This window comes from Erinaceus europaeus, chromosome 12 (assembly GCF_950295315.1).
Source record: "Erinaceus europaeus chromosome 12, mEriEur2.1, whole genome shotgun sequence".
Classification (NCBI taxonomy): domain Eukaryota; kingdom Metazoa; phylum Chordata; class Mammalia; order Eulipotyphla; family Erinaceidae; genus Erinaceus; species Erinaceus europaeus.
In genome coordinates, this window is record NC_080173.1 from 49,022,680 (window position 1) to 49,145,738 (window position 123,059).

General features: G+C 40.8%; 2 protein-coding genes across 8 annotated transcripts; both read left to right on the top strand.

Moving 5' to 3' along the window:
• The first annotated feature begins 36,180 nt into the window (after positions 1-36,180).
• KRT222 (keratin 222) lies at positions 36,181-52,289 on the top strand. Of its 3 annotated transcripts, none has more exons than XM_007531047.3 (6): positions 36,181-36,360; positions 40,040-40,168; positions 48,014-48,234; positions 50,875-50,951; positions 51,138-51,270; positions 51,829-52,289. In XM_007531047.3, exons 1-6 carry the CDS (start codon positions 36,265-36,267, stop codon positions 52,055-52,057), a joined length of 885 nt encoding a protein of 294 aa, XP_007531109.1. In that variant the 5' UTR covers positions 36,181-36,264; the 3' UTR covers positions 52,058-52,289. The 3 variants fall into 3 exon arrangements, with proteins under 3 accessions (XP_007531109.1, XP_016047156.1, XP_060059524.1); XM_016191670.2 differs by having other exon boundaries at positions 36,248-36,442; XM_060203541.1 differs by lacking the exon at positions 36,181-36,360 and adding an exon at positions 39,826-39,882.
• An 8,479-nt stretch (positions 52,290-60,768) lies between these two features.
• Positions 60,769-83,599, top strand: SMARCE1 (SWI/SNF related, matrix associated, actin dependent regulator of chromatin, subfamily e, member 1). 5 transcript variants are annotated; one of them, XM_007531043.3, is made up of 11 exons: positions 60,945-61,079; positions 62,929-62,980; positions 63,158-63,201; positions 66,176-66,280; positions 72,006-72,086; positions 73,400-73,531; positions 73,803-73,974; positions 78,011-78,183; positions 79,016-79,117; positions 79,761-79,971; positions 83,327-83,599. In XM_007531043.3, exons 2-11 carry the CDS (start codon positions 62,974-62,976, stop codon positions 83,533-83,535), a joined length of 1,236 nt encoding a protein of 411 aa, XP_007531105.1. In that variant the 5' UTR covers positions 60,945-61,079; positions 62,929-62,973; the 3' UTR covers positions 83,536-83,599. The 5 variants fall into 5 exon arrangements, with proteins under 5 accessions (XP_060059525.1, XP_007531105.1, XP_060059527.1 ...); XM_060203544.1 differs by lacking the exon at positions 60,945-61,079 and adding an exon at positions 61,189-61,688; XM_060203543.1 differs by lacking the exon at positions 60,945-61,079 and adding an exon at positions 61,682-61,700.
• Positions 83,600-123,059: the final 39,460 nt, after the last annotated feature.

Genomic DNA, 123,059 nt, shown 5'->3' on the forward strand with positions numbered 1-123,059 from the left:
CACTGTCCAGAGTCAGAGGTCAAGAAAGACCCCCTGACAGGAGGCGTGAGCCTGTCACAATGAAAACATTCTGTGTCTTAATTCCTCTCCTGGGGATATATCCTAAGGAACCCAACACACTCATCCAAAAAGATTTGTGTGCACATATGTTCTTAGCAACACAATATGTAATAGTCAAAACCTGGAAGCAACCCAGGTGTCCAACAACAGATGAGTGGCTGAGCAAGTTGTGGTATATATACACAATGGAATACTACTTAGCTATAAAAAATGATGACTTCACCCTTTTCAGCCAATCTTGGACGGACCTTGAAAAATTCATGTTAAGTGAAATAAGTCAGAAACAGAAGGATGAATATGGGATGATCTCACTCTCAGGCAGAAGTTGAAAAACAAAATCAGAAGAGAAAACACAAGTAGAACCTCAACTGGAATTGGTGTATTGCACCAAAGTAAAAGACTCTGGGGTGTGGGGGGGTATAATACAGGTACTTGAGAGGCCTAGTGGGGGTTGTATTGTTATGTGGAAAACTGAGAAATGTTATGCATGTACAAACTATTATATTTACTATCTAATGTAAAACATTAATTCCCTAATAAAAAAATTTTTTTAAATATATTCTTACTCTCTCAATTTTTTAGCATGAAACAGATATTGGGCTTCAGTGAACAAGGTAGAAAGGGATGGGGGTAGGGCGGTAGCACAGCCAGTTAAGCGCATGTGGCGCAAAGACCGGCGTAAGGATCCCGGTTCGAGCCCCCAGCTCCCCACCTGCTGGAGAGTCACTTCACAGGCACTGAAGCAGGTCTGCAGTTGTCTATCTTTCTCTCCCCTTCTCTGTCTTTCCCTCCTCTCCCCATTTCTCTCTGTCCTAACCAACGATGACATCAATAAAAACTACAACAATAAACAACAAGAACAACAAAAGGGAATAAAAAAATCATTTAAAAAAAGATTTAAAAAAAAAGGTAGAAAGGGAAATTATGAAAGACACCAGAAGGGGGGGGGGAAGACACAAAGGTAAGGTTCCTGACTGAAGAAATAGCCCTGCCCCACTAAGGAAAGATAGAAACAGGCTGGGAGTATGAATCGACCTGCCAACATCCATGTCCAGTGGAGAAGCAATTGCAGAAGCCAGCCCTTCCACCTTCTGCACCCCATAATGATCCTAGGTCCATGCTCCCAGAGGGATGAAGAATAGGAAAGCTCCCAATGCAGGGGATGGGATGTGGAACTCTGGTGGTGGGATCTGTGTGGAACTGTATCCTTCATATCCTATGGTGGTCACGTCAATCATTATTAAATCAACCAATCAATCAATAAACAAGTAAATAAAATTTAAAAAAGAAATAGCCCTCTTTTTACTCTTCCATTACAGAGATGAAGACTGGATTCATAACATGCCGAGATTAAGCTTGCCTAATCACTCCCTAGAAAATGAATGTGCAGGACATAAGGAAACACATGCAAACATTGTCAGTGCACCTTGAAACGCTGGGAAATGCTGGCAAGCACATTCCAGTACAAATTTCTTTGTCTAATTATATTCTTAACTGATGCACAAAACACAAGATTAAGGCATATCATGTAAAGACATGCTTCTATGAGGACAAAAATCAACAATATAATGAGGGGAAAAACCTGTAAAGACCTGTCACAATTTTTAAGTATCAAAAAAGTCCTTCTTTCTTTGGTGACTAATTATGCATCTATAATCCTATTAAAATGCATCATTGGCTAGGGAAGAAAATCACAAAATCCTAATAAGCTAAATAAATTACAGTTAATAAATAAAACAATACCCAGGTGCTATGTGATTATCTCCAAAATTAACAGATCAGTTGTACTGATATGTCTGTCTAAATAAAAAAAAAGAATAATAATTACAACTCACTAGAGGAGAAACTGTTTTAATATTAATTTGTCTCACCAAATTAATATCAGATAGAACCAAAGTTCTATCAGAGTAAAAACTGATCACAGGGGCCAAATAGTGGCACACCTAGCTGAGCACACCCATTACCATCTCAAGGACCTAGGTTCAAACTCCCCATCCCCACCTGCAAAGGATAAGTTTCATGAATGGTGAAGTCCTGCTGGCAGGTATTAATTTTCTCTCCCCCTCTCTATCTCCTTTTCCCTCTCAGTTTCTCTCTCTCTCTCTCTCTCTCTCTCTCTCATTTTTTTATAGTACAGAATTACATGTCGACAGGGGGTTTGAATCCACTTCATTCCCACCACCAGAGTACTGAATCTTCACTCTCTCCACTGCAATCCACCACAGTTCCCCTAAAGTTATAGACATGGGCCAACCGTCTTCTCTACAGATATCTGTCCACATTTATAGAGTTGCCCCTTCTTTTTCTGATTTAATCCTCTCTTCCCCTCTAAGCCATTCATAACATTGTAGCTACCTCCATATGTCCCACTCCTTTTCCTTTCTCTCTCTCTCTCTCCCTCTCTCTCTCTCTCTCTCTCTCTCTCTCTCTCTCAGTGCTGATGGAGCTGGAGTTCAGAGACCTCTTATCTTCATCCTATCATTTCTCCCCCCGCTGGGAGTATGAATCAAGGTTGTTTATGGGGAGAGAAGGTAGGAGTTCTGGTTTCTGTAGCTGCTTCTCCACTGATCATGGGCGTTGACAGGTCAAACCATACCCCCACCCTGTTTCTATCTTTCCTTAGTGGACCACAGCTCTGTAGATGGGAGGGTCCAGGACACACTGGTGAGGTCATCTGCCCAGAGAAGTAGGAATGGAGTCATGGTAGCATCTGGAAGGTGGCATGACCTAAGTTGAGACAAGATGGTTAATGAACAGGAACCAATAAATAGGATCAGAGCAGATGAGATTAGGTATTTTAGGGTAGAAGAAAGCTAGGAGAACCATTTTAGGTGTGTTTCTGGGGGAATACAACTATAGAAGTTTTGCTTGAGTTTGGTAACTATCCTGAAGTTGGATAAGAATAGTGTCTGAGAGAATGATATCAGAGTAGAGAAAAGGGCTAGAAAGTTGGATTAGGGCAGGAAGTAGCTCCCTCTTTTATTTTAAGAGCATCACCTACTGGCTCAAGTAGCTCCCATTCTTAAAAAAAAAAAAATTCTGTGGCTAAAATTAACTATTTACCTCAGCTATTTCAGCTTTCAGCTCTTTAATAACCTTGAGATAATTAGTGTTTTCTTCCAGGGTCTCATTTGTTGTTTCTGCATTTCTGATAACAATTCTTTCAAACTTTTTACTCTTGTGATTATTTCTTTAACTAGTGTTTGGATGTTGTGCTTCAACCTTTGGGTGGCTTTTAGCTGGACTCTTGTCCTGGTTCATTTCTCCAATATTTCTTCCTGTTGGTTTAACCATTTTATATAGTATGTTATGAGGTCCCTCTTTCAGTACTTTTCAAATTAGTGATGACTCTTTTTTTTCCTTTATTTTTTTCTTTATTTTTTTCCTTTATTGGGGGATTTATGTTTTACAGTTGCCAGTAAATACAACAGTTTGTACATGTATAATATTTCTCAGTTTTCCACATAACAATACAACCCCCACTAGGTCCACTGTCATCCTTTTCCAGGACCTGTAAGAGTGAGCTTTTTCCTTTTTTTTTAAATTTCTTTATTGGGGAATTAATGTTTTATATTCAACAGTAAATACAATAGTTTGTACATGCATAACATTCCCCAGTTCCCCATTTAACAATACAACCCCCACTATGTCATTTATCATCCTTCATGGACCTGTATTCTCCCCACCCACCCACCCCAGAGTCCTTTACTTTGGTGTGATATACCAATTCCATTTCAGGTTCTACTTATGTTTTCTTTTCTGATCTTGTTTTTCAACTTCTGCCTGAGAGTGAGATCATTCCATATTCATCCTTCTGTTTCTGACTTATTTCACTTAACATGAATTTTTCAAGGTCCATCTAAGATCGGCTGAAAACAGTGGAGTCACCATTTTTTTACAACTGAGTAGTATTCCATTGTGTATATATACCACAACTTGCTCAGCCACTCATGTGTTGTTGGACACCTGGGTTGCTTCCAGGTTTTAGCTATTACAAATTGTGCTGCTAAGAACATATGTGCACACAGATCTTTTTGGATGAGTGTGTTGGGTTCCTCAGGATATATCCCCAGGATAGGAATTGCAGGGTCATAGGGTAGGTCCAAAATTACTGATCATTCTTGCCTGCATTGACTTGTGTATAATTAAGATACATAAAGGGTTCACAGTTGTGGAAATTAACAGTTGTTTCAATAGTATTTTAATCCCTGAGTTGGAGCACAGTGGCTTAAAAGCCTCTTTTGTACTTTTTCTTCCCTGTAGGCTATGGGAGCCTGAGGGCTTTTAAACTATAAGTAGTCTTCTTAGATTAATTACTGACCAAGAGATAAAGCATGGTGGGGCAGAGATAATCCAGTGGTTATGCAAAGAGACTTTCACAGCCCCACCACTAGGCCACTGTATACATCTTCTCCTGAGTTTCCTCATTAGTTCTCTGTCCCCTGGTGTCAGCACAGGGCCTTCCACGCCCCCACACACACACACACACCTGCTTCAGCCTCTGAGGGCAGTAGAAATGGAGAGTCACAGTGACATTTGGTGAGTCTTAGGGGAGTCCTCTCCTCAGTTCAGCCATCTTTTTGTTGGTGAAACAGACTGGAGGTGGTGTCTCAACTGGTAAACTGCCAGACTGTTACCAGCTACTTAATCTCTCCCTGGGCTCCTCTCTGTCCACAAGCCACATGTGTTTGTACTCACTGGTGATTTGGTGGGTTCCTGAAGCTGTTCTAGTCCTGTCTTGTTGAGGTCCCAGGTGGTGTCCTTTGGTATTCCTTGTTAACCTGGGAGAGGAGAGACATATATAGCTTTTATGTTAAGGAATTAATAGTTTCTCTAGGGCTTTTATCATAAATGGTTGTTGCACCTTGTTGAATGCTTTTCCTGCATCGATTGATAGAATCATGTGATTTTTATCTTTTTGCTGATATAGTGGATTATGTTTATTGATTTACAGATGTTGAAACATCCCTTTTCCCAATCCCACTTGATCTTGGTGGATTATTCTCTTAATATGTTGCTGTATTCAATTAGCCAAGATTTTTTTATATTTATTTATTTTCCCTATTGTTGTGCTTTTTTATTGTTGTAGTTATTGTTGTTGTTGTCAGTGTTAGATAGGACAGAGAAAAATGGAGAGAGGAGGGGAAGACAGAGAGGGGGAGAGAAAGATAGACACCTGCAGACCTGCTTCACCATTGTGAAGCGACTCCCTTGCAGGTGAGGAGCCCGGGGCTTGAACAGGGATTCTTACACTGGCCCTTCCGCTTCATGACACCTGTGCTTACCCTGCTGCACTACCGCCCGACTCCTGATTAGCCAAGATTTTGTTGAGGATTTTTGCATCAATGTTGTCAAATTTGGTTCCATACAGTTATTCATAATACTCTTGCATAATCTTTTGAATCTCTACTTCATCTGTTGTAATATCTCCTTTTTCATTTTTAAGTGATTTTACCATAGCATTCTCTCTTTTTATCTTTGTGAGTGTAGCTAGTGGCTTATCTATTTTATTTTCCCTTTCAAAGAACCATCTCTTGATTTCATTAATCTTCCCAACAGTCTTCTTGTTTTCTTTTTTTAAATTTATTTCTTTATTGGGGAATTAATGTTTTACATTCAACAGTAAATACAATAGTTTGTACATGCATAATATTCCCCAGTTTCTCATTTAACAATACAACCCCCATTATGTCATTTATCATCTTTCATGGACCTGTGTTCTCCCCACCCACCCACCCCAGAGTCTTTTACTTGGGTGCAATATGCCAAGTCTTCTTGTTTTCTATTTCATTGATTTCTGCTCTGATTTTGACTATTTCCTGTCTCCTGATGACTGTTGGTTCTTTTTGTTACTCCACTTCTAGTTGATTGAAGTGGGTTGTTAGATGGTTTACTAGTGATTTCTCCTGTTTATTAATGTGAGTCTGTGTTGCTATAAACTTCCCTCTCAGCACTGCTTTTGTTGCATCCCGTAGGGTCTGGTAACTGGTTTCTTCATTTACATTGGTGTCAAGGTAATTCTTATTGTTCAGCAGCATATTGTCTAGTCTCCAGGCTTAGGGGAAACTTCTTTTCCTTTTTTGGCTGATTTCTAGTTTCATGCCTTCATGGTCAGAGAGGATACATTTGATAATCTTAATATTTACATATTTGTTTAGACGGTCTTTGTGGCCCAGCATATGGTCAATTCTTGTAAATGTTCCATGGATACTTGAGAAGAATGTGTATCAATTACTTTTGGGATGAAATTTTCTGTATCTATTAGGTCCATTTCATTTATGGTTTCATTTAAGTTCACTATTTTTCTATTGATTTTTTTAAATTTTTTTTAATATTTATTTTATTTATTTATTCCCTTTTGTTGCCCTTGTTTTTTTATTGTTGTAGTTATTATTGTTGTTGTCGTTGTTGGATAGGACAGAGAGAAATGGAGAGGGGAGGGGAAGACAGAGAGGAGGAGAGAAAGATAGACACCTGCAGACCTGCTTCACTGCCTGTGAAGCGACTCCCCTGCAGGTGGGGAGCCGGGGTTCGAAAGGGGATCCTTATGCCAGTCCTTGTGCTTTGCGCCACCTGCGCTTAACCCGCTGCACTACAGCCCGACTCCCTTCTATTGATTTTTTTTCCAGATGTTCTGTCTCTTGCAGTGAGAGGTGTATTGAAATCTCCTACTATCATTGTGTTGCTATCAACTTCTCCCTCGAATTCAGTAAATGTTTGTTTTATATATTTGGATGCTCATAAGTTGGGGCCATATATATTTATTGTTGTTGTGCACAGGCCATGGAGAAGAGAGAGAGGAGGGGTCCGGAGTGAAGAGGAAACACAAATCTTTATTTGCGCTGGCACCTCAGAGTTGGGTACTAGAGAGGCAGGTTGGGCCTCGTGGAGGTAGTGAAAATGGCTGCCTCATGTAGTAACCTTTCCTGTGTCTGAACACCAGAGTGGAGCGCTGGTGAAAGAGTGAGGTGCGGAAGAAGAAGGGCTTTTATAGGAGTAGCTTTCACGAGAATGGGAAGGGGGAGGAGTAACCATAGCACTCCAGGATAGGATAATAACTCTCGTGAGAATGAGAAGGGGGAGGAGTAACCAAAGCACTTCCAAATATCACGGGGATATAGATAATGCCCTGAGGGCACAACATGGCTGAACAGGCACTCTGAGAATGTCCCAACTCTCACGGGAACTAGCAGTAGCCTGAGGGGACAACATGGCAGATGTGACTGCATAGGCACAATTTCCCAGCATCTCCCCCTTTCCTTTTATCTAATGCCCAGGGCAACAGTAAAGTTTATGAACTACTCAGGGTCAGTCTATGAAAAACCAACAACATGAAGGGAAGGAAGCTGCTGTAAAATTGTCTAAAGTATCCAAAGGGTATACCAGCAAGTCCAATAGAAGCCTCAGTCCAAATATGCGACTAGGGGGAGAAATGGCAGGGGATGAAATGCTGCATGAGGAAGGTCAGCCTCTGGAATTCTGCTTTAATGTAGATTGTGAGCTGGAACCACCAAAACGTGACAGGCAAAGCAGAAGCAGGAAAGGCAGACAGACAGTAAAAAAAGTTCTGTCCTTGGAGTCTGTGAATCAGATTCTTCAGATAGTGTCAGGTGACATCTAGGGTTTTGGAGGGGTGTGCCACTGTAGTCGTGCCGTCTAGTGGGCAATGTCAGGGTGTGCAGGGGTCCAGATGGTTTTCTTCGGGATTCCTGTGGAAGAAACACAAACAATCTGCTTCTCGTGATTAGCAGGGCATCTGATTTGAATGCTTTATAGAAAAAGAGGTTTAGTGCCTTAGCCAACTGAGTATTGGGGGATGGATCTTTCCTATTCATTTATTATTATATATTCATGGGGAAAAAGAACTTATCGTTTAACAAAGACTCTAAGGTGTAGGGAAGCAGGAACTATCTTATCCCTTTTTTTTTGTATCTTGCCTTTTGTTGCCCTAGTTGTTTTATTGTTGTAATTATATTGTTGTTATTACTGATATTGTGGTCGTTGGATAGAACAGAGAGAAATGGAGAGAGGAGGGGAAGACAGGGGGAGAGAAAGACACCTGTAGACCTGCTTCACCGCCCATGAAGTGATTCCCCTGCAGGTGAGGAGCCGGGGGCTCAAACTGGGATCCTCAAGCCAGTTCTTGCACTTAGCGCCACCTGCGCTAAAGCCGCTGTGCCACCGCCCAATTCCCAGGAACTATCTTTTAACATAAACTCTATGGCCATGCCAATAGCAACCTTGAGGGCACATGTGGCTCCCCACATGTCCCCCTGTCTTATATCATGTTTTGATGTTTGGCAGACTTTGTTTTGTGGCAGGGTGGACTGTGCCTGTCTTAGGTTGCGGATCAGCCTTCCGTCTTACCCGTCATTGGAACACCTGGTCATTTTTGACCAGTAGTACCAGGTGCCCTGTCTTAGGTTGACTGGATAGCGCTAGTTTCCTCTTACCCGTCATTGGCTAGCCAGCGCACTACATGGTGGACATTCTGATGGAGGGGGGCAAATCCTCCACAGTAACTCAATATTCTGCCATGTCCAGCCTATGACAGTGAGTTTGTATAGGTTGCATCTTTATGGCATCAATCTGTTGCCGCAAAAGGCCATGAGCTTGTTAAGAATTATAGGATCGTGGTCTGGGAGGTGTCGCAGTGGATAAGGCATTAGACTCTCAAGCATGAGGTCCCAAGTTTGATCCCTGGCAGCATGTGTACCAGAAAGATATCTGGTTCTTTCTCTCTCCTCCTCTCTTTCTCAATAAATTAAAATGTTTTAAAAAAAAGAATTATAGGATCTATTGTGACCAGAAGAAGTAAAACAAGCTAAGGTCCCACAACTAACGGTAGACAGGTAAGGAAGGGGGAATGTATCCATTGGTATGAAGAGGTGGGATCATATCTTAAGTCTAAGGGAAGCAGTCAGTGTATGTGATGTCCAGGGGAACAGCCATTTGTCTTTGAGGGTAGTAAAGGATGTCCGTGGCATGGGTGATGTTATAAAGGGAAACATCTTTAAATTGTTGGTTGACAAAGGCAGGCCTATGGTGGCAAGACAAGATACACCAGTTAAGTGTATAAGAATATGTGAATGTTGTTAATTCACATAGGTTGGATATGGAGGAACTTCTTACAGTTTAATACCTTACCATATGAGCAAATGATTCCTCATATGAAGGCTTGATAGCTGTAATCACTTACTTGTGAAAAAAATAAAACTTGTAACAAGTTAGAGGTTTACTATAATTGACTTTGGACTATAAACAGACTCAGGTTACTTAGAGAGTTAATGCATGTTAGTGACAATGGTTTTAACATTTAGAGTACTCTGAGCAGATGGGTCATACAAAAATTTTTGGTCATTCAACACACTCACAAAACACAACTGGCATAACATAAGACATTCATAACATAAGACATTCAGGGAAGGGGAGGAGAGAGGGCTCTGTGAGCCAAGTTTTGTAGGTTCTGCTATGTCATATTATGGGTCCTGGGATGTATCCTGTGGCTAGTCGTCTTGTATTTCTTGTTCTTCAGGGATAACAGTGCCATCATGAGGGTATTGCCGGACATGGCGGGCAGGAACCCAGACAGGTTTAGAGTAATTATGTGGGGAAATGCATGCAAAACCTCTTCCCATGGTCAATAGAGGGTCAGGCCCTTTCCAAATTTTATCAAGTGGGTCTTTCCATTTGACCTTAATAGATGGGAGAGTAGATGGTGTTTGCCAGTGAAGAATAATAGGAAGTAAGTCCGAGTTATTGTAAATATTAAAGAGACTTAACGTAGTTAAGGCTTTTGCTGGCTGGATATTGGGGGGGGGGGTACATTCCTCCTTTAACTTTATTTAATTGAGCCTTAAGGGTTTGATGGTCTCTCTCGACAATGCCTTGTCCCTGTGGATTATAGGGAATGCCTGTGGTATGAGTAATGTTCCAGAGGGAACAAAAATCTTTAAATTGTTTGATGGTAAATGCAGGTCCATTGTCAGTTTTCAGTTGAAGAGGTAAGCTCATCACAGTAAAACAGGAGAGCATATGGCTTATAAGCTTTTTTGAGCTTTCTCCTGTCTGAGCTGTTGCCCACATAAATTTAGAAAAGGTATCAAATTGAGACAAACACATATTTTTGTTTGCCAAAGTTTGGTATGTGGGTGACATCAATTTGCCAAATAGCATTAGCTTTTAAGTTAACACCAAGAGTTAATATGGGGGTTAAAACCAAGAGTCTGAATAGCAGGTGTTTTTATGAGACTTGCACAGGAAGAGCATGTAGCTAGGATATGTTTTAATTGTGGTAACGGAACATCAGGAAATCGAGCTTGAAGGCCTTTAAGATTAACATGGGTTAGGGAATGAAAGTCAGCAGTATCAGAGACAGAGACTATGAGAGCTCCTGTGGAGGCAAGGCGGTCAGCTGCAGCATTCCCTTCAGACAGGGCACCAGGAAGAGGGCTGTGGGAAAGAAGGTGCTGAATATATAGTGGTTGGGTTCGAGAAGAGAGCATAGAGGCGATTTGAATCAAAAGAGGGGAAAGTGGGTTGTCATCAATTTTCACATAGGAACAAGCAAGCCATGGAAGTAAGTTAACAGTATACACACTGTCAGAAAAAAGGTTGAAGGATTCTGGTACAGCTTTTAATGCAAGGAAAACAGCATAAAGTTCTTCGTACTGAGGGGAATTCTCAGGAAGCTCAGTAAAGAGAGGTTTAGGGGGTTGTTTGTCCGGGTAATATATAAGGACAGAAGCTCCCTTTTTTCCACCATCAGTGAAGACTGTAGGAGCAGAAGGAATGGGATATCAAGAGAAAAGTTTAGGTGCTAGTAGAGGCAAAAGAGGTAAAGAACCTATCAATTTATTAGAAGGAAAATGGTTATCTATTTGTCCTGGAAACCCCATGAAGCTTATGGCAAAGCGGGAATGATGGCATATAAGCCACTCTGTATCTGTGAGAGAAAAGGGCAGAATAATTAAATCCGGTTCTTTCCCTAAGACCTGCACAGACCTATTTCTCCCTTGGCGAACCATGAATGCTAATGCGTCTATCTCAGTGAGGAGTCTTGGAGCTCTGCCTACTGGTGTGTGAAGCCACTCGAGAACCCCATGGTTCTGCCATAATGCCCCTACTACTGTGGGGGTAGAGTTAAAGATGAGAAGGTTTACTGGAGAGGAGGGGGAGAATCGAACAAGGTGCATGTCCTGGAGGGCCTGGTTAACCCTTTCCAGTGCCAAGGAGGCCTCGGGAGTTAACTTACGTTTTGAGGAGGGCTGTTTGTTTCCTTTTAACAGGTCAAACAGTGGTTGGAGGCAGCTTGTAGGCAGATAGAGATACTGCCTAAGCCAATTTAAATTTCCTAGAAAACTTTGTAAAGAAGCAAGAGTAAGGTTAGAAGGAAAGGTGACATTAGGTTGTTTTTTTTATTTTTTTTAAATATTTATTTTTTTATTTATTCCGTTTTGTTGCCCTTATTGTTTTATTGTTGTTGTTGTTGGATAGGACAGAGAGAAATGGAGAGAGGAGGGGAAGACAGAGAGGAGGAGAGAAAGATAGACACCTGCAGACCTGCTTCACCGCCTGTGATGCGACTCCCCTGCAGGTGGGGAGCCGGGGTTCGAACCGGGATCCTTATGCTGGTCCTTGTGCTTTGCGCCACCTGCGCTTAACCCGCTGTGCTACAGCCCGACTCCCGACATTAGGTTTTAAGGGACGAATTTGCATTAGAGAAATCTCTGAACCTAAAAAAGATATTGGAGGAATTAGCTGTATCTTCTCAGGAGCCACATTAAGGCCGCTTTTCTTTAATGCAGGAATGAGAAAATCACGTAGGGCACAGAGATCTGTATCTGATTTTCCCCATATTAATATGTCATCCATGTAATGAAAAACATTAAGGCCCTTATGGATATATGGAAAAAGGGCAGATTTAACAGCCTCTTGACAAATTGTAGGACTATTGGCCATGCCCTGGGGCAACACTACCCATTCAAATCTATTGGCAGGGCTGGCATTATTAATAGAAGGAACAGAGAAGGCAAAACGTTTACAATCTTGCAGATGCAAGGGAATAGAGAAAATACAATATATCAATAGCTATGATTGGAATTCCTGTGGGAATTGCAGAAGCAAGAGGCAAACCCCTTTGGGGGGAGCCCCAGACCTGCATGGTTTTATTAACTGCATGGAGATCTTGGAGGAGGCGCCATTTTCCCGAGCGCTTTTTAATCACAAAGACAGGAGTATTCCATGGGCTTCGAGAATGGCGAATGTGTCCCAAGGACAACTGCTCTCGGATGAGCTCTTTTAAAATTTCTAGTTTATCCTTAGGTAAAGGCCACTGTTCCACCCAGACAGGCTCATTAGAAAGCCAGCTTAAGCGGGGTGTTTGGCTACGAACAGTGGCATTTAGTATTGGGGGTGCTGATTAGACCTGGTCTTGCGTGAGCGGGTGTTACGCTCTGCAGAGGCATCTGTGGATATCCTAACATCAAGACATTCCAGAATATCCCTGCCCGGTAGGTTGGTGTTAATATCAGCTACCAAAGGGCAGAAGTGTCCGGTAGAACCTTCCGGGTCTTCCCACATGAGCGAGTCTCGTGTGCAAAATGATTGGGTCACCCCTCCTACTCCATGTATACTGGGTCCAGGGATAAGTTCCCAATCTTGGGGAACCTCTTCTTGCCTTAAAATCGTCTTTGCTGCCCCCTTATCAATCAAAAATTTAAAAGGAATATTGCCAATCTTTACTGTCATTGAAGGGTGACCCTGTTCTAAAACAGGAGTGGTCCACAAAATCTCAGGCCCCGAATTTGTACCATTCAGGGGTGAACCATCTTTATGAAATTGGGACCAACAATCTCTCTTCCAATGAAACCCCTTATGACATCTTGGACAAACAGTACGTGGCCTCTGGCTCCCTGACTGAAAGCAGGATTGCTCTGACTGGAGGTGTGGTCACAGCTTATCAGGACATACACCAATGTCCTTGGCGACCACACTGAAAGCAGGCCCCGTTGTGATTAAGTGGGGTAACTGCATAAACCTGTGTCGTAGCAGGTGCCCCATAATTACCTGATGTAAGTTCCTGTGTCGCTAAAATCCAATTATCTGGGTGTAGGTGTTTAAGATTAAGGCATGCCTGACAGAATTGTGGTATCATGCCTTCCCAGAAAATAGAGCGCAAGAGTAGTGAGCGGACGTCAGGATTATAAACCTTTCTCTCTAAGCTTGTCTTCACCCTTGAGATGAAGCTCGCTAATGATTCATCAGTGCCTTGGCGAAGAGAGTTAATGGGCACTGACGAATCTACATTGGGTGGGGTCACCCTTTCCCATGCTTGTGTTGCACAGATGCATACCTGTTCAAAATAACCGGTTGGAAACCTGGCTTCTGCCTGCTGAGCTCCAGATTCATAAGCTCCTTCTCCAAACAAAGCATCAGAATCCCATTCTACCTGTTTGTTACTATTTTCCTGCAACTGTCTAGAGCACTCATCATGGAAGCATGCCTTCCACTGTAGGTAGAGGGGGTCTGGGAGTGCAGCATGATCCAGGTCCTTCCAATCCTGCGACGTGTTAAGATGGTGGTAAAAACTCCTTAAAACGGACTTGGTCCATGGAGCATGCATTTCGTCCTCCCTGACAGCTTGCCTGAGTGCTCCGGCCTTTTAGAGGAGTATGGCTGCCACGGCTGAGTGTTTTGTTTAGAAGGGGCCACGTTTACCGGGAAGGTGTGGATTTGGTCCGATGGCACAGGAGAGGGAGCTACAGAAGTGGAAGGTGTCGTGGAAACTGCTGTAGTGGCCTCAGGGGAAACTGAACACATATCTATGGGGACGGAGCTCTTGGGGTGGACTGCACATGGTTTAAAGTCCTTAAATGCTGAAAAAAATCCTTTAACTCCCGTACCTCAGCCACTAGGTCTCTTAGTGATGACGTATCAGCAGGGGGTGGGGTCAGAGAAGCAGAAACCTCAAGGGAAGCCAAAACTGGGCAGTAGAAGGAGGGGCTAGAGAACCAGAAGCCTCAGGGGAAGCAGGGGGCGGGGCCAGAGAAGCAGAAGGAACTGAGCACGTGTCTGCAGGGACAGAAGTTTGGGTGCTGACTACAAATCACTTAGGGAGTTTAGGTTGTAAGCACATATCTCTTAACTCTTGTATCTCAGGAGAAGCTGAACCCTGGGCAGCAGGGGGCGGGGTCGGAGGAGGAGCTTCCAAACACGTGTACGTGTCTGTGGGAATGGAAGTTCTGGGTCTATCTGCTGATCGCTGAGGGCGTCTGAGTCTTAAGCACATATGCTTTAACTCTTGTATCTCAGCCTCAAGGTCACTTATCCTCATGGCAGACCACGTTGTACATATCTTGTAAGTGGCAACCACAGTTATAAAAATCCAAGGGGTAGTGAAAATTAAACCGTCTGTGAGAGCGCGAATCTGTCACAGGGTAGAAGGAGATAATAACTGGGACACGTCCTCATAAAACGGAAAAATTCCCATGGTGGAGGGAAATGCGGGGCCACAGAGGTGGGCGGATGCCACTTACCTGTGTCTGGGCGGCTTTTGGGGACCTCAGGCCGGACCACCCAACAGGGCGTGGGTGTGGAACACAATGGGCGCCAGATGTTGTGCGCGGGCCGCAGAGAAGAGAGAGAGGAGGGGTCCAGAGCGAAGAGGAAACACAAATCTTTATTTGCACTGGCACCTCAGAGTTGGGTGCTAGAGAGGCAGGTTGGGCCACGTGGAGGTAGCAAAAATGGCCGCCTCACGTAGTAACCTTTCCTCCGTCTGAACACCGGAGTGGACCACGGCAAAAGAGCGAGGTGCGGAAGAAGGGATTTTATAGGAGTAGCTTTCGCGAGAATGGGAAGGGGGAGGAGTAACCATAGCACTCCAGGATAAGATAATAACTCTCGTGAGAATGGGAGGGGGGAGGAGTAACCAAAGCACTTCCAAATATTGCAGGGATATAGACAATGCCCTGAGGGCACAACATGGCTGAACAGGCACTCCGAGAATGTCCCAACTCTTACGGGAACTAGCAGTAGCTTGAGGGGACAACATGGCAGATGTGACTGCATCGGCACAAATTCCCAGCAATTTATGATGATTATATCTTCTTGTTGGATTGATCCTTTAATCATTATGTAATGTCTGTCTCTTTGATTACTTTCTTAGCCTGAAAGTCTGTTTTATCAGAGAATAGGATAGGTGTCCCTGCACTTTTTTGTGAGTTATTAGCTTGGAACATCTTGCTCCAACCTCTTATATCCAGTTTCTGTTTGTCTTCTCTTTGGATATGTGTCTCCTGAAGACATATAATGGATGGATCCTGTTCTTTAATCCATTTAGCTACTCTGAGTCTTTTGGACAGATGAATTTTAAGCCATTCAGACTTAAGGTGATTATTAATATATGTGGTTTACTTATGTTCATTCTGATTTTTGTATTGAATTTATTTTAAATTGTTGAATTTTTGTCCATTTGTTTCTATCTGACCTATTATGTGGATGAGTTTCTGTGGTGAGTTCCTCACTGATTTTTCTTGTGTTTTCTGTAAATCTCTGTTCCCTGATTTGTTTTGTGGTTACTATGTGTGTAATAACTAACACTGTGTATCTAGAAAAGTTTTTTTAAGTTGATCTTGATTAACAAACATTTGATAGGGGTTCTTTGTCTTTTAATTCCCTCCCCATTTGCTTGTTGTTCTTTCCTATTATATTATGTTCTTGCTTCTAGTCTACTGCTGTTCACCTCACTGAGAAAGTGTGTTACTTTGCTTCCTCCTTTCCTGTAAGACTTCATTCAGTATTTCTTGTAATGTGGGGTTAATTGTGGTAAATTCTTTTAGTTTTTGAAATACCTTTATTTCTCCCTCATACTTGAAGAATAATTTTGCAGGATAAAAAAAGTCATGGCTGAAATTCCTTATCCTTTAGTGCCTTGAAAATGCCATTCCACTCTCTCATTGCCTCTAGAGTTTGTGAAGAAAAATCTGATGAGTGTCTGGTATTTCTCCCTTTCTATGTAACTACTTTCCTTTCCCTAGCAAAATTTCTTCCTTGTTCTTGAGTTTTGATAATTTTACAATAATGTGCCTTGGTGTTGGTCATTTTGGATTTGTGAACCTGGGTGATCGATATGCCTCCAAAATAAGTACGTTCTGAGGATTGCCTATGTGAGGGTAATTTTGATCTAAAATTTCTCTGAAAATTATCTATGGACCTTTGACCTGGTATACCTCCTCAGGTACCCCTATAACTCATATATTTGACCTTTTTTATGGAGTCTGCTACTTTCACAGAGAGTAGCTTCATTCTTTATAAACAAACCTTTCCTCTCCCTCATCTTTGAATTGAAAGAGTGGGCTAATTGTGACTTCTAGATTGAAAATTCTCTCTTCTGCATGTGTGAGTCTATTTTCTAAGCCTTCCTCCTGAGTTTAAACTGCACTAAAGGTGTCTTTCATTCCTTACATTTCTGTTTGAGGTTCTTCCTTCAAGTTTTGTAGTTTTTTATCAAATATATCTTTTTTTGCATGTCTTAATTCCAAAGTAAAATGTTCTTTCAACTCTTGCTTAAATTATTATAGAGTTCTTATAAGCTTTCTATAGTTTGCCTACTGTTTCAATGGGAGCCTAACTCTAAGAGGAGCCTCTCTCCAAAACTACCTCCATTTAAAGAGTTTTTTTCCTTAGATAAGACCTGTCAGTTAACACAGAAGGGATCTTGACCATCAATTAAAGTTAGAATGAGCTACATGTGACAGATGATATTGTCAAGTCCTCTTACTTGAGGACTAGTTGTTACTGCTTATGTTGAGAACAAAATGGGATGTATCTGCTTAGTTTTGTAATACAAGGAGAATTCCTTCTGCCTTAGCAGTCTCTTAGCAGATTGTGGTATCCATCAGATTGTTTAAAGCTTACCCAGTAATGAAAGTGTTTTCTTCCTCTAATACAATTAAAGAGTATTTTTCCATGCTAGGAGAGTTTGTTTTTAATAGCATCCCCAACAATGAGAATGGGGACCTCAAGACACACTGAATAATGCAGAATAACAACCCATTTAGTGAACATAAGCTTTTACAGGTGACATCAAGGTTGACATACAAACCTCCCTTGCCACAGCTAGTCACAATGACAGAAGTTAACCCAATTACCAAATAATGTGATGATAACATTAACTATCGATTGTCTTTTTGAACCCTAAGACAGCAGGAACTGTTGTTAAAATTCGGATGGCTCTAGCCAGCCGGGCTAGCTTCACAGGCGGGTAACAGAGACGCGGAGACAACGGCTGGGCAGGGAAGCTGTATTTCTTTATTCAGGAACAACGATTCATAAACTAAACCAAACTAATCACCAAACAGAACTCTGCTGTCTCTTTGCGGTGGCGCAAGCACTCTCCCTAACTCTGCAACTCTGGAACCCTCTGAACTCTGGAACTCTCGCGGGGTTCCTTCGGGGCGGGGCCAAGCAGGCCCACGAAACTAACTGGACTGATCCAATTCTCTTGGCGGGAGAGAACTACCCAATGTAAAGCATACAACAATTCCCCCTTTTCTTTTTAACTAAATGACTATAGTATCAAGGGTGTGGGGTGAACAGAAACATATATCATACAGACATTTTTAAAAAAGAAACTGGCACAAAGATGGAGAAACATGTAAGCAAGTAACAAGAACCAGTGTGTTGCCAAGGGAAGGCATGAGGGGGGCGGCCATTTTTTGCCTCTGTGGGCAAAACTTTATCAGCTTAAAAAAAAACATTTCTTGCATCTGGGGGGCGTACTTTCTTGACGGGCATTTGTATGGGGGCGGGGAACGGCCTAGAGTCCCAAAGGCAGCTGGCTGCAATTTACTTACTATGAAACAAAACTTGTGACTTCCTGTTCCGGAGGTGGAGATACGAGCAGCAGATCGCTTTCTCTCCTCTCCTCTCCTCTCCTCTCCTCTCCCGGATCAACTAGGAATACCAAAGGAGACCACCCAGATCGAAACAAGACAGGACTAGAATGACCACAGGAACCCAGTAAATCACCCGTGAGTGCAAACACGCGTGGCTGGTGACAGAGAGGAGAGAGGGGCCTAAGGAGAGATTAAGAGACTGCTAACAGTTCAACAGTTTATCAGTGGAGACACCACCTCCAGTCTGCTCCACAACAAGGGGACAGCTGAAGGGAGGAAAGGACTTCCCAGAGACTCACCAAGTGCAACTCTGAGTCTCCATTGCTACTACCCTCAGAATCTGGAGCAGCAACAGGGAGGGACACCAGGGGACAGAGATCTAACCAGGAAACTCAGGAGAAGACCTGTACCTCGGTGGCATAGCTGAGGGGCTGTGAAAGTCTCTTTGCATAACCACTGGATTATCACTGCCACACCCTGCTTTATCTCTTCGTCAGGAGTCAGTGATTAAGCTAAGAAGCCTATTGACAGTTTAAAAGCCCTCAGGCTCCTATAGCCTACAGGGAAGAAAAAAAAGAGGCTTTTACAACACTGAGCTCCAACTCAGGGATTGAAAAAACTGTTAACTTCCACCACGGTAAACCCTTTAATTAAATTACTTAGACACAAGTCAATCCAGGCAATAGTGATCAATAATTTGAAAAGTACTGATAAAGGGAACTCATAACATAATATATAAAATGGTTAAAACAACAAGAAAAAATATTGGAGACTCGAACCAGGAAAAGAGTCCAGCTAAAAGTCCTCCAGAGGGTGAAGCACAAAACAACAAGTTCAACATCCAAACATTAGCTAAGGAAATAATAACGGGAGTGAGTAAAGAATTTGAAAAAATTGTAATCAGAAATGCAGGAACAAAAAATGAGAATATGGAAAAAAATTCTAATTATCTCATGGTTATTAGAGAGCTGAAAGCTGAAATCGCAGAGCTAAGAATGCAACTAGCTGAACAAGCTAAAACAGTATCAGAGCAGGGCAACAAAATAGATGAACTCCAGAAAGCAGTAGAGGGCAGAGAGAATAGAATCTATGAGGCTGAAGACAGAATTAGCAAGATTGAGGATGAATTAGAGACAACCAAAAAAGAAGTAAGAGATCTCAAAAAGAGATTAAGAGATGCTGAAAACAACAACAGAGGATGGGATGACAACAACATGGGATGACTTCAAAAGAAACAATATACGCATTATTGGCTTACCAGAGGAAGAAAGAGAAGGGGAGGAAGAAAGCATTCTCCAGGCCATAATAGCTGAAAATTTCTCTAGTCTAGACAGCACCAAAGACATAAAGATTCAAGAAGCCCAGAGGATCCCAAACAGAATTAACCCAGACCTAAAGACACCAAGACATGTCATACTTAGAATGGAAAGGAATAAGGATAAAGAAAGGATCCTCAAGGCTGCAAGAGAAAAACAAAGAGTCATCTACAAAGGAAAACCCATAAGATTAGTAGCAGACTTCTCCATACAAACACTACAGGCCAGAAGAGAATGGCAAGATATCTATCGAGTGCTCAATGAGAAAGGCTTTCAGCCAAGAATACTATATCCTGCTAGACTGTCATTCAGACTAGATGGAAGCATCAAAACCTTCTCAGACAAGCAACAGTTGAAGGAAGCAACCATCACCAAGCCTGCCCTGAAAGAAGTTCTGAAAGGTCTCCTATAAACAACCAGACCACCACAAATAGGACATATATCAAAACACTCTAAAACTCTACAAGAATGGCGTTAAAATATCTTCAATCTTTGATATCAATAAATGTCAATGGCCTGAACTCACCTATTAAAAGACACAGAGTAGGAAGATGGATCAGAAAACACAACCCAACAATATGTTGTCTACAGGAAACTCACCTAACTCAACAAGACAAACACAGGCTTAAAGTGAAAGGATGGAAAACTATCATACAAGCCAATGGCCCACAAAAAAAGGGCAGGAACAGCTATTCTCATATCTGACATGATAGACTTTAAAATTGATAATATTAAAAAAGATAGGAATGGACACTACTTAATGCTCAGAGGATCAGTCAATCAAGAGTACTTAACAATTATTAATATCTATGCACCCAATGAGAAGCCATCTAAATACATCAAACTTCTACTGAAAGAGCTACAGCAGTATATTAACAGTAACACAATCATAGTAGGGGACTTCAACACCCCACTCTCTCAACTTGACAGATCATCCAAGAAGAAAATCAGTAAAGACATAAGGAAGCTAAATGAAGAGATAGATAAACTAGAACTATTGGACATTTTCAGAGTCATTCATCCTAAGAAACTGGAATACACATTTTACTCAAGTCCACATGGATCATTCTCAAGGATAGACCATATGTTAGGCCACAAAGACAGCATCAGCAAATTCAAGAGCACTGAAATCACCCCAAGCATCTTCTCAGACCACAGTGGAATTAAACTAACACTTAACAATCAACAAAAGATTAGTAACAGTCCCAAAATGTGGAAGCTTAACAGTACACTTCTTAACAACTTCTGGGTCAAAGAGGAAATCAAGGAAGAAATCAAAATGTTTCGAGAGTTCAATGAAAATGAAGACACAAGCTATCAAAATATTTGGGACACAGCTAAAGCAGTCCTAAGAGGGAAGTTCATAGCTATACAAGCACACATTAGGAAACAAGAAAAGGCACAAATAAACAGCCTGATTGCACATCTTAAAGACCTAGAAGAAGAACAACAAAGGAATCCTAAAGCAACCAGAAGGACAGAAATCACTAAACTTAGGGCAGAAATAAATAACATTGAGAATAGGAAAACCATACAAAAGATCAATGAAAGTAAATGTTGGTTCTTCGAAAGAGTAAACAAAATCGACAAACTTTTATCCAGACTCACAAAACAAAAAAGGGAGAAGACCCAAATAAATCGGATAGTAAGTGAAAGAGGAGATATCACAACAGACATTGCAGAAATTCAGCATATCATGCGAGGCTTCTATGAACAACTATATGCCACCAAGCTAGAGAACCTGGAAGAAATGAATGATTTCCTAGATACCTACCAACTTCCAAAACTAAGTAAAGAGGAAGTGGATAACATGAACAGGCCCATCACAGCTAATAAAATTGAAACAGTTATCAAAAATCTTCCCAAAAATAAAAGTCCTGGACCAGATGGTTTTACAAATGAATTCTACAAAACCTTCAAAGAAGAACTAATACCTCTACTTTTAAAAGTCTTCCAGAAAATTGAAGACACTGGAATACTCCCTGCCAGCTTCTATGAAGCCAACATCACCCTGATACCAAAAGCAGACAGGGACACAACCAAAAAAGAAAACTACAGACCAATATCTCTGATGAACATAGATGTGAAAATATTGAACAAAATTCTAGCCAACCGGATACAGCAGTATATCAAAAAGATTGTTCATCATGACCAAGTGGGGTTTATCCCAGGCATGAAAGGTTGGTTTAATATACGTAAGTCAATCAATGTGATCCACCACATCAACAAAAGCAAGACCAAAAACCACATGGTCATATCAAGAGATACAGATAATGCCTTTGACAAAATCCAACATCCCTTTATGATCAAAACACTACAAAAAATGGGAATAGATGGAAAATTCCTGAAGATAGTGGAGTCTATATATAGCAAACCTACAGCCAACATCATACTCAATGATAAAAAACTGGAAGCATTTCCCCTCAGATCAGGTACTAGACAGGGCTGCCCACTATCACCATTACTATTCAACATAGTGTTGGAAGTTCTTGCCATAGCAATCAGGCAGGAGCAAGGAATTAAAGGCTTACAGATTGGAAGAGAAGAAGTCAAACTCTCCTTATTTGCAGATGACATGATAGTATACATGGAAAAACCTAAGGAATCCAGCAAGAAGCTTTTGGAAATCATCAGGCAATACAGTAAGGTGTCAGGCTATAAAATTAACATTCAAAAGTCAGTGGCATTCCTCTATGCAAACACTAAGTTAGAAGAAATTGAAATCCAGAAATCAGTTCCTTTTTCTATAGCAACAAAAACTATAAAATATCTAGAAGTAAACCTAACCAAAGAAGTGAAAGACTTGTATACTGAAAATTATGAGTCACTACTCAAAGAAATTGAAAAAGACACAAAGAAGTGGAAAGATCTTCCATGTTCATGGGTTGGTAGAATTAACATCATCAAAATGAATATATTACCCAGAGCCATCTACAAATTTAATGCTATCCCCATCAAGATCCCAAGCACATTTTTTAGGAGAATAGAACAAATGCTACAAATGTTTATCTGGAACGAGAAAAGACCTAGAATTGCCAAAACAATCTTGAGAAAAAAGAACAGAACCGGAGGCATCACACTCCCAGATTTCAAACTGTATTATAGGGCCATTGTCATCAAAACTGCTTGGTACTGGAACATGAACAGACACACTGACCAGTGGAATAGAATTGAGAGCCCAGAAATGAGGCCCCACACCTATGGACATCTAATCTTTGACAAAGGGGCCCAGACTATTATATGGGAGAAGCAGAGTCTCTTCAACAAATGGTGTTGGAAACAATGGGTTGAAACATGCAGAAGAATGAAACTGAATCACTGTATTTCACCAAATACAAAAGTAAATTCCAAGTGGATCAAGGACTTGGATGTTAGACCAGAAACTATCAGATACTTAGAGGAAAATATTGGCAGAACTTTTTTCCGCATAAATTTTAAAGACATTTTCAATGAAACGAATCCAATTACAAGGAAGACTAAGGCAAGTATAAACCTATGGGACTACATCAAATTAAAAAGCTTCTTCACAGCAAAAGAAACCACTACCCAAACCTAGAGACCCCTCACAGAATGGGAGAAGATCTTTACATGCCATACATCAGATAAGAGTTTAATAACCAACATATATAAAGAGCTTGCCAGACTCAACAACAAGACAACAAATAACACCATCTAAAAATGGGGGGAGGACTTGGACAGAATATTCACCACAGAAGAGATCCAAAAGGCCGAGAAACACATGAAAAAATGCTCCAAGTCTCTGATTGTCAGAGAAATGCAAATCAAGACAACAATGAGATATCACTTCACTCCTGTGAGAATGTCATACATCAGAAAAGGTAACAGCAGCAAATGCTGGAGAGGGTGTGGGGTCAAAGGAACCCTCCTGCACTGCTGGTGGGAATGTCAATTGGTCCAACCTCTGTGGAGAACAGTCTGGAGAACTCTCAGAAGGCTAGAAATGGACCTACCCTATGACCCTGCAATTCCTCTCCTGGGGATATATCCTAAGGAACCCAACACATCCATCCAAAAAGATCTGTGTACACATATGTTCTTGGCCGCACAATTTGTAATAGCCAAAACGTGGAAGCAACCCAGGTGTCCAACAACAGATGAGTGGCTGAGGAAGTTGTGGTATATATACACAATGGAATACTACTCAGCTGTAAAAAAATGGTGACTTCACCGTTTTCAGCCGATCTTGGATGGACCTTGAAAAAAATCATGTTGAGTGAAATAAGTCAGAAACAGAAGGATGAATATGGGATGATCTCACTCTCAGCCCGAAGTTGAAAAACAAGATTAGAAAAGAAAACACAAGTAGAACCTGAAATGAAATTGGAGTATTACACCAAAGTAAAAGACTCTGGGGTGGGTGGGTGGGTGGGTGGGGAGAATACAGGTCCATGAAAGATGATGAATGACATAGTGGGGGTTGTATTGTTAAATGGGAATCTGGGGAATGTTATGCATGTACAAACTATTGTATTTACTGTTGAATGTAAGACATTAATTCCCCAATAAAGAAATAAATTATTTAAAAAAAAATAGAGAGGAGTGGCAGAGCTAGACAGGCCTTGAAGACTCCACCTTCCCAGACCCCAAATCAGGCAGAATCTGGGGCCTGAAGTCCATGACACGGGACAGGTAGCTGTATTAAAAAAAACAAGAAAAAAAGAAATAAAACTTGTTATTAGCATATTTCTAATAGAGAAGGAATTTGAGACTTTTACATATCAACAACATCTTTTAACCTTTTGTTACACCCATTCAAGGTGGAGTCAGGAAAGGAAACCTCAGGCATGAGAATAATTAGCATAGCCATTGTGTTATCATCTACCATTTTTAATAGAGAAGGTAATCGAGAGTTTTACACATCAACAAGTCTATTTAACCTTTTGTTTAGACCAACTTAGTTAAAATATATTGCTTGTTAACTAATTTTTACCTCAGACTTTAAATGTAAGTTAATTTTATCTTTATGAGAATTACGTTGAAAACCTTTTTTATTTAACTTTGACTAGTAAGAATTTAACCTTAAAGTTACTGTTTACCAAACTTTAAACATACACATAAACATGGTCATTAATACACAAGGAGAGAAACCTTTGTTACGAAGACATGTCATTTCAAACACGAATTTAGATATGTACTGTCTTAGTTGTTGGGGGGGGGTTCACCATCCGGAGGTGGCTTCCCGAATTCTAGGAATTGCAGGTTGCGATCTCTGCACAAATCTCTGCATACTCCAGCTTGTCTGCCTTCAGACCAGACCGGCAGCTGGAGATCTCGTGTGCCCAGTTTCAGCAGGGAGCCCAGGGGTCTGGGAGGTCCGGGATCGTCCCAGAATTCATAGCAAGAGGGCAGGCGGGCCAGCTTTGTAGAAGGTGTGGGCCTAGGTGCCCAGGGGTGGCGGCCATGATAGGCCGCCACGGCCCTGCCCCATGGCCCTGCCATGTCTGCTGCCCTGCTCGCAGTGGCCGAGCAGCATGGAGGGATCACGCGTCCAGTGCCCTGCGCCGCGAGGTGGAGAGCCGGCTCCTGTGGGCTCGACTCGGGCTCTCGCGTGTTGGCATCGGGCTCCAGCGTGTTGGCATCGGGCTCCAGCGTGTTGGCATCAGGCTCCTGCGTGCTGGCATCGGGCTCCTGTGTGCTGGCGTCAGCCTCCTGCGGGCTGCGGGGCTGCTGGCGCTGTGCGCCGGGTTGTCTAGGCGCAGCCGGTTGGCTGGCTGTTTAACCAGGTGGAAACAGCAGCTCCGTGCCTCGCCTCCCACCCGCTGGCTATTCCTGCTGGCTGTTCTGAGTTCGCCCGAGCAAGTGGAAACCACAGAGTGGTCCAGAGATAAATGTTCCAGAAACAGCAAAACAGTCTCGTGAAGAAACAGCAGAGGCCTTTGGAGATCTCTTCACAAGCAGAAGAGAAGGCCATAGTGCATAGGTAGCCAAATTGTCTTTACTTATCTGAGAGATGCGCAGGTCAGGTCCACATGGGCGACATTTGTTGTTAAAATTCGGAAGGCTCTAGCCAGCCGGGCTAGCTTCACAGGCGGGTAACAGAGACGCGGAGACAATGGCTGGGCAGGGAAGCTGTATTTCTTTATTCAGGAACAACGATTCATAAACTAAACCAAACTAATCACCAAACAGAACTCTGCTGTCTCTTTGCAGCGGCGCAAGCACTCTCTCTAACTCTGCAACTCTGGAACCCTCTGAACTCTGGAACTCTCACGGGGTTCCTTCGGGGCGGGGCCAAGCAGGCCTGCAAACTAACTGGACTGATCCAATTCTCTTGGCGGGGGAGAACTACCCAATGTAAAGCATACAACAAGGAACCTCACATCTCCACTATAGAGCCTCTACTTCCCCCAGTCCTGGAACCATTGGATAGGGCCCACTTTCCCGTATGCCTCTCCCAATCCATATCAAATAATATTGCATCTGCCGATCACAACCTAAGCAACACAACGATTGCCACCTCAACATGCTTCACTTCAGACTGTGTCCAGAGACTTCACGTGTGGAATGACAACCCTTCAGCTTCATTACTCGGGTGAGACCTTTCCTTTCATAGTATACTCTAATTTCATCTCAGGTTGTTCAATTTCTAACAAAGTCCCAAAACCTAGATATACACCAGTTTCTGTGAGAGAGAGCATATGTTCACACGTATCCGTAACTACTGCAAAATATATACCTGAAAGCAGAAGTACACTAGAGTTTGCAGTGAGTACCCCCCTAACACTTACTCTCCACTATTCCAAGCTTTGGGTCCATGATTGCTCAACAATTTGTTTGGCTTCATATGTTAACTCTCTTTTCAGTCACCAGGTTCCAGATGTCATCAGGATGCCAGCCAGGCTTCCCTGGACTGAAGACCCCACCAATGTGTCCTGGAGCTCTGCTTCCCCAGAGACCCACCCTACTAGGGAAAGATAGAGGCAGACTGGGAGTATGGACCGACCAGTCAACGCCCATGTTCAGCGGGGAAGCAATTACAGAAGCCAGACCTTCTACCTTCTGCAACCCTCAATGACCCTGGGTCCATGCTCCCAGAGGGATAGAGAATGGGAAAGCTATCAGGGGAGGGGGTGGGATATGGAGATTGGGTGGTGGGAATTGTGTGGAATTGTACCCCTCCTACCCTATGGTTTTGTTAATTAATCCTTTCTTAAATAAAAAAAAAAAAAAAGAAGTTCCCACCAAAACTTAGGTGCAAGCTTTTGGAGAAAAGGCAGAGAAGCAAGGGGGCAGGGGGTGCAGTGATACACCCAGTTGACTGAACACATCATCATGCAAAAGGACCTGGGTTCGAGCCTCTGCTCCCCATCTCACCTTCCTCTCTCAATTTCCTTCTGTCCTATCAAACAAAATAATAAAAATAAAATAAAGGAAGGGAGGGAGAAAGTAAGGAAGGAAGGAAGGAAGAAACAAAGAAAGAAAGAAAGAAAGAAAGAAAGGGAGAAAGGAAGGAAGACAGAAAGAAATGACCACCAAAATCAGTGGATTCGTAGTGCAGGCAATTAGCCCCAGTGATAACCTTTTTTCCAGCCATGACATCATCTACCCAGACAATAACTTGGATCTACCTGCAAATCAGGTTTCAGGCTCAGGGAAAAAAAAGAAAAAAAACTAGTATAGCCATAGGCCCTTTAGAATATAATTAAAATATGCCTACTTGCTCTCTACAAAATGGAGATACCCTCCCCACCTTTTCATCTGCACTATTCCAGCCTTTAGGTTCATGATTAGTCAACAACTTGTTTGGCTTTATATGTTAACTCTCTTTTCAGCCACCAGGTTCCAGATGCTAGCATGATGCCAACCAGACTTCCCTGGACAGACAGCCCCATCAATGTGTCTTGGAGCTCCAATTCCCCCAGAACCCCACACTACTAGGGAAAGAGAGAGGCAAGCTGGGAGTATGGATCGACCTGTCAATGCCCATGTTCAGCGGGGAAGCATTACAGAAGTCAGACCTTCCACCTTCTGCATCCCACAATGACCTTGGGTCCATACTCCCAGAGGATTAAAGAATAGGAAAGCTATCGAGGGAAGGGATAGGATATAGAGTTCTGGTGGTGGGAACTGTGTGGAGTTGTACCCCTCTTAGCCTATGGTTTTATCAGTGTTTCCTTTTTATAAATAAATTAAAATAAAATTTTAAAAAAGGGCTGGGGAGACTGCATCATAGTTATGTGAAGAGACTCTCAAGCCTGAGGCTAAAATTTCCAAGTTTAATCCCTGCACTACCATACACCAGGGCTGAACAGAGCTCTGGTTTAATAAAAAAAAAATTTTTTTTAAGTAGGAAGCCCAATTTATGAGACATAATTACATATTCTCTATAGAACAGGGATTCAAAATAAATTAAATATTTTATAGAAAACTACAGCAATATATACATGTTGCCCACCTGAAATGCAGGATTCATATGTCCCACCACAGTGTGAAAACAGGGTATTGACTGTGTTTAACCACCACACTAAGATCCCATTCACTCCGAGTAGTGACTGAGCAAGGAGTGAAAGCAAGGTCAAGTTGTGGCATACCTGGCTGAGTGCACACATCACAGTGCATAAGTACCCAGGTTCAAGTCCCTGGTCCCCACCTGCAGGAAAGAAGCTTCATAAGAGGTGAAGCAGTGTTATAGCTATGTCTCTCTCTCTCTCTCTCTCTTTCTCTCCATTTACTCTCAGTTTCTCTATCTCTATCCAAAATAAGTAATAAATTATATTTTTTTAAAAAAAGAAAGGAATGAAAGTGTTATAAATGCCATCCAATTAAAATTACTGTCAAGGCAAAAAATAAGGAGTTGAAGCAAGGCATTTATTCTTTTGCAAAAGTGTGCGCTGCCAACAGTGGCCATCAGGCAGCAGTGCCCCCCCCCCACCCCCAGCCTTCCCCCATCTTTTATACCTGACACAGAAATGGTCTCTTCCACCCCTGGACTGGCCTAAATAAGGAAAAGAGGAAGAGAGTCTGAGGGTCTCTGCTGGAGGATTAGCAAGTACTGCAAGGAGCTGACCTAAAGAATACAAAACTACTGGCCACAGGTAGTCATAGATAACAATTTATAAAAAGAATTTTTGTACTAAACAGTTGTTCTAGTCATGTTATTTTGTGTTCTTTTTTATTATCTTTATTTATTTATTGGGTAGAGACAGCCAGAAGTCAGGATGGAAGGGGGATAGAGAGGAAGAGAGACAGAAAGACACCTGCAGCATTGTGTCACCATTTGTGAAGCTTTCCCCCTGCAGGGGGAGACCGAGGACTCAAACCTGGGTCCTTGTGCATCATAACATGTGCACTCAACTCTATTCATGTTCTTTTGAAGAGAAGACCTAACCATCTCTCACAAAAGGAAACAGCATTTATAACAGTAGTTGTCAGACATTTTTTGCACAGTTCACTCATTTAGTTAATTTTTTAAAAGCTGATGACATCCAGGCAAAATTAATTTTTTAAATTAATTTTAAAATTCTAAACTAATTAAACCAGAAACAGGAGGTGGAGGAGCATCATTTCATTGTGCAGACAAGCTTGAGAACTAGTGAGTTAAAAGGTCTGGAGTGTGACTGGTGTCTGCATTTCTAATAATCTCCTACTCTCAGTAACAAGGACTTAAAAACCTCTATTACCTGCCTCTATCATCAGTGTTTTACTGATCACTGAGAATTATATAGTGATTATGCACTAGAGAAAGCTTAGACAAACTCCCTCTGAACCATGACTCTATTCTTCACTGTATTTCAGTATCTTTATCTCTAAAATGAAGGTGATGACAGTAGTACCTACCAGTGGTGGTAACAGTATGATCTGAAAGAAGTGTATCATTAATCTCACTATACAGATGAGGAAACTAAAGTTCAAAGAGCAGCAAAGTTCAAACTGAAGTTTATCCACTCTTGCCTTGCTAGTAATTGGCAGAAGCCTGACCCTAGGTCTTTCCCCATGCTGCTTTAAGAGTCTAGGTTTAATTTCATTGAATTATTCTCCTCTCTTTCCTATTCTCATCACAGAACCACTGAGGTGCTTATGACAGGGTGTAAAGCTGAGTCATCCCTGGCCTCTCTTCCCATTCCTTTCTTAACCAGCACCACTTGCTAAAATGCACTAATTGCCCATTTGCTCCCCTGGCTCTATCCCCACAGCATTGCTTACATTCAGCTTCCTGTGGCCTCTCACTCCTGAACATTCTTCTTTTAATGTATTTATTTATTAATGAGAGAGAGAGAGGAGACACCAGAGCATCACTCTGGCACATGTAATACTGGGACTAAAATTCAGGATCTCATGCTGGAGAATCCAACACCCTACCTACTGTGTTACCTCCTGGGCAACCCTTTTTTGTTTGTTTGTTTTCTGTTTTTTGTTTTCTTTTCATGAACATTGGTTCTCTAACTGATGTATGAAATCTTCTGTACTATTTCCAATTTTATCCAGCCAGGTGACTGCCACACAGTAATGTAATGTAATAATTCTCCATCACTTGAGGGAAGTAGGAGATAGAGGGAAAGAGAGACACCTGCAGGACCATTCATGAAGGTTTCCCACAACAAGTGGAGACCCAAGGCTTGCGCATTGTTCTGTGTGCACTCATTCCTCTTCCAAGTCTTTTTTAATTATTATTTATCTATTCCTTTTTGTTGTCCTTTTTTATTGTTGTCGTCATTGTTGGATAGCACAGAGAAAAGTGGAGAGAAAGACAGAGAGGGGGAGAAAAAGACACCTGCAGACCTGCTTCACCACTTGTGAAGCGATTCCTCTGCAGGTGGGGAGCCGGGGGATCGAACCAGGATCCTTATGTCGGTTCTTGCTATTTGAGCACATGTGCTGAGTTACCGCCTGACTCACCCTCTTCCAAGTCTTTTATCCATACCAAATGTCCCAAGTGGTCACCTCTCCTCTCCAGAACTCCTCCAGCTTTATCTGCACCCAACACATTTCTGTGCAAATAGTAACCATCCAAAAACAAAATGAATAAATGATTACCTATACTCAATATGTGAGTGAAACCATCCATCTGGTAGTTCACTTATTACACTTAGCATCTGTCTAGGAGGGATGTTTAAAATGGAGATTTCCAGATACCACTCTTAGGCATTTATTCAAAGGACATGCAAACACTAATTCACAGCTGTATTTTTCATAATAGCCAAAGAATGGAATCAACCTAAATTCCCATCAATAGATGACTAGGTAAAGAAGTCATGGTATACATACTCCATGGAATACTACTCTGCAATAAATAAAAAATATGATATTGTACCCTTTAGGATAAAATGGATTGAACTGGAGGTGATTATACATAGCAAAATAAGTAAAGAGATAAAAGACGGAGCAGCAGCAGCTGGGTTTCTCTCCTCTCCTCTCCTGGGTCAACTAGTAATATCAAAGGAGACCACCTGGGACCACAACAAGGCATGACTAGAATGGCTTCAGGAACCCACCAAATCATCATGATTAAGTGATCAGTGATTAAGGTAAGAAGCCTACTTATAGTTTAAAAGCCCTTAGGCTCCCATAGCCTACAGGGAAGAAAAAGAACAAAAGAGGCTTTTAAGCCACTGTGTTCCAACTCAGAAACTAAAATAATATTGAAACAACTGTTAACTTCCACAACTGTGAACCCTTTAAGTACCTTACTTAGACACAAGTCAATCCAGGCAAGAGTGATCAGTAATTAAGTACTGAGAGAGGGACCTCATAACATACTATATAAAATGGTTAAACCAACAGGAAGAAATATTGGAGAAATGAACCAGGACAAGAATCCAGTTCAAAGCCACTCAAAGGTTGAATCACAAAATAATGAAGTCAACATCCAAACACTAGTTAAGGAAATAATCACAGGGGTGAGTAAAGAGTTTGAAAGAATTGTCATCAGAAATGCAGAAACAACAAATGAGACCCTGGAAGAAAACACTAATTATCTCAAGGTTACTAGAGAGCTGAAAGCTGAAATAGCTGAGGTAAGAACACAACTATCTGACCAAGCTAAAACAGTATCAGAACAGGCTAAAAAATAGATGAACTCCAGAAAACAGTAGAGAGGAGAGAGAATAGAATAAATGAGACTGAAGACAGAATTAGTAAGACCTAGGATGAATTAGAGACAACTAAAAAGAAGTATGAGATCTCAAAAAGAGATTAAGAGATACTGAAAACAACAACAGAGACCTATGGGATGACTTCAAAAGAAACAATATACGCATTATTGGCTTACCAGAGGAAGAAAGAGATGGAGGGGAAGAAAGCATTCTTCAAACATAATAGCTGACGACTTCTCTAGTCTAGACAACATCAAAAACATAAAGGTTCAAGAAGCCCAGAGGGTCTCAAACAGAATTAACCCAGCCTTAAAGACACCAAGACACATCATATTTAGAATGGAAAGGGGATAAAGATAAAGAAAGGATCCTGAAGGCTGCAAGAGAAAAACAAAGAGTCACCTACAGAGGAAAACCCATAAGATTAGCAGCAGACTTCTGCACACAAACACTATAGGTCAGAAGGGAATGGCAAGATATTTATTTAGTGCTCAATGAGAAAGACTTTCAACCAAGACTACTATATCCTTCTAGACTGTCATTCAGACTATATGGAGGCATAAAGACCTGCTGAGACAAGCAACAGTTGAAATAATTAACTATCACAAGCCTCCCCTGAAAGAAGTTCTGAAAGGTCTCCTACAAACAGTCAGAACAACATAAATAGGACATCTATCAGAACACTCTAAAAAAATCTACAGTAATGGTATTAAAATATCTTCAATCTTTGATATCAATAAATGTCAATGGCCTGATTTCACCTATTAAAAGGTACAGAGTAGGAAGATGGATCAGAAAATACAACCCAACAATACGCTATCTGTAGGAAACCCACCTAACTGAACAAGACAAACACAGACTCAAAGTGAAAGGATGAAAAACTACCATACAAGCCAATGTCCCGCAAAGAAGGGCAGAAACAGCTGTTCTCATATCTGACTCGATAGATTTTAAAAGAAATAAAATTTAAAAAGATAGGGATGGACACTACTTAATGCTCAAAGGATCAGTCAATCAAGAGGTCTTAACAATTATGAACATCTATGCATCCAGTGAGAAGTCATCTAAATACATTAAACATTTACTGAAAGAGCTACAGCAATATATTAACAGCAACACAGTAGGGGATTTCAACACCTCACTCTCTCAACTTAACAGATCATCCAGGCAGAAAATCAATAAAGACATGAGGGAGTTAAATGAGGAGATAGATAATCTAGAACTATTGGACATTTTCAGAGTCATTCACCCCAAGAAACTGGAATACACATTCTACTCAAGTACACATGGGTCACTCTCAAGAATAGACCATATATTAGGCCACAAAGACAGCATCAGCATATTCAAGAGCATTGAAATCATCCCAAGCATCTTCTCAAACCACAGTGGAATTAAACTAACACTTAACAATCAACAAAAGATTAGTAATAGTCCCAAAATGTGGAAGCTCAACAGTACACTTCTTTTTTTTTTCTGATTTGTTTTTTATTGGGGAATTAATGTTTTACATTCAACAGTAAGTACAATAGTTTGTACATGCATAACAACAGTATACTTCTTAACAACTACTGGGTCAAAGAGGAAATAAAGGAAGAAATGCTATCCCCATCAAGATCCCAACCACATTTTTTAGGAGAACAGAACAAATGTTACAAATGTTTATCTGGAACCAAAAAAGACCTAGAATTGCCAAAACAATCTTGAGAAGAAAGGATAGAACTGGAGGCATCACACTCCCATATCTCAAATTGTATTATAGGGCCATTGTCAGCAAAATTACTTAGTACTGGAACATGAATAGACACCTTGACCAGTGGAATAGAATTGAGAGAACAGAAGTAAGCACCCACACCTATGGACATCTAATCTTTGACAAAGGTGCTCAGAGTATTAAATGGGGAAAGCAGAGTCTCTTCAACAAATGGTGTTGGAAAAAAATGGGTTAAATCATGCAGAATATTGAAACTGAACCACTATATTTCACCAAATACAAAAGAGATAAAACACAACTACCTGATGGTTTCATTCATATGTGGAATATAGAAAACTGACACTCACGAACTTGCGAAGAAGAAGAAGGAGGAGGAGGAGAGGGAGGGGGAGGAGAAGGAGAAGGAGGAGAAAGAGAAGGAGAAGGAGAAGGAGAAAACAAAATGTTTCTAAGACTTTTTGTGAGAACTACGATGATAATATTTCCAAGGTGAAAGGGTGAGAATACAGAGCTTTGGTGGTGGGTTCAGTGTGGAACTATATCCTATAATCTTACAATCTTGTAACCCACTATTACTCACAAATTAAACAATGGGAAAAATTAAAAAAATAAAACGGGGAGTCGGGCTGTAGCGCAGCGGGTTAAGCGCAGGTGGCACAAAGCACAAGGACCAGCATAAGGATCCCGGTTCGAACCCCGGCTCCCCACCTGCAGCGGAGTCGCTTCACAGGCGGTGAAGCAGGTCTGCAGGTGTCTATCTTTCTCTCCTCCTCTCTGTCTTCCCCTCCTCTCTCCATTTCTCTCTGTCCTATCCAACAATGACAACAACAATAACTACAACAATAAAACAACAAGGGCAACAAAAGGGAATAAATAAATTAAATAAATATTAAAATAATAATAATAAAAAAAAACGTAGATTGCCAAGGCCTGCCCTTGTGGAATCTATTGTATTCCTTGCACTTGAGGCAGAGATTAGTAGACAACTGGTAAAAGTAATAAGAGTAATTCCTTTTTTTTTTTTTTGCCTCCAGGGTTATCACCGGGGCTGAGTGCTGGCACTATAAATCCACTGCTCCTATGGCCCTTTTTCCATTTTTTTTAATAGGATATGACAGAGAGAAACCGCTTATAATGCACACACACACACCCCAACCCCCCACCACAAGTGGGAAACCAGGACTCAAACTGGGATCCTTGCTCCAGTCTTTGCACTTCATACTATGTTTACTTAACCCAGTGTGCTACTGCCCCCATAAGACTAATTCTTTACTTTTTGTTTTTCCTCCCACTACCAAGTGCTAGATTCTCTTCCTATTTCTTGTTGGAATCACCAAGAAAGAAAATCTGCTTGGCCTAGATGATCACAAGTGACCTGCTTTAGTCAGAGTTTTTTGTGTATCAAGATATCACACAGGTCTGTGACTGGTTATCCTTCAGCCACGTGTCTATCCCTAAACCAACCCATTTTGACTGGTGGGGAGAGTGTAGGAGGGGTGAGTCAGATTAAACAGTTAAGAAATGACCTCTTAGCAAGGTTTGTGAGTGGTCAGGTTTGTTTTAAGGAGACTGTGGGAATGTAACACAGACTGCACATTCAAAGGCTCTGGAACTCAAGACTGATCATTTCCTGAACTATCCTCTAGATACAGTTTCAGCCAAACCACTCTACAAATAACAATCATGATGACTATTCTCAAAAAAAAAAAAAATTGTTCAGGGTGGGGGAGATAGCATAATGGTTATGCAAATAGACTCTCCAGCCTGAGGCTCTGCGGTCCCAGGCTCAGTTCCCAGAACCACCATAAGCCAGAGCTGAGCAGTGCTCTGATAAAAATAAATAAATGATGGTGTATTACAACAAAGTAAAAAACTCTGGGGGGGGGGGGGTGTACAGGTCCAAAAAGGATGACAGAGGGCCTACTGGGGATTGTATTGTTATGTGGAAAACTGAGAAATGTTATGTACAAACTATTGTATTTACTGTCGACTGTAAAGCATGAATCCCCCAATAAAGAAATTTTTTAAAATAAATCAGACACTAACAACCAGCTGGCTAGATAAAACAGGGAATTTAGGCAGGGAGAAAAGAAAGATCATGGAAGCAGATGGGGTGAGATAGGAGATACACTGAAACAACTAAAATTCCAGTTCCAAGGATGTGGTTACAATGCCACAAGACCTTGGGAAAGACCTTAACCCACCCTGCCTCCTGCGTATCTTCTTTACAGTTGACAAAATAACAGGGATTGTAAAGATCGATGGAAAGATAGAGATGTTTTTCAAATGAAAGTTAGAAGAGTGGTACAAATGACAACAAGCATGAATAACTATGTGTTTACCAACGAGGGTGTAACTCCACACTAAATCTTCCAGTTTTCATACTGTTAGCACTACAAATGTAGTTCTAGCTACATCTGTAATTCTAGCTAACTCTGTAACTTGCCTTCAAGAATTCACCCCAGTACATCAAACCTTGCTGTGAGAACAACAGTTGCCCTGACCCACAGAGCATGCATTTGAAAGAAATACGGTCAATCCTGTGGCTAAAGACAATTGCCAACTTAATCTAATGGTAGCTTTTTTCCAATAACTGTCAGAATATTTAAGATTTACAACAGAGTTTCGTGGCCTGCTACACAACATTTCTGTTTAAATAATCCAAACGGGGGGGGGGGGGGGGAGGTTGTAAAAAAAAAAGCTATTACATTTTTTACCCAAATTTTCTTCCAGACAATACTTTAGGAAAATCCAAATGAATCTTCCTTTATGTTCTGTCCCCTTTCCAGACAATACTTTAGGAAAATCAAAATGAAACTTCCTTTATGTTCTGTCCCTTTGCTTTCCATAAGAAATATGAACTATATACCCTCTCCACTGCCCACTCCCAGCACCACCACCACCACCACCACCACCACCCAAAAAGCTTTCCGTCTTATAGAGAATTAATTCAGGCATACTAAGGATGTTTTTCATTTTTCAATCCATCTCCCTTATGGAGAGTCTGAATCCCAGTATAACACAGGAGCGAAAGGTTTATGTAATTGATGAGAAACAGTCAACAACTTCTGAGGTTTCTGGGGGGAAAAGGAGCTCTGCATCTTTAAGGCTCCGGGGCTCTCAGCTGGCAGCGACGCAGACAGAGCAGGAGCGGACTCTGCAGCAGCGCAGCGACTCATCCTATCCATAAGGTTCAGTTAGCCAAGGTGGAGGATGGGAAAAGAATGGAGCTGTCACAGCTACTCAATGAGATCAGGGCAAACTATGAAAAGCTCCTCACCAGAAATCAGATAGAGACCGTGCTCTCAACAAGAATCCAGGTAATGATTTCATACAGGCAGGCACCTTCCAGGATAAGGAGACAATCCATGTCTATCCAATTCCTGTCCCGGCCTCTCTGAGGTACAGTATTTCCTTTTCAATGCAGCATATACTGGGAAAGAAATTTAGGTTTTACTGCACTGTGGCTGGGTCTACATGGGGGGCGGGGGTGGGGTGCTATGATAATACTGTTAAATTGCCATTACATAAACATTGATTTTTTTTTTGCATTTGGTTTTTTAAATCAAGTATGAGGCCCCTGTCATTAGCAAAACATGGGGCCAACATACAGTAAAATGGTGCACTCAAACCTTTTTTCAGACACCTTTCAGGGGAAAATAAGAATCTCAAATACCCTTCAAAGGTAGAAGGGAGTGATTCATAGAAATAATTTAAATAATATCCTTAAATTACAAGTGATGTTATTAGCCTGCACAGTCTGTAGAGATGATAAAACTAAGTAAAAATATTCCTTTTTTTTTTTTTTTTACTTTGTGCCATGTGTACTTAACCTGCTGCGGAAATATTCCTCTTTATTAGGTTTCTATCATCTTTTTAACGAACTGAGTTTTATACCAGATAGTTATAAATAGAAATTGGTCGAGAACCTGGTCTTCAGAAACAGTAGTAAATAAATGAATTCCAATAAATTGGAAAAACCAAACCACCCAAAGTTGATGACTCTCCATTTTTATTATGGATTTTTGTTTTTGTATTGTAAAATTAGGAATGTTTGTTTCCAATACTAAGCATGCAATATTTAAGTACTAAAGAGAGAGGGAGAGAGAGAGAGAATTGTATTAAGTAAGGACTAAATCATACTTTCATGAACTTGCCCTAAAGTGACAATCACCTTCAGCAATTAATTAAGGTCTCAAACCTTTAAATAAAAATACAAAATTTACAACAATGACATCAATAACAACAACAATAAAAAAAATAAAAAACAAGGGCAACAAAAGGGAAAATAAATAAATAAATATTTTAAAATTTTTTTAAAAAATACAACATTTTAAGGACAGAGATTCAGAAATTCAGGGATTTTTAAAAATTTACCTGACATTACTAAATTCAGATTCTATTCCAAACACATCAAAGAGTTTATTTGAAAATATCACCATCACCAAAGGGAGGGATACTGTCTCTACATAAAACTACTTTACAGGATATTTTCAAGGAATTAGAAAAAAATCTACTATGAAATTTTTCCAGAAAGCTTGATTATTTATTACAAAATAAACATAAGCTACTTTAGCATTTAACAAGACACCCCCAACTTTAGTAGATGAAAACAGTCATTGTATTATTCTCTGTCATGATTCTGTGAATTGACTAGGGGAGGAGGGAGATGTCTACCCAAGGAAAGACACTGGTTGGATCTGCAGTCATCTGGGTGTATATCTGGGTTGGGACATGTAAAGTAGCTTAGTCCTGTGTCTAACACCTTGACAGAGAAAAGTAACACAGTTGAGACAACGGGGCCTATTTCTCCCTTTCTTTATGTAGGCTCAGGGTCTCTCCCCATTTGGCATCCCTGTATAATTTCTCCAACACAATATCTAGAACATTACTTTAAACTTACTTGGTTTTTATTTTATGAAAAAGACCAGAGAATTGCTTTGGCATATGCATGTGAGTGAGCCCTATATTCCACCACTGAACCACCTCCCCCACAACTAGCATTCTCACATATTGGCTTGGAGCTCACAAAATACACTAGTAGAACCTGTCAGGGTTTTCCAAGGCTTGTGCCTAGAACTGGTACTTCCGCCACAGTGTACTAGCTATCATAATCTCCTGGTCAGCTCAGATTCAGTGTAGAAGGGAACAATGCAAGGATATGGATTTGGTGAAATGGGATTCGTTTGGGGGGAGTCTTCGGGATCTATTTACCACACAAGCCTTGCTTCCAGTTTTTGGGTACCACATTCAAAATCCAAAAGATCAGGAGATACCAGTGTTATGCTTTTGTATTTCCTAAATTCTTGGCATTCCCTTTTGTAATTGCCCTGATATGTGTGCCACTTGCCTTTGTCAACTGAACACTAAGACAGAGTGATACTAACAAAGCAAAACTATGAATTTTGTTTTCTAGTCCCCTGCCAAATTTTACTCATAGATTTTCACTTCTCTATATTTCCTTTTATTAAAAATTAACATTTTGAGTGGGGGTAGATAGCATAATGGTTATGCAAACAGACTCTCATGCCTGAGGCTCCAAAGTCCAGGTTCAATCCCCCGCACCACCATAAGCCAGACTCAGCAGTGCTCTAGTGTTTCTGTCTCTCTCTCCCTCTGCATGTCTCTCAAAAATAAAATAAGTAAAATATTTTTTTAAAAAAAGATTTTTTAAAAAAGAAAGAAAGGAAGGAAGGAAGAAAACTTTTAAAAGTTAACATTTTAATGCATGTGATAGGAACTCTTAAAAGATCTTATAAAGGGGCAAGGGCAGTGGTATACCTGCTTAAGCACAAACATTACCATGTGCAAGGACCTGGCTTCAAGTCCCCACACCCCACCCGCAAGGGGGGATGCTTCTTAAGTAGAGAACAAATACTGCAAGTATCTCTGTCTCCTCTATTTCTGTCTGTCATACTATCAAATAAAGAAAGAGGGCAGGGGTAGATAGCGGAATGGTTATGCAAACAGAACTCTCATTCCTGAGGCTCTGAAGTCCCAGGTTCAGTCCCCTGCACCACCATAAGCCAGAGCCGAGCAGTACTCTGGTTAAAAAGAGAGAGAGAGAGAGAGAGAGAGAGAGAGAAAGGAAGAAAGAAAGAAAGAGAGAAAGAAAGAAAGAAAGAGAGAGAGAAAAGAAAAGAAAAGGCAGCAAGAGTGGTGGATTCATTGTGCAGGCACCAAGCTCCTGGTGGCAAAAAAAGGACATTTTTATTTATTAAATCCATTCATCAGCATAAGAGAGTATTTAGATATATGACATATAAATATATTACATGTTATTATATAATGTTAAATGATCCATTTATTAAATATGGCATTTAAAAAAATAGTCCTGATAAATAATTTTTATTACTACACTAGATACCCAAAATTAACGTGCCTTCTAACAAGATCATTTTGTAAAAGTATATCAGCATGGGGTGGGGGGAGTCTCTTAATACTACAGAAGTCTATTTTAGAACCACTATTGTCTTTAACAGCTTATCTAAATTATTCATAATACTCTTCCCAGAAATATGTACTCCATGTCTCTTCACCCAGTTGAGGAATTGATCCATTTAGAAAAAATAGTTGTTCCTCAGGTTTTATAAACCAGCCTACAAGAAGATATGAGGGGAAATTGTAGCTAATTTTCAGTTATTCCATCATGATGTCATAAATAATGGAGTACTCAGAATCAGGGTCTCAAATGTATGTCCTATAAACTTATTTCTTATTAGAACAGATGTGTTTCTCTGCATTCTGTAGATCGTCATAGTAAGAAGGAAAGTTTGAGGTTCATTTTACATCTGAGAAAACTGAGGCTGAAAGGGCAGCTGACTTGTTCACATATTCAATTAGTAAGCAGCATTCAGACGCATTTGTAATCTCACAGCTTAAAGGGGAACAATAAGTCATTCCTTTACTATTTTTATAGTTTTTCTTAAGCATTTCATTCTCAAGAGAGCTCTTTGTCGTTGTCGTTTTCTTTTGTTATTGTTGTTGGTTTTCTTATAGCTAGAAGAAGATATAAGCAAAAAAATGGACAAAGATGAAGAGGCCTTAAAAGCAGCTCAAGCAGAACTCAAGGAAGCTCGGCGCCAGTGGCACCACCTGCAAGTGGAAATTGAATCTCTCCATGCTGTGGTGAGGATGACCTCCAAAGCCACTGACCCACTGAGACACCAGATGCTATTGGAGAGAAAGGAAAGGAGTGATGCTTTTTTAGAGAGAAACACTTAAAGCTAAGGCCACTGAAGTACATAGTTCTTCCTCATTCTAGTTCAGCTATACTCCCTCCCTTCTTCATGGCAAAAGTCATTATCAATTCACACTCAAGGTTTAGTTCACACCTATAAAAATGAAGCAAGCCTTGCTTATTACCTAGGGTTATTTAATTGTTGGAGTGAGGCAAGAGAGCCTATGTCATTACCCAAAGCCAACCAATAGACTCTTAGCTATACTATTGAGACTTCTAACAGAAGCTTAGATTCTTTTATATAAGAAATCTGTTTTGCCAAATTCAACCCCAGCTCCTACCACACTATAGGAAGCTTCGGTGCTGTGATGTTTCTCTCTCTCTCTCTCTCTCTCTCTCTCTCTCTCTCTGTCTCTCTCTTTAAATGTTTGTTTGTGAGAGACAGAGTGGTAGAGAGAAATGAGTATCACTCTAGGACATACAACACTGGAGATCCAACTTGGGACCTTATGATTGAGAGTCTAACACTTTATCTATTTTGCCACCTCCCAGGCTACTCTCTCTTTGTAGCTGAAAAAGTCAACCTGGAACTGTAAAGCCCCAGCATCAACAAAAAAGGGAAAGATAAAACATCTGCTCTGGGGGTCGGGCAGTAGCTCAGCGGGTTAAGTGCACATGGCGCAAAGCACAAGAACCGGCGTAAGGATCCTGGTTAGAGCTCCCAGCTACCCACCTGCAAGGGGGTTCCTTCACAGGAGATGAAGCAAGTCTGCAGGTTTCTTTCTAATGCCCTCTCTGTATCCCCTCCTCTCTCAATTTCTCTCTGTCCTATCCAGCAACTACAACAGCAATGACAACAATAATAATAACAATGACATGGGTAACAAGGGCAACAAAACAGGAAAAATAGCCTCCAGGAGCAGTGGATTCGTAGTGCAGGCACCAAGCCCCAGCAATAACCCTGGAGGAAGAAAAAAAAAAAGCCTGCTATGGCTATGATATTTAATATATATATAATATATTTTTTAATCTTTTTTTTTTTAAATATTTTACTTATTTTATTTTTGAGAGGTATGCAGAGGGAGAGAGACAGAAACACCAGAGCACTGGTGACCTCTGGTTTATGGTGGTGCAGGGGATTGAACCTGGGACTTTGGAGCCTCAGGCATGAGAGTCTGTTTGCATAATCATTATGCTATCTCCCCCGCCCTATATATATCATTATTAAATAACCAGAATGATAAGTTGCAGATCTTTATCTGCCTTATGAACTATCCCAGGACTCCCTTATAGTAGTATGTGTTCTAGATTTTTTTCTTTTTTTATCTTTATTTATTTATTTATTTTTAATTTATTTCTTTATTGGGGAATTAATGTTTTACATTCAACAGTAAATACAATAGTTTGTACATGCATAACATTCCCCAGTTTCCCATTTAACAATACAACCCCCACTATGTCATTTATCATCCTTCATGGGCCTGTATTCTCCCCACCCACCCACCCCAGAGTCTTTTACTTTGGTGCAATACACCAATTCCATTTCAGGTTCTACTTGTGTTTTCTTTTCTAATCTTGTTTTTCAGCTTCTGCCTGAGAGGGAGATCATCCCATATTCATCCTTCTGTTTCTGACTTATTTCACTCAACATAATTTTTTCAAGGTCCATCCAAGATCGGCTGAAAATGGTGAAGTCACCATTTTTTACAGCTGAGTAGTATTCCATTGTGTATATATACCACAACTTCCTCAGCCACTCATCTGTTGTTGGACACCTGGGTTGCTTCCACGTTTTGGCTATTACAAATTGTGCTGCCAAGAATATATATGTACACAGATCTTTTTGGATGGATGTGTTGGGTTCCTTAGGATATATCCCCAGGAGAGGAATTGCAGGGTCATAGGGTAGGTCCATTTCTAGCCTTCTGAGAGTTCTCCAGACTGTTCTCCACAGAGGTTGGACCAATTTACATTGCCACCAGCAGTGCAGGAGGGTTCCTTTGACCCCACACCCTCTCCAGCATTTGCTGCTGTTACCTTTTCGGTTTTTTTTTATTTTTATTTTTTTAATTTATTTACTTTTTATTTTTTATTTATAAAAAGGAAACATTGACAAAACCATAGGATAAGAGGGGCACAACTTCACACAATTCCCACCACCAGAACTCTGTATGACATCCCCTCCCCTCCCTGATAGCTTTCTTATTCTTTAACCCTCTGGGAGAACGGACCCAAGGTCATTATGGAGTACAGAAGGTTGAAGGTCTGGGTTCTGTAATTGCTTTTCTGCTGAACATGGGCATTGACAGGTCCATCCATACTCCCAGCCTGTCTCTTTCCTTAGTGAGGAAGGACTCTGGGGAAGCGGAGCTCCAGGACACATTGTTGGGGTTGTCAGTCCAGGGAATTCTGGTTAGCATCATGGAACCTTTTCTGATGTATGACATTCTCACAGGAGTGAAGTGATATCTCATTGTTGTCTTGATTTGCATTTCTCTGATAATCAGAGACTTGGAGCATTTTTTCATGTGTTTCTCGGCCTTTTGGATCTCTTCTGTGGTGAATATTCTGTCCAAGTCCTCCCCCCATTTTTGGATGGGGTTGTTGTCTTGTTGTTGAGTCTGGCAAGCTCTTTATATATGTTGGTTATTAAACTCTTATCTGATGTATGGCATGTAAAATCTCCCATTCTGTGAGGGGTCTCTTGGTTTGGGTATTGATTTCTACTGCTGTACAGAAGCTTTTTAATTTGATGTAGTCCCATAGGTTTATACTTGCCTTAGTCTTCTTTGTAATTGGATTTGTTTCATTGAAAATGTCTTTAAAATTTATGCAGAAAAGAGTTCTGCCAATATTTTCCTCTAAGTATTTGATAGTTTGTGGTCTAACATCCAAGTCCTTGATCCACTTGGAATTTACTTTTGTATTTGGTGAAATACAGTGATTCAGTTTCATTCTTCTGCATATTTCAACCCATTGTTTCCAACACCATTTGTTGAAGAGACTCTGCTTTCCCCATGTAATAGTCTGGGCCCCTTTGTCAAAGATTAGATGTCCATAGGTGTGGGGCCTCATTTCTGGGCTCTCAATTCTATTCCACTGGTCAGTGTGTCTATTCATGTTCCAGTACCAAGCAGTTTTGATGACAATGGCCCTATAATACAGTTTGAGATCTGGGAATGTGATGCCTCCAGTTCTGTTCTTTTTTCTCAAGATTGTTTTGGCAATTCTAGGTCTTTTCTGGTTCCAGATAAACATTTGTAGCATTTTTTCTATTCTCCTAAAAAATGTGGTTGATATCTTGATGGGGATAGCATTAAATTTGTAGATGACTCTGGGTAATATATTCATTTTGATGATGCTAATTCTTCCAACCCATGAACATGGAATATCTTTCCACTTCTTTGTGTCTTTTTCAATTTCCTTGAGGAGTGACTCATAATTTTCAATATACAAGTCTTTCACTTCTTTGGTTAGGATTACTCCTAGATATTTTATTGTTTTTGTTGCTATAGTAAAAGGAATTGATTTCTGGACTTCAATTTCTTCTAACTTAGTGTTTTCATAGAGGAATGCCACTGACATTTGAATGTTAATTTTGTAGCCAGACACCTTACTGTATTGCCTGATGATTTCCAAAAGCTTTTTGCTGGATTCCTTAGGTTTTTTCCATGTATACTATCATGTCATCTGCAAATAAGGAAAGTTTGACTTCTTCTCTTCCAATCTGTATCCCTTTAATTCCTTGCTCCTGCCTGATTGCTATGGCAAGAACTTCCAACACTATGTTTAATAGTAATGGTGATAGTGGGCAGCCCTGTCTAGTACCTGATCTGAGTGGAAATGCTTCCAGTTTTTCACCATTGAGTATGCTGTTAGCTGTAGGTTTGCTATATATAGACTCCACTATCTTCAGGAATTTTCCATCTATTCCCATTTTTTGTAGTGTTTTGATCATAAAGGGATGTTGGATTTTGTCAAAGGCTTTCTCTGCATCTATTGATATGACCATGTGGTTTTTGGTCTTGCTTTTGTTGATGTGGTGGATCACATTGATTGATTTATGTATATTAAACTAACCTTGCATGCCTGGGATAAACCCCACTTGGTCATGATGAACAAACTTTTTGATATACTGCTGTATCCGGTTGGCTAGAATTTTGTTCAATATTTTCACATCTATGTTCATCAGAGATATTGGTCTGTAGTTTTCTTTTTTGGTTGTGTCCCTGTCTGCTTTTGGTATCAGGGTGATGTTGGCTTCATAGAAGCTGGCAGGGAGTATTCCAGTGTCTTCAATCTTCTGGAAGACTTTTAAAAGTAGAGGTATTAGTTCTTCTTTGAAGGTTTTGTAGAATTCATTTGTAAAACCATCTGGTCCAGGACTTTTATTTTTGGGGAGATTTTTGATAACTGTTTCAATTTCATTAGCTGTCATGGGCCTGTTCATGTTATCCACTTCCTCTTTATTTAGTTTTGGAAGTTGGTAGGTATCTAGGAAATCGTCCATTTCTTCCAGGTTCTCTAGCTTGGTGGCATACAGTTGTTCATAGAAGCCTCGCATGATATGTTGAATTTCTGTGGTGTCCGTTGTGATATCTCCTCTTTTATTTACTATCCAATTTATTTGGGTCTTCTCCCTTTTTTGTTTTTTGAGTCTGGTTTGTCGATTTTGTTCACTCTTTCAAAGAACCAACATTTACTTTAATTGATCTTTTGTATGGTTTTCCTATTCTCAATGTTATTTATTTCTGCCCTAACTTTAGTGATTTCTGTCCTTCTGGTTGCTTTAGGGTTCCTTTGTTGTTCTTCTTCTAGGTCTTTAAGATGTGCAATCAGGCTGTTTACTTGTGCTTTTTCTTGTTTCCTAATGTGTGCTTGTATAGCTATGAACTTCCCTCTTAGGACTACTTTAGCTGTGTCCCAAATATTTTGATAGCTTGTGTCTTCATTTTCATTGAAGTCTCAAAACATTTTGATTTCTTCCTTGATTTCCTCTTTGACCCAGAAGTTGTTAAGAAGTGTACTGTTGAGCTTCCATATTTTGGGACTGTTACTAATCTTTTGTTGATTGTTGTTAGCTTAATTCCACTGTGGTCTCAGAAGATGCTTGGGATGATTTCAATGCTCTTGAATTGGCTGATGCTGTCTTTGTGGCCTAACATACGGTCTATCCTTGAGAATGACGCATGTGGATTTGAGTAAAATGTGTATTCCAGTTTCTTGGGATGAATGACTCTGAAAATGTCCAATAGTTCTAGTTTATCTATCTCTTCATTTAGCTCCCTTATGTCTTTATTGATTTTCTGCCTGGATGATCTGTCAAGTTGAGATAGTGGGGTGTTGAAGTCCCCTACTATGATTGTGTTACTGTTAATATATTGCTTTAGCTCTTTCAGTAGAAGTTTGATGTATTTAGATGGATTCTCATTGGGTGCATAGATGTTAATAATTGTTAAGTCCTCTTGATTGACTGATCCTCTGAGCATTAAGTAGTGACCATTCCTATCTTTTTTAATCTTATCTATTTTAAAGTCTATCATGTCAGATATGAGAATAGCTGTTCCTGCCCTTTTTTGTGGGCCATTGGCTTGTATGATAGTTTTCTATCCTTTCATTTTAAGTCTGTGTTTGTCTTGTTGAGTTAGGTGGGTTTCCTTTAGACAGCATATTGTTGGGTTGTGTTTTCTGATCCATCTTCCTACTCTGTGTCTTTTAATAGGTGAGTTCAGGCCATTGACATTTATTGATATCAAAGATTGAAGATATTTTAATGCCATTCTTGCAGTTTTAGAGTGTTTTGATATATGTCCTATTTGTGGTGGTCTGATTGTTTATAGGAGACCTTTCAGAACTTCTTTCAGGGCAGGCTTGGTGATGGTTGATTCCTTCAACTGTTGCTTGTCTGAGAAGGTTTTGATGCCTCCATCTAGTCTGAATGACAGTCTAGCAGGATATAGTATTCTTGGCTGAAAGCCTTTTTCATTGAGCACTCGATAGATATCTTGCCATTCTCTTCTGGCCTGTAGTGTTTGTATGGAAAAGTCTGCTGCTAATCTTATGGGTTTTCCTTTGTAGGTGACTCTTTGTTTTTTCTCTTGCAGCCTTCAGGATCCTTTCTTTATCCATATTCCTTTCCATTCTAAGTATGATATGTCTTCATGTATTTAGGTCTGGGTTAATTCTTTTTGGGACCCCATGGTCTTCTTGAATCTTTATGTCTTTGATGTTGTCTAGACTAGAGAAGTTTTCAGCTATTATGGCCTGGAGAATACTTTCTTCCTCTCCCTCTCTTTCTTCCTCTGGTATGCCAATAATGCGTATATTGTTTCTTTTGAAGTGATCCCATAGGACTCTGTTGTTGTTTTCAGCATCTCTTAATCTCTTTTTGAGATCTCTTACTTCTTTTTTGGTTGTCTCTAATTCATCCTCAATCTTGCTAATTCTGTCTTCAGCCTCATAGATTCTATTTTCTCTGCCCTCTACTGTTTTCTGGAGTTCATCTATTTTGTTGCCCTGCTCTGATACTGTTTTAGCTTGTTCAGCTAGTTGCATTCTTAGCTCAGCGATTTCAGCTTTCAGCTCTCTAATAACCATGAGATAATTAGTATTTTCTTCCATATTCTCATTTATTGTTCCTGTATTTCTGATTACAATTTTTTCAAATTCTTTACTCCTGTTATTATTTCCTTAGATAATGTTTGGATGTTGAACTCCTTATTTTGTGCTTCACCCTCTGGAGGACTTTTAGCTGGACTCTTGTTGTGGTTTGATTCTCCAATATTTTTTCTTGTTGTTTTAACCATTTTATATATTATGTTATGAGTTCCCTTTATCAGTACTTTTCAAATTATTGATCACTATTGCCTGGATTGACTTGTGTCTAAGTAAGTTAACTAAAGGGTTCACAGTGGTGGAAGTTAACAGTTGTTTCAATCCCTGAGTTGGAGCTCAATGGTTTAAAAGCCTCTTTTTTTTTTTCCTTCCCTGTAGGCTATGGGAGCCAGAGGGCTTTTAAACTATCAATAGGCTTCTTAGCTTAATCACTGACTCCTGACCAAGAGATAAAACAGGGTCTGGCAGAGATAATCCAGTGGTTATGCAAAGAGACTTTCACAGCCCCTCAGCTATGCCACCGAGGTATAGGTCTTCTCCTGAGTTTCCTGGTTAGATCTCTGTCCCCTGGTGTCCCTCCCTGTCGCTGCTCCAGATTCTGAAGGTAGTGGCAATGGAGATTCAGAGTTGCACTTGGTGAGTCTCTGGGGAGTCCTCTCCTCCCTTAGGCTGACCCCTTGTTGGTGAAGCAGACTGGAGGTGGTGTCTTAACTGATAAACTGCTGAACTGTTAGCAGTCACTTAATCTCTCCTTAGGCTCCTCTCTCCTCTCTGTCACCAGCCACACATGTTTGTACTCACCAGTGATTTACTGGGTTCCTGTGGTCATTCTAGTCCTGTCTTGTTTCAGTCCCGGGTGGTCTCCTTTGGTATTCCTAGTTGATCCAGGAGAAGAGAGGAGAGGAGAGGAGAGGAGAGGAGAGGAGAGGAGAGGAGAGGAGAGGAGAGGAGAGGAGAAGAGAGGAGAGAAAGCTATCTGCTGCTCGTAGCTCCACCTCCGGAAGTCGAATCCTAGATTTATTTTTTTAAGTCATAAGCAAAACTGAAATTACACTCTTGCATAAGTCATATACAATTATTAAAACTTTTTTTAAAAAATAGAGTAAACACATTACAAATCAGGCTTCATAAACACATTTTGCTTCATTGATTCACTGATCAAGATCTATATAACACAGGAAAGAGGCCTTGAAAACTCTCTCCATGCCAGTGAGCAACATTACCAGATGCGGCTGCAAGACCTAGAGGCCGTGATTGAAGGACTAGAAAAAGAGCTACAGGAAGTAAGGTGTGGCATCGAAAAGCAGCTTCAAGAACATGAGATGCTTCTCAATACGAAGATGAGGCTAGAACAAGAAATAACAACTTATCGCCAGCTCCTAGAAAAGGAAGAAATCAGGTACCTGACTCCATCTAGTTAAGGACTAGTGACCAGAAACACAGGGTTCCCTTATGTCACTGTTGATGTCGTTAGTGAATTAAATCTGAAAATCCATCAACCCTTTGTCAAATTCATTGAGTTCCTATTACAACAAAGGATTAGTGCATGCTACAAAATATGTATGTGGAAAAACCTGTTTCTAGCCACTCAAAATTATGAACAAAATGATCAGTGTTGAAAGACATCAGCGAAGAGCATATCTAGCTCAGAACACAATATAAACAATTCTCAATGGGTATAAAGATCACCTTCCTTCACTTTCCCATTTAGGTTATCATTTGTTTTATTTATTTATTTACCTTTAATAAATCATTGACTCCTATGAACCTCTCACAAAGAAAGCTGGAAAATTCATATACAGTGTAACTGTATTCCGTTACAGGGCCCTGCAGTCTACTCCACATCAAGCACCAAAATTAATGATGATGGTAATATGATTATATTGCAACCATGGTTGCAATATAATATATATAAAAGGTTTCCTGCTGTCTTGATGACAGCAAGATACTCAAGAGAATTTTTGTTCTTATTTCTTTATTGGGGGATTAATGGTTTACAGTCAACAGTAAAATATAATAGTTTGTACATGTATAACATTTCCACGTAACAATACAACCCCTACTAGGTGCTTCTCTGCCATCATGTTCCAGGACCTGAACCCCCCCCCCCAATCCCCACTCTTTTACTTTGGTGCAGTACAACAGAGAAACTGTTAATTCACACAGATTCTTATTCTGCAATTCTAGGTTCATATGGTTGTCAGTATAGCAAATCTACAATGATCTGTGTTCCCATAAAACCAACTTTTATTCTTGCTTGCTTCAAAATGGAATCTTCTATAGAATTAGGTAAAACTGCTTTAGCTAATAAGTTTTGACATTTATTAAATTTTTGAATAACATAAAATGAATTCAAAATATACTCTCTACTAGCTGAGTAATGCCAGGTAAGTTACTTAACTTCTGGGAGTCAGGCTGTAGCGCAGCAGGTTAAGCGCAGGTGGTACAAAGCACAGGGACCTATGTAAGGATCCCGGTTCAAGCCCTGGCTCCCCACTTGCAGGAGAGTCGCTTCACGAGCGGTGAAGCAGGTCCGCAGGTATCAATCTTTCTCTCCCCCTCTCTGTCTTCCCCCTCCTCTCTCCATTTCTCTCTGTCCTATCCAACAACGGCGACAACAATAATAACTACAACAATGAAACAACAAAGGCAACAAAAGGGAATAAATAAATATTTTTTTAAAAAGATGAAAAAAAGTTACTGAACTTCTCTGGGCCTCAGTATTTTTATCTGCAAAACAGGAATGTTATGTACTTCATAGGACTGTGTGAGGACTGAAAGAATGTAGAGTGCTTATACTAGTGTTGTGTAAATATATGTCTGTATATATTTATTTATTAAACAAAGGACTGTAGACTTGAATTCCTACCCTTCAAGGTATGAATTTTATGTCATATTTTAAATGTATAAGAAAGCATCAAGGGGCCAGGCATTGGCAGACCTGGTTAAGCACACACATTACAGAGAGCAAGGATCCAGGTTCAAGCCCCTGGTCCCCACCTGTAAGGGGAAAGCTTCATGAGTGGTAAAGCAGGACTTAAGGTGTCTCTCTGTCTCTTTCTCTCGCTCTCTTCCCCTTTCTAGTTCTCTCTGTCTCTATCCAATAATAAATAAATAAAACTATTTTTTTAAAGAAAGCACCAGGAAAAGTAAAATGAACTCCCGCATACACACACACTCCTCCACTTTAAGCATTGCAACATTTACAATGGTAGTTGAAGTCTCTCCCAAACTATAAGCACAGTCTGGCCTGGCTCCTAAATTTTTTCCCCCTTTTGTTGCCCTTGTTTATTGTCGTTGTTGTCATTGGATAGGACAGAGAGAAGTCAAGAGAGGAGGTGAAGACAGAGAATGGGAAAGACAGACAGACACCTGCAGACCTGCTTCACTTCTCTTGAAGTGGCAACCCCCCTTCCTCCGCAGGTGGGGAGCCAGTGCTCAAACCAGGATCCTTAATGCCAGTCTTCGCACTGTGCAACATGTGTACTTAACCCGGGGCGCTACTGCTCAGCTCCCCCAGCTCCTAAATTTGATGCTTACTAGTTTCATACATTCTTCTATACTGAGATGAATGTATCCTTAAGCAAAATATTTATTAGTTTTGTATATTAATTTATCCTTTATTAAATTATCAGCAGCTTTCCTTTTTTATTATTAAATATGTACTTTGGAGGTTCACCTGTAATAACTCGTAGTTGATTTGCTTTCAGGCATAACTATTATATCCATTTATGAACATACTCCAAATTTTCCATTCCCTTTTTTTTCTTTCTTTTTTTATTGGGGAATTAATGTTTTACATTCAACAGTAAGTACAATAGTTTGTACATGCATAACATTCCCCAATTTCCCATATAACAATACAACCCCCACTAGGTCCTCTGAATCCTTCTTGGACCTGTATTCTCCCCACCCACCCACCCCAGAGTCTTTTACTTCGGTGCGATATGCCACCATTCCCTTTTTTAAGCATTGGTTTCAAATATAAGCTAATACAGTGTTGCTCCTCTACAACATAACTTTATTTTTCCAATTTCAGATATTATGGTTCTATCCAAGGAGGGAAAAAAGAACGAAAACCTACTACGAGTAGAGTTGGCTTTGTTTTACCTTCAGGTGAGTTTCCTATATAAGTAAACCAACTTGAAAACTAAAGTGCCAACTATTAATATAAGGGTTAAAAATAAGTTGAATGCTATAAAGTAGCCAAAGCAGCAATATTTGAATAAAGCTTAATATAGAAACTGACTGAGCAGTACTTCAGCATTACAGTTTAAAACCTTATAAATAACACTTTTGCAGCCATTATCAATGAAATATCTTTTTCAACAAGACTCCCACAAAAGTTTGAGGATGAAAAAGTGGAAACAGTGACCAAACAGGCAATATTAAATGGAAATGTGAAGGAGAGTACTGAGGCTCATGGCACTATTCAGTAAGTAAAGTAATTCTTGCTAAGAATATTAAGAAGCATAGTGGTCCAGGAGGTGGTGCTGTGATAAGGCTTAGGACACTCAAGCATGAGTTCCTGAGTTCGATTCCCGGAAGCACATGTGCCAGAGTGATGTCTGGTTCTTTCTCTCTCCTCCTATCTTTCTCATAAATAAAATAATTTTGAAAAAGAATATTAAGAAGCATATACAAAACAATTAACCGCAATTGAGTTATTTCAATAATTAATTTTCTCAGTAATCTTTGTTCTCATGTTTCCAAACATGATTTGCTACACTGTGGTTTTTACTCTGACATAAGTATATACAAACAAAAATTTTGATGGAGTGCTCAATCTTTAATTTACTGTTTTTCCTAAAAATGTAACCAAAACATGATCATTCTATAGAATTTCTTAAAAATTATATTGTGATTTTAAAGTACATAAGTTACAAATTGTAGATTATCGTTATGTAAATTATACATTGCTTTTTTAGATGAGATGTCTATTTTTAGTATAACTATATTCTATCACATAGAAAGGCTTATTTTATCATTTCAGGACAGAGAAAGTGGATGAAGTTATTAAAGAATGGGAAGGTTCCTTCTTTAAAGATAACCCTCGATTAAGGAAAAAATCCGTTTCTCTTCGATTTGATCTTCATTTAGCAGCTACCGATGAAGGGTGTTTACAGACTAAGCAGGACAACCTACCAGATATAGAAGTCAGGCTTATCATGAGAAGGTCGTGCAGTATCCCCTCAATCAAACATCCATCAGCAGGTAATTAATCCAAAGGCAGTACTTGACTTGATTTGAAAACCCATGATATTAGGCTGGATCCAGGTGGGACATGCTAACCGTCACCTGTCCCAAAATGTAAGTTATTAAGTACATTATGTTATAATTAATGTATGACTCACTTGAATGGAAAGAAGAAAAGTAAGGGACAATACTTCGATGAATCTAATTATGGCTATATTTTTGAAGAGGGAAGAGCTCCAAAATAAAATCAGAAATTAACTGTTGTTTCTATTTTATTTACTCTCTAAATAGACTTCTTTATCCCTTGGGGTTTTATTAGAGACTGTAAGTATAAGCTGGCTTAGGTAAGTCTGTGAAATTTAACTCAATGACTGAAAACTCTAGAGAGAGAATTGCTTGTTGAAATATGCTTGCATTATATTGAGAATCACGCTGAGTTAGACATCATTTCTCATAACCGATTCTATCTAAAAAAAGATTATGCTGCTGAGGAAAATAGAAAACAACTATAAATAAGTAAAAGAACTCATTATTCACTTATTCAAACTTTTTTCTTTTGAGAGAAATTGTTCATACATTTATAAAATAAATTATTCCATGAGCAGTACTGAGCAAAGTATAGAACTCAATCCCAACGCTAATTTGATGATTATAAAACTGTTACTCCTAATCTGAGAGGTTTTTTTGAAATATTTATTTATTTATTTATTTACGTATTCCCTTTTGTTGCCCTTGTTGTTTTATTGTTTTTTTTATTGTTGTAGTTATTATTGATGTCATCGTTGTTGGACAGGACAGAGAGAAATAGAGGAGAGGAAGACAGAGAGGGGGAGAGAAAGATAGACACCTGCAGACCTGCTTCACCATCTGTGAAGCCACTCCCCTGCAGGTGGGGAGCCAGGGGCTGGGACCGGGATCCTTTAAGCCGGTCCTTGCATTTGGCGCCACGTGCGCTTAACCCTCTGAGCTACCGCTCACTCCCTAATCTGAGAGTTTTTGTAGTTATCTGATTCCCACAACAGTTGCTTTACCTGAAGAATCCTTTTTTTTAAAAAGGATTTTTTTTTTTTTCTTTACTGGGGGATTGATGGTTTACATTTGACAGTAAAATACACTAGTTTGTACATGCATAACATTTCCCAGTTCTCCACATAACAATTCACCCCCACTAGCTCCTCCTCTGCCATCATGATCCAAGACTTGAACCTTCCACCCCCACCCACCGTTTACTTTGGTGCAATACACTATCTGAAGAATCTTAAAGGTTTTGTTCTTCCCCTCCAAAAATATCAGAAGGCCAGTTGCACAAACAACCCATTATAATACAGGTTATATAATATAGTTAATGCAGGTACTGAAACAGTTATCTAAATTTTCACCACTAATCATCCCATCTATAGAATTAAGTATGATAAATTTCAGTATTTGATGTGAGCATTAGATAAGACCTATATAAAGTATTATAAGTATTTCTTGTACTTATGTGTGTGAATTAAGATAACAATACTGTTATCTACATTAAGGGTATTTGCAGGGTCTGTGGTTTAAATTGTTCAAACTTTAATAAATATGGGTAGAAAATATATTTATGAATAAGTCAAGTATTATGCAAAGTTTTTTAAACAACCTAATTTGTTTAATACAAGTACATTTATTTTAAGACTTTAAATAACAAATATGTGTTTTAAAACATTAGACATTTATAAGCTATAAATTTTTTCTAAGCATAAAAATGTTGAGTAATCAGTAATTTTTTTCCCAGCTAAATTATCATCCAAGGGCTACAGTGATGTTAGCATTTTTAGTATAATCTATACAACCTCTTCCTCTCCTTTATTTCAAGCAGAATAAAAATGTATGTTTTAACCAAAAGAAAATTATGTTAATAATTTTAACATGATGCAGGCATATAAAAATTCAATTTTCTGTCAGTTACTTCAGATTCCTTTTAGACTGGCTTATTCCATTTATTGAAAGGGATGATTTTGTTTGGTCAAGGATAAACAGCATGTTAAATGCTTATTCTTGTGTAAACATCTGACCTATAGTATACATAACAGTGTTTTCATTCAATATTAGTTAAATGCTTCTTGCTTTATTAAAGCTTTGAAAATATGCAAACATATAAATGATTGTACTAAAGTTACTGTCCTTAGCAACAGTGATAATAATAAAGTCATATATCTAGTGTACTCTATATTCAGTGTTAAAGACTTAGAACTGGGCATCATGAATGTAATTGCCTGTTATAGTAACTCCACTAAACAGCTACTATCTGTATAATGTACATTTTCAAATACAGTACTTGAATTTATGACAAAGTGTTACTTGCTTTAGAACATTTTGAATTGGGAAATGAGTTTACCATAGTAAATGATAGCACTACAATAAAAAAAAAAAAGAAATGCGAAATCAAAAGCTGCATTCTATTTGTCTGATACACTGTGTTGAATTTAATTGCTCCAATGTTGTTCACTCACTTGGGGCATGAAAAACACTAAAGCCACGGTAGACAAATATGTGTGTATATAATTTTATATATATATACATATAGCTTTATATATGTGTATAATTTCTATACACATATAGAAATAATTTTTATACACACACATATGTATGTGTGTATATATTTCATCAAAAGGAAAATTAAGGGTTGGGGAAAGAACACTATAACCAAACTTACATATAAACTATCCCAGGTTTAATCCCGACCAACACCAATAACCAGGGTATGTGGTACTAAAAAGATATAATGAAAGGAAGAACAGAAGAAAGATTTTCATTTTAAAAAAGTAAAATAATTCCACAAAATAGCAGCCACCATTTGCAAAGGATTTACTCTGTTCCTGGTACTATACTCAGCATACTCATGCATAATCTCTAATCCTAATCCTTACAGCAGGATAAAATACAAAATACATGATATCATCCTTATTTTATGTATGAATAGAAATTAACATTTTCCCATCCCTCTGGAATAGCTGTAATGCATGCTTCTGTAACAAAAATAAGAAATAATTCCAATTACTAAGTATACTTCTAAGGAGACAAGAATTGTTTTTGTATCCCAGATCTCAATTTTCATACTTGAAGACAAAGGGAAAGATAATGTTTTGTAATAATTTCTCTGGTGCCTACTTCATAGAGCTGTTTAAAGTAATCACGTGAAAACATCTGACAAAGCAGTACTCAAATTGTCATTGGGAATGAATCATTTGTGAGAACAATTAAAGCTGATAATGGTCAAGTAGACGTTCAAAACATAAGAGGTAAAGACTTTTTTTTTTTTTTTTTACTTTTTAAGACTATTTTTAATTCAATTGTTACCAGAAGAATTACTCTTTCCCAGTGAACTACCCAATTTGAACTACCACCACCAGTTATTTTTTTCCCCTCTTCCTTTCTTTCTTTCTTATTTCTTTCTTCCTTTCATTTGGTAGGACATGGAGAAATTGAGAGAGGGTAGACAGAAAGGAAGAGAGACACCTACAGCATTGCTTTACCACATGTGAAACTCCCCCCTAGCATATGGGGACCAGGGGCTTGAACCCAGGTCTTTGTGCATGGTAATATGTGTACTCAACCACGTGCACCTCTGCCTGGCACTGTACCAGTTCTTAAAGTACAAAAATGTTCACTAGAATTAGAAAAAAAAATGCTTAAATTAATTTGAAAGCTTCAAATATCCACACAGAAAAATTTATAACCTTACCTGTAAAAATTATACTGCTTTATCTTATAGCCAGAAGTAGAGATAAGTAACATATAAATTGGATATGTCCTAATAAAACTACAAAATCAGAGAGTCCACATAGTGGCTCAGTGGGTAGAACACATGCCTTACCACGAGTCAGGTCCTGGGTTTGACCCCTGACACCATGTAAGACCACCAAGAACAATATACCAAAAGAACTCCATGAATGGGGGGCCAGTGCTTTGGTCACTCTTGCTCTAAAATTATAGAATTAAAATATTGGCCCAGGGGGTGTCTTGGTGATACCCAGCACCACATGAAAACACTACAAACATAAGAGGTAGTTCAGATTGGGCCTGCAGCTGTGTTTCACTGATACCAGCTCTAAACCTACTAGTAGGACTGCGCATCCCAAATTGAGACCATCTTGCTTTCACATATTCTCATCCTTGGACACACCATGTGCCAAAGCCTGTGTCCCAAATTCCCAAGCTATTTTGAAGGCTCTGCAGAAGGTTATAAAAGCAAACTGTGCTTTGTCAGATTCTGTTAAGCTATGCAAATCACTATCATGAAAATCTTTCATGTTTTCAGTATTTCACTGTCCGTAGCAATAGAAACTGCATGCTCATAACTTGTTTCACCGAAACAGCTAAGAAAACGGGCTTGTTTCAGCATTTTGCCTATAACCAAACTTTGGCAGGTTCAGACAGTTGTCCTCTTTTGCCCTATTTTAAGGGAAAGAATGTGTGCTATACAGCTTCAGTAGAACAGAACACAAACCGCTTGGCTCAGTGGTTGATTTAAATTATTCCTTGAGCCACAGAATTCTTTGAAAATCTATAAAGCTATTAAACCTCTGTTCAGAGGTGGAGAGATTCGCTCTAAAATTCATGACTCATTTAAAGGGTTCACAAACCTCCGCCTGGGTGGTGGTTCAGTGGTAAAATTCTCGCCTGCCACAAACCTCCTAAAGCCTATTCATGGGCAGTTGTGTGTCCACTGACTACAGATTTTCCCTTGTTCCTTCATCTTCTCCTTTTCTGTTGTTTGTTTGTTTTGCCACCAGGGTTATTGCTGGAGACTGATGCCAGCACCATTATTCCAGAGCACCTGGCAGCCATTTTTTTCCTTTTTTTTTTTTCCTTTCTATTTTATTAGCTAGTACAGAGAATTGATGGGGGAGGGGTTAGGGAAAGAGAGAGAAGAACAGGTTCCTGAGGAGTCCAGTGGTAGCGCAGCGGGCTAAGCGCACATGGCGCAAAGCACAAGGACCAGCGTAAGGATCCCAGTTCGGGCCCTCGGCTCCCCACCTGCTGGGGAGTCACTTCACAGGTGATGAAGCAGGTCTGCAGGTGTCTATCTTTCTCTCTCCCTCTCTGTCTTCCCCTCCTCTCTCCACTTCTCTCTGTCCTATCCATCAACGATGACAACAATAATAACTACAACAGTAAAACGATAAGGGCAACAAAAGGGAATAAATAAATATTTTTTAAAATTAAAAAAAAAAAAGATTCCGGCAGACCTGCTTCACCACTGGGGAAGGGGGGCCTTGAACTGGGTCCTTACACATGACACTGTGTGTGCTTAGCCAGGTGCACCACTGCCTGGACACTCCTTTTTGTTTTTCATCCCCACTCATGGTTCTCTATCTCTAGTTCTCTCTCTAGCTCCAGTTTCTCCCCGTAGTACTATAGAAAGAAAAAACAACCTGGGTTTGGATCCCAGCTTATACAGTTGCTAGTTTGGGCTTCTCTGTTTTGGGGGAAAATGAATTTCAAGAAAGTATGAGTCATATCAGAAAGGAAAGTAGGCCAAGTTGCTGGATCTTGATGCCACAGTAAACTAAAACACCTGGGCCTAGCACTATCTCTGGCTTTACTTTTAGGCCCCTTTGAAGGTCCCCAGCCTTTACAGTTACATATAGTTTAATTCTGCTAGTGATGCATCCTATGTTTGCCACGATTAATCATGAGTCCATATGTCTGTCCTATGTCCCACACATATATCACTGTATATGCAAGATCAACCGTCATGATGTCTGCTTGGGTAATAAGGGATTTATGGCATGAGTACAATCCATCTTGCTGGTTATTTCTCTCTTGAATCTTTACTTCTTCAGGAGTAGAGAAAATATTTTTATTGGGTGGGGGTAGATAGTGTAGTGGTTATGCAAACAGACTCTCACCTGATGCTCTGAAGTCTCAGGTTCAATCCCCTGTACCACCATCAGCCAGAGCTGATCAGTGCTCTGGTAAAATAAATAAATTTTAAAAAGAAAATATTACATTTTACCTATATTTTCTCCTTAATTCTGCCAATTTCCAAGAGCAGAGAAAGAACAAAAGGAAGGGAAAATGGATAACTTTATTCATTTCAAGGGTGGAGAGGTAGCACAATGGCTATTCAAACAGCATAGTGGTTTTGCAAAGAGACTCTCATGTCTGAGCTTCCAAGTCCCAGGTTCAATCCTTCACACCACCATAAACTAGAGCTGAACAGTGCTTTATTAAAAAATAGTAAATTAGGGAGTCAGGTGGTAGCACAGCAGGTTAAGCACAGGTGGCGCAAAGCGCAAAGACTAGCATAAGAATCTCGGTTCAAGCCCCTGGTTCCCCACCTGCAGGGGAATCACTTCACAGGTGATGAAGCAGGTCTGCAGGTGTCTATCTTTCTCTCCCCCTCACTGTCTTCCCCTCCCTCTCCATTTCTCGCTGTTCTATCCAACAACAACGACATCAATAATAATAACAATAAAACAACAAGGGCAACACAAAGGGGATAAATATTTTTTAAAAAACATTTAAAAAATAATAAATTAAAAAACACTTTATTCCACAAATATTTAGCTCCTGAATGTACACTTCCAGAGATCAAGTGTCCACCCTCCCTCAAGGAGTTTTCATTCTGATGGAAGACAGAAGACAAAATACAGCGTGTAAGATAGTGATGAGCATTATAGGGGGGAAAAAAAGAAAAGAAAAACATGACTAGAAAAAAAAGTATATGTTTAGGAATGAGGAATGAGTTGTAACTGTAAATAGGTCAGGGAAGACCTATTAAGATGCCAGTATGGGGAGAATAACAGATCCGAGAAGGATGACAGAGGACCTAGTGGGGTTGTATTGTTATATGGAAAACGGAAATGTTATGCATGTACAAACTATTGTATCTACTGTTGAATGTAAAACATTAATTCCCCAATAAAGAAATTTAAAAAAAAGAAGATGCCAGTAAAGATAAGAGATGAGAAAGTGGTCCAGGAGGTGGCACAGTGGATAAAGCATTGGACTCTTTAACAATGAGGTCCTGAGTTCAATCCCCGGCAGCACATGTACCAGAGTGATGTCTGGCTCTTTCTCTCTCCTCCTACATTTCCCATTAATAAGTAAATAAAATCTTTTTTAAAAAAAAGAAAAAAGAGTGTATGGCATCATTGCCTCATTTAAATCTCCTCCTTTCCTTTTGCACCATCTTCGTACCACCCCTCTCCCATTACAACATGCTATGTTCCTAATATCCAGCACCTCCAGTTTTGTTTCAGACGATTGCCTAGAGAGGACAGCATTAACATCTGCCCCTCCATGCCACTTATCTATCTTCCCATTATAACTCCAAAAGCAGGAAAGAGACCACGCTGGTGTTGCTGGGCAAAGCTAGAAAAGGGTCCTGTGGTCCCTGCCAAGATTTTCCTGCATCTTCTGAGAGTCCTCTACATATGTCTCTGGTGCTTACGTAATTTAAAAAGCAATTTCATGTACCTTACTTCAAGTGCCACTCAATTTGCCTACAATCCACTGATTACCTTTGTTAGCCCCTCCAACATATGTTCTTCAATTTCACTCTACTCATGAGGATAAAAATATTGGAGGTGGAAAAGTTGGGCAGTGTCACTTGTCTTTGGCTTTGCACACTTCTAGAGATGCCCTAATCCCTGCTGGCACACGCAGGTGAAGGCTATGGGTGCCTTAAAAGTTCAGTTACCTCGAACTGCCAACACCTTTCAGGTAGTGACAAATTCTTCTCCCTCCACCATGGCCCACATCAGCCAGATGTTTATACCCCATAGATTACTAACTGGTAAACTAAAATACTTATGATTTAGTGAAAAGAGCCCTGGACTAGATCAAAAGACCATCTCAGACCCATCTCCCAAGCACTCAAAAGTGCGTCAAAGGTTGGGCGCTGGTGTACCTAGTTGAGAGCACACATTAATTACCATGCTCAAGGGTCCGGGTTCAAGCTCCTGTTTCCCACTTGCGGAGGGGGGGGGAGGGGTAAGCTTCTTGAATGGTGAAGCAGCGCTAGAGGTCTGTCTCCCTCTCCCCTTTCGATTTCTCTCTGTCCTATCTAGTAAAAAGAGGAAAGTGGGTCGAGCCCTTAGTAGGCACTGACCATATCAAGATGGTCAAAGCTGGTAAGTGTAAGTTTGCTTTCCAGGCCTTTACAGTATGTACACATGGGAATGACAGGAGCAAGGCCAACGCACTGGATCCCGGTCAGACTACAATGAAGCCATAGGATTACTGGGGAAACCCCTCCCGGGACATCCAACTAGGACCCGGAAGCCCAGACTGGTTTAAGCTAAGAGAAATAGAGTCAGACAGAGTCAGAGACAGAGACAGAGTGTGTGTGTGTGTGTGTGTGTATGTGTGTGCGTGTGCGTGTGCGTGTGCGTGTCACTCGTTGGAAAAAGTTGCACGGGTCGGGGATGGCCTGTGGCCCAGGTTAAGGCCGGGTCGGTAAGGCAGGATCTTGCAAGACGCAGGTGGGGGCGAAAACTGCGAGAACCCGGTTTCCGACACCCCCCGTCCTCAGCTCAGAGAAACCATACAACTCTTGCAGGCAGGAAAAAAGCCTGGAGGGACGCGGCCGCAGCGGCTCCGGCGCCTCACGCCGCGGCGCGGCCCCGCCGCCTACCGGCCCCGCCGCCTACCGGCCCCGCTCGCCGAAGCCCGGGCCTCAGCTCCCCGAGCCGCCCGCCACCGCCCGCCACCGCCCGCCACCGCCCGCCACCGCCGTCACTCGGCGGCGCTTCAGCTCCGCGCGGCGGCGGAACCCGGCGTCTCCCGCCGCTCACTTCGCCGTGACGAATCGGCGCCCGGCGGGGAAAGTGGCCAGATTCGGGGCGTTGAGCAACGAATGGAAACTCATAAAAAAAAATCCTCGTCGGCCCCGCGCATCCCCGCGTCCTCACCAGAGAGCCAGTTTTCCTAAACGGAGCCGGGGAGAGCCTGCAGAGAAATTACCAAGTGTTGAAAGTGCGAGTGCGGAAGCTGCGGGCGCGAGGGGCGGGGCGTGCGCGGGACAAAGGGAAGCGAGGCCGGAGCTGCGGGCGCTTTCTCTGCCCGCGGGTGAGTGTGGCCACCCCGGCCCGGCCGGGTCGGGCGGGAGGCGAGGCGCGGTGGCCCGGCTGGGCGGGACCCCGAGTTCCCGGGGCTGCTGGGGTTCGGGCTTGGCCGCGGGGCTGGGGCTGGCGCCGGAGGCCGATTGCGGCCTTCTCTCAGGCCTAGTGGAGCGAGGGCTGGGGAGGAGTCCCATGCGGGGCCCCGCCTCGGCAGCAAGGTCTGTCTTTCCGCCGAGCCGGCGGGAGCGCTCAGAGCATCTGTGCGTGGCCCCGGGTCGGGTGCGTCCATGGCCGCCCCGCAGGAGGCGGGTCGGGCCGGCCGGGCCGCGGTCTTCTCATCCCGGATGGTGGGGGGTGTCTCCTGCCGGCTCTCGGCGGAGCTGGCAGCGAAGAGCTGAAAAAAAAATGGGGGGCCTGGGCTTGAAACCCAGCTTTGGCGCTTCCTGACTGTAGAGAAAGTGCTCGAGCTCGCCGAGACTTCTTCCCTTTACCCACCCGTAAGATAGAACAGCAGTAGCCGCCTCCTGGAGTCCTTGGGACTACCCGCTGAGCTGCTGTGATAAGCCTGTGCTGTTTAGCTGTTCAGCACATTTGGCATTTAGACCAGGCGCCGGGGGTGAGTCCAGCGGTGAGCAGCGTCCACGTCCACGCCCACGCCCAGAGTTTAGAGCAGAGCAGACAGCGATGATTTCTAAGTTAATGTCAAAGAGAAAAGGGGATGTGCCAGGGCCACTCGGGCAGGGCTTGTCAGGGCTCCCCACAGCAAGGCGAATGTGAGCAGCGAGGAAGTCTGCACCAGCCAGTGACCTGTGCTTCCTCAAGGAAACGAGAGACCAGCTTGTCCCATTGACAGTATCAACTATTTTTCCCACACACACAAGGTCTCTTCTGCCTTATGTTACAGGGAATCCTTAAAATGCAAAATAGAAGCTAAAACAAAATCATGTGGGTTTCACATAATGTTGGGCGAAAGTGTTCGAGTAGACATAGGTATTATTTGTGCTTTGTAGAAATGGATTTTTGTCTCTATGCACAATAGCTTGTGATGTGTGCTGACTTAAACTCATGGGTGTGGTCATACGAGCTCTGGAAATGCTAGAACAAAGTAAGAATCGAGCTAGGTAGTGTAAATACAATAATGAATTAGATGGGCCCTGTTCCCAAGCAGCACACAGTCTAGCCATATTGACAGCTTTGGGGCTTTTGTTTTCTAAGACACAATAAGTAGCATAGGTCTGTGTTAATTGGGTAGAAATATAGATAAAGAAGCAATCCTGCCAGATAATTTATCAAGAAACGATTCATTGAGAAAATGAGCTATGAAAGGTGAATAAAAATTTACCTAGTAGGCTCTCCAAATTTATTCCCAGCAATTGTAAAGCTGCTTGTCACTAAAAGAAAATGTAAGGTTCACTGTTCTACCAGTTGTCTTTAAAATGCTGCCCGTTTTAATAGTTATTTAAACGGAAGGTAGACCTGTCATTATCAGTAGGCCTTATTATGGTGAATTCTGATAATACATCAGATCCTAGGGTCATTATATTTTAATAAGCCTTGTTTACATGGCATCAGCAAAGTGCTTTTCATACAAGAGGTGACTCCTACCATAAGAAAAACTTGACATTCTATGTTCAGTATTACTTAATATCCCCTGTAATCTGTTTTAGTCATTTAATTCTAATTAGCCAAATAACCTACAAGAACTATTAAATTTGCAAAAAGCTTGATTAGTAGAATATAATGTAATTTTCTCAGGAATACCAATTAAACTACCCTGTTCTTTAGAAATAAACATTCTCTATGCTTGCTAAGTTTTGATTCTCTTTTATTTTTCTTTTTTCCTTTTTTTATTTTAGTGTCTCAGATTCATTCTTAAGGAACTGAGAACTTAATCTTCCAAAATGTCAAGTAAGTTTCATTTTTTATATTTATCAATCTATGTTAATAAGAGACTAATGCCCTAGCAAATGGGAATTCCAAAATACTCTCATTTTTTTTTTCTTCAAAACAGGACCATTGGTAGTTATGTTGCATAGTATTATATCTCAGTTGTTTACAAGAAGTTATTTATTTTCTTTCAAACAGAAAGACCATCTTATGCCCCACCTCCCACCCCAGCTCCTGCAACAGTAAGTTTTAATTTTCTTGTTAATGTAATAGCCAAGTCTGGCCTTGATACAAAAACCCAGATGTCTTCCAGTGACAGTCACTCAGTCATCAAGATGAAAAATTAAGCAAAAAAAAAAAAAAGCACTTCCTACTAAATAAAATAACTCTTTGCATCTTACCTTGAGACAATCCCAACACTTAGAAAAACATACTGCTGAAATTCCAACCTACTATAGTGTTTAAAAACAAAATTGGTAAATGAGTGGCAAGTTTAACACTTCTCTCTTGTTAAGAGTCTTTTAAAGTTGATGTTGAGTGAATGCTCATTCTGGCTTTTTTTTTTTTTTTTTTTTTTAGCTTTTAAGCCTAACCTTCAGCTGGTTACATTTTTCCCTCCTTATCTACATATAATCTTCATATTAAATCAAACAATAAATTTTATATAATAATACAATGTAAATTTTTATTTTCAAGTGCTCAAGTAAGGATTACATTATCTATGGGTCAGATCTTGCTACTAAATTTTATTCCACTCCATAAATAACATTTTATTAGTTTGGAAATTGATGTTTCTAATAGTTTAACTGTATTTGTTCCACCCAGCAAGGTCTGGCCCAACTTGGTCAACTTGTAAAATAATTGTCCAATCCATGAAACAGAACTAACAGTAACTGTTCAGGTCTTGCTAAAATAGATTCTATGTTGTTCGGGGTTATTTTTGTTTTTTGTTTTTAATACTGTTAAGTAACACTGGCTATATCCTACAAAATCAGTTCTTTAACAGCTATTAGCCTTCTTTTCATACTCCTACCCCCTAAATCTCAGACTAGTCTGTTAATTAGGCCCTTATATAATGTTGTTTACTCCACAAGACAACCACTTTTATTTACTAATCCTCAGATGTATGTTTTGGTTATATTTTATCATTTAATTTTCCTTAGTGAGTTGTTTTTAAAGAGAACCACCATATCCCATGTTCTGGGTTCAGTCTATATAGAATACAGACACTAAAGCTAATTCCAATAGATATGAAAGTCCTGTTTGGTTTGTTTTCTTTCTTAACCAAAAAAACATTTCTTATTATCATCTCCTTGGCCCTCTGCTAGTGGCTATTACGGTAGAATTGAACAATTGAAATTCCTGACCTCAAAAAACTAACCATGTACTTCATTTTTGGAACTGGTGTAACTAATACCTTTGTTTGACACTTTTTTCCCCAGTTTCTTTATTTCTCCTACATTATTGTCTCATGTTGAACAATGGTTCTCATCCTTTTTGCAATTTTTGAAGGTGTCATTTTGACCTAAGTATTGTCTCTGACAAAATATGTTAACTAAAATATGTTAACTACAGATAGAATGTTTTGAAGGCAAACTTAAATTTTTGAGATCCTAAAAATCACTCAAAACCATGTATCCCCTTGTGATTTCTTAAATTTAGAGGGTTTTGTTTTTTTGTGTGTATGTGTGTGTGTTTTGTTGTTGTTTTCTTTGCCTTTCTTTGGTCACATTTTTGTGCCATTATAGATTGACATATAAAATACAGAAGACTTAGAAATTAGAACAACCAACAGAATAGCTATTAAGTAAATTATCCTCCTTCCCTTTTTTGTTTCATTATTTCAACCACCACCATCACGTCCACCATCACCACCTGAATCTACCACTCCAAGTAATTAATATACCCTTATTTTGTACCTTTGATACTTCACCTATGCTCTGCCTACTTAAAAAAATGTTTATTTTGCGTCTTCTGTAACTACATTGACAAGAAATCGGTCAGTTTCCTTCTAAAAAGTATCAGATGTATTATTATCTGCTTGAATGTCTTTTGGACCCTAAGGATATGTGCAGCAGCATGTTTTAGAAATGTGTGTTCATAATAGCTACCGTTCAGTTGGGATGTGTTAAGTGTGTTTTGCATCAGAACTGACATTGTTAATTGCATGTCCAAATGAAAATAATGCCACTTGTTTTGATTGAGTTTCATTCGGTAAAATACCCTTTTGGTCTCTCTTTGCTATATTCTTTCTATGCATTATACTTTGATTCTCATGAACATTGGATGTCATTGTATTAACCACAAGGTCACTGCTATATAAGATACTATTTGTGATCACATCAACACATAATTCACAAAGCCCAAGAATTGTGTTACTGCAATGAGCAGTTGTGCTTTGAAAGGGCTAGAGCCATCAGGAACTTAGATGAAACAAGAAAGCTCAAGTCTGTGTGAACTAGAAAAATAATTCATATTAAAACTAAATGCAGAAATTGTTCACAATTGACCAGTGGAAGATGGATCAAGGAAGAAATGGAAGAGAAAATGTATAAGAGAATGATTGGGTTTAAATGATCAGCCAGCACCCCAGAATGAAATCCATGCATTTTTATAAGTCTTTGTTTTGAAATCATGTATGTGACATCCATTGAATCCCACACACGTTCTTTTCTATTGACAACTCCTGGCTTCCTAATACAATATATTTTCATTTTTCATGTTATATAAAATGATTTAAAGTCTTTAAAAGCAGATCCATTTCTTGTTTTTATTTGTTTTTAATAAATGAATACATTGGTGGCATTCATATAATTGTCAAATAAATCATGTTTTGTTTTGCATGTAAAGTGTTTTCAGACTTCTAGTTTATCACACTTCAGTCTTTCCTATCTCTGACATATATCACTTGTTGTATCATACTACTCATCATAAAGTAAATCTGACTATTTCAGACACTTAAGAGTACTACTTACCTCAGAAAATGAACACACACTCACCCTCACACAAACACCATTGACCCCTGCAAAGAGAAAGAAAAAAAGTCACTCACAGACTGGTTTCTCAGTGAAAGATAAAAGGACAATTACAACACATCATTGCTTGTTTAAATTCAGGTTGTTTTTGCATGTCATATGCAGATCATTTTTCATTTCTGTGTTTTCCTCGTTTGAGCTCATTTCTCATTCGTGTTTTTGTCTCATTTGTTTCCATCAGCAAATGCCCAGCACACCAGGGTTTGTGGGATACAATCCATACAGTCATCTCGCCTACAACAACTACAGGCTGGGAGGGAACCCGGGCACCAACAGCCGGGTCACGGTAGGAGAATCAACTATTAACAGCATCTGGCAAACAACTGGAGTTGACCAGAAATGCCTTCAGCGTTAGGTCCTTTTGATTCACCAGCAGGCCATTAAGAATAATTTTTTAGTGTGGCTTTTCGACTACTATAAACATTGGTTGTACAGTCTTACACTGAAAAAAGTAGAGTGAGATCTGGATGTGTATATAGAAGAAAAGAAGAATCCATTCTGTTTGACAGTTGGTAGAGATAAAACCTTGGGCTCTTAGTGTTAATACTGTATGTAAAAAAAAAAAAAAACATAAACTTTCTTATGGTTAAAAAACCCTTTTTGAGATAAGTATCTTTGTTTAAGGTAATTGGCATAAGACTCAAGAACTCAGTTTCTTATCAAACCAGACCTTTTAACTGATGTACAGTTTTGACTTGCTGCACATAGTTTATTTGCCTTTTGGATTTAAAAGTTGACCTGAGATTTCTTACTCTCTTAAAAAGAGGGGGAAATTATAAATTATGTCACCTTAGAAGAGAATAAAAGTTAAGTGAAATTAATTTGATGTCCCAAACTGGATATGTACTACTTGAAGTGCATTTATAATCCATAGGATTCAGGGTATGGTTTCTGAACTTGGATTTTCAGGTGAATGATTTCAACCTAAGAGTTGGGTGATATATCTCAAACTTCATTTTGAAATCATCTTAAATTCCACACAAGAAAGGTTAGATGTTAGATATCTGGGGAAACGATGTACCAACAAAACTAAAAATAAATCCAAAAGTCAAATACCTTCATGCTTTGAGATGTGATATTAGTAACAGTTTATACAAGCCAGAATGACTAAATGCCTTTAATAGCTCTTTTTTGCTGTATTGGTAAATAATTCAATAAACATAACTTTAGAACAGGCCTCTCACCATGGAGTCAAGCTAGAACAGAAATTGTATAACCATCAAAACATAGGACTATGTTGACAGGCATGTTTCTTAGCTTGATAGGTTTTTATTGTCTGAATGTTACTGTGCATAATTTGTACTTCATAAGCATATTGAGTTTTACGTGTCATGCATATTCCATGGTATTTGAAAATAATTCTGATAAGATTTGTGTAGGTATACATTATCACAATGTGTGCAATTGTTATGTGCCCCAGTACAGTAGATGTGTTGTTTCACAAGTGTAATGGGTGACAAAAGTTATCAAAAGCAAAGAACATTTTAATTTAAACAAGGAGTGTGATCAATTTGGAACATCTGTATTAATGCAGAAAATCATTGTGGTCAGTAAACAAAAAAAAAAATGACTATATTTGAATAGCTCTGTACAGTCAGTTCCTGATTATATTAATGAATAGAAATGATCGCTAATTGAATAATTTACATTTGGCTTCTGCATTTTATTGTTGGTTATGTCTATGGGGATTCACTGTTGATATTAAGTAAGATCACTCAATGGAAACTAGTAGATTAGTAAAGGAATATAAGTTCTTTTTCCCACTGTCTCAGAATCTGAGTTGACTGTCACTTTCTTCCCACTCCTTTTTGTAGTGTTAGAACCCAGCAGTTGAATTGGGCATTGGCTAAAAGGTAGATTAGAAGGTGTGTTGGGCACAGAATATGTCGTGTTTGAGTTCTTTGTGGTTACTTTCTTTGTATTATTACATTCTCAACCCCAGATTAAAGTATAATCAGCTGCTGTTTAGCTATAACTCGAAAGGCTAGAAAAATTGTAGAGGCTCTTAGTCTATGTCAACCCCAGTTCCTTCAACTTTTATTGACCTTTCTGTTCAGTCAGTGAATGATCCTCTAAGAAAGTTATCTATGCCTGAAGTTTTACTCTACCTTTTTTTAAAAAATATTTATTTATTTATTCCTTTTTGTTGCTCTTGTTTTATTGTTGTGGTTATTATTGTTGTTATTGATGTTGTCATTGTTGGATAGGACAGAGAGAAATGGAGAGAGGAGGGGAAAACGGGGAGAGAAAGAGAGACACCTGCAGACCTGCTTCACCGCTTGTGAAGTGACTCCCCTGCAGGTGGGGAGCCAGAGGCTTGAGCCGGGATCCTTATGTACTCTGCCTTCTTTATATGTCTAATATGAACTCTGTGTTAGAGCCCAGTTGATCCAATTTTGACCACTGCAATTTTATTACAAGATGACCTCAATTGTACGTTACTTTTGGGAGTAGGGAGTCTCCAATTTGATATTTCGGGCTTTGTGAAATCCTAGAAAGTTTTGGCTTGTCAGAAAAGTCATGACATATTTTTTCTATGGAAAAATGTGTTAGGAGCTTTCAGACAACCTAATATTTTTCTGTAGATACTGTATACCAGTTTAACAGAAAACTCCTTCATATCTGAACAGTTTTCAGACAGTAAGCTTGTTGAAGTCTTTTAGACTGCTTATAACAGTAAGATAGAATTCATTCCTAGTCACTTTTTCATGTATGTGATGATTAAAAAGAATTATCAGTAAAGAATATGAAAACACAGTAATATAAAATTTTCTATGCTGCAATGGAGATTCCATCCCAGGAGGAAAATCCTTAAATATTACCTTACCAGGAAAAATAGCTGAAAATTGGGAAGAAACAACAAAGAATCCCCTGACTACTCAAAATAAATGTCACAAAATCATCTACTTTATCCTAGGAGATTCCCAGGCCCTTGTTCTCAGGTAAAGACAGGTCTCCCCACCCCTCAACTCATCGCCATTTGGAAGCAGAGTTTGAAAGAGAGTCAATTGCTAATAGAGATTTTTCCTAACAGCAGAGAGACAGGTAGAAAGAAAGAAAGAAAGAAAGAAAGAAAGGAAGGAAGGAAGAAAGAAAGAAAAGCAAGCCTCCAAAATCATCATCACTACACCATCTAATAAAGGAGCTCAGACCAGAGGATTACAACAAAGCAGTGTTATTTCTTGCTTGCTTGTTAGTTGGTTTTTTGTTTGTTTGTTTGTTTTTCTCCAGAGCACTATTTAGCTCTTATTTATGTTGGTACTGGGATTGAACCTGAAACTTTGGAGCCTTGGGCACAAGAGTGAGTCTGTATAACTATTATGCTGTCTCTTTCACCCAGCAATGTTACATCTAATTGGCTCATTAAGAAAAGGTTAGGGTGTCGGTTGGTAGTGAAGGGTTAAGTGCACATGGCTCAAAGCACAATGACTGGCGGAAGGATCCCAGTTGGAGCCCCCCCCTTGCAGGGGGGTCACTTCACAAGCAGTGAAGCAGGTCTGCAGGTGTCTATCCTTCTCTCCCCCTCTCTGTCTTCCCCTCCTCTCTCGATTTCTCTCTGTCCTATCCAACAACGACAACAACAACAAGGACAACAAAAAGGGGAGGGGAAAAAATGACCTCCAGAAGCAGTGGGTTCATAGTGCAGGCCCCAACAAAAACCCTGGAGGCAAAAAGAAAAGGGAGAATGGATGGAAGGAAGGAAAGGAAAGGTTAAAAATGGAGGCTGGGCAGTGGTGTAGTGGGTTAAGCGCACATGGTGCCAAGCACAAGGATCAGTGTAAAGATCCCTATTCGAGTCCCCAGCTCCCCACCCAGGGTGTGTGTGGGGGGGTGCTTCACAGGCGGTGAAGCAGATCTGCAGTAGTCTATCTTTCCCCTCTGTCTTCCCTTCCTCTCTTGATTTCTCTCTGTCCTATCCAGCAACATCAACAATAGTAACAACAACAAGGGCAATAAAAATGGGGGGGAAATGGCCTCCAGGAGCAGTGGACTTGTGGTGCAGGCACCAAACCCCAGTGATAACCCTGGAGGCCAAAAAAAAAAAAGTTAAAAATGAACAAACTTTTTCTTTTGAAGTGTAGAAAAATGTTTAAGGTGTAGAAAGATGTCAGATAAAATGAAGTTTATTATATCTTGCTGGTATCCTGAAAACCAGCAAAAAGTTAACTTTATAGTTGCTGTTTCAGGTTTTATTACATTAGTATTTACAAATTGGTTGGTCATCGAATGTCATTAATGTCACAGTATGTTCCCTAGAAGAATATAAGGGCAGATACTAACTTTTTCTAAAGAACTTACTCAAGCACCAGTACTTTAGAATTCTTTACCACCTTAAACAAGTTAGCAGTGGTTTTCCCAACTGTATTGCCAATTCATAGAATTCTAAAGGTTTGTATTGTATATGAGTTAGAAGTACATTCTAATAATTTTGTGATATATAAAAAAGTCAGACTCCAGTGCATGTCTTATTCTAAGAGTTTTATGATGTGAGATTAACTTAACTTTAGAGGAACTCCCTCATTTCTTGCAACAACTGTAGCCCTGAGACAAATCTCTTGTTTCCTGTTACTGCCACCACTGATGGCAGTTTCCATCTCCCATTGGTTACTGTGTGCTAAGAATAACTGTATAGCTGTGTGGGCACCTGCATGAACTATGTAGTTTTTTTTTTTTTTTTTAATGCATGAGAGGTGAAATTCTTTCTAATAACTTAGTGTGTGAAGAAGCAAAGTTTTTGAAATGTATATAGCAATAGAGGAAGCAGTTTTTTTTTTTTTAAACCAGTGGGGAGTGATGCAAACGGGGGACTCCATGGTACCTTGTATAGAAAATGAGACCATTATTGAGACTCCAGCCCAGAATGGAGGTTTTATCACAGCAGCAACATAAAGATTTACTGATCCTTGCTCAGCTCTGTCTTATGGTGGTGCCGGGAATTGAAGGACCTTGTAGCCTCAATCAGGAGTCCGCTTGCATAACCATTATGCTATCTCCCCGCCCCCACTTCCCATAGAGCAATACTTCTTTACCCCAGTCTGGCAAGAATTATCAGGGTTCTCCAGAAATTTAGGTGAGATAAATGTATTTTTTTTTCTCTCTCTCCTCCCCTTTTCTCCCCTAATGCACTTTTGTTTTAACCTTTCTAAAAGAGATTTTTCTAGTCCCCATTCGTTCTGTTTTCTGTTTCCCACAAAACCAGTGGAGATTTTCAAAGACCTCAAAGATAATGTGATTAGGGGCTTTTTCTGCTACATTTCTATTCCTGGTAAATTTGTTTGCTTCTACTGTGATTAGGAGAAAAGACAAAAGAAAAAGGGAGAGAAAGAGAGAGAAGCCAGGGCATTGGTGGTGGGGAGAGTGAACCTTTGGTTAACCTGTCTTGATTTTTTTGTACACAAAATTACTAGAAATGAATATAGAACCATAAGAAAGATAAGATCTCTGGTCATGATAAAGGAGATGAGGTTTTTTTCCCCCCTGCTTTTTAAGCCTAGAATTAAAGTTTTTGTGTTTTTGCTATTTATGAGGAGTGCATTCCTGAAATAGCACAAGGTGACACACGTTCCCGGTAGACATGTGTGTAGTGAATTCAGATTCTGTGCACATAATCAAGTGGTGACGGTATGTAGAATGGTAACTTAAGCAAAACAGAAGGATGTCAGGTAATGACCTAAATGTGGGACACTTGATAAGGATTCATTTATTTTGACTTGTGGAGTATTACATAATATTTTATTTGTTCTTCCAGCCAGGCTGTCAAAAACAGTGGCAATAAACTGCTAAACTAAGCATTGAAAAACTACATGCTAAAAGTCATTTTCTTTATTTTCTCTTGATGTGAACATTTCTGAATTTGCAGTGATGGCTATTCTCAGTGAAGAAAATATAAGAATCTTGTGTCCATGGACGAGTAGAAGGAAGGCGCATTAGGACTTTATAAGGAATTCTCTTTTCAGTTTGTTGATGAAGTCTTTGCAGCTAAATAATGAGTGTATTTAACTCTTTTGTAGGCATCCTCTGGTATTACGATTCCAAAACCCCCAAAGCCACCAGATAAGCCACTGATGCCCTACATGAGGTACAGCAGAAAGGTAGGTACCTTGGAGCCAAAAATCAGTGGGAACTGCCATCTTTGCTTCTTTGCTTTACATCAGATTTCACATTGAGTTGTCAAACCTTTTCTGCATACAGTCAGAAGGAAGACTAAAGAATTGGGAGTTTTCAAAGAAATGAGTTCTAATTTCAGTGTTCTAAAACTAAAATTCACCAAAAAGAGCATGGTCAAATAAACTATTATGAATCTGTCCAGTTGTGTTTTGTAGTCTTTTAGAAAAATTTTAATAATGCGTGAAAAGAAATAGAAGACTGCATGTATTAGTATTTTATGTTAATAAAAATAATAACAGCTACTTGTTAGTCCAGGGGACAAAGTCTGGAAAACAGTGGAGATACTTTTTTACTTATTTATTGGATATATATGGGGGGGGGGGAGAAATTAAGAGGAGACAGAGACACCTGCAGCACTGCTTCACCACTTACGAAGCTTTCTCCCTGCAGGTGGGGGCCAGGGACTTGAACCTGGGTCCTTGCACACTGTAATGTGTGTACTTAACTAGGTGTGCCACTGCCTGGCCCCCACAATGGATATCTCTTGTTTTCTTGATACTTACTTGAATTTTCCCTTTTGGTGAACTTAAGTTAATATATATTTGCTTTAATATTGGTAGACAAGACCATAGATAAGAGGGGTACAATTCCCACCACCAGAGTTCTGCATCCCAGCCCCTCCATTGAAAGGTTTCCTATTCTTTATCCCTCTGGGTATGGACCCAGGATCATTATGGAGTGCAAAAGGTGGAAATTACTCTTAAAATACCAAGTTTAGGTAGTATCTTTGCTAAAGACGAGAACATTTATCACTTTTTATCACTACTTAGAATTTAAAATTTTTGGTCACAATTAATAATTAAGTTATCAGAAAAGTCATGATGTATTTTTCTGTGAAAAATGCCATGTCTTTTCTGACAACCCAATACATGTATTTGGTTATATGATATATCATACTATGCAGATTAACTGCCCTCTGAATTCTAGTGAACTTTTAGAGCAGTTTAGACTATGTCATACTTCATGCTCTATTGAGTATATGTCCCATGACTTTTACCCAGTCATCTGTCAAAGAGCGTTTTGGTTTCCAAGTTTTTGCTATTATGAATAAATAAATAAAATATTTTTAAAAAAATAAATTTGGTATTGCTTCCTCTCTTTTAATTATGTTTTGTTAAATTAAGTATTTCCATAGGTCTGTATTTTTAAGCATCCATACTGAAATTTCAACTATTTTCTTTTTTTTTTTCTTTTTTTTTTTCTTTTTTTTTTTTTCCCCCAACTATTTACTTTTAAGGTCTGGGACCAAGTAAAGGCTTCGAACCCTGACCTAAAGTTGTGGGAGATTGGCAAGATTATTGGTGGCATGTGGCGAGATCTCACTGATGAAGAAAAACAAGAATATTTAAACGAATACGAAGCAGAAAAGGTAGAATGGGAACTGCATGAGATGGATACGGTGTAAAATGTGCAACCATTTGCATATTAGTTTTAAAAAGGTAGAAATGTTGATCGGAAAACTGAGGTAGCTTAGAAACTATCTTCCTGCATCAAGTCATTTAAACTTTTTAGGCCTCAGACTCCTTGTCTATAAAAATAAATACTTTTCATATCTTTTGATAGTCCAATGAGATGGTGTAAGTACTCATCATAACCTATAAAATGTTAATTATAACACTGAAAAAATATTTGCATTTCAGATAGAGTACAATGAATCTATGAAGGCCTACCATAATTCTCCTGCATACCTTGCTTATATAAATGCAAAAAGTCGTGCAGAAGCTGCTTTAGAGGAAGAAAGTCGACAGAGACAATCTCGCATGGAGAAAGGAGAACCTTACATGAGCATTCAGCCTGCTGAAGATCCAGATGGTAAGAACAAAGCATAATTTAAATGTTATTTTATCATTTTTTTATTGATCATTCTGAGTAAGGTTTATATGTAAATTTCCCACAAGAAAAAATAGTCCTTATAATACAGAAAATAGCAAAAGGGTTATATTGCAGATCAAAATCTTTGTACTCAGAAGGCATGAAAGACTTAACTTGTTTTTTTTAAGGAAATGTTGCTTTACAAGACTGTCATCATGGGAGTACATCTCCCTAAAACCTGTGCCAGAACACCACATCCAATCCCAAACTGACATCTACCTTTACCGTAGAGCACTGGACTCAAATACCTCACATACCTCTACTACCTCCTTACATGAAGAGTTTTTTGTTTGGTTGGTTTTTGGTTTTTTGTTTTGTTTTTGAGTCACAATCAGACTTTTGCCTCAGCTATTAAAAAAAAAAAAAATAGCTGGTTGTATCCTGTTTTCTTACTGATTCCCTAAATTTGCAGAATTAAAGTCTTTTAAAGAAGAATGTTAGTGAGTGGGTAAATGCATTATGAAATTGCAGGTTAAGTTAGAAATCCAGCTAGAATTTATAAAGCTCTTGAAGACACATAGGAATAGTTTGCTAGTATATGCTGTGTACCTCTAGTTCTCTAATCAGGCCGGTTCTGTAGCTGCAAAGCTAGCCACCCCCAGCTATAAGAAGACCCACACCACGGATCAAGCCTACTATATAAATATTTCTCTTTGTGCTATGATGTGTAAAGTTTGGAAACTCTAGCTACTTGCAACAAAGGCATCAAAGATATTTAAGACCCTGTTTTAAAGTAGCGGCAAGAGAAAGCTTATAAGAATTGAAGGGGCAAGGTGGTAGTGCACCTGGTTAAGTGCTCACATTACGGTGCACAAGGACCCAGGTTCAAGCCCCCAGTTCCCCACCTGGGGGGAGAAAGATGCACAAGTGGTGAAGCAGGGCTGCAGGTGTCTCTCTGTCTGTCTCCCCCTCCCCTCTCAATTTCTCTCTGCCACTATCCAGTAATAAATAAATATAACTTTAGAGAATGGAAGAATATACCACTTAAAGACTTGAAGTGATAAGCCTAAAAAGAAAGAAAAATTGGGGGTTAGATGGTGGTGTACCTGGTTAAGTGTACATAGTACGAAGTGTAAGGACCCATGCAAGGATCCCAGTTTGAGTCCCCAGCTCCCCACCTGCAGGGAGGTTGCTTCACAATCAGTAAAGCAGTTCTGCAGGTGTTTCATCTTTTCTCTCCTTTTCTCTCTGTCCTATCCTATAAAATGGAAAAGATGGCTACCAGGAGCAGTGGATACATAGTGCTGGCACCGAGCCCTAGTGATAACCCTGGAGGCAAAAAAAAAAAAAGGAAAAAATATTGATGTCTGGAAAAAAAAATGGACTAGGGTATTATATCCTGACATTGGGTGTTAACAGTCAGAACACAAAAACTTATTTACTTGGTTGAGTGGTTAATGCAAGGAAAACATACAGGACTTAAAAAATAAAGACGAGTCATCAAGTAATGGGATAAGACAAAACAAAGGCTAGTCATGTAAAAGCCATTAAGTAGAAAATAGAAGGTAACATCATGGTTATGCAAAAAGATTAAAACTGATATCTTGAGTCATTAAAGGTTCAATCCCCTGCTCTACAAGCCAGAAAGAGAAAAATGAAGGAAGAAAAGGGGGGGAGTTTTAATTGAATAAAAGATAACAACACGAACATTGAAAAGTACTGAGGAGATTCACTTAAGAACAATCTTCAAAGGAGGGTTCCTTTTCTGAGTCTCAAACTTGCACTAGCTTTTTTTTTTTTTTTAACATAGTCTTGTACACTACTGACAAGAAAAGACATAGTAATTTAGATGTGAGAATAAGAATGACTTTAGGTCTTGAACTTTATCCCTGAGAATTGAGTAGAAGAAGATTTATGTAGTATAAATGTACATAATGTACGTAAAGCTTTAAAAGAAAAAAAAGGCAGCATCCCCATGAGTATAATAGCTGCTGACTTTTTTTAACATTTAAGATTACTTAGAGATCTGTGGGACATGCAGTTATTTACTCAGGACAGTGAAAGCTTTTTAGAAGTGTAGTATTAGGCACGTGTCCATATAAAATTACACTAGGGCCTTGATGGGTATTTTTGTTTGGAGTACTGCTCTGGCATATTACATATGCCAGAGCAGTACTCAGGCATATGTAATCCTAGGGATTGAATTTGGGACTTCATACTTGGATGTCCAAAGCTCCACCATGCTGCCGCCCAGTGTGGTGGGGTTTTTTGTTGTTGTTGTTTTATTTTATTTTATTTATTTTATTTTTGAGAGAAATGAAGAAAGACAGAGAGAAACACCAGAGCACTGCTCAGCTCTGGCTTATGCTGGTACTGGGGATTGAACCTGGGATTTAGAAGCCTCCGGCATGAGAGTATTTGCATAACCATTATGCTATCTCCCCCACCCGCAGTGGTTTTTTTTTTTTTTTTTTTTTTAATCTAATAGTATGTATGTGCTATTCAAGGAAACTAAATATTGCTGGAGGCTCCCCACCAGCAGGGAGGTCACTTCACAAGTGGTGAAGCAGGTCTGCAAGTGTCTTTTTCTCCCCCTCTGTCTTCTCCTCCCTCAATTTCTCTCTATCCTAACAACAATGTGTGGCGGGGTGAGGGGAGGGGTAAGATGGCTGCCAGGAGCAGTGGATTCATAGTGCAGGCACTGAGCTCCAGCAATAACCTTGTAGGCAAAAAGAAAAAGGAAAAAAGGGAGCCGTGGCGCAGTGAGTTAAGCACACGTGGTGGAAAGTGCATGGACTTTAGGATCCCGGTTTGAGCCCCAGGGTCCCCACCTGCAGGAGGGTCACTTCACAGGCGGTCTTTCTCTCACTGTCTGTCTTTCTCTCCCCCTCTCTGTCTTCCCCTCCTCTCTCGATTTCTCTCTGTCCTATCCAACAACAATAACAATGACGATAAACAAGGGCAACAAAAGAGGAAAAAAATTAAAAAAGAAAAGAAAGGAAGCAGTAATATCCTTAAAAAAAAAAGATCTTTGTGACAAAAAACAGTAGCTTGGCCAATGAACACATCATGACCTTTGTATGGTTTTAGCATGTCACTGCCCCTGTGTTCCCATTCTTCTAGCGTTTGCCCTTCTTCCGTAGCCAGTCAACAGCGTCAGGTTGAGCCTGATGTAAAGTTTCGAGACCTCCTTTGAATCTGGAGAGGTGGCAGACATTGACTATGTGGGTCATAGTCTGTCTGTAGCCGCAGGGGCAATTCGGGTCGTCTCTGGCTCCCCAGCGGTGGAACATAGCGGCGCACCAGCCATGGCCTGTTTGATAGCGATTGAGGAGGGCCCAATCATAACGTGCTAGGTCAAAGCCGGGTTGACGCTTGCAGGGGTCTGTGATGAGGTGTTTGTTCTTTACCTCAGCTGACTGCCAACTCTGTTTGCAAGAGACTGTAACAGAGAAGTTCAGTGTAGGCATAGGGGACCAGATTGGATGACGAGACATCAAGCGTTGGACAGGGTGGGCGAAGATATATTGGCAGCATATATTGGCAGGTCCAGTCGAGTGTAGACGTGGGAAATGAACTTAGATGTGGGAAATGAACTTAGACGTGGGAAATGAACTTAGATGATGCCGCGTCCCGACGAATATCTGGCGGGGCGATGTTGCTAAGAACTGGCAGCCATGGAACCGGGGTGGAACGGATGGTTCCAGAAATTATCCTCATGGAGGAATATAATTTGGAATCGACCAAGTGGACATGGGGGCTGCGGAACCATACTGGGGCACAGTATTCTGCAGTGGAATAGCATAATGCCAGAGATGATGATCGTAGTGTGGAAGCGCTCGCGCCCCATGAGGAGCTGGCCAGTCTTGCAATGATGTTATTCCTCGCGCCCACCTTTGCTGCATGATGCCCTTTAGACCCACTTCTTAGGCAAGTGAAGACATTGACTCCTTGCTGATTAAATATTAGCCATATCACACTCTCTTGTGTATAGTTACTGGTGACTTCATTTCTAGAACAACTTGTTTTATTTCAGATTATGATGATGGCTTTTCAATGAAGCATACAGCCACTGCCCGTTTCCAGAGAAACCACCGCCTCATCAGTGAAATCCTTAGTGAGAGTGTAGTACCAGATGTTCGGTCCGTTGTCACAACAGCTAGAATGCAGGTCCTCAAGCGACAGGTCCAGTCCTTAATGGTTCATCAGGTAAAGTCACAGTTCATGTGTTAGAATAACACAATCCTATATCGTGGATCCCAAGGGACCTGATGCTATACTGTGCTTATTACTGTGTTGAGACTAATCTGAGAAAGAGGCTTCAGGGAATAGACCTTTCCCAGAGACTTGATGAATTTGTTATTTTACAACTAACATAAAGCTTTGTGATGGAAAGTTTCTTGTTTAGGAATTTTTTGGTCAAATGCTCTACCACTGAGCTGTACCCCTTGTTTAAGAATTTTGAATCATCCTGTTAACCTTTATTGTTATACTAAGTATTCTTATGCAGAAATTGTTTAGACCTGAAATAATATTCTTCAGCATATACTTATTAATCATAGCCATTTGTGTTGCATTGTATACTTTAAAGCATTAACTAGATAAATTGTGTAATTACTCAAATACTTAAGGCATCTGTCACACTATGAGAAAGTGTGCACTATGGAAAAGTTAGGTATTTTGCATTTGTTATTTACTTTAGAAAAATAATTCTCAGTAACAACAATAACTACTACAACAATAAAAAACAAGGGCAACAAAAGGCAAAATAAATAAATACAAAGAAAAATAATTCTATGGTGTATAGCACCAAAGTAAAAGACTCCAGGGTTGGGGGGGCAGGGAGAATACAGGTCCCAAAAGGATGCCAGAGGACCTAGTGGGGGTTGTACTGTTATGCTGAAAACTAAGAAATGTTATGCGTGTACAAACTATTGTATTTACTACTGTTGAATGTAAAACATTAATCCCCCAATAAAGAAATGTAAAAAGAAAAAGAATTCTATAACTACAAATTCTATAACTATTACGTGTCTTACAGCGAAAACTAGAAGCTGAACTTCTTCAAATAGAAGAACGACATCAGGAAAAGAAGAGAAAATTCCTGGAGAGCACAGATTCATTTAACAGTGAATTGAAAAGGGTATCAAGCTTAATATATTAATTATACTTCATCACTGTGTCTTTTGCTTTTTATTCTCATTCCTTTTTTTCTCCAAAAATAGTGTTTTTTATTGGATGTTGTTCACTTTAGAGTTAGCTTTACCATAGCTGGTACTGTGAGCGCTTAACCGGGTGCACCACTGCCCCCAGTTAAGATTCTTATTTTATAAAATTATTTCTGTTTTCCAGCAAAGTTGCAGTAAGTTTGAAATATCATATGAGATACACAAATGTACTAGTCCCATAGACACTGGAACACTGATATTTTTAATCTCCAATAAGTTCATGAACCATTTTCATTTCATCAAGACTCATCATATGTCTTCATTAGGTGTAGTTCACAGTTTACACTTTGTACTAAAAAGAAGTAAATCTGATGTTTGGTGCTTCAGATTTAAAGTGGAAGCCTTACATTTACTCCAGTACCTTACATGTTATTTCGCCAACTGTTCTGTAACATTTGATAACATGTCTGTTAAAACTATAAAAGAATTTCAGAGAAGAAGACCTAATACTTTGCGTGCGCCCCCCCCCCCCATATAATTTCTTTGGTTCAAACATTGGAAGAAAAAAACATTGACAAGAGAGTTTTTTGTTTGTTTGTTTTTGTTTTCTACTACTAGTTGTGTGGTTTGAAAGTAGAAGTGGACATGGAAAAAATCGCAGCTGAAATTGCACAGGCAGAGGAGCAGGCTCGCAAAAGGCAGGAGGAACGAGAGAAGGAGGCAGCAGAGCAAGCTGAGCGCAGTCAGAGCAGCAGCGTTCCTGACGAGGAGCAAGGAGCTGGTAAAACTGAAGAAAAGAAAGAAGAGGAGAACATTCCAATGGAGACAGGTAACCTGACACTTGGTGCCAAAATAGGTGTCAAGCATTTTTACATCTGCTTTTTTTTTCCTCCTGAGATTTATTTCCTATGAGGTAGAGTAGAGAGAAAGGGGGAAACCAAAGCGCCAGTCTGGTACATACAGTACCGGAAGCCTCAGGCGTGCACAGTCCTTGCTTTGCCAATTGAACTGTTCACCCCCAACTACTACCTTTGTTTTTTAATTTTGGTCTTTCTTTCTAAATACTTTTTAGAAACCACTGTGTTAACTCTTGTCTCTTTGGTTATTCTCTGTATGACTTACCAAATTCTTTCCAAATTTTAATCTTACAGCCACTTAAAATGCACAGCAGTGGGTTGTTGTGGGTGGTCTTGATTGAGGTCTTATTTATTTACAGATTGAGCCCTGTCATTTTCTGACTTAAAAACATAAAAGCCCCGTTAGCAGGGGCCAGGCAGTGGCACACTTGGTTAACCGCGCACATTACAGTGCGGAAGGATCTAGGTTCTAGCCCCTGGTCCCCCACCTGCAGGGGGAAAGCACGAGTGGTGAAGCAGGGCTGCAGGTGTCTCTCTGTGTCTCTCCCTCTACCTTCCCTCTCAATTTCTCTGTCTCTATACAATAATAAATAAATAAAACATTAAAAACATAAAGTAGGGGAGTCGGGCAATAGCGCAGCGGGTTAAGCACAGGTGACGCAGAGCCCAAGGAGCAGCATAAGGATCCCAGTTCGAACCCCTGGCTCCCCACCTGCAGGGGAGTCGCTTCACAAGCGGTGAAGCAGGTCTGCAGGTGTCTGTCTTTCTCTCCCCCTCTGTCTTCCCCTCCTCTCTCCATTTCTCTCTGTCCTATCCAACAATGACATGAATAACAACAATAATAACTACAACAGACAAAAGGGAATAAATAAATATTAGAAAAAAATAAAGAAGAAATGCAGAGTGGTGTGGTAGCTAAGGAAAAATAGCTGTGGAGTCAGATCTTGACTTTGGATAAAGTATTTTCTCAAAGCTTATTATTTTAAACTTCAGTAGGATAAGTTATTTCATCTTCATTCCTCATTTATAAGTATTTTAGTACCTCTAAAAGTGAGTTCCAAAGGATAAATAAGGAAATATGCATAGATACATTTTTAAAGATTCATTTTATTTCTAGATGTTAGTGGAGAGTCTGTGAGACTGAGAGAGAGAGAGAGAGAGAGAAGAGAGAGAGAGAGAAGCCAGAGCACCACCCCAGACCTGACTGAGAGCTGCAGGCCACATGCAAGCCCAGTGCTCTACCAAGCTGAGCCATTTCCCCAGCCTATCCAGATACACTCGGTATTGGAATTGAGTGATACTGACAGTATTTTCACTTTTATTGCTAAAAATATCATTTTTATTTATTTTTAAGCTATTTGGTTTTTATTATTATTGTTTTTATTTGATAGGACAGGGAGAAATTGATGCAGAAGAAGGAGACAAAAAGGGAAAGTGAGAGAGAGAGACCTGCAGGGGGCCAGGCAGTGGTGTACCCAGTTGAATGCACATTTTGCATTGTGTAAAGACCCAGGTTCAAAACCCTAGTCTCCACCTGCAGGAGGGAAGCTTCACAAGCATTGAAACAGTACTATAGGTGTTTCTCTATCTCCCTCTTCTCAATTTCTTTCTCTATCTAATAAATACTTAAAGAGAGACGCTCCCTGCCCCTGAAGCACTATGTCACCACTTGTGAAGCTCCACCTCCACCCCACAGGTGGGGGGACCAGGGTCTTGAACCTGAGTTCTTGTGCATGGTAACATGTACACTCAACCAGGTGCTCCCCTACCCAGCCTCCTTGCTAAAAATTCATAAAATGTGGTCATTGCTTTAAGGTCAGTATCTGGTATGGTTTTGTGTTTTTGTTTTAAACCAGAGCACTGCTTAGCTCTGGCTTGTGGTCATATGAGGGACTGAACCTGGGCCTTTGGAGCCTTAGGCATGAGAGTATCTTTGCATAACCATTACGCTGTCTACCCACAACCAGTATCTGGTGTTTTAAGACAGCGTTGAGCAGGGTTAGATCTGCAGATCAAATCCTGCCTGCTACCTTATTTTATATATATAAAGGTTTATTCGAACATGGCCACATTCATTTGTTTACACACCGTTTTGACTGTATGTAGTTAAAGTTATTACTTTGTGTAAAAAAAATTTTTTTTTCTGATCACATTTCTAAAAAGTTGTTACTTCTAGGGGGGTACTGACTTTCCAGTTTAATGTACTGCTTATAGCAAAAAACTATGAAACTTACATAAAGTAACAAATACCTGGGTTATTATGTGAAAATTTACCTGATATTCTGGCTGTACTTTAACCCTGCCCATGCACTGTGTTAGCAGAACTAAGCTAAAGGGAAATGAAAAACAAGAAGCAAAGGTTCTATAGGCCAACATGGCTAGAAGTCGGAGGGTTAGTAGTCACATTTAGTACTCAGTTCACAACTTCTGATTTGACAACTGGAAAACATTTAATGGAATAAAGGTGTCTTTATCAGATACTGCTACACTTTAATGCAGATTAACATTTCAGATATTCAGATTTTAAGTTTCATTATCTGAGCTTTTTTCTGTTTTGTATGAACATGTTTTTAATCTTAACAAATATGGAGCATGATCACATTTTTTTGTGGTTAAAGCAAGAGCTATAGGATGATTCTTTGCTCATCTTGCAACTAAAAAGAACATTTCAGTTTTTTACCCATGTTTTGTCATCTATGAATAGAGCATTCCTGTAGATATTTGCTCAGATTTTATCCTGCTACCTTAAGGAAAAAAACTGAAGAAAATGAGCATAGTAGATCAAAGTCTCATGATATTATTTTCCTGAGAAAGTTCTGCGTGGCTTAACAAGTACCTCACATAGCAACATTGTACCATGTCTACCCATTTTCTCATTGATAAAATCCAAAACATTGTCCAATAGAAATAAAATACTATGTAATTATAAATTTTTACTAATGATTTTTAACTAGTCTTTTTTATTTTTAATTCAAATGTTATTGATTTACCACTTTAACATTTTCAAGAATTTAACTTTTTATACTTTTCTTACTATCTTCAAAGTTCTAGGAGTATCTTATACGTAGTGTCTACTTTTGGAAACTCAGTTGTCATCAGACATGCTTGATCTATAAGTAGATGTCAGGTTTATAATTAAAAAGTAGATGTTCAAACCCTAAATTGTTTCAGATGTGTTAGAAGTTGCACATCCATACCAGCTCATTTTGGGCACTTAAAAACCACACATGACTCTGGCTACCATATTGAACAACTATAAAAATGTCAGCATAATCAGAAGAGTAAATATGTGTTTTAGAACTGACAATGACAAATATTTGATTACAGAGGACTCACACCTTGAAGAAACAACGGAAAGCCAGCAGAATGGGGAAGAAGGCACATCTACTCCTGAGGACAAGGAGAGTGGGCAGGAGGGGGTGGACAGTATGGCAGAGGAAGGGACCAGCGATAGTAACACTGGCTCGGAGAGCAACAGTGCAACAGTGGAGGAGCCTCCAACAGACCCCATCCCAGAAGACGAGAAAAAAGAATAAATACTGCCTTGTTCCCAATACTTTTTTAAATGAAAAAAAAAAAAAAGTTGTTTTTGAGTTTTAATGGTGTTATGTGATTTGTGTATTAATATTTTTCTTACTGATATCATCACCAAAGGCTTTTGGACCATTTAGCATCAGGAGCTGAATGGCACAATCACCCTTCTTAAGCGGTTGTGAAGATGGTTCTTGTCTTTGGATTTTGTTTTAGCCCTCAACTGCTGAAAGCCTCAGAATTTAAATTGAGAAAATGTCCGCTCCTTTTAGAGAATTATCCTAAATGCTGCAGAATCTACTCTTACAAATGCCTTCATATAGCTCCCTGGGTACTTGTTTACCAAAGCCATAGCTTTCCATCTTCCCAGACTCCATCAATCATTTCCTAAAAGTTCACTTTCTTATTTACTTCCACAGAGTAGCTTCTTGAAAATATAATCATGTGTGAGTATGTATTTGCTCACTTAGCCTTTTTTGTTTTTAATCAGTGTCAAATACTAACAGTTGTGCTAAGAAGTTTAGTATCCCTGCAACCAGTCAGATTGTACTGATCCAGAAAAACATCTCCAAGGTTAGAATACTTACAAATTATGAAACAGCCTTACGAGTGAGCATGACACATGTACACATCTATGCTGCTTTTTAAAACTAACACTGGTTGTGTTCTAGTAGATCCATCCTTATTGTACAGGGGGGAAGTTGCTTATTTTTTAATCAAGTTTTCCAAAGACAGAATAGATCATGAAATTTAAGGAACTGAATATTTTTGCAGTGAACTAAACTTCAAAATGGGTAAGCCATTCCAGAAGAAAAACATCCCCTTGAAATTATTTTACAGTAATCAGGACATTCAAAACCTCAAGGCTCAGGATCCTATAGACCAGAGCCTATCTTTTTGGTAAACTCTCAGTAAAAGCCCAATAGACTAAAGTCAAGATAGTTTGTGACTTGTGCTTCCTGAAACTAGAATAGATTTTTACTGCATAGTGGAGTGGTATATCTAATAATATGTTTCTTAAAGGTCCAAATAAAAAAAAAAGGGGGGGGGAAGCCTCAGTGTTTTTAATGCATTAAATATTTGTATTACTTTGTTACTGTAGTGCAGTGAGAGTATGGAGTGGCCACAGTTATTAATATATTTGCACATTCAGAATTCTGTCTCACCCAATTATGTCTGTAAATGGGGGGGGATGTTGGAATTTCTCATGAAAATCAGTTCCCTTACATGGTTATATAACAGAAGTTGGTCTCCCACTCCAGAAGTAAATATTCTATATATATTATAAAAAGAAGTAAATAGTCTATATACTTGAACAACATAAATCCATGACATTTTGATTATCTGAAAAAAAGAAATGTGGCTAAATAAGTGTAAGCCTTCTGCTTACATGGAAATAACTCTTCTACATGGGCTAAATGTATCCATGTCACATTCGTGGCTACATATGCCATCCATTCAGCCTCCTGAGAGGAGGGAACTTGGTATTGGGTGAAAACAGCCTTTGATATCTGTTTGTCTAAATAGTAGAATCTTCTGTTACTTTGTGAATCAAAGAACTAATTGATAAAACATCTGTAAGGCTAGGAACTTAAGTCATCTAACTTAAGCAACTGGATACCCTCTTGATGCATTCATTCTCCAATAGGAAAAAGAGAGAAAGAACTTACATCTTTTAACTGGGAAACATCTTTTAACTTTGAAGGTTGTTTTTTTTTTTAATTAAATTTCTCTTCGTTAAGAGTGCTGTACATAGAAATCACCAATGCTTGAGATGTCTCTAGAGAATGTGGCAATAGTTAAGACCTTTGTTTTTTTTTTCCCCCATAGCCCCGTGATCATTGGGCAAGTCACTAAAATGCTGAGCTGGTTTCAATATAAAATAGATTGAAGTACTGCTATCTCAGTCCCCTTACTGCTCCAAATAGCAGTGCTTTTTAAAGTGCATTTATTTTAAGTATTAAGGCTGAAAGTTTTTATTAATTTTAACAAGTAGGAAAGGGGAACCCCCCACACACACATAATTCCCCACTGTTCTTTATAGCACTTTCAATGTTTATATCTTCCTGTCAACAAGCATATCTTTTTAAATGGCTCCTATATGAAAATTCTGTTATATAGAACTTTTAGGAAAAAGCTACTAGAAACCTTTTTTTAAGTATGAACATATGAAGAAAGATAAATAAAGATTCACTTTATTGGAAAAGAATCTAAAGCTGAAATCCCAACTAACAGTTTTGGTCATTTAGATAACTAGATTGTTTCACATTTTCGATACTAGTTTGGAGTTTTAAGTCAGTTGATGCCGACAGCGTGAAACCCATGTTGCCTGCAATTAAATTGTAGCTCTGGTTGCTTATGTGAACAGGTATTGAAGCGGGGATTACACGGTTAAATCCTTACTTCAGAAACGGTGCCTTTCCACCCCCAAGCACTACCACACACATTCTCACCAGGTTCCAGCAAGAGCATGAGTTTTATCTTGTTTTTCACCACTGGACAGACTACTAATGACTTCATAGGAGCTTTGCACATTAGAGGGCTTAACATCTACAGATAAAAAACTACTGAGCAATAGCAAGCTAAATGGAATTCAGAGCCATCTGAGAAGAAATCAGGCTGTCTTATAATTTGGCTTATTTTGATACTTCCTCGACTAGTCTGGTAAGAAAAATTAATAAAATGATATCTAGATCTACTACTCATAAAATTCTTTGCTTTAGAGTTAGGTTGAAGCACATGTAATTCCCAATGTGGTTTACCCACTGCTTGGCAAGTTCACCTGGTTCAACTGAATAATTCTGCATTTTATAGCTCAAGTATAAGTTAACAGTTTTTCTGAGTGTGAAATGATAAAACCTTCAGTTTGCCAGACTGCTTATTTAATAGCCACAGCATATGTTTTGTTTCTTTTTTCCCCTTGTGTTGTCCTTGTAGCCTTGTGGTTATTGTTTTTGATGTCGTTCGTTGTTGGATAGGACAGAGAAATAGAGGAGGGGAAGACAGAAGGGGAGAGAAAGATAAGACACCTGCAGACCTGCTTCACCGCTTGTGAAGCGACTCCCCTGCAGGTGGGGAGCGGGGGGCTCGAACCGGGATCCTTACGCCTTGCCTGCGCCTTGCAGGACGTGCGCTTAACCCGCTATGTTACCGCCCGACCCCCCCACAGCATGTTTTTTAAAAATCCTGATTAACATGCAAACCCCAAACTAAGAGCCTGGTTTTAAAATGTATTATGGGAAACATTAACTGTTACTGTCTTCTCGTTTAGCACCAAAAAGTTTCTGACAATTTCTTTGCATATATTCAAAAAATTAAAAAATGTTATGTGTGAGGAGGGGAAAAATCCCTAAATGGTTTCATTGCTTTTCACATAAAACCAAGACAGTAGCTACAGAAAAGGTCCCCTTTAATGAGTCATTTGAAAGGCAGAATAAACTGTCTCAGACTCCTTGACATTCAAGAGTAAAGTTCTGCCAGCGCTTGGATTAAAAGCATTCCCTTCCCTACTTCTACTGTCATCGTGTATTGTTCTTTAATTAAAAGTGGGTTTTTTTTCCCCTCTTAATGGGGCTAAAGTTGGTCTTCCATTTCAGTTCCTTTCCTCTGCCCATACCTTTTTTTTTTCCCTCCAGGGTTATCGCTGGGTTTTGGTGCCTGCACGATTAATCCACTGCTCCTGTGGCCTTTTTTTTTCTTTTATTTTCTTTTTTTTTTTTTTTTGATAGAACAGAAACTGAGAGTGGAAGGAAAGATAAAGAGGGAGAGAGAGAGAGAAAGGTACCTGCAGACCTGCTTCACCGCTTATGAAGTGACCTCCACCCCCTACAGGTGGGGAGCTGGGGCCTCTAACTGGGATCCTTGAGCCGAGTCCTTGCCCTTTGGACTATGTGTGCTTAACCTGGTGCGCCACCGCCCAGCCCCCCTGCACTTTTTTTTAAAAAAGTTTTAATATTTATTTATTCCCTTTTGTTGCCCTTGTTGTTTTATTGTTGTGGTTATTGTTGTTATTGACGTCTTAATTGTTGGATAGGACAGAACGAAATGGAGAGAGGAGGGGAAGAGAAAGACCTGCAGACCTGCTTCACTGCTTGTGAAGCGACTCCCCTGCAGGTGGGGAGCCCCCGGCTCTAACCAGGATGGTTAAGCTGGGTCTTTGCGCATTGCGCCACCTGCGCTTAACCCGCTGCGCCACCTACCGCCCGACTCCCCTATCCCCCTGCACTTAGGTGAAACAGAGTAAATTCAGTCCTCTTCCAAATAAAAAACCTTCAAATATTTTAATGACAGAGAGAGACCAGAACATTGCTTAGCTCTGGCTTAGAGTGGTGCCAGGAACTGAGCCTGAGAATTCAGAGTCTCAGTCATGGAAGGAAACCTTAGAATACTTAAGGCAAGTGCCCCTTGATATCGTGCCATAAACAGTTTCTCTCATCTGATGTCTCTGTTGATGAAGTAAAGGACTATCCGTCTTCTGCTTTTGAGGTCTAGACCACGAGAAAGCACTGATGTTTTGTGTAATAAGTAAAGCTGTAGTTCCTCCACACTTTACTGCACTTAATCAGAGACAGCATCTCCAGACCTCAGAAACCACCTGTCTCAAATAAGGAGAATTGTTCTCTGATGATTGTACGGTCTCATTCAGCTAGTAAGTTTCAAAGCTATTTTACAAATGCAAACTCCATAACACAAGCGCTGATGAACATTTTCATATACAGCAAAATAGGGGACAAGCTGGCTGGATTTGCTGGTAGAGTATTTCTCACAGTGCAGTCATTTATGTACTATTTACGTGCCACAATTTTTTTTTTACCACTTCTGAGTACCACCTATACTACTTAACAGTTTTCTTTGAATCAACTTATTCTACTTCAAAAATTTATTTCAAAAGGAAACTTCGTATCAGCATAAATGTAAACCTATTGCTTTTTGTCATAAAAACAAAACCTTAATCACAGACATGTTCATGGTTATATTTTGACTACTTTGCACACTATTTTCAAGACATTGCTGAAAGGGTCTTCATATCACCCCAAATCATCTCAAGTTTCTTATCTACTAGTCTGGATAGAGCTGTTGGGGAAAGATGACACTAACAGGAAACTTCCCTGCAACCTGGAGCTTCAGAAACTTTGTCTCTTAGGAACTACCTCTGGGTCAAAGTTTAAAACTCAAGGATGAGTTAATAAAAGTTGAATTTCTTTTTTTAAAACTTATTTTTTAAATATTTATTTCCTTTTTGTTGCCCTTGTTTTTATTGTTGTTGTAGTTATTGTTGTTGATGTCGTCATTGTTGGATAGGACAGAGAGAAATGGAGAGAGAAGGGGAAGACAGAGGTAGAGAGAAAGATAGACACCTGCAGACCTGCTTCACTGCTTGTGAAGCGGCAACCCTGCAGGTGAGGAGCCAGGGACTTGAACCTGTATCCTTACCTACCAATCCTCAGCCCGACCCCCCTCCATATATATACACACACACACACACACACACATATATATATATTTACTACGTGTTGACAGACTTTTCACAGAAATCTGCCCTCCACTTTGGCAGGGTTATATTGTTTGTGGCTTCCCTGCTATGCCATGGACAGCCTTTGAAAACAACTTCTTGGTTGAGAATCAAAAAATTTAGGAAAATGGCACAGTGAATAAAATGTTGGACTCTCAAGCAAGAGATCCCAAATCCAATTCCAGCAGCACATGTGCCAGAGTGAAGGTCTGGTTCTCTTTCTTCCTGCGTCTCTCATAAATAAATAGATAAATAAACAAGTATTTACTCTGTGAACTTTACCCATTTCTTCCAGTGTGTGCACTTTAGATGGTTCTTCCTTCTCCTCAAAAAAAGCACTCCATATTACTGTAGAACATTTGATTTGACATCAAGTATCATTCACAATCTAAGTGGACAAGTCTCAAATTGATGGGCTTCAGAACTTCCCTGAGGAGGCTAGCCACCCCACCCAACCCTGCTGACTGCAAGTCTACCAGGGTGGCACTTGAGAACCAAGCACTTCAAAGTTTTGAGAACCACTCATTTGATTTACCGCCTTTATTTCCCAAGGGAGGGAGTAAACTGAGGCCCAGGTGATAGGAGTGATTCATCTAAGCTCCAACTGTGGTACAGCCAGGAATAGAGTATGCTCACAGTGCCTTCTGTGGAGAGCAGACCCTTGGGATATTTTTTTAAATTTATTTATTTGTTTATTCCCTTTTGTTGCCCTTGTTTTATTGTTGTAGTTATTATTGTTGTTGTTATTGGATAGGATAGAGAGAAATGGAGAGAGGAGGGGAAGACAGAGGGGGAGAGAAAGATAGTCACCTGCAGACCTGCTTCACCGCTTGTGAAGCGACTCCCCTGCAGGTGGGGAGCCAGAGGCTCAAACTGGGATTCTTACCCTTGCACTTTGTGCCACGTGAGTTTAACCCGCTGTGCTACTGCCAGACTCCCAGGATATTTTTTTAAACTTGCTCAAACCAAGCTATACTGAATTTTGCCAAGAGTTTAACATCTTTCGCCATGTGATAATTTTTTTTCATGTGATACTTTTTTAATGTCTCTCATTTTCCCCGTTTATTAGTCATTAGGATGGTTTTCCTTATATTGGTTAATTTTACCTCTCTCCCTAAACAACAGGTAAAAGCATCATTAATTGCCAACATCCTAAAAAATTCAAAATTAGCTGTAACTAGTATAGAAGGGCAAGACGTTCTTCAAAATCAAAACTTATAAAATACAAAAAGGTCAAATTAGTTACATGAATCAAGGCAGAGAAGAGAAATGGTCAAGAAAATAGACCTTAGTGCAGTCCTGAGTTCACAGAACTGACTTCTGCAATGCCACCATTTCAGTTTTCTCATTAGAAACACACACACCAAAAAAAAAAAAATTGTGTGACAAATTTTGTCAATTCCCTAGGATGGTGGAGAAGAGAATGAGAGATTACTTGAGAAGTCCATTGCTCAATGCCTGGTACAAAATAAGTGCTCAGTAAATGTTTACTTGAGATGATAACAGTGACAATAGTTCCAGACAGAATACCTGAAAAAAGCAGGGAGACACTCAAATCCACTAAATAAGTGTATTATATAAAAAAGAAAGCAATAATTCAATCAGTGCAATTCAAACTGAAGCAACAGTGGGCTAGCAAAATAGTCAGCTTGGGGTTCAGAAAAAGGGGATCACCCAGTCCTTCAACAAATTGTTGTTGAACCCAGGCAGGTGTCAGGCTCAGAGCTAAGTGCTTGCACATGTCTCAACCCTACAACAGCCTGAATAGGGAATTCTAAGAATATCATCCTTGCTTTAAATATGGAGACACTAGGGTTCAAAGAATTCAAATCACAACACCATACAGTCAGTTTATAGTGGAGACACCATACCTCCAGGACAGTCTGGATACAGAGCTGTAGGTGACAGACCACCTGAGAGACACGCTCAGACTGCCAGTGGCCTTCTCACTTTCTACCACTCTTCAAATACACCAACACTTTTCTCTTAGCCTCGCAGTGCTGCAAATGATTTTTCTTAAGAGGCAGGACAACTCAGAAGCAAACAACATCTCTTTCTAGCACTGTGATAAAAACTGGATTCTATCACAATTCCCGGATATTTGGGTGGCTGTAAACAATCACATTGAGCATTTTCCGTGTCATAAACAGCCTCTCTGTGTTTTCAGTTCATTTTCTCACAGCATAGCTAATGAACTCTAATGATTGCCCAAGTACATAGCTTAACAACAAAGGGTGAGTAAGCTAGAGAATTAGATCCCACCAAGATAGTGTCTGTTCTGAACACATGGCAGCCCTGTTCAACACACCAACAGCAGTAAAAGCGTGCACCAAAGCAGGGGGCTGATGCCTGCCAGACACCATGACATCTATGCTTATCAGAATAAGCCCTGGTTGTCCTGCCTCCAATAGGACTTGTAATAACACGTCCTCCAATCACTCTAAAGCTAACCGTGTCAGATAAAGTAAGGACTACAAAAGCTGAATAGGGGCAAGAGACCGGCATACTTTAACGAAGACTCTTTAGTCACTACTAGGCTGCCCCATCACCTGTGGAGCTAGTCAGGGAGCCCTGAGGTTCACACACAGACAAAATAGGATCAACAGGATGGCTTAGAACTCAGAAGGATTGTAATCATGGTTTGCTTGTTCTGGATTAGGAAATAGAGAAGGCTACAGCACCAGGTTTGACTTAACTGGTATACGACCTCTTCTCCAGTAGGCCTCAGTTTTCCTAACAAAGGCATTCTAATGGGTAGGGAAGAAGATAGGCTGTTTTCCAATTCATCCCAGCCAACGTCAGAATCCCTAGTCTGAAAGTGCCTGGTGATAGCATTCTGATACTGTGTCTGCAGCGCCCTCTGCAGTTGTTAAGAGAGGGGAGACGTTTATCTGGAACTGGGGTGGGGATTTCAGTGCCTAAATGGGGAAAGTCCAGGGCAAGCTGAGACAAGCTGGTCACCCTGTTAAATACAGGAGGACCGGAAGCTGGGTGTAGGAGGTGGGATGGGGACCTTGCATTATTAAACCATCATCCCTTTAGAATTGAGGTCAGAAAGTGTAGAGGGGAGAACACAGGCCAGGAATCTAAGGAAAAAGGGGAGAGGTTACCTAGGAGGAAACATAATCTATTAAAGAACAAAACACTTTGTTCTGATTCAAAGCCTCCTCAGCCCTAAAGCAGATGACTGTGGCAGTTTCTGCAGCCCAGCTGGGAAAGGGCAAGAATTGGTGATTTTTCTCTTTCTTTGTAAGCTGTGAATGATTCTTCTGAATTTCATGTAATAAATATCTACTGAATATGTATATGTGTTAGAATATATAGAATATATTGTGTGCATATTACATATATGTATATTTTATATAGTCATCTCCAACCCAGTGATAAAGTTTTCATGTTAACTGCTCCTTACCTCTTATCCAGTAGAAAATATGTTTACAGAGGCCAGTGGAGGCACACCTGGTTGAGTGCACATGTTATAATAAGCAAGGACCTGGGTTTGAGCCCCTAGTCCCCACCTGCAGGGGAAAAGCTTTGTGAGTGGTAAAGAGTGTTGCAGGTATCTCTCTGTCTCTCTCTCTCTCTCTACATATATATATATCACCCCTTCTCTCTCAATTTCTGCCTGTCTCTATCCAATAAATAAATGAAGATAATAAAAAATAAATTATGTCTACAATCAGTGGGCCAGTGCCCCATGAATGAAAGTATGGAAAGAAAGGAATTTCAATGTACTATGGTTAGGAAAGCAAAGTGATGCAGGCACTCTGAGAAATAGTATGGGGGCTGGGTAGTGGAATACCTCACTGAACACTCATGCTACAATGTGCAAGGACCCAGGTTCAAGCCCCTGGTCCCTACCTTCAGGGGGAGAACTTCATGAGTGGTGAAGCAAGTCTGCAGGTGTCTCTGTTTCTCTCCCTCTATGTCTCCCTCTTCCCTCTCAATTTATGGCTATTTTTATCCAATAAATAAAAATAATTTTAAAAATAAATAAATAGGGGGCCAGGCGGTAGCGCATAGGATTTTGTGCACATGGTGCGAAGCTCAAGGACCAGCATAAGGATCCTGGTTCAAGCCCCAGGCTCCCCACCTGCAGGGGAGTCGCTTCACAAGCGGTGAAGCAGGTCTGCAGGTGTGTCTATCTTTCTCTCTCCTCTCTGTCTTCCTATCCTCTCTCGATTTCTCTCTGTCCTAGCCAACAGCAATAACAACAACAATGATAAACAACAAGGGTAACAAAAGGAAAAAGATAGCCACCAGGAGCAGTGCAGGCACCAAGCCCCAGCAATAAGCCTGGAGGTGAAAGAAAGGAAGAAAGGAAGAAAGAAAGAAAGACAGAAAGAAAGAGAAGAAAGAAAAAGAAAGGAAGAAAGAAAAAAAAATTAATCTCTCTAAAAAAAAAAAAAGAAAGCATGAAGACTCCTTTAAGAAATTCAAACGGAAATACATTGTGATCCCGCAAACCACTCTTAGACATGTACCCAAAGGATGTGAACATACTAACTGAAAAGAAAGCATACAGTCGGGCGAGGGGAGATAGCATAATGGTTGTGCAAAGAGACTCTCATGCCCGAGGCTCCAAAGTCCCAGGTTCAATCCCCCGCACCACCATAAACCAGAGCTGAGCAGTGCTCTGGTATTTCTCTCCGTGTCTTTCTCTCTGCATCTATCTCAAAATAAAATACATAAATAAAATACTTTTTTAAAAAAGAAAGCATACAGTCAGTCCTATGTTCATATAAACATTGTTCACAATAATCGAATATGGAATCAGCCTAAATGTCCATCATCATATGGCTGGATAAAGATATTGTGTGACTTATACTCAGTAGTATAACATTCTGCCATTTAAGATATGACATTGTGCCTTTGGAGACAAAGTGGAGGGGACAGGAGGTGATTGTGCTGAGTGGCGTAAGGATGGTTCCAGTCATGTGGAATATAAGTCACTAAAACAAATGTGATTAGAAAAAATAATAGGGAGTCCAGCGGTAGTGCAGCAGATTAAGCACAGGTGGCACAAAGCACAAAGACTGGCATCATAAGGATCTCAGTTCGAGCCCCTGGCTCCCCACCTGCAGGGGAGTCACTTCACAGGCAGTGAGGCAGGTCTGCAAGTGTCTATCTTTCTCTCCCCCTCTCTGTCTTCCCTTCCTCTCTCCATTTCTCTGTCCTATCCAACAACAACATCAATAACAACAATAATAACTACAACAATAAAACAACAAGGGTAACAAAAGGGAATAAATAAATATTTTAAAAATACTTTTAAAATAATAATAATAAACTAACATTTAGTCTCTGAAAACTATATTTGGGGGACATACAGGCAGGTTATTGGGGGGTAAGTTGAGGGGTCTCTCTGGTACAGTGGTGCTGGAGTGATGACCCTTATAACTCATGCATAGGTGTGAAGCTATACCTCTAAAATTTTGTAATGTGGTAAATCCATGGGAAAAGATACAGATTTAGTCAAAAGGTAGATTTGGTTTGTAAAGACATTCATTAAAAAAAGCTCTAGGGGGCAAAGCAACCAGTACTACCTCAGTGTGCTTCACTTCAGACTGTGTCCAGAGACATCAGGCGTGGAATGTCAACTCTTTCAGCTTCATTACTCTGGTGAGACCTTCCCTAGCTCATAGGACTCCTTAACTCTATTTCGAGTTGCACACTTCTTAACAAAACCTCAAAACCTAGATATAGACCAGGGCCCATGAGATAGGGCATACATACATGTATCTATAGGTTAGGGGAAAATATATACCTTAAAGCAAAAGTGCACAATAATTTGCAGTGAGTCAATAAATGAAGCAAGAAAGTAGAAATAACTAAAAAGACACCTTAAAGTACCAAATGAAACAGTTTCTACTTAGACCTAGATACCCTCCTCACCTACCTCCAACAGGACATGTAATAACAGGTTCCCCAATCACTCCAAAGCTAACTGTGTCAGACAAAGTAAGGACTACAAAAGCTGAATAGGGACAAGCGACCGGCATACTTTAACGATGACTCTTTAGTCATTACCAGGCCACCTTATCACCTGGGGAGTCACTCAGGGAGCCCTGGAGTTCCCACACAGACATGATGGGACTAGACCTCTAACAGATCCTTCTCACCACTGTCACTGGTCATCTCCATCAGGAACAACATAATGGACCCCTCTGTGGGCCCCCATAGGACATTGCCCTCAATGTAGATCAATAATGGTAAGGAATGTTCCATTCTCCAAAGGGAGGTTAGACAACATACTCTCTTCCTACTACCAGAGGAAGATGGATCCTGAAATTAGTGCAGCCTGGAATGTCCCTAGCCATGACCACAGAATGCGAGCTCAGACCTACAGGGATGCAGAGGTTACATAGGCTCCTGTGCTGAATATGGGCCCCAGATCAAACCGGTGGGGTTTATAGTTAACAATATTTATATATTTTCCCCATATTTGGGAGCTACTGTCTTCCCTGATGCAGCTTTCTAGTCCTTTTTCCAACTATGACACTATCTCCCCAGACAATAACCTGGGTCCACCTGCACAGAAGATGTCAGGCTCAGGCAAAAACTAGTAAAGTCATAGGCCCCTTGGAATATATCTAAAATAGACCTACTAATTTTTTCCAAAATGAAGACCCCAAATCTTCATCTGCAATATTCATGCCTTTAGGTTCATGATTAGTCAACAATTTGTTCTGCATTGTATCTTAACTCTTTTTCAGCCACCAGGTTCCAGATGTTAACATGATGCCAACCTGACTTCCTTGGACAGAGAACCCCACCATGTGTCTTGGAGCCCTGCCTCCCCAGATCCCTGCCCCATTAAGGAAAGAGAGAGACAGGCTGGGAGTATGGATCGACCTGCCAATGCCCATGTTCAGCAGAGAAGCAGTTACAGAAGCCAGACCTTCCACCTTCTGCACCCTATAATGACCCTGGGCCCATGCTCCCAGAGGGATGAAGAATAGGAAATATATCAAGGGAGGGGATTGAATATGGAGCTTTCGGGTGGGCACTGTGTGGAAATGTACCCCTCTTATCCTATAGTCTTGTCAATATTTCCATTTTATAAATAAAAATAACGTCTAGAATCATTAAGAAAGAAAGAGAGAAAGAAAGAAAGAAAGAAGAGAGAAAGAAAAGGAAAGGAAGGAAGGAAGGAAGGAAGGAAGAAAGGAAGGAAGGAAGAAAGAAAGAAAGAAAGGGAAGGAAGGAAGGAAGGAAGGAAGGAAGGAAGGAAGGAAGGAAGAAAGAAAGAAAGAAGGGGAAGGAAGGAAGGAAGGAAGGAAGGAAGAAAGAAAGAAAGAAAGAAAGAAAGAAAGAAAGAAGGGGAAGGAAGGAAGGAAGGAAGGAAGAAAGAAAGAAAGAAAGAAAGAAAGAAAGAAATAGAGAAAGAAAGCAAGCTTGCTCTAGGGGCTGGGCGTTAGCGCAGCAGATTAAGCACATGGCACAAAGTTCCAGAACCCACACAAGGATCCTGGTTCAAGCCCCCGGCTCACCACCTGCAGAGGAGTCGCTTCACAAGTGGTAAAGCAGGTCTGCAGGTGTCTATCTTTCTCTCCCCCTCTCTGTCTTTCCTCCGCTCTCAATTTCTCTCTGTCCTATCCAGCAACAAGAGCAATAACAACAATAATAAGGACAACAAAATGGTTGGTGGTGGGGGAAATGGCCTCCAGGAGCAGTGGACTCATAGTACAGGCACCGAGCCCCAACTATAACCCTGGAGGCAAAAAAAAAATTCTAGTGTATATTGGGATCATGCCTGTGGATGATTAAACACTCATTCAAAGACCAAAAGGGATGAGAAGTGGAAGGTTGGGAACACAGAACTTTGGTGGTAGGTGCAGTGTGGAACTATACCTTGTAATCTTACAATTTGGTAACCCACTATTAACCACAAATAAAAATTAAAGGAGGCTGGGTGGTAGCGCAGCAGGTTAAGCTGCATAAGGATCCTGGTTCAAGTTCCACCTGCAAGAGGGTCGCTTCACAGGCAGTGAAGCAGGTCTGCAGGTGTCTATCTTTCTCTCCCCCTCTCTGTCTTCCCCTCCTCTCTCCATTTCTCTCTGTCCTATCCAACAAGGGCAACAAGATGGGAAAAAATGGCCTCTAGGAGCAGTGGATTCGTAGTGCAGGCACCAAGCCCCAGCAATAACCCTGGAGGCAAAATAAATAAATAAATAAATAAATAAATAAATAAATAAATAAATAAAAAGGCCAGCAGGGAAAACACAAGCACTGGGCTCAGGAGGTGCTTGTGATACGATTAGTGTGCTCTATTAGTCTTCTATTTTCAAAATTGGGTTTAAGATCATTAAATCATTTCTGTACTAAACAAAACGAAGTATCTTCAATAGCATAAAGATCACATAGACTATATTCTAATGCTGAATATGCAGTCTCAAAATAAGAAATAGTTGTTGATTATACCGGCTACAAAAGAGGGGTGGTGGAAGAACAGTCTTGGATTAATAGATTTCAAGTTAACCGGGTAGAGGAGAAACAGAAGTTTGCACAGGGGCATTAACTCTCCTTTCAACTCATAGGGCTTAATCATTTTGTCCATCTTCCCATCCTCCTGGTGCCAGAAGTGGCGCCAGAACCCAGGCCAAGAGAGGCTTCGGCAGCAGTCAGAGAATGCAGGATTAGCTGTGCTCCCCTCAGGCCGCGCCAGATTTAATAAGAGGCTGGTGTCCTTCCAAGAGATGATTGCTGAAGGATAACTAATCCAGGCTGCCATCTCCATGAAGAGATGCAGGTTGACTCAACAGCTAAATTGGGCTGGGTTGGGCTGATCGGCAGTTTCCTACAGTACTCGGGGTGAGGGTAGGGGTGTGCAAGTGACCTAAAAGGGACCACAGGCCCCCAAGGCAGGTTCCCAGGTGCTGAGGTCCCAGCTTTGGGGGTGGGAGGGGAGGGTTAGATGTAATCTGATGCTAAGGAGATTCACCCATAGGTCCCCCCACACACACCCCTTTGTGCTATAGCAAAGGCTTGGGGTTGGTTGTTCTTGTGAGTTTTACACAGGATGCTTCCTGCCTATCTGGTTTCAGGACTCCAGGAACACAGAGAAGCTCTAGCAATGGTGTTGTGTGTGTGTGTGTGTGTGTGTGTGTGTGTGTGTGTGTGTGTGTGTGTGTGTGTGAGTGTGCGTGTGCGTGTGTGTTTCTCCACCAGGTCCCCTGCTGATGAGAAGGAAGTACCAGTTGGTAGAATCATGGTTGAAGCAACTCTATACCAGAATTTCATCCATTTGGAAACAGTTCAAGTGAAACGTGGCGACCCTTGGAGGCTGCCCAGCACCCTTGCTCCTTGTCATGCACCCCATCCCCTGGACTCATAAAAATACAGTAAAAGACTGAATACTTTATACTTTATCAAATTAGCCAGCCAAAGTGAGAGAAAACTAAAGATATTTTTAGAAAAAAAAAATCAAGCTAAAGTGTCACCAGTAAACCTGCTTAGCAACAAATGCTAAAATAAGTTCTTTAAAGAGGAATATGATCTACATAAATTAAAAATAAGCACAGTAGAAAGACTAAATCTAGATAAAATTAAAATGTTTCCACTTGTTCACCTACTCTGCTTTTTCTTTTTTAAATTTTTTTGTTTATAAAAAGGAAACATTGACAAAACCATAGGATAAGAGGGGTACAGCTTCGCACAGTTCCTACCACCAGAACTCTGTATCCCATCCCCTTCCCTGATAGCTTTCCTATTCTTTAACCCTCTGGGAGTATGGACCCAAGATCATTGTGGGATGCAGAAGGTGGAAGGCCTGGCTTCTGTAATTGCTTCCCTGCTGAACATGGACATTGACAAGTCAATCCATACTCCCAGCCTGTCTCTCTCTTTACCTAATGGGGAAGGGCTCTGGGGAATCGGAGCTCCAAGGCACATTGGTAGGGTTGTCTGTCCAGGGAAGTCTGGTCGCATTCTGCTAGCATCTGGAACCTGGTGGCTGAAAAGAAAGTTAATATACAAAGCCAGACAAATTGTTGAACAATCATGGACCTAAAGGCTGGAGAAGTGCAGATGAAGTATTGGGGGGGCCCTCCATTTTGTAGATAGCTAGTAGGTATATTTTAGTTATATTTCAACTCCTGTTTATGAGTGGAATCATCTCTATCTTTCTGACTATCTTTCTGACTTAGCTCACTTAACATAATTCCTTCAAGTTCTGTTCAAGATGGGTCAGAGAAGGTGGGTTCATTGTTCTTAAAAGCTGCGTAGTATTCAATTGTGTATACATACCTCAGCTTTCTCAGCCACTTATCTGTTGTTGGGCACCTGGATTGCTTCCAGGTTTTAGCTATTAGGAACTGTGCTGCTATGAACATAGGCGTAGACATATCTTTTTGGTTTGGTGTTATGGAGTCCTTGGGGTATATCCCCAGGAGAGGAATTACTGGGTCATATGGAAGGTCCATGTCTAGCCTTGTGAGAGTTCTCCAGACTGCTCTCCACAGAGGTTGGACCAATTTACATTCCCACCAGCAGTGCAGAGGGGTTCCTCTGTCCCAAGCCAAAACCCACAGGAGGTCACCATGTCCTTTTCCCAGTAAATCCTCTGCCTCTGTGTTCTAGTCTTTTTTTCTCTGTTCAACTGAGTCGCACTATGGAATCTTCCCCAAAGATCAATGGGAATCATGATCTTAACCTTTCTAGGACCATCCCAATTCCAAACACTCTGACCTACTTGGACCTTCACACTTGCATCATCAGGAGTCTCTGGATCTCAGTGTAGACAGTGTGTGGTCCCTGGAGCAGGTGGCACTGGGCCAGGACACTGCCCTTGGGCTTGGCATCAACGATCCAGTGTGAGGATGCCCAGTTCCTTTCAGTGCTGCTCCCTGCCCTCCCCCACTTCCCTGCACTCAGCCTCTGGTACTTATGCTCACAGGACAGTCTACCTGATCCCGAAGACTGCAATCCCTCAGTGAACAAGGGTCTTACCTGCTGGCTGCTGGTTTCTCCCCACCTCCCCAGTGGCATGCTGCATATACTCAGTGTTGGATGAGACCTCTTAAAACAGCAGCGAAGGGGAGTTGGGCGGTAGCGCAGCAGGTTAAGCACACATAACACAAAGCACAAGGACCAGCGTAAGGATCCCAGCTTGAGGCCCTGGCTCCTCACCTACAGGGGAGTCGCTTCACAGGTGGTGAAGCAGGTCTGCAGGTGTCTGTCTTTCTTTCCCTCTCTCTGTCTTCCCCTCCTCTCTCAATTTCTCTCTGTCCTATCCAACGACAGCAACAAGAGCAATAATAATAATAACCAGAACAATGATAAAGCAACAAGGGCAACAAAAAGGGAAAAAATGGTCTCCAGAAACAATGGATTCGTGTTGCAGGCACAGAGCCCCAGCAATAAACTTGGAGGCAAAAAAAAACCAAAACCAGCAAAGATCAGAGCTGTGCCTGTTGAGCTTTCTGTTGGCAGCAGATACAACAATCAGTGGCTCTCAAAGGTCTTGGACTTTGGGGTTAGGGGATCCCCACCATCCAGGAGAGTCCCAACTGAGAGGGATCAGCAGATGGTGACTCAGCACTGGGAAGCCCAGCTCCTGTCTACTGTGACCAAATGGCTCCACCCAGAGGACAGTCCCCTGTTTACACAGCCCTTTCTCCACCAGTGTGGCTGAGCCTTTGGCCAGCTTCCACGTGGAAGCACAAACCCCACCAAGAGCTCCATCACTCCAGAAAGGGTGTGTGGAATTCTCTCAGAATAGCCTCCCATCTGCAAAGGGGGTGATATTGGGGCAGCTCAGAAGTCCCCCACCTGGGGGAGCTCTGAGAACCAGATGAGATAATCTGTGGAGGGGGGGACAAGCTACCGAAAAGTACAAGGCACTGCTGAAGCCCCAGGGGTTTTTTGGTTGTTGTCTACAGGGCAAGAGGGCGCTGTAAGAAAATTCTCCCCTCTGGTTTTCACTTCCTCTTCTTTCTCTTTACCCTGGGATGGGGAAAATCCTGCAAAGATTGGCAGCTGATGTGAAAAAGTACCAAAACAACATTCTTCTAGTAAAATTTTAACAATGGCCCCATGCCTGGATTCTGACAGACCAGGTTCAATGCCTGAGAGGATCACTAGGGCAGAACAAACTGTGTGAAATTGACCTCTGGTTCAATGTGCCACCATAGTACCTTCCCCAAGGGCTACCAGCCTGGGCATAGGTGCACACCTCCAACAGAGAGGCAAACACACCAGCACCGTATTCAGGTAGCCATGCTGAAGATGTTGTTTCAGTGTTGTGCTAGGTGATGTGGCCCTACCTGTGGTGGTGGTGGTGGGGGGCGGGGAGTTAGGTGATATTTTAATGATACAGAGAAGCTCAAATTCCCAAATACTGTCTATGTTAACTGCCACCACCAACCCCATCACCACCACCACCACCACCACACATACACACACACACACACACACACACACACACAGAGAGCAAGTTCCAGAGGAAACCAGGCCAAGACAATAACAGAAAGGGACTCAGGAAGTCCCCTGGCCATACCAGAACCTATAACGTCACCAAACTCTGAGAAGAGTTCTTCATGTTGACTGAGATGAATAAAACCTTCTGTGTGCATTTACTGTGATGCCAGTAAATGAGTGAGCCGTGCTGCCAGTGAATGAAGAAAGACTAAGAAGGAAGGGCATGTTTAGCGAGTTTGGGAGGTGGGGGAGGGAGGAGTGAGAAAGTATAGCTGGAAGGTGCTCCAATATACTCCCTGAATATCCCCCAAAGGCTCTCCCCAATCTGAAAATGCCTTCCCTGACATCTAGATGCAGCCCACATGTGCCCTGCTCTGTGACCGTTTTCACAGCTCCTCCACTTTCAGATGGTATAAAATGATGTCTTCTCTAGAGTTTTCACAGCAGGTGCCCAATCTGAGTCACCATGGTATCACAAGAGCCTGACTTGTGATGGATATTAAAGAATTATTTGACTTTATCTTTGTGCCACCCCTACCTCTGTGACTGATACACAAAGACTAATACAGAGAAGAGGCTGGGTGATTGTTCCTTGAGTGAGTGAGTGAATGAATGAATGAATGAATGAATGAATGCATGCATGAATGAATGAATGTATATCAAGTAGTATTTAACGGGAGCTACTGATGCCCCACCTCCTTCCAAAAGAGGAGTGAAATGCTGCCATTGTAGTCCTGACTGACCAAATTCCAAGGAGATTCTGGAGCTCAAATCTGTGTTCTCTGCTTTTGGGAGGAACTGGCCCTCCTGTTTTAATTAATATGAATCAAATAGGGCCAGCTTGCATAAGTGCATGATACAGAAATGTTCTGACGGCCACCCATTCCCTAGGAAACGTGCTGGCACTGAGTCTCTGGTGTATCACTATCGAAGGTTCCCTCCTCAGGAGTGTCGCCTGGGCCTCTGGTCCCCTGTGGGCAGGGAATCTGCCAGTCCCTGCACATGCTGTCATGGAGACATTTGGAGAGGGGCTACCAGCCTCCAGGGGGACCTCCTGTTAGGATCTGGGTCCTATTCCTAGGCAGCATTCCCACTTTTCTGGATGGCAAGTCTATCTCACCAGGCATAGGAGGCAGCAGCAGAAAGACATTGAAAATCTCACTGGCACAGAGTGAGGGGGTGTGGCCTGGCTTAGAGGCCCAGGTTGCGGTTTCCTACAGAGTGAGGCATACAGTGAAATCTCAAAAAAAAAAAAAAAAGTTCGTTTTTGAAACACACACACACTGCATGAGAACTGTCTATGTAAAGCAATCACGTGATGAAATTGGCTCAAAGTGAAAAAGCCTTCTGTGTAGCAAGCAATCTTACTGGGCTTTTAAAAAGCATGATTGTGGGTTTGTCAGAAGTGAATGCCATCTTCCCTGGATTCACTTTCCTATGTCCTTGCTAAAGCGACGGAGTTCCTAAAAGTAGCAATTGTTTATTTACTCTCCTCATGCCCACAGCACAGCATAACCCCTTACCAGAAGAAAGCCTTTCCACAGTCGTGGTGAATTCAGAAGGTGATATCATCAAACAAAGCACTACACCCTCACCCTCTGCATTTCATAGTTAATACTTCATGTCTCCTTCATTCCTTTTTTGTTTTTGCCAGTAAAATTGAACACAAAAAGTAGGTCTACTTTTCTCCCTTGTAATGCCAGGTGATAAAAATCAAAATAGAAGGCATCATCATTAATACAAGCACCTAAGAAAGAGCTGAGAGAGATAAGATGGCCTCTCTGCCCAGAAGCAGAGGTAACACTCTACAGCAACAGCAAAGAACAGTTCAGTGAATTAGACTTGATAAGCTGTGGGGGTGGAAGATTGTTTTAAATTGCATTTATTTATTTTACATAGAGACAGAGAAAAATTGAGAGGGAAGGAGAGCGTGAGAGAGACATCTGCAGGCCTGCTTCACCACTTGTGAAGCTTTCCCTCTGAAGGTGGGGACCAGGGACTTGAACCAGGGGATTTGTGCATTGTAACATGTGTGCTCTACCTGATATGCCACCACCCAGCCCCCTGAGGTGAAAGATTTTCACAGGACTATTAATTTTCTTCTGGTGTGTATCATATTCCTTCCCAGGTGGTCTTGGTAAGAAGAAATCTGTCCCTCTATCCCACTCAGCAGAAAAGTCTGTTAATAGTTCTCAGCTTTGGTGTGATGGCACACCTGGTTGAGTGCACAAGTTACAATGTGTAAGAACCTGAGTTCAAGCCCCAGCCCCCACCTGCAGGGAGAAAGCTTTACAAGTAGTGAAGTAGGGCTGCAGGTGTCTCTCTCCCTATCTCCCCCTTCCTTCTTGATTTCTGGCTATCTATCCTATAAATAAATAAGAGATAATAATAATAATAAGTTCTCAGCTTTTAGTAATGGCCGTCATGTCTCATAGGAAGAACACCACCACCACCCCCAAACACCTGTAATTCTGACTGGTTTTCTCACTTGAGAGTGTGTGGTCTTGGAAATTACATACTAGCTGACAGTTTTACATTCCTGAAGTGGTGTGTGGGTGTTCTCTTTCAAATCACGAGAAATGCATTCGAATTTTCTTCTTCTCCCCATTGCATGACCAAATAAATGAAACCTAAGATTCTTCAGGCATCTGAAGCAAAAGTTGAAAAGGTCAATTGTTTAAATTAACAGGACTAAGCACTTCCTTCCTGTTGTATCATCTAAAGGGTCACTGAAATGGACCGTGGGTGGGCATTCTGGAGTTGGACTCTCTCCCCTAGATGCCCTGACCCAACCTGAACTTGCCTTTTGGATCCTTTGGACTCTTCTGTGTGAAATAAGACAAGTAAATTGATATCACAATGTCCAGGCCTCTCTACTTTAGCAACGATTTCTTTTAATCAGGGATGAGAAGTGAGTATGGAAAGAGAAAGAGAGTAAGGAATGAGCAAAGCAGTTAGGACCAAGTAATTCATAAAAAATAAGAAAAATAAAAATTAAATAAATAAAAAAACAGAGCAGGGTAGATAACATAATGGTTATGCAAAGAGACTCTCATGCCTGAGGCTCCAAAGACCCAGGTTCAATCCCCAGTCCCACCATAAGCTAGAGCCATGCAGTGCTCTGGGGAAGGGATAAAAAAGAAAGAAAGAAAGGAAGGAAGGAAGGAAGGAAGGAAGGAAGGAAGGAAGGAAGGAAGGAAGGGAGAAAGAAAGAAAGAAAACTTTAAGTGCACATCAACTTTGTAGAGTTAAATATTAAATTTCAGTTGTCCAGTGCAGTCTAATTTCTATTCTAATTAGTCAGAGATAAACTGTACAGTTGCCTTATTCTTGGACCCCTTCAGGACTTCTTAGAAGCAGTGCCATCTTCACATGCACAGTCTAGCCCACAAAACACACACAGAGAGACACGGCCTTGTAAGAGTCACCCGCCTAATTCTGAGAACCCTCACGGGCTCCACTTTGTTTAAGTGTAATCAAGGGTTCTCAAAGTTCACATCACTCCCTTTCATACTTCTTTACTCCAATCTTGGCTACTCAAAATTTTACCATCCTGTGACTGAATAATCTTTATACTGGGGCACTTTGAAACCATTAAAAAATGACACTGTGGGAGGATCCTGGAGATAGCTCAGACAGTAGAGCACAGGTTTTACCATGTATGAGCACCCGGATTTGAGTCAACCTGCCGTGAAACCCCCTCCCACTCCCTTACTTCCCGCTTCTGTCTTTCTGTTGCTACTGCTTCTGTATCATTCAGCTTTGTCCAGAATAACATTTGTTCACATTTGTCCCCTCCCATGTTATAAGCATCTTGAAGATGAGGTCCATCTCTCACATGTTTTTTTTATTTATTTGCTTGTTTGTTTGTTAAGTGTCACTCATTTATTGGATAGAGACAGCTGAGAGTGGAGGGGGAGACATAGAGGGAAAGAGAATGAGAGACACCTGCAACACTGCTTCACTGCTTGTGAAGCTTCCCACCTGCAGGCAAGGACCAGGGGCTTGAACCCGTGTCCTTGTGCACTGTAACATGTGCACTCTACCTGGTACACCACCATCCAGCCTCTATCTCACACCTTCTTCTCCACTGCTGCTTGTTCAGAGAGGCCAGTGACCTGACACCGAAATGGCAAGAGCAGCTTCTCTTGAATGCCAGTAGGTGTCAGACGACTTAGATGTTTCTCTGTGGCCTTAGTGCTGCCACCTGCCTGCACTGAGGGAGGGTGTGGTCTTTCCAGGAGGGGCCACCTCTTACCAGCTTTGCATTCTTGGGGGCAGTCACATTTCACACCCAAACCTGAAGCGTCTACAAAGCATTTTCACTTGTATCTTCCCGTTTCTCGTTGCCATAACAATTCACCAAGGTCACACATGACTCCCTCCAGTTCACAGGTGAGGTGACTGTCCTCAGCGAAGGTGGGGGAAACAAAACACCAAACTGTGAACAATTTCAACAATAATAGCCGGAGAGAGTGTGGGGTGACTGGCGCTGCAGTAAACACCTTGCACCGATGTGCACCAGTTAACCCTCCTAACCAGTCAAGTCGTTGTTCAACCTGTTTTGTAGACCAGGAAACTAAGGCTCAGGGGAGTTTTCTGAGATCACCCTGTTAGAAAATGGTGACACTGGCGTTGAAGCGTAGCTGAAGCGTAGCTTTTACATCTATGGCTCACACAATGAACTTTATGCCACATGCTAAGTGAGGGGAACAGGCAGAAATTGCTCAGAACTTGAGAAGCTGCGTTGATGTGGAAAATCTTCCTCATAAAGTGAGATTTACACTGAGATTTTTTTGGACATAGTTGAGTGGAGAGGATGGGGTGGGGCCCACCTGTCCACCCACCCCACCCACCCACCTGCCTCACTTAATGCTATTTACAGTGAAGAAGCCCACAGGTCAGATTTAACAGCCCAATTCAATTCCCCACACCCTTTGTGAGCCCCCCCCCCATTATGTGCCAGCCACTGGGTAGAGAGATGCAAGGATTCAGAAAGAAGAAAGGAATCCTTGCCCATGGGAGAGGTCATGGGCTTCTAGCATCTGAATCAGTCACACTGCGATGACTCTCAGCTTTTTCTTCCTTTAGGAGGGAAATCCTGGTCCCAATTCTGCCACTGATTTTCTACGAGGCTTTGGACCAACCTGTGACTTCAAATTCTACACCTGAAAGCAGAGTCCATGAGTACAGGTTGCAGAATGACTTCCACTGGGTAAAGTGATCAGTCATTTGCATCCAGTTTCCATTCTGTTTCTCTCTCATTAGATAGGAGAGTTTAGGATGGAGTTATAGCCTGCAGTGCCATGCACATGACCTGGGTTCTGGCAAGAGAAAGCTTCAGTGCTATGATGTTTCCTCCCTCTCAATCTGATTTTTTTAAAAAAGAAGAAGTGGTCTGAGCAGTGAAATCATTCATACACAAGGCTCCAGTTCCAAAGAGGAGGAAAAGGAGAAGGAGGAGGGAAGGAGAGGGAGAAGGAGAGGGAGAGGGAGAGGGAGAGGGAGAGGGAGAGGGAGAGGGAGAGGGAGAGGGAGAAGGAGGAGAAGAAGAAAGAGGGAGAGAGAAGAGGTGTCAGGCCGTGGTGCACTGGTTAGAAAACGCATATTACCATTCACAAAGACCTGAATTTAAACCCCTGGTCCCCACCTGCAGGGGGAAGCTTCACAAACAGTGAAGCAGTGTTACAGGTATCTCTCTTTCTTTCTCCCTCTTTATGTCCCCCTCCCCTCTCAACTTCTCTCTGTCTCTATCAAAAATAAATTAAATAAGCAAATATGAAAGAGAGAGAGACTACCGGGAAGGTGGGGTCATCATGCAGGCACTGAGCCCCAGCAGTAATTCTGGTGGTATTAAAAAAATAAATAAATAATAGAAATGTGAGTGGGCTGGGAAGACAGTATAATGATATAATGATTCTGCAAAAAGACCTTCATGCCTGAGGCACCAAAGATGCCTGGTTCAGTCCCCAGCACCACCATAAACTGGAGCTGATCAGTTCTCTGGTGGAAAAAAAAAAAGATTTCTTTAAAATGTGAGTTTACTCAGAGTCGGGTTAAGCGCTTGTGGCGCGAAGCACAAGGGCTGGCTGAAGGATCCCAGTTCAAGCCCCTGGATCCCCACCTGTAGGGGAGTCACTTCACAGGCAGTGAAACAGGTCTACAGGTGTCTATCTTTCTCTCCCCTTCTCTGTCTTCCCCTCCTCTCTCTATTTCTCTCTGTCCTATCTAACAACGATGACCTCAATAACAACAACCATAAAAAACAACAAGGGCAACAAAAGGGAAAATAAATAAATATTAAAAAATTCTTTTAAATGTGAGTTTACTGCTAAAGAGAGAAGTCAAAGCAAAGGAGTAAGGTTACAAGTTAATATGTGCATGAAGATGATGGTTACAGATCAGCCTTAAAGAGAGATATTTATTAAACTAAGGATCAATCCTTTTTCCTAGGCCCACCTCATGGTTCCACATGGTCAAAATCTCTAACCTTGGCAACTAAAAGAAGACTAAAACTACATATGAGAGAGGGATTAGAAAATAGCACCAATCCCCAGTGTACTTACTAGGGCAGTCCTGAGCCCAGTGAGACCCCACTTGAGTAGACTATACCCACTTGTATAGTAGACTATACGCCGGGCTGGCTTTACGGGCGGGTAACAGAGACTCGGGGACTCATGGTTGAGCTGTACGCAGTATCTCTTTATGTATGCAGGACGCAGCGCAATCTATACCAAGCTAAGCTAAACTCTAAACTAAAACGAACAATGTTGTCTTTATATATACTTCCCAAGTAGGGTGTGAACAGGATGTGACATAGAGAGGGTGGAGAGAAAAGTGACTGGTGAAAATCAGGGTACGACAAGGAGAGGAGGCAGAGCAGGTGAGAATTCTACCACTAAACCACCAATGCCCTGGAGGGAAGGTGGTGCTTGTTAACAGAGGTTATGTAAATAGAATACAGTGTTATGTAAATAGAATGCAGGGGGAATTAAACCAAATGAAACAGAAGGGGTTTTTAAAAGCATACCAACAATTCCCCCTTTCCTTTTAACTAATGGTCATAGTATCAGGATTGTGGGGTGAACAGAAACCTATATTGTATAGGCATTTTCAAAAGAACTGGCATAAGACATGGAAAACAAAATAGGCGAGCAGCAATATCCAGTGTGATGCCAAGGGGAACGTTTCTTGCCTCAAAGGGCAAGGCCTAGCAGGTGAAAGGGCATTTCTTGCCTCTGGGAGTGCTTCATGCCTCTGGGGGCATCTCTTGCCTCAAAGGGCATTTCCTGCCTCTGTGGGCATAACCTAATAAAGAGGGGGAGTTTTCTGCCTCTGAGAGCAGAGCCTGCAGGCGAGGGAACATGGTCTATAAAGTCTCAAGGCAATTGGCTGAAGTTAGTCTTTGAGAAACACAGCAGCATGTACCAGTAAGTCCAATGGAGGTGTCAGTCCAAAGTAGCTGACCACAGAAGAAAATGCCAAGGGATGAAACGCTGCATGTCTGTCTCGATGGGGAATGTCGGCCACCAGAATTCTGCTTTTCTGTAGAGAGTGATCTTTGGAGTCTGTGAATCTGTTTCTTCAGGTCGTGCCAGGTCACATCATTGGTTTCCGGGGGTGTGTTGTAGTCATTCCATCTTGTGGGCAATGTCAGAGAACAGGATCCAAATGGATTTCCAGGAATTCCATTTGAGTAGATGCTTTTTCATGTGAAGACTTGACAGCTGAAATTCACTTACTTGTCAAACAAAACTTGTAGCAGATTAGAAGTTTACTATAATTGATAACTCCATTATAATTGGAAGTCCTTTCTAGTATGATTTTAAGGTTGTTTAAACAGTTTAAACTCAATAAAATGTGGAAAGGTAAATAGAAGAACCACGGTAGAAGCCTCAGGCATGAGAATAATTAACATAATCATAGCACTACCCACTAGGTCACAGTACTTCCCCTACGGTGGATGCTATTTTCAAAGAATTTGATGGAAGTGGATTGACCTCAAAGGATTCTGGGAAGGCAGAAGAAGAGGGATGACTCTATAGCAGTAGTGTAATTTGAATATAGCAAGCCTCCCCTGACATTGTCCTTCTAACTGGATCTTCTCCCATTATAGCAAACACTTCAGAAGTGGGGCATGCTTCTCATCAGCTTATTGTCATCATCATCATCATCATCATTCTTACATTTTTCCCCAGAAGAAAATTATTTTTTATTATTCCTATTTTTTGTAGATGTTTCCTTTCCTTTTTTTAAAAAAAAATATTTTATTTATTCATTAATGAGAAAGATAGGAGGAGAGAGAAAGAACCAGACATCACTCTGGTACATGTGCTGCCGGGGGTTGAACTCAGGACCTCATGCTTGAGAGTCCGATGTTTTATCCACTGCACCACCTCCTGGACCACTGTAGATTTTTCTTTGTAATGTAACATTTAATTAATTAATTAATTAATAACTAGTGATTTAATAATGGCTTACAATATTGTAAGATTAGAGATACAGCTCTAGGCCTCCCCCTCCACACTGGCTTATTTTCTATAAGACTCAAAAGATAAGAACGACTCTTAGGAAGTAGCTCTTTCTTACATAAGGACACAAGTTGAATGAATGGGAATATTTTGCTGGTTGGGTCGAGATGGTGGAGTCACTTCAGACTTGGCATTTGATTTGATTTCTTTTCTTTGCATTACCCTTCTTTCTCCCTTTCTTTCATTCTTTGGCAGGAGAAAAACTATTCATGGAGGAAAATTCTTCCATATGAATTGAGCCTTCCACTTTACTCATCCTAGCTTCCCAGGTAAGATATCCAAACACAATTTTAAGAATGGCCAGTACAGTGTGATGGCTACACAAAACAACTCTCATGCCTGATGTTTTTTGGTCCCAGATTCAGCCCCCCAGTACCACATAAACCAGAGCTGAGAGATGTTCTAGCATACACACACACACACACACACACACACACACACACACACACAAGAATATCCACTACATCTTTAGAAGGTAAAGAAAGAAGTGAGGGGTCGGACAGGGGTAGGTAGCATAATGGTTATGTAAAGAGACTCATGCCTGAGGCTCCAAAGTCCCAAGTTCAATCCCCTGCACCACCATCAGCCAAAAGTGAGCAGTACTCTGGTGTTTTTCTCAATCTCTCTCTCTCTCTGCATTTCTCTCAAAATTAAAATATTAAAAAAAAAAAACAAGAAGTGAGGGGGTCTCCTCCTTCCATGGGGTCTCCCATTCCACAATCCCAGACTACCTAAGTAATGCCAATTCTCTCCTGGTTGCTCTGAAAATTGTCATTCTACATCTGACCCAGTAAAACAAGAAGCTGGAGCTTTGTAAGAAACCCTCACTTCCTGAGCTGTTGTAGAGCCCAAGAAGATGTGGTGAGAAAAGACTTTCCAGTAATCATACTCACGGTGTTCTGGCACCTTCACAAAATGAGCCTTTGCCAAGTGACTCTCCTGCCAGAGCTTCAACCAGTTAAGTTGTTAGCATTGCCTTCAAATCAGTACAATAAGAAAATGCGCCTGTGTCAGGAGGTGCATTAGTGGTAGAGCCTAGGCCTTGCGTGCTCGCATGAGGCCCTGGGTTTTAGAGAGCAGCAAATACTAAACACATGGAACTCTGTGGATAGTGGAGTGGTGCTTTGGTCTCTCTGTCTCTATCAAATAAATAAATAAAACACTGGGTCAGAGAGATGCTCAGTAGTAGATGCATGTCAGGTGTATGAGGCTATGGATTCTATCTCTGGTCCCACATTTTTTATTTTTTTAAATATTTATTTATTTTCCCTTTTGTTGCCCTTGTTACTTTTTTATTGTTGTAGTTATTGTTGTTGTTATTGATGTTATCGTTGTTAGATAAGACAGAAATGGAGAAAGAAGGGGAAGACAGAGAAGGGGAGAGAGAGAGATAGACACCTGCAGACCTGCTTCACCATCTATGAATCGACTCCTCTGCAAGTGGGGAGCCAGGGCCTCGAACTGGGATTCCCTGCGCCAGTCCTTGTGCTTTGTGCCACATGTGCTTAATCCACTGCGCTACCACCCGACTCCCGGTCTCACATTTTTGAAATACACCTTTTTGGGGAAAATGGATCCTTGTAACAATAAAAATCTGTAAATCGGCATTTCCTCTATCAAGTGAGATTAGAATTTGAGGAAGAGAAAGCAAGAGAATAAAGGGAAGGGAGAAAGGAAGAGAGAGAGAGAAGAAAGAAAGAGAGAAAGAAAGGAAGAAGGTAAGAAGGAAGAAAGAAATCTGTGATTGTATGATGACAAATTATATTTAGATTTATGGTATGGTGGTATCATCTTGCAATGTACATAAACAATAAATTATTGTGTTGTACAGCTGAAGCTGGGTGGTGGCACCTGGCAAGGTGCAGATATTATGTAACAATGCACAAGGACCCAACTTCAAGCCCCTGATCCCCACGTGTGTGTGTGGGGGGGGGGAAGCTTCGCAAAGGTAAAGCAGTGCTACAGGCATCTTTCTCTGTCTTCCCCTCCTCTCTCTGTTTTTATCCTAAATAAATAATAACATATATCAATTATACCTTAATACAAGTGAGTAAATAAATAACAATAAGAAAATGTTGGGGGTCGGGCACAGCAGGTTAAGTGCATGTGGCGCAAAAGATCCCGGTTGGAGCCCCCGGCTCCCCACCTACAGGGGAGTCGCTTCACAGGTGTTGAAGTAGGTCTGCAGGTATCTGTCTTTCTCTCCCCCTCTCTGTCTTCCCCTCCTCTCTCCATTTCTCTCTGTCCTATCCAACAATGAACAACATCAACAATAACAATAATAACCACAACAAGGCTACAACAAGGGCAACAAAAGGGAGAAAAAATGGCTTCCAGGAGCAGTTGATTGTAGTGCAGGCACTGATTCCCAGCAACAACCCTGGAGGCAAAAAAAAAAAAAAAAAAAAGCTAAAAAGAAAAAAAAAAACACCAAAATCCATTAATTCATCTGGAAAACAGTATTATGCATCTGTCTTCCCTGAACTATAGTCTAAAAAAGAAAAAGAAAATCTGTCTCCAGGAACTCAAGATCTAGTGGGAAACAACGAAGTTTTCATGCCTTATTTTTCACCTCATAATACCTCTCTTCCCCTCCCCCCAGCCTCTTAACCCTGATACCAGAAGGTGAGAGACAAGGTGGGTTGAGTCAGTTTGGGAAAACCATTAGCTAAGAACCCAGTAGAATCTGAGAAGTTCAGAATCCAAAATAATCTTAGCCTCAGATGCTCTCTGCAGCTCTAGCTAGGTGTTTACACTCTAGGTTTCCAGGAAGGAGTAAAGAGCCTACATTAAAAAAAAAAAAAAATGAAACTATCACAAAGTTAGACCCACTGCCTGAACCTCCGAAGGAAAAAAAAATGACAGAAGAAAAGAAAGATGTAGACAGCAAAGACTTATTCTCAGACAGGCTGGCGCCAGCTGAGAAAAAGTATAGAGGCAGGTGCAGTTTCTGTGCAAGGGCCTTAAGGCCTGAGCCCAGGGACTAGGGAGAGAAAACTTATCATCTTTTTTTTTTTTTAATTGGGAAGGTACAGGAGTTGAGTACAAAGGATGCTCAGTTATACTAAATCCATCCCATCCCTCTCTTCCCCCTACCCAGTGCAGTTATGTGTCAAAGATCAGGTCAGATCTAGTGATAGATGAGGTCAGATCTAGTCATGTCTGTTTGAATGTGGTCAGGGTTAGTTAGAAATGGTTAAATCTCGATCCATACTCCCAGAGATAAAGAATAGGAAAGCTATCAGGGAAGGAGATGGGATACGGAGTTCTGGTGGTGGGAATTATGTGGAATTGTACCCCTCTTATCCTATGGATTTTGCCAGTGTTTCCTTTTTATAAATAAAAACTTTTTTAAAAAAGAAGAAGAAATAGTTGGACCTGGTAGACTGTAGTTGATCTGGCCAGGTCTGGTTGGCCCCTAGTCTGCATTTCTCTCTTCTTTTTTTTTAATTTAATTCATTTTTTTCCCTGTTGTTGCCCTTGTTGTTTATTGTCATTGTTGATTTTATTGTTGTCGTTGTTGTTGAATAGGACAGAGAGAAATCGAGAGAGGAGGGGAAGACAGAGATGGGGAGAGAAAGACACCTGCAGACCTGCTTCACTGCCTGTGAATCGAACCCCCTGCAGGTGTGGAGCCAGGAGCTCAGACCAGGATCCCGATGCCCAGTCCGTGTGCTTTCTGCCATGTGTGCCTAACCAGCTGTGCCACCGCCCAGCGCCCCCTAGTCTGCATCTCTAGCAAATGCCCCCATGATGCAAGTCTGTCTTCTATGTCCAGTTCAATCTAACCAGCAAGCTGCCAGCTCCATCATCTCAATCTGGTTTTGTTTCGGTACCTAGAAATAGTTGCATATTTTCTGCCAGCAGAAATTCTTGCTTCTAAATTCTTTCTTTCTCTTCCCTCTTTTACAAGAATAATTTAAATTAATAATTTAAATTTTCACTTCAAATAATTTAAATTTGCAAGAATAATTTTAATTATCACTTGTGTTCTGTTGTGGGTGTTACCAAAAGGCCAAAGTTAGTTCCTTGTATCCAAGACACAGTTGAGACAGACACAATAGCATCATGCTTAGAGGCGGGGCTGGGGGGCGGTGCTGGGTTTACTTTGAAGTGATCAAAGCAAGAATGGGAGATAAAGTCTCTGAAAGTTGTTCTCCTGAGAAAAACAAAGTATTAAAAAAAAAGATTTGTTTATTTTTCTTAGAGACAGAGAGAAGTTGGGAAGGAAATCAAGAGGGATGAAGACACATGCGGCACTGCTCCATTGCTTGTGAAGCAAATTTGAATGTTTATCAAGATCCCCCACTGATTACTATGCACTCAAAATCTGAGAAGTGCCGGACAAAACAGAGGTTCTTTAACATGGCTCTATGTTGGAATCCTTCAAGGAGACAATTTTGAATCATGATGTTCAGATCGCACCCAGAACAATCAAAATCTTATTTATCTCTGGTATCAATACGCAGCCTGGGTTGAGGACCATTGGTATAGTTTAACTGTGGCAGAGTTGAGGAAGTGGGGTGAGGGGAAGAGGACACAGAAAACTTCTCTTTCTGACTTGTTGTCTTCATAGTTGAGTCCTGAAGGAGGAGGTCTCTGGACATGGGTAGTAGCCTTATGCCTTTGAATTCCCTAACGGACTCTCTCCTTGGGGACTGCAGCTGCCAAGGCGGTAGCATCCAGAAGGTACGTCCAAGTGGGGCTGTGCTCCCTACTGGTGGCCAGTTTTGGAGATGGAGCAGCCTGCGCTGTCAGCCAGCCCCTTGTACCCTGCCATTCCCACACACCCCTGCCTTTCCAGAGACATGAAGCACTGGGGGACTGTCCCAACACCAAGATCACATAATTCTGAGAACTCAGGTGAAGTTTCTGAGTCCCCATAGCCTCAGCTCCCAGCTCTTCTCAGACCTGCTGGGACAGGCCCGTTCTCAAGTTAGCAACCGCGACAGTCTCGAAACCATCAGGGCTAAAGGCTTCCCCCCACACACACTTGTTTTTGCTCTCTTGTCAGGGTTGGGGGATGCATCTCAACCTCTACTGTCTCTGCTTTCTGACTTGTTCTGGTGTGTTTTTGAAGTGGCTTTTTGTTATTCTGCCTCGGCACACTCACTGTGGAAAACACTCAGCCCCATCACTCCCCTCCGAGCACTTGGATACCAAGTAAACAGCTCTCCCGCTGGCCCTTACCAATGCTGCATAGGTTGGAGGGCCTGGGCCTGTGGAGCTCTAGATGATAAGCATGTGACACAGAGCTGCCCATGCTTAAGCAGGAGGAGGAGGGAGACAAAGAAAAGCAGAAGGAGTTTTCTAGGCACAATGATAGGTAGACCAGGCAGTTCTGTTCTGAGCTCTGGCACAGACTAGGGATCTGCTCCTGCCACAATCATCAGGCCTGCCAGGAGGCTATACGCCTGCCAGGACCCTTTCTGCTCTCCTATCCGGGGAAACTAAGGATGAGTTCTTGTGAGCTGGGCTGCCTGTAGACGTGAACCCTATAGGGCTACTATTTGCTTTAAATATCCTTAGTGACTAAGAGACCCAGCAAAGTAACCAAGCCTAAAAGTAAATTAAGGAACTAAATCTGTATGACTAAGGCACTGCATTTTTTAAATTTCTTGAACTTTCACTTATTTTTAATTAAATCTAAATAGTGACGTGTAGCTGGTGACTGCCGGGTGAGGCCGGGTGAGAGCAGCTTACTCAGCAGTGGTTCCCAAACACATTAGAATCACTTCTCCCAAGTAATTGATTGGCATGGGAAGTAGATGGAGCAGTAAGGCCTTTGAAAGCTCCCCAGGCAGCTCTAAAACACAGCCAGCTTTGGGCTTCCAACAGCTCTTCTGATTCCAATTTCATACATTTTGATTTGGTTTGTGCAGTTTTCAGAACTGAGGACCAAGGAATTTACTGAATCAAGACACTGAAAATGTTTTTGATGTTCCAAATATAACATATGTTCCTTATAAAAAATTGAGGAAATTCAGAGAAAGGAAAGTTAAAATCCCCTGAAATTCCACCACCCAAACAAAGCATATTAAAACTTGTAGATAGAGCTGGGGACATAACATAATGGTTATGCAGAAAGGCTTTACTGCTCGAGGCTCCGATGTTCCTGGTTCAGTCCCCAGCACCACCATAAGCCAGAGCTGAGCAGTGCTCTGGGAAAAAAGAAAGAAAGAACAAAAGAGAGAAAGGAAGGAAGGAAGTTAAGAGAGGGAAGAAAATAGATTAAAACAAAAACATGTAGACAAAAAAAAAATCCTCCTAAACATTTTTCCCATGGATATATCCTCTTGTTTTCTTCAAAACTGAGATCATACTATCATTCTTTTTTTTTTTTTATTTTTTTTATTTTCCCACCGCCCAATCTCCATATCCCACCCCCTCCCCCGACAGCTTTCCCATTCTCTATCCCTCTGGGAGCATGGACCCAGGGTCATTGAGGGTTGCAGAAGGTAGAAGGTCTGGCTTCTGTAATTGCTTCCTCGCTGAACATGGGCGTTGACTGGTCGGTCCATACTCCCAGTCTGCCTCTCTCTTTCCCTAGTAGGATGGGTATCATTCTTATTTTGTAACTGACTTTTGTTACTTTGCTTATGTGCGTAAAGAACATTCATATCTCATCAGTTGTAATGACCACTTGATATCATATATATATATATGTGTGTGTGTGTGTGTGTGTGTCATAATTTATCCAAATCCATATTAAAATTGGTATACTTTGCTACTGTTTAGAAAAAAACATTGCTGAGTATAACAAAATCTATTTATATATTTTTTTTAAAAAATAGCTCTTAGAAGAGGGATGGGAAATGAAAACAAAAGATTACAATTAAGTCAGAGGGCAAACAAAATTCTAAGTAACTCAAATTACTCTCCAGAAAAGTTGAGACATTCCCACCATCAGAGCATGAGAGTATCTATTTTCATATATGCTGGGGGTTGTACTTGTCAAATTTAACAAGGTTAAAAAAATTGTCCCACCTTGTTCTGAAGTTCAGCATACTTTTAAAGAACACCAATTAGTGCAAGGTGCTTCTTTAGGAATTCATGATAGTGGTCTGGGAGGTGGCACAGTGGATAAAGCATTGGACTCTCAAGTGTGAGGTCCCAAGTTCAATCCCTGGCAGCACATGTACCAAGGCGATGTCTGGTTAGCTCTCTCTCTCTCTCTCATCTTCATAAATAAAATTAAATAAAATGGAATTCATAATCAAGATGAGCAAAACTCAGAGCAAAATGGTGACACACACATGCTACCATATGCAAGTACCTAGGTGCAAACCTCCAGCCCCCACTTGTAAGGTAGAAACTCCACAAGCAGTGAAGGAGCAATGCAGGCATCTCTCTCTCTCCCTCTCTCTCTCTCTCCCTCCTCTTTCTCTCTCTCTCTCCCTCTCTCTCCTTCTTCCCTCCCTTCTCATGTTCTCTCTGTCTTATCAAATAAGAAAGAAAAGAGAAAGAGAAAAAGGCCACCAGGAGCAGTCCAGCTGGCACTGAGCCCTAGTGGTAACAAAATAATTAATAAATTAAATTAGCAACCCAGGTGTCCAACAACAGATGAGTGGCTGAGCAAGTTGTGGTATATATACACAATAGAATACTACTCAGCTGTAAAAAATGGTGACTTCACCGTTTTCAGCCAATCTTGGATGGACCTTGAAAAATTCATGTTAAGTGAAATAAGTCAAAAACAGAAGGATGAATATGGGATGATCTCACTCTCAGGCAGAAATTGAAAAACAAGATCAGAAAAGAAAACACAAGTAGAACCTGAAATGGAATTGGCATATTGCCCCCAAGTAAAAGACTCTGGGGTGAGTGGGTGGGGAGAATACAGATCCATGAAGGATGATAAATGACATAGTGGGGGTTGTATTGTTAAATGGGAAACTGGGGAATGTTATGCATGTACAAACTATTGTATTTACTGTTGAATGTAAAACATTCATTCCCCAATAAAGAAATAAATAAATAAATAAAAAAGATGAATGGAATGCATCCCTGCCCCCTAAGGTTTCAGGGAATGGGAGAAATCTAAGGGCTTGACTTAAATCAGAGCAAACAATTAAATGGAGGCTCCAGAGTCACACTGGCAACAGGGAAGGAAAGCCCATGATTCTGCCAAGTCTGGGCATCTGGAGAAGGATGGATACAAGCAGCAAGAAGTGGCAGCATTTGGCAAACACTGAAAGGTGCTGAAAGCTCAGCAAACAGGAAAGGTGTCATCTTCCAGCAACTCTGTTAATCAACCCCCTGGAGTCAGGAAGCTCCCCCTTAGATGGATGCCACAATCTTTACTGCAACAGCAAGAAAGGAAGACAACTTAGTTACATTCTCCATGTAGCCATCATCCAAGAATTCTAGATAAACACAACTGTCAAGCCTAATGTGGTTTTTGCTGATTAGTCACTTTTAACTTTAACATAAAATGTCATCTTGTCCATTTGAAAAGAATCCAGAGGGACCAAGAAGATAGCTGAGAAGCTGTAGATCTTGTACCTTGCATGCACAAGGCCTAGTTCAGTCCTTGTAAATGGACCACCTCACCATGTAAATGAGCTGCTCCAGGAGAGGTGCCCCGGCCTCCCTCTATCTATCAAAACAACAACAATAATAATAGTTCACAACCACTGAACTTATCTCCCTGGTCAGCAATACGTTTAAATAAACAAATTTAAAAAGAAGTTGCAGCAGTCAAGGTCAGATACAGAGTGTACTGGATTCCACAGGCTGTACTCATCCATATGGCCAGTGTCAACCCTGGACAAAGGGAGCAACCAGTTCAAGTCCTGGCTCCCTTTGTAAGGCCTTGAAGGTAAATGGGGGTTCATTTTACCTCACTGAGCCTATAAAATATGGATTATAAAAAGAACATCAAATTATAGTTGAGGGATAGGAAAACAGCTTTTTTTTTTTAATGACAATAATAATACTAACAAAACCTGTGACTCCTGTTAATGTGGGTCCATGGTCAAGTTATCCAGTCTCTTGGCTCCTCTTTCCATAGATCTCTGAGACACACGCACACACATCTTTTAAATCAAATCTGACGTATTGGTATTTCAGGAATGAAACAAGGTCCCACAGCTGGCCTTTCTTCAGAAGTTCAGTGAAAAAAGGAATTAAGAAACTTGCCCATAGTGACTGAGAGTGGGTGGTTGGATGGGTATGTGGACCACAGAGCCTTTGAATGTGGAGTCTCCTTTCCCATCCATTGATAACAATGGTCTCCCTAACTCTGTCCTATAAGGTCAGGGGCAGAATGAAATTTGCCACCCACCCTGCTTCCTCTTACCCCATCCCTCTCTGCTCTGAGCTACATGTCCCTGGAGAGTCCCCACACACACACGTATCATCACAGAATAAAAACAAAAACAACAAAGAAAAAATACCAGACCTTCCCCTTTGCCACCCCCACCACTCCACTGAGTCACCCACACAATGGGGGGGGCTCTTTAATTTGGGTTTCTGCTACTAGAAATGAAATGGCTTTTTTTTTCCCTCTCACTTCTGCTATTTATACAAAAAGGCCAGCCAAGACCTCAGCACTAAACCCATCTTAATTTAGATTTATTTTTAGACCTCTCAGCTGTTGAAATCTGCAAAATGTTGCAAGGGGTAATACAGTCAACAGAAGGAAGAAAATGAACATAATTGAGAACCTCCTTGTGCCCAGGTGTCTTACTGATTCACCTTGGCTCACCCTGACAGCACTCTTGAGTAGAAACCCTATCATGGACCATGTTTTCACAGATGTTGAAACTGAAGTTCTAGGTGGCTAAGCACATCAGTCAGTCAAAGTCAAACAACTAACAAGTAGCAGAACCTGATTTTGAAACCAAGAGTGATTCAAAAGCCCCCTTGCGCCCACATACCTTCTCCATCTCAGTGTTCAGATTCTACCAGCACTACCTACTCATGTATTGCCCTTTTCAGCTTTGGAACAAAAATAGAACCAGAGAAGGAGATGGAAACAAGATTTTTTTCCCCCAGAGTAGTGACACAGACCTCATTCCAATCATTTAAGAGACTGGCCTCTCACCTCCTGGGAACTCTGGTGCAGAGCAGAGGTGTGTCAGAACTTCCTTATAACAATCAGGCAGACAGGCAGCTCTGAAGCTGCCCAGATCTGGACTGGAATCCCAGCTTGAACATTTCAGGTACTTAATTGTCTCTAAATCTCTACTTCCACATCTATTCATTGGTAGGGATACACCCACATGTCAGGCAATTGAGAAACCTGAAATGAGATAATGAGAGAAAGAGACCAGATCAGATTCAAGAATCATGAATCTGGTAAATGATCCATTCTTTTCTTAATTAATCTCCTCTTCAGGAGAGAGATCCTTACTTAGCTTTCACCAGAAAGCCTGACCAGCAGGGAGCTTCAGTAACCATCCCTGAGGTAGCTCAGTTGATTCCTGTAGGTCTGAAGTCAACATTTGCAGGAACCAGGCAAGACCACCACCAATAGAGGCTTAATATCACACACCTAGGTATTTATGTGATAAATCAAGCAAATAGTCTACCCCACGTTGTAAGTATGTTTCTCTAATGAAAAGTACATCTATGCCGTTATGACCTGAAAGGTCATATTCAAATTCAGATCTCTCAGACTTCTTAGAGAGCTCCTCTCCAGCCTCCCTAGGCCTGCAACCCACTCCCTTCTCTTTCAGCTCTTCCCATTCCCAACCTGCACTCTGAGCTCCAACCATACCACCACCCACCCACCCATCACAGTCTGCCTTGGGCCAACTCTTGAATCTTGGGGATTCTCAACCTCAAGACCTGTCAAGGACCCTTCTTCACGCAACAGAGAGGAGTGCATTCAGAAGACCATAGATGGACTTCCCCAGATCCAGTTTTAAGGCAACACTGCAGTTGTTCCAGATGCTTCCTTTCACTCTAAGCAGGTAGGAACAAGACTGGAGCCACAATAGTTACCCCATATATTCTGCCTCTGTTAATCCCTAAATCTAACACTTGACAAGAAATGCACTTTTGACCATTTCAATCAATTTTCAATAGGTTTTATCTTTTCCTATTCCTGGGACAGAGAAGCCCTAGGAGAGGGATATTCTGACATTCACACATTTACATACAGAATTTTCATAGCTCTATTTTTGTTCTTTGTTAAAAAAAAAAAAAAAAAGTCTTTGCCCCAAAAAAATACAGACAGAAACCAGATCTGTAGTTTCTGGGGCCTGGGGGCGGAAGAAGAGGTTGACTACAAAAGAATATGAAGGAATTGGAGGGGGAGGGGGATGAAACTGTTATTTACTATATTTTGCTTGTGGTGATGGTTACACATCTATACATTTGTAAAACTTTTTAAACTTTTAAAGCCCCCAAACTGAATTTTTTTGTAAGTAAATTACATCTCACAAAAACTATGTAATAAATGCCTCTTTCCAACCACATTTTAAAACGGGCATAAGACTTGAGAAAGGACTGTGTAGAGGCATCTAAATTAATTTCCTTTGATGCAGTACATAGGGAGAGCCATTGTAGTAAGCCTGTCACAGTCATAGTTACCATCCTATGGACAGCCTCCTTCCTGAAAGAAATTCCTTTGCTCCAATCCTACTCCCCTAAATAGAAATCGGGAACTCAAACTCCCAGACTGCCTTACAGCCAGGACATGAGCAGGTGACCTACTCTCCACCAGTCAGAAATGCCCATCAGACTGATTCTGAAGTGAGGACAGGGGTGGAAAAGAGAGCTGCACAAGGTTTGATTTTTGTCTGACATGGAACAGTGGAAACATTTGAGTTTGAGATTTTCGGTAGTTGCAACTAGTGCTGTGTATGGGAAGGAGAATAGATGGAAGACTTGCATTCTTTGCACTCTGCTGCTGACTTTGAGTCTCCTTTGGAAAAGTCTCCTAGTCTCCACTCCTTGTCTGTAGGTTGGGCATCTTAGAATTTATGGCACAGGGTTATTGGGAGATTAAATGAGGTGCTTCTGGGTCTGCCATGCAGGAGATACTGAATGAGTACAAATGTCCATCCTTCCTCCATCAACAGGTAAAACCTTTAAAATTGGTGACCACCCCACCCCCCATCAGCCTTCGAACTTTACCAGAGTAGTGAGCTTTACTCAGGAACCAAAGCTGACACTAACCTTTCAGGAGCAATGTCAGGTAGCTGTGCAAGTAGTTAGAGCTGTGCCCTAGTAAGATTCTGTTCTCTTCCCAGCTCCTCCTTGTACTACCAAGCAGTGACCACTATTTTGGGAGCTCTAAGTAGGACCTATTTGCAGTCAAATTAACAGAAACAAGCTCTTTTGTTTAACTTTAATTCTGCTGGTTGGGCACCACCAATACACCAAGTGTTATGTTAAACACTTAAAAATTAAAGTGCCAATCAGCTGTAACTGGTGAAGATAGTGGTATCAGCTTGCCTGTCATGCAAATTAAATTGAGAGATATTGTGGAATTCTTCCTGTGAGAGCTATTTAAACATTGAATTAGAGGGGTCGGGCGGTAGCACAGTGGATTAAGAACACATGGCACAAAGCGCAAGGACCCGTATGAGGATCCTGGTTTGAGCCCCTGGCTCCCCACCTGCCGGGGGGTCACTTCACAGGCGGTGAAGCAGGTCTGCAGGTGTTTATCATTCTTTCCCCTTCTGTCTCCCTTCCTCTCTCGATTTCTCTCTGTCCTATCCAGCAACAACAACAGCAGTGACAACAATAGTAATAACAACAATGACGAGGGCAACAAAATGGGAAAAATGGCGTCCAGGAGCAGTGGATTTGTAGTGCAGGCACCAAGCCCCAGCAATAACCCTGGAGGGAAAAAAAAAGAAAATTATATATATATATCATAGCCTGAGAGAAGACCACATAGAAAATCCCGGAAGATCTACTGCCATACCACCCTGAACATGCCCAATATCATCTGATCTCAGAAGCTAAGCAAGGTCAGGCCTGGTTAGTACTTGAATGAGAGACCACCTGGGAATACCGGATGCTGTAGGCTTAAAAGAAAGAAAGAGAGAGAGAAAGAAAGAAAGAAAATCCCAGAAGTATGGAAGTAGGCAATGCTCTGGGGGACTCA

Bases quoted from the DNA above. Each gene is read 5' to 3' on its own strand.
- KRT222 (XM_007531047.3), top strand. From the start codon at position 36,265: ATGGAGCTGTCACAGCTACTCAATGAGATCAGGGCAAACTATGAAAAG. The intron at 40,169-48,013 runs GTGAGGATGACC...TATATAACACAG, and splicing joins TTGAATCTCTCCATGCTGTG to GAAAGAGGCCTTGAAAACTC. The intron at 50,952-51,137 runs GTGAGTTTCCTA...ACACTTTTGCAG, and splicing joins TGGCTTTGTTTTACCTTCAG to CCATTATCAATGAAATATCT.
- SMARCE1 (XM_007531043.3), top strand. The intron at 72,087-73,399 runs GTAGGTACCTTG...TTTACTTTTAAG, and splicing joins ACATGAGGTACAGCAGAAAG to GTCTGGGACCAAGTAAAGGC. The intron at 73,532-73,802 runs GTAGAATGGGAA...TTTGCATTTCAG, and splicing joins ACGAATACGAAGCAGAAAAG to ATAGAGTACAATGAATCTAT.